We start from the raw sequence: 144,179 nt of genomic DNA, 5'->3' as shown, positions 1-144,179 counted from the left end.
CGGACCTACTAGACAGTGCTTTGACCACGGACAGCTGGATCAAGGATGGATGCCTGACATGGTGAGCCTGTTCCTTCCTTATGGGGGCCCTGGCTACTGATCTCTCCCCAAGGGCAGCACCCATGGTTAAAGAGTTCAGTACAGTAAGGAGTAGTGGGTAACCGACCTAACGAACCAGATACTTGCTTGGGAAATTCGGATTCAAGACCTCCAGATAGACGGTCAATTGTGACAGGCATAAAAGAAGGAGAAACAGGAAAGAAGGGAACTTCCCAAGGTCATAGGTTAAAAATCAGGGGTGGTGGGTCTGCTGCCGACACATGGGTTCTGAGAACAAGGAGTCCTGGACGGACAGATATTCAGCATTTGAGCGACTTTGCAACATCGATGCATTGGAACCCTGAAATGGCTTTATATATATGTATATATAAAACACGTAACACGTAATCCCGTTAATTACCGATTTCTCAGATATATAGATATATATATGTATATATATACATATATATATGTATATATATATATATATAAATATATACTGGATGTTTTCTGTCAATATTTTGAAATACATCCTCATACTAACCCTAGAGCTTTGGTGTTAGACACCCACCTCTAGTTAATTTAAATATTTAAAAGGAATTATTAAAGAGTTATTTGGAAGTTTGTAAACTAAAAGGGAATTAAGAAGGCATAAGAAAAAAACAGGACAAGACTGGTAGATCACGATTGCTTGCGCTCACAGGGGAGACTTGATGCTTCCACCACACGTGACCCGAACGTCCAACTCTCCCTCTGTATCTGCCCCACAAGGTTCAGAATCCCAAAGACACTCTTCAACTTGTTAGACATTTCCAGAGTTAGAGGCTTAGCAGTTTCCACAATGTCCGTATAAACTATCGGTAATACGTGTGTGGGTTGTCTATGGCAAGAAGGGGGACTTGGCTTCCCGATTTTAGGTTTTGTCCTAAGCCTAAGATTACCATGATCTTAATTATAAAAATATCTTATTCTATCTCACAAAACTCAACTCACCTCATTTCGTGTTCAAAGGAAGCTTCAAAAGATTCATCTAAAACGCTGCCATTTTTCTGGGTTTCTAAAATGTTTGTAAAATAACTTGTATCATTGACCTCGGGTAATTCTATGGAACCCCTACAAGTGGAAATTTTAAAACATCAACGACTTTTGTAAAGATGCTAAGCATACACATAAGTAAAACCCAACTTACTAACCCATTCATTCCACATATGTGTAAATGTTAATACAATCGATTAAGAACAATGTAATGTCTCTATTCTCTCAACATTCACACCAGAGATTTAAACAAGGGGTTATGGCATTCTGATTTGTAGATTAGGCAAATAGTTAAATCTTTTAAACATGGTCTATCCATTAAAACAGTAACATAGGCAAATTATCTTCTGACTGATTAGTAAACACTCTATTAGAAAGCCTAGTCCATTTATTGTATGAGGTCAGCAATATGTAAACTGCTACAAGAACCAGAATAAATATTTAATCAATTTTATTTATAATCCAGTGCTTTGGGATGATAACAGAGTAAAACCTTGTTTGGAGGAGGACATACCTGGCAGTGCTCATGGGCTATTTTTGGCTCTATGCTCAGCGCTGACCACTGGCTGTGCTTGGGAGACCCTATACAGTGCCAGGGATCAACCTGGGGCCAGTGGCATGCAAGACAAACGCTTAACTCCTGTACTATCTCTCCGGTCCCAGAACAAAAGATTTCAAAGAATTCTAATATATTAAATTTTTCAAAAGAATTCTGATATTTTTATTCCCTAACTTTTTTCTAATATTATATTCTCATATGAACTCTAGTATAAATACCATTCGCCATCTGAACGAGGCTCCCTTACCCGAGTGATGTGAAAGAATCATCCAATTTTGGTAAAAATATGCACTCAAATTATGTTATAAGATGTGACAAAATACAGAGATTCACCATTTTTAGTGGACACATGCACAGCTGCTAGTCACCCCAGACTAGCTAAACAGAGTCCTTATGTGCAAATTAGCCTGACTGCATTGAAATTAATGCAAATTGAAAGCTTGTCTCTGCCCTCACAATGAACCATGCGGAGCTCAGATTTAGAAGTGTTCCGTTTAGGTGTGGCCACTCTTGAAATCAGAGGCAATGCAGGTTCCAGTTTCAGAAGCTTAGAGGACTCCAGCCTGCCCCCTGGCTATGATCCTGCCAACCTCCCTGGCACCTCTCTCCACCCCTCCATGAGAATTCTCTTTGCGCTGCAAGCCTGTTTTGAAAAAAATAGATTATCCAAAGAGAGACAAATGATATGGATACATATTTTCTTTGGTGTATGTGTGTAGTAGGGGGCACATTTGGTTGTGCTAAGGGCTTACTCTTGGCTTTGTGCTCAGGGATCACTCCTGGTGGGGCTTGGTGGACCATATGTGGTGCTGGGAATAGAACCCGATCAACCACCTGTAAAGCAAGAGCCCTACCTGCTTCTCTATCATCCCTCTGGCTCCTAATATGGAGAACATTAATCATAATTTTTTTGGAAAAGGTGGTAGCATACAGACAAAACTTAATTTACTTAAATTGGTTTAAGCTTTTTAACAGCTTAAAATTAGACTGTTAAAGAGAACTGAAATTTAGAAAATTATAGTGGCTTTGTGAATTCTGCTTTCTTGAATCATTGCATTCTAAAAGGCTTTCTAAAATGCTAACAGTAAAGTGTTGTGAGTGTCCCTATTAGCTTTCTAAAAACAGGGACTTCACTTTCTTAGTCAGATTTTCTAAAAGGTCACACAGACAAGAAAATTTGAAATACTTAGGTTGTAGTACTAATGAGAAAATAGAATGAAAACATTTCATAACCATGCTGAGACCTAATTATTCATGTTTAGTGAATCTTGGTGCCTGGATGTCCTTCTCCCTCTGTGAGAATACTGTAAGAACAACTATAGCTACCGACATCCGTGAAGCATGATGTTGGTAGCTACATATATGATGTTGGCAGCTACCAACATCTGTGAAGCCTTTACCTTATGGCAGAGATTGTGTTCAACAGTCTAGTCGAAGGACCAAGAATTCATGGATAATAAAAATACAATAGTTGGGTATATCCTTGAGCAGCAAGGATCTTGGGTTGGGAGCAAAAGACGTGACCCATGACCTGGGGGTCAAAAAGTTGGCGGGGTTTTGAACACAGACTGTAATGGAGGCTGCGTGGCCCTAGTGCCTGGCTACTCCTATGGGTGGGTGTGGTTTTCAGAGAAGGCTTCCAAGTGAGTGGTTGCTAGTTAATCTCTCTCACCATATCTCTAAGATACACAATATGGCCTCATACAGAACTATCACCGGGGCAGCCTGGCTACTCTCAGCTACATTAGTTCTTTAGCCTCTACTCCAATCAACATTCCCTCAAAACCCACGAAAGCAAGATAGATTCAATGCAGTCCTTATAAGGATGCCCATGAGATTTTTCAGAGAAATGGGTGTCCTGAAATTCACATGGAATGGCTAAAGCAATCTTTGGGAAAAAAGAAGATTGGAGGCATTACTTTCCCCCGACTCAAACAAAGCGGTAGTAATTAAACCAGCATGGTATTGGAATAAAGACAGACCTGCAGATCGGTGGACCAGAGTTGAATATCCTGACACAGACCCTCAAATATATGATCACCTAATCTTTGCTAAGGGAGTGAAAAATATGAAGTGGAGCATGGAAAGCCTCTTCAACAAGTTGTTCTGGGAAAACTGGGCAGCTACATTTTTAAAAAAATGAATTCACACCTCTATCTAATGCCGTTCACAAAAGCTAACTCAGGTTCAATCCCTGGCAGAACATGTGGTGGCCTGAATAATCCCTGAGCACATTCAGGAATAACCCCTGAGCACTGCTGGGTGTGGCCTCTCCCCTTCCCACAAATAATAATATGGAAAAGGGACAAAATATGTTCCTGCAAAAAATGACTGTCTTGAGAGTTTTGAGAGAGCCATGATAAATAAGTATAGGATATTCAACAGATTAAAACTGTCCGTCATAAATGGTCTTCAAATAGCGTTAGAAATATCATTATTTGTAGATTTCAGAGATGACAAAAATGATCATTTTCAATTAGCTACAATCAGATTGTGCCTTTTATGTATGAATGAAACAGAAAAGAAACATCCCAAACTAGGATTACTGTGAATCATTGGGTCCATTTTTTTAATGGAGATACCTGTTTATATTGACAACTTAGGACTCACTGAATATATGTTAATAAATTAAATCAAACACAGATGTAAATAGTGCAAAAAATTCTGATAAACTTCTACCTGTGAAATAGGATTATGCGATTTGGAGGTATGCTTCCCAATAGGTGTGTCCTGACTGCCTGATACTGTCTCGCCAAAGATTCCTTTGCCTAGCAGAAAAAAATATATATATAATCATAAAATTAATTCTAAAAGTTTCTGATGATTCCAAGGGTTATAATCATTCTCTTCTATGAGAGATCGCCAGGAAAAATAAAAAGGGTGAGAGGCAGACATAAAAACGTGGACATTTTCTCAGTGAAACAATTTATCATTATTAAATTTTGACCAGATTCACAGATCCTTTTGTATGATAAAATATTGGTGTGACAAGCAAGGAAGGTGAGATGAGTTTCTGGGCTTGTTTTTGTTTTGTTCTTTCAGATGTCAGCAAGGAGCAATCCTATCCTTCTAGATGTCATTTCCCAACAAGAATAAATTTTGTGAATCCCTGGGGATCAAGCTGGACTACATGTTCCATAGAGCAGGGACCAGGGTCATCTTGTTCAAGCATCCAAACATGGAATGATCAGCAAATGCCTACTGTCTACTCAAAACTAGCCTCGCTTGTCCTTCTTGCTGGGAATTCAATACACAAAGGGTGGACAGATGTGAGAGGAGAGGACTGGGAAGAGAGATGGAAGGGGATGGATGGTGCCCTCCTACAATTCACAACGGCACACCACCCAAGTCCCTCAGACCATCTTTGCCCACTGCCATCTTACTCCCTTCCAGTGATAATTTCTCCTGGATACCATGGTACCCACTTCTTCATAGCTTCACCATCTAAACCCATACTACTAAATATTATGTTTAAAACATTTTTAAATTTAGTCACCATGAATTACAATGTTATTCATGACTTGGTTCAGGCATACAATGTCTGAACACCATGGTTTAGTATTAACCTGTTTTAGAATGATCTAATAATGGAACCATGTGGCACATAGTCTTTTGAGTTAAGCAATCTTTGGTTCAGTTGATTCTTTGTCAACTTAATCCATGGTGAGGTCTGTTCATTTTCACTACTGATTATGTTTCTTTTCTTTTCTGGCGATGCCAGGGATCAACTTCAAGGCCTCACACATGCAAGGCAAGAGCTTTACCTGAGTCACATCCCCGTCCTATAAATGTTTTTTTTTTAAATTTTTTATTGAGTCACCATGTGGAAAGTTACAAAGTTTTCAGGTTTAAATCTCAGTTATACAATGCTCGAATACCCATCCCTTCACCAGTGCTCATATTCCACCACCAAGAATCCCAGTATAGCTCCACCCCGCCCCCTCACACCCCAAACCCCCCCACGCCCCTAGCCCCCCCCTAAGCCCCCCCCCTGTGTAACTAATAAATTTCACTTTACTTTCACTTTGATTGCATACAATATTTCAACAAAACTCACTATTATTGTTTGGAGAGTCTCTCCCCTAAAGTCAGACCTGCATAAATGTTTTAAGATTTTTACTTAAACACTTTATAGCTGAGGGATATTGAACTTCTGTTTTGGAATGACTATGAACATGCTTATACCTTTTTTTTTTCCTTTTTGGGTCCCACCCAGTGATGCTCAGAGGTTATTCCTGTCTCTGCACTCAGGAATCACTCCTGGCAGTGCTAGAAGACAATGTGGGATGCTGGGAATAGAACCCTGATTGGCTCCATGAAGGCAAATGCCCTACCCACTGAACTATCCCTCCGGCCCTTATACCTATCTTTTGGTGCACATATTCTATTGGATGTATACTCTGAAATTTATTGTTGAGACAGAGTTTTTCATGTTTAACTTAATAAACAATTCCCAAGTTTTATATCAATTTTTTTCAATTATAGTTTAGATAATATGGTTACAAAAGTGTTAAGTTTCTGTAAGTTGATGTACAAACTTACTGCTTGTCACCATCACCAAATCTATGACCCTCCACTACTGTCCTTAAAGTCACCTCTGGTCCAATCTCTATTTCCCTGCTCCTCTACCCACTGTTTGTTAATAAATTTTGCAACCCAAGGCCAAGCATTTGTCATTGTATTTTCCAGAAGTTTTCCTATAAAAATTTCCATTGCTCTGGGGCTGGAGTGATAGCCCAGCGGGTGGGGTGTTTGCCTTGCATGCGGCTGAACTGGGTTCAATTCCCAACGTCCCATATGGTTCCCCAAGCACCACCACGAGTAACTCCTGAGTGCAAAGCCAGGAGTAGCCACTGTGTATTGCCGGGTGTGACCTAAAAAGCAAAAAGCAAAAAAAAAGTTTTTATTGTTCTGCATTTTAACAGTTCATAATTTTGGCACAATTTCATGTGACAGTAATTTGCAATTTCCTGATGATGAGGTTGAATATTCTCCTTGATATGATTTTCTTGTTTGGGACCCAATTTCACAATGGTCAAGACTATTCCTGGCTCTGTGCTCAGGTGCCCTTCTTATGGTGCTTGGAGGGTCCATATGTATTGGGGATTGAACCAGGTTGGGTGAGTGCAAGGCAAGTGTTTTACTCTTGTACTATCACCTTGGCCCTAGATATTATCTTTTGTGAAGGAATTTTACTATGAAGTAGTTAAGTTTTTTAAAAAATATTTTGTATATAACTCACTGAAGTTTCACGAGAGTTCAAGATGCCGCTCTGTTTAACGTTCATCAATTTAAAGAAGGCCTTCGATTCTGTGGAGACTGAACCGGTCATTGAAGCCCTAGCCAAACAGGGTGTTCAAACTCAGTACATCAAGACCCTCTGCGAACTGTATTACAGATTCACTACCAGGATCTCACCATTCTACAAGGAGGTTGGTTCGGCAGGGTGATACCATTTCACCAAAACTCTTCAGTGCCACCCTCGAGAACATTATGTGATGACTGGAATGGGAAGGAATGGGAGTGAAGATAGATGGTTGGCAACTACACCACCTCCACTTCGCTGATGACATCGTTCTCATAACACCAAACATTAGCCAAGCGGCACAAATGCTGGCTGACTTCGACCTCGAGTGTGGAAAGGTTGGACTGCAGCTGAATCTCAACAAAACGATGTTTATGAAAAATGAACTAGTCCCTGATGAGGGTGGTTGTCTTGCATGCAGACAACCTAAATTCAATCCCAGCACTACAGATGGTCCCTGAGCCTTGCCAGGAATGATCTATGAGTATAGAGCCAGGAATAAGCCTTCAATACTACTGAATGTGTTCCCTCCAAACAAAATATATATAATAAAAAAATCTTTCCTCAATGCTACAAAATATTTTCTATTTCTCTTAGAAATATTAGTTTTTCCTTGCACATTTATATAGACAATGCACTTTAAATTAATTTTAGTGTATGGTTTGGGATCAGAGTTAAATTTAATCTGTTCCATATTTATAGCAAATTGATGCTATATAAGATATTGTTTTCATAATGTTCAGCAGTGCCACTCTTTTCATAGATCAACTTTTTATATGAAGAGCTGACATTTGTACAATATTGAATCCTGAAACCTATGAATACCATTAATTCCTTAGAAAGTCTTCAGCTTTCTAAATAATGATACACATTTTTCTGTGTAAAGATATTATGCATCTTTCATTACATTTGTTCTTAAATATTTGATTTTTGGAATGCAACTCAAAATATTTTTATATGGCTAACATAAAGTTCACATTTTACATATTGACTTTATATCTAATAACTTTGACAAATATGCTTACTAACTTTTTCAAAATTCACACCAATTATTTCTTGTTCATGCTTTATTGCACTGACAAAGACCTCTGACACAAGGTTGAGTTGTGATTCTACCTCCTCTTCCAATTACATAAAAATTTATATTTTTTCCCACTTTATTTAAACATTACGGTTTACAAAGTTGTTCGTAATGATTTGTTGCAGGCATTCAATATTCCAACACCAGTCCCACCACCCACTGTCACCTTGCCTCCACCACTAGCTCCATTTTCCACACCACTCCTCAACCCTGCCCCCGTGGCAGGCGCACAATAATTTAGTAATTTATTTTATATTGCTTGTTACCACTAAATGGCTAATGGAATGATAGATATTTCTGTAAAAAAATTGTGAAAATTTTTGTATCTCATCATGTGGATGTTAAGTCCTTGTGTGAGAGTTTACTAAGCTGTTGTTGCAAGGTAAGCCTCCTAAGTGTCAGTGTATTTGCTAGTCAAAATTGATGTGAGCATCTACATTACATCCCATCCAATCTGGCATGCTACTACTGGGATGTCAGTGTTGCAGAGTTTGGGGATGTCACTCCAGAAAATCCAGAATATTTAACTGGGCTGGAGCGATAGCACAGCGGCCGGGCGTTTGCCTTGCACGCGGCCGACCTGGGTTTGATTCCTCCATCCCTCTCAGAGAACCCGGCAAGCTTCTGAGAGTATCTCACCCGCTCGGCAGAGCCTGGCAAGCTATCCTCGGTGTATTCGATATGCCAAAAAACAGTAACAACAGGTCTCTCAATGGAGACGTTACTGGTGCCCGCTCGAGCAAATTGATGAGCAATGGGATGACAGTGATACAGAGATTTAACTGGGCAGTCTGACTGGAGACATGGGAGCAACTTTGGGGTGTGGGAGCTGCTGCCAGGGACTTGTTTGGGCAGGAGATGCCCCCCTCCCACAAGCCCTCACTCTGGCTCTGAAATCTCCCAGGAGGCCTCAGCCTGAACAGGTGTCCAAGAAACTTTTGCAATTAATTGATCTCTTTCCAGATTTATTTATGAGTCTCTGGAACAAGGCTAGTAAATGAACTTATATGGAGGCAGCAGTGAGATTTTAACAATTAATTTTTTTATCAATTTTTTTTAAGGCCACACCTGGTGGCTCTCAAATCTTTCGCTCTTGACTTCGTGTGCAGGGATCGTTCCTTGCAAGGGACCCTATGCTGTGCTAGGTCTGCCACGTGCAATGTACACATAAATGCCTTTCCACTTATTTGCATCTTCAATTTCTTTCATCAGTCTTAAATGTTTTCAGTGTACAAGCTTTTTTCCTCCATGGTTAACTTTTCTGTAGGTATTATTTTGGATGTGACTGTAGATGGGATAGTTTTCTTTACTTCTTTCTTATATTCTTTTTCTTTTCTTTTTCTTTTTTTTTTTTTTGCTTTTTGGGTCATACCCGGTGATGCACAGGGGTTACTCCTGGCTCTGCACTCAGGAATTACCCTGGCGGTGCTCAGGGGACCATATGGGATGCTGGGAATCGAACCTGGGTTGGCCGCGTGCAAGGCAAACGCCCTACCCGCTGTGCTATTGCTCCAGCCCCCTTTCTTAAACTCTTAGTGTATAAAATTACAATAGATTTTTATATACCTTGCAACTTTTCAGTATTTTTTAATTAGTTCTAATAGTTTTTTATTAGTCCTTTTTTGATGCATGATACGTGAATATTTTCTCCCATCCAGTAGATGTCTTTGAATTTTAATGAGTTTTTCTTACTGAACTTTTTCATTTCAGGTATTCCTATTTAATTTTGCATTTGTTACTGTAGACTTAGAATTAAATCCTCTAAGGCATCACCTAACAGTCAACATCATTGTGTGTCTTGTCTGTTTTCTTTAACATATTTTAGGGCCTGGGGCTTAACATTAAAGTCTTTTCATTAACATTTTGTTTGTTTGGGGGCCACACCTGGCACTTACTCCAGGCTCTGTGCTCAGGGATCATTCCTGGCGGGCTCAGGGGACTATGTGGGGAGCCAAGAATGGAACTGGGGTTAATCATTTTCAAGGCAAGCGTCTTAACTGCTGCATTATCTCTCCTGGTCCAAATTTGCTAAAGCTTTGTTGAAGACATTTATATTTATCCAGAATATTCAACTTGATCGTTTTCTGCTGTGTCTTAGCAAACATGTTTACCTCTTAAGAATCTATTTTGCATTCCCCAATGCCACACTGGTTTTCAAAACTCAGATGTTGGGAGTGGGGAGAGCTTTATCTCTCAAACTGGCCCCAACATGTGAGAGGGTGATGCATAAGAGTATTTGTGAACTACTCAGTTGTGGGACACTGCATTGTGGATGAAGTTTCTCAGGAAGTTCATTCCTGCTTCTCCTACTCATTTTGAGGTGATCCTTTTGTCCTTTGTTGTGGAGGTAAGTACCTTACCTGCTGTACTGTTTCTTTGGCTTCAGGTTCAATTTTTTGTTTTTAAGGTGAAAAAAACGTATTTAGAGTTAGTCAACTGGACTGTTTAAGTGATCACCTTTTTTTGTGGGAGGTTGTGGTGGGGGGAGACAACATCCAAGGCATCACAGTCAGGAGTTAGCCAAACAGGTGGCTGCTTCTCTCCATCAGTCTCTTCAGGATGTTGATCTTGCCCATATCAATGTCACAGAGCTTAATTCAGAGCCTGTTTAATCTGGTGCTTGCTGGCCTTGATACCCAGAATGAACGCAGAGGGTTATTGCCTTCTGTCCTCTTCATGGCTGACTCAGTCCCAGCGGGCTCTTGCAATGGCAGAGTGCTCGAGCTGCTTTCTCCTGAGGGCACTCTTCTGAGAATATTTGTGCTGTCCTCTCAGCTGCAGTATTTGGGTCTTCTGAAGGTGGCTGAGATACGAATCTTTCTTGCTTTCCAGATACGAATCTCCACAAAGAGGGCTAGCTCTTTATCTTTCATTCTTGTTTACCTATATTCTTGTGTGCCTGTTTATTTTTAAATTTTGTATTAGGCCTTGTATTTGCAAAGGTGATCACAGAATTTTTTTACCTTTATTCTTGTGTGCCCGGTTATTTTTAAATTTTGCATTAGGCATTGAATTTGCAAAGGTGATCACAAATATTTTTTTCTGCTACGTACCTGGGATAGCTTGCCAGGCTCTGCTGTGCAGGCAAAATACTTTCAGTAGCTTGCCGGGCTCTCTGAGAGGTATGTATATATCTGTTACTGTATTTGGGATATGAATACACCACAGGGAACTTGCCAGGCTCTCCCGATCAGGCAATAGACTCTCTGTAGCTTGTCAGGTTCTCCAAGAGGGAGAACTAGGCTATTAGATAGTTTTAGAGTCTCTGGTTGTTGGCTGTTAATGGGATTACATGGGCACCGGGGGCAGTTTGTGGGTGTGACTGCCCAGCTACTGGAAAATGGGGGATCTGGGCGGAAGAGGCCCAGTCCTGATTCAGGCAGCCTTGGAGATCTCTGCCCCGGCGAGATCTACCCATGGCGTATTCAATATGCCAAAAACAGTAACGATAGGTCTCATTCTCCTGACCCTGAAAGAGCCTCCAATCATTGGGAAAGATGAGTAAGGAGAGGCTGCTAAAATCTCAGGGCTGAGTGTAATAGAGACATTACTGGTGCCTGCTCGAGTAAATCCACGAAGAACGGGATGTTGTGATACAGTGATACCTGGGATATTAGTAATCTTGGATCTTCTGGTTAATTCCATGGATGAAAGCAGGTAACTTTAAGTTGCACTCCTATGAGGTCCTGAATATGCGTCGTTCAGACTCACTTTCAAGCTGAATCTCTTTAGGTGTCAAATTAAGGCAAGCCTGGTCAATTAGACCTTTTCAGACTTCAGTATTGTTGCTTGAACACTCTCCACTCAAATTGGTAAATATGTCAATATTGCTGCTCAGCCACAGATTCTTCAACCAGTGAAGGTACATGGGGAAAAGTGGCCTTTGGTACCAGGCTTCCCTCTCCCAGTCAGCATCCTTTCTCCTGGCCAGACATCTTTTTTTTTTCCGTTTTGGGTCACACCCAGCGATGCTCAGGGGTTACTCTTAAACTCCTGGCAGTGCTTGGATGACTATATAGGATGCCTGGGATTGAACCCCTGATCAGCCACGTGCAAGGCAAATGCCCTGCCTGCTGTGCTATCACTGCATCCCCCCCCACCCACACACACAACTTTTCACTCTTCGGTTTCTTCTGTAACAACTTTGGGTAGATTTATTTTGTGCCTGTTTGGTTGTGGGAGAGGAGTACAGGTTGTCTAGTTGTGCACAGCATAAAGGTTGGTCCAGATTATTGAATCTGCCTTATTTCAGAAGTAGAAGTCCAATAAACCACCTTTTATGATCAGAAGGTTCTTAAAGATACAAAGATATTGATGATCACGCAAACGAGAAGTGAACACAAAAAACATATACCCAAGGGTCTAAATGTATTCTCCCTTCTCTGCTAACATAACAAGAAACATTTGTTTTATGGCTCAAAAGTTTATGAAGAATTTTCATGTGCATTGTATGCAACAGCTCTGTAGCTGCACCTTAAGGGTGGTGAAAAGACATCTCATAGCAAATAAGGGACTTATTTTCCTAAGATGATCCGGTATGTGGCAAGACAACGTACCATAAACTGAGTTAGTATTTTTTGCCTCTTTGACTCAGCAGAGGCCTATCTTTTTTTTTTTTCAATTGAATCACCATGAGATACAAAGTTACAAAGCTTTCGTGATTGAGTTTCAATCATACAATGACCAAACACCCATTCCCTCCACCAGTGTGAATTTTCTACTACCAGTGTCCCCAGTATCCCTCCCTCCACCCTCACCCCCTGGCATCCACTGCCTCTGTGGCCGGCACCTTCTTTCTTATTCTTTCTCTGCTTCTGGGCTTCATGGTTTGCAATACAGATACTGAAAGGCCATGATGTTTGGTCCTTAGTCTACTTTCAGCACACATCTCCCATCCCGATTGATCTCTCCAGCCATCATTGACTTAGTGGTCCCTTCTCCATCCCAACTGCCTTCTTCCCCAGCACATGAGACAGGCTTCTAAACTGTGGAGCAATCCTCCCAGCCCTTGTCTCTACTGTCCTTGGGAGTTAGTCTCATATTATGTTATTTTATATTCCAAACATGAGTTCAGTCCTTCCAAGTCTGCTCCTAGAGGTTAATCTTGACAAATCAAGATAGAAACAAGTATCACTGTATCACTGTATCACTGTCAGCCTGTTGTTCACGGATTTGCTCGAGTGGGTGCCAGTAATGTCTTCATTTGTCCCTGCCATGTGCTAGTGTAGCCCAATGGCGTCTGCTCGCCCAGGAACATGAAGAGCATGTTGTTGTTACTGTTTTTGGCATATCAGATACGTTATGGGTAGCTTGTCAGGCTTATATTAAAATAAATATAAATACAAAAATAAAGAGTTTGGAATTTAAAAAAATAAAATAAATATAAAAATAAAAATCAAGAGTTCACTCCAGGAAAAATTGCATTGCTCTCCTCCAGGAGCCTTGTTCTATAGTCTCTGGATCTTGGCCATTGATGAGATTACATGGCACTGGGGGGAGTTTGTAGGTGTGACTGCCAAGCTACTGTGACTTCCAAGAAACAAGTATAAACTAAAAATACAGAGATGTAGTGGCACTATGCACAGGGAAAGAGCAGGATATTAGATATCAGGCTTAAGACGTTATTACAGGGGCTGGAGCGATATCACAGCAGGTAGGGCATTTGTCTTGCACATGGCCGACCCAGGTTCGATTCCCAGCATCCCATATGGTCCCCTGAGCACTGCCAGGAGTAGCTCCTGAGTGCAGAGCCAGGAGTAACCCCTGTGCATCACCAGGTGTGACCCAAAAAGCAAAAACAAAACAAAACAAAACAAAAATTTCAAAATAGAATTCACACTCTTTTAAAGTGAGGAGCTAAAAGTAATCTGGCAAATCAATCAGTCTATACAACAGTAATTTAGATATATTTTACATTCATACTTGTTTTTTCAAATGGAATCACTGTGAGATAACAGTTAGTAGGTTGTTCATGTAAGGTTGTTCGGGATTGGGGAAGTTGTCATTTATATCCCTTTACCTACTTTCAGCACTCAGTTCTTGTCCGGAGTGATCATTTCCAACTATCATTATCACAGCTGTCCACTCTCTATCCTAACTGCTCTCTCCCTGCCCTTCCACTTATGGCAAGCTTTGATCCATGGATCAGCCCTCCTGGCCCTTGTTTTTACTGTCCGTGGGTATTAATCACAGACTCATATTAAATTATTTTATATCCTGGAGTGATAGCACAGTGGGTAGGGTGTTTGCCTTGCATGTGGCCAACCTAGGTTCGATTCCTCTGTCCCTCTCAGAGAGCCTGGAAAGCTACCGAGAGTATCCCGCACGCACAGCAGAGCCTGGCAAGCTACCTATGGCGTATTTGATATGCCAAAAACAGTAAGAACAAATCTCACAAAAGAGACATTACTGGTGCCTGCTCAAGCAAATCGGTGAACAATGGGGATGACAGTGCTAAAGTGCAGTGCTATTAATACATTCACATCTATTTCTAAGGAGGGATCTTTTGTTTATACCAGAACTAGTCCATCGTTTTACTCCCAACCACATACGGGTCCATAACTAAGGCAGTAGATCAATAGTTTTCAATCTTCTTAAACCTGCAGACTGACACCACTCCAAGGACTGGGGTCTGAAGACTTTCAGCCTGAGACTCCTTTGTTTGAAGCATTCCATCTGATTTTTCTGACCACTGCCTGTACCTCTGCTTTTGCATGGTTTGCTCTGTACAGATTTGTGTGGCCTTAAAGAAGTACAACCAAGGAGTTAACAACCAAAATAAAGGTACTGCCATTTCTGAGGCAGTCGTAATGATTTAGGTATCTTCCTATTTCCTATACTTTCCCAAACACTATTAAAAATAGAAAACCTGCAAAATCTATTTTTGCATGCTGGGCCAATCCTGCATTCAATACTCCTGCACATATGAATTGCTCTGAGTTGTGAGAGTCGAGCTTTAGGATTGATTTAAGCACTGTTCAGTCGTAGCAAACAAACTTTTTGCATGTCTCGCTTTGATGCCCTAGCACAAGAAGGTTCAGTGTTATGTCCCTATAACAAAGCAACCTTACTCTTCCAAGATCAGACAAGATAGGGCAGGGTAGTATGGCCACAGACCAACTTTACCCTTGAAATAAATATTTCACAACATTAATTTTATTGTAGTACCTTCTGTTCTTGATAACTAGAAGAGTTAGTATCAGGGTTTTTGCTTAAGATGCTGAGGGAAGAAAGTTAATCACAAAATCTATACCAAATAGTTTATACTTGGAATGTCTGATCTTAAAGGCTTTGAAAGATATTAAGGAAAACTTGTGCCAGCTAACATCACTGAGAAAACTGTTTGGGGGAACTTATTAGTCTCAAAATAGTAGATCCCCCTTTTACAAAACATCGTAATATTCCATGGCACCTTCACCCTTACTCTTCCTCCTTACCACTGGAGATATATTGTCTGACAATCTGGCCCATAGTTTCACATAGTAGTTTCTGTCTGTGGAATTGATGAAATCAAAGGGTTTCTGAGGATATGCATTAGCCTCCAGCATAGTTGTCTTAGCATCTGGTAGGGGAAAAAGAAAACAACAAAGTTGAAAACAAAAGTCACAAAATAGGGGGCAGAGTGATAGTAGAAGGGCCTTTGCCTTGCACGAGGCTGACTGGGGTTCAATCCCTAGCATCCCATATGATCCCCCGAGCACTGCCAGGAGTAATTGCTGAGTGCAGAGCCAGGAGTAACCCCTGAGCACAGCTGGTTGTAACCCAAAGAGAAAAAAAATTAAATAAAAAAGTCACAAAATAGGACAAGGGAACTTTCTAAAGTGAAATATTTTATTCTTTGATTGACCCAAACATAGCAAACTATCTTCTTAAAATCGATGCATTTCAATTTGAAGGCAAGATGACAGAATGTGTAATTTAGACTAAGATAATACATATTACAAATAATAAAATCAGCCTGCAGCATTGAGCAGACACATACCAGAAGTATTCAATACATTCAGGCTTATGAATGGAAATAAAGCAAGTAAAATTTGAAGCAGTACATGTGTGTGTGTAAGTGTGTGTGTGTGTGTGTGTGTGTGTGTGTGTGTGTGTGTGTGTGTTTTGGGCGGAGGGGGATGGCTTGCAGACATTTAAATGAAAAGTCATGTTGTAATTATTTCCATTTGAAAAGCTCTCCTAAAGGCTACTGGGACAATAAAATATGCAGTGCCAAAGAGAAACTTAAAATTTGAAAAGAATAATGAGGTCACTGTCAAACCAAATTTATTCATAAATATCTAATGTTTCCTTTAAAACATTAAAATATCCAGAGACCCAGACTACAAAAAGAGTCCAAATTTATACTGCGGTTCATCTATGTAGGTCCCCCACATAACTATCTTTGTATATATAGAAGCACCCGCATTTTCAGGGCATTGCTTTAAAAATGGTAAAAGGAATAATTTTACTGTAGCCCACTAGTCAACATCGTTGACTAAGCAGATGTGGGAAGTTACCCCCACCGAAATACCAAACAGAAGTGCAGGATAATATGTCAGAAATGTAGTTATTGTAGAGATACCTGAAGCCAAAAAAATAAAATCTCTTCCTGAAAACAGAAAAAAAAATATTATAAGTCAGAAGAGAGGAAATTGATGCTAACAGGTAAGAACATATCAAAACATATCCCAGACTAAGGTATCTGGTGTGAAAGGGAAAGTCCTGTGTGCTTGAGAGAGAAAATCTGGGCTCTTTAATAAGGAGACAAATTGGAAAACGGATGTCTAGAAATTGTAGCCTGCATGGGAATAGTCTCTCACCTGGGGCAACCGAGGGTGGAAATACTGTGAGGTATCGGCCCTTTCACCCCAGCCTCTGTGCTGACTTGGAGTCTGAAACTGAACTCCCACCAGATTTGGTCCCAAGCCAACAAAATGAAACCAAAGCTGTGTGTGTGCCTGAGTAAAAGTGCTGAATCATGATGCAAAGTCTAAAGCTCCAGCATTTTTGTCTAGAGAGGAAGTTGGTAGATGCAACACGCGGGCAAACCCACACTCACGGGAATCCAGGCCAAGAAACGTTCAAGAAGAAAACAGGAGCGTATCGCATGTGGACAAGTTCCTTGTTAAATATTCATGATGGGCAAGTCAACCACATTTGTTTAGCACATACTAGGTACCAGACAATACTCTGGAGGTTGGGAATGCGGCAGTAAATTCAAAGTCCTCTCCTGAGGAAGTGACATTCGAATGTTAGTGATAGAAATTGCATAACACATCAGATAATGTCAGTTAGTGGTAGGTGCCACGAAGGAATGAGAAGCCAGACATGGAGACAGAGCGAAAGATGGCAAGATGGTGGCCAAAGGAAATCCCCAAGGTGGTGACTGCTGGGCCATAATCTGAAGTCATTAAGAAGGAAAGCTTTCAAATATCTAGACTGAAAGTATCTAACCAGGTTGAATGTCTTTGAATAAGCGTGTCTGGTATAAGTGAATTAGAGGAAATAATTCTAGGTAATTGAAGCTCAGGGAACAAAACAAGATGGAGGTGCTGGATCTCATGTCACTTAGAATAACAACAAAACTTTCCTCTTTATAGAACTCAAAGAAGAGAGCACTGGGCAAAGACCAGAAGACCTGGAAATATAGCAGTAAAGTAGGAGAGTCATAAATAATAGAAGCTATATTCTTTAAAACCATGACCATAGAAATGCTCTTTGGCATATAAGAACATATTCAGAATACAGAGTCTGTGACAGGGTTTCTTTTTTCTATATAAATCATAAGACATGTCACTCATACTATGGTGTAAACAAATCAAGTTTAGTATGGTAATACATGGCATCCAGAGTTTCAACAATCTGATATCTGAGCACTTTCGCAGGCACATCACAAATTGGATAAGGATAATGTTGTTTACATTACTATTAAACTATTGTCATGTCACCACTGTAATGACTTGGGGGTCCTATAATAGTTGCATACAGTTCTCAGTTTCTAATATTTGAATACATCAATGGACAAGCAATCTTCTCATTGAATAAAGAAACCACAGGTAGCAATGTCCTGATACCCTTCAACACAGTTTCCTGATGCGGTCTTATTCCAAGTATCTTAATTAAAATAAAACTTGAGATATAATTTAAAATATGTATGTATATCCCCATAATCCTTTACAGAACTAAAAAGAACCAAGTTCTTCACCCTATAGTCCTGCTACATTTAAAATCCTACAAAGAAGTACAAATAGATTTAATAATGTCTGGTAGATTTGAAAGTTATTTTATGGACTAGCAGCATTACCAGATGCAAATATAAACTTTCTGAAACAACTGGAACCTCACCTCATTCTAACTAGTTTAAACCTTATATAGAGAGACATTCTTTTTGCAGTCAAGTGAATTAAAATGTTTTAATAAAATATTTAAAAATAAGCATAGAATTCAACCTAAATAACAAGTGCAATAGTGGCCATGTGCATTGGAATAAGGCATCTACATGTCTATATAATAAATATAATATAATCATTAAAAACTAAACAGGGCCACCTGTTACTTTAAATAAAAGAGAAAATATTCGGATCTGGTAGTTTTTAGATCCACTCTTGTAATAAAATTGAAGTTGGGGAGGTCAAATCATGAATATAATAAGAAAAGAAAAACTACTTTTTTTTTTTTTTTTTGCTTTTTGGGTCACACCCGGTGATGCACAGAGGTTACTCCTGGCTCGTGCACTCAGGAATTACTCCTGGTAGTGCTCAGGGAACCATATAGGGTGCTGGGGATCGAACCTGGGTCGGCCGAGTGCAAGGCCAATGCCCTACTCGCTGTGCTATGGCTCCAGCCCCCAAAACTCTTGTTTTAATAAAAAAAAAGTTTGCCTTCATTAATGAGACTTCCATGTACCAATGCAACAAAATCAGTCTCCAGTTCAGGAGACACAGATACTTTGAAGAGAGACAAGAGTTGGTCTCTCTTTGAAAATGCGTAGGCTACATTTTGAGACAAATGTCCTCAGTGGCCAGATGGCTTCAGAATTGTTCATCCCCCACTCCCAGACTCAAATGGGTCTTTTGAAAAAAAGAGAAAAAAGTTATTTAGGTAACTGCTTTTTAATGAACCATTTATATTGCCATAATTGAGTACATATACATATATAAAATGCAAATGCCTATAAAATCCCAAAGAATCTCTACACTAAAACATGTATCCTTGGAAAGGGCAAAAAATAAAGTGACATGATCTGATATACAATTAAAATATTTATTCTTAGTAGGATGCATAATTGGCATTGGGAAATTAAGTTTATTAGGAAGGATTCTCAGAAAACTGAACATCCTAAAGCAAACTATTTTTCTAGGATGTTATTATGATGTAAACGTCTTACATAAATGTGCTTTTATGAAAGAATAATAGTCACTAGAAAAATAGCCATTTAATATAGTATCAAAAATTACTATTACAGCAAACTAACTCTTACAATAGAAAGCTATCATCTACCTTCGGAGAAATACAGTTTTCATGTTACATGAGGCAATACCGATACACACTGTTTTATACTAAAAATAAAGTGCTATATATCTTTAGCATACAATTAAAGGAATAACTTTTTATTTAAACAAAGACAAGGTTCTACATACAAAATTATGTGAACATGTATTCTGACACTTAAAATAATATAAAAATGTTTCTTTCCATTGAACATCAACTTTGAAGTATAGAGTGAACTAAATGTGCTCAAATTTGGGGCAGCATACACATAATATCCTGATTCATGCAACCAGAAGACTTTAATTTTATTAAAATGGATTAACTCATCTTGTAGTTAATTGACAGCCCTCAGGAGAAAAGATGGAGAGCACCTAACATCTTAGTAACAGAAGGAAATGAGATATGTAAATATGTGAACAGAATTTGGGAAAAGGAAAGGAGAGGAGAGTGAAGATTGGCAGGCAACCGAACAGAAACTGCCTGGAATCTCAAAAGGACACAGAATGTTTCCTCTCCACTACATAATATATTTGAGCATTAAATTTCTGCGATTTCCACCCAATCCTAAATTCCCACCTCCATTAAGCATGGCATTTGCTTGCCATGACTTTTTCAAAGATACTTCTTTGGTCATTTCTAGCATAGACATGGTTTTGTTTGTTTGTTTGATTTTAATCTTTGTTTGCTTAGCTCTTCCATCTTTGTCCTTGGATATTGAAAATCTTTGGATCTGGTAGTGCGCCAGTAATGTCCCCCACCCCAAGATCTCCCAACTTCAATTTCATTACTAGTTTTTAATATGCGTGGATCTAAAAACTACCAGATCATGACATCGGCAACCATCGACCAATCTGCTTATTGTCTACAAGTTATTCACTCGAGTCATCCTGAATGGGATTGGCAGAATACTAGATGAAGGACGCTAGATGTGAGCAAGCCAGGTTCCAAAAAGGATTCAGCAAAATCGACTATATCCACACAGTGACCAGGTTCATTGAGGTTTCGTGAGAGTTCAAGATGCTGCTCTGTCTGACATTCATTGATTTAAAGAAGGCCTTTGATTCTGTTGAGACTGAAGCGGTCATCAAAGCCTTAGCCAAACAGGGAGTTCAAACTCAGTACATGAGGATCCTCCGTGAGCTGTATTATGGATTCACCAGCAGGATCTCACCATTCTACAAAGAAGTGATCATCGACCTAAAGAGGGGGGTTTGGCAGGGCGATAGCATTTCACCGAAACTCTTCAGTGCCACCCTTGAGAAAATCATGCAACGACTGGAATGGGAAGGAATGGGAGTGAAGATAGACAGTCGGCAACTATACCACCTCCGCTTCGCTGATGACACTATTCTAATAACACCAAGCATTAGCCAAGCGGCACAAATGCTGGTTGACTTAGACCTCGAGTGTAGAAAGGTTGGTCTGCAGCTGAATCTCATGAAGAAAATGTTCATGAGAAAGGAATTAGTTCCTGACGTTCCTTTTGCTCTCAACGGAACGAACATCTCCGAATGCAGCAGTTACATATACCTAGGTCGAGAACTCAACATTACAAATAACCCTGAGCTGTGCAAGAGGAAGAGAGTGGTGCGGAACGCCTTCAAGAGCATCAAAGAAGTGGCTAAGAGGACGAAGAACCTTCAGCTCCAGGCACATCTTTTTGACTCCACCATTCTTCCTGCACTAACATACGCCTCAGAGACCTCTGCCCTAGACAAAAGGATGAGAATGCCTTTCGGGTCACCCAAAGAGGAATTGAAAGAGCTATGCTTGGTATGTCATGCTTCACTCAAGTGAGAGAAGGAATCCGAGATGATCGAAGATCAGGAACGTTGTCTCATTCGCCAAGGTGTCAAAAATCAGATGGGTCGGACACATAATGCGATGACCACTGGACTGGAACCATTATCAACTGGATTCCACGGCATGTCAAAAGAACACCTGGTCTCCCACCTATGAGATGGTCGGATTTCTTTGTTAAGACCCTGAACGAAAGGTTTGGTGCTCTTCGTGTTCCTGGAGCAAGCAGACACCATTGGGCTACACTAGCACGTGACAGGGACAAATGGAGATGTTACTGGCGCCTGCTTGAGCAAATCAATGAATAATGGGATGACAAGTGATTACAAGTAACAAGTGACAAACTGTAAATAATGCGGTTACTTTCAAGTGGAACTTGGAAGCTATTTTGTAGTCATGAAATGATTTTCAAAAGTTGTCATGGGTCCATGTTGTTTTGAAGTAGTTTCTATTTGTATTTTGTCTGCTCGGTTTTTAGGCTACACTCAATGGTGTTCAGGAATTAATCCAGACTCTGAGCTCAGGGATCACTCCTGGTGGGTCAGGTCTTACAGAGTAAGTACTTTAACCCTCTCCTCTCTCTTCCACATTACAGAGTTTTAAAGTTCTACAGATGACTAACCACTGTGCGTAGGGACTGGGATCTATGTTATCCAGAGCTTTCATACTTGACAAAAAGTCTACCTGCCAATACTCTGGGTCCTTGCTGTTGTCCTAGCAAAGGATTCAGGGGGAACCCTACAGACTCAAAGCAGGGTGTTTTCCAGTGCAAAGCTACAGAGTAAATGGTGAAGTCAATTTACCAGGTCATGGCTAGCGTTTAAGAAAATTGAGATTGTGTAGAATAGGAAAGCTCAAAGAGTATCTAGCCATGAGAAGCCTTTTTCTGATACCTTCCTATGAGTATGTCATGGAAACTGCAAAACATATTCCTCGTTATAGATCTTGGGCCAGGTTCGAAGGGCACTGATCTAACGAGCAGAAAACGGCTTGCATTTTCTGGCGCTAAGCCCTATGTTGAACAGACTGCTGTGTACTTCAAATCCAGCCTAAGAAGAGCCCATTGTAGTAAGAGGCTTAGAGACCATAAGAGGAACCTTAAACTCATCCAACCCCATGACTCTCCAAACACAGGGAGACTCTATACGGTTCCTATCACAGAGCATCTATGTTGGAAAGAAAGCCTGTTTGTCTGCTGCATATAACGTCCAGCTCTTTAAAAAGAGTCTCCATTATTCCAAGTGGAAATAGATGATTCATGGTTGCTACATTCCCACTACACTGCTCTTGGTGTGAAAGCTGATTCTACATATTTTTTCCCTAAATAAATGCAGGTTCATTCAAGGACAAATCTGCTAGTACTAAAAAGCATCTATGAAGCCACAAAAGTGACCCCTAATCTACTTGACAGCTGGGATCCTTCACCTGCTTTCTCCTGGATATGGAGCCCAGGTCTCCTTTTCTACATCTTCTTTGGAATAATGGAACAGCAGTGCAGCATATGAGAATGCGGCTTGACCACCATTTCCCCCCACAACTTAATTATTAAGTCATAAGAGATGGCTGAATTATTTCCGGACATTATTACAAAGACATTAACGGGAAAGTAATTACACCTGAATAACTTCCTTCTCATAATTCTTGGATTAGAATTACTAGGTCAATGAGTGCAAAAACCTGAGGCTTTGACGGTTGTTATAAAACTGACCCTGTAAGTTGTGCCAATTTACTTTCTCACTAACAACACAAAGAATGAATTTATCCTCAGCTTCATCTAGAGGACATTAATTTGTTTTCCATCTTTGCTATTTGGTGCCTCCTCCTTCCTCAGCCTCCACCACACCCCCAAACAGTCTGCTTGGTTTTAACTAGTATGAGATAAAATACTTTTAGTCACTTTTTATTTTCTCTTTTGTGGGTTACTTAATCATGCCTGTGTCCAAATATTTAAGATTTGGAAATCATAGATTTAGTTCTTTAAATAGTTGAAGAAGCCTCATAAGCCCAGTGAAGCTACAGAATATAAGCCACCTTGTATTCTGTTGATCTGAAAACAAGGGGCTAGACCTTTTAGGACAAAAACAAACCTGACACTACATATTTTTCAGACTATACACGGCAGAGCCGTGGTGCATTCGATATGCCAAAAACAGTAACAACAAGTCTCACAATGGAGACATTATTGGTGCCTGCTTGAGCAAATCGATGAACAACAGGATGACAGTGACAGTGACAGTGATACTTTTTAGGTGTGGAGGGGTACATCTGGTAGTAGTGTTCAGAGGCTCCTTTCACTCAATGCTCTGGAGTAACTCCTGGCAGTGCTCAGGGGACTATTGTGGCACTAGGGATAGAATCTGGGCCTTCTGCAGGCATTTATGTCCCCAGCCCACTAAGCGATCTGCCCTTCCCTCGAACTGAAGGCTCTGTTAGTCAATGGAATGACTCGAGTCCACGCCCAGATTTTGGCCCCTAGAGATCATTCTGCTAAGAAACAGAGCAAATAAGAGTTATAAGAACATGGGATATGTGGGTGGAAGTGAAAAAATTTTAAATATATTTTTTACCATGGAAAGTTAGAAATTTCCCTCCACCTAGAATGTCACTGAGAGTGACATATCAGAGAGTAAATACTCAGTGAGATTCTCTTGCCAGAGAGGAGCTGATCTTTTCTCATTCCTTTGTTTTGTCTTTCTTGGGCCACACCCAGCAGGGCTCGGCGGTTACTCCTGGTTCTGCACTCAGGGAACACTGCTGGCAGTGCACAGGGGACCATATGGGATTCTGGAATCGAACCCAATTAAGTCACGTGCAAAGCAGAATCCTACCTGCTGTACTATCGAGGAGCTGATCTCTTCTCTTCCTGCCCTCAGACCACAACATGTTCTCCAAGACACTGACTCTGAGGCACATATATGACCTGAAGATCAGGAACACAGACAATGGCTTAATTTCTATTATGAACGAGGGATGGTGCCAGAGTTCCCCCAAGTCAAATGAAGGGAAAATTGGCTTCTCACTCACTTCCCGCTAGTGACTGGGGGGACATACACCCATTATGGATGACTTAAGGAGCCTAAGAAAGAATTATTCAAGAGGAAAAGAAGTAAATTCCTAAAGTTCTACATCTAAGGGGGCTATTGGCATGCATAACTTTGTTATATGTTATATGTTATTGCTATTATGTTATTGTCCCCCAAACAGGATATTACAAAGTAGATGGGTACCCTTATTTTTATCCCCACTTCCACAATCTGCACCCCAAACTCCGCCTCCACATCCAATCCAAGAGCCTCTTGAATCTCCGTAACTACCTTGTTTCAGGCTTTCTACTTTGACATAACTGCTGTGGTGGCTACATAGTCCATATCCCTACCTCCTGTCATGAGCTCTATATCAAGTCTAGACAGCTGCCTCTAAGATAAAGATTTAAGATTAAGTTGCCATGATCACTGGCATAGCACAAAAGGTCATGTGTGTCACAGATACCAGAAGTTTAAAGTCTGACCGACACTTGGACCCTCAGGCGATGCTAGGCCTGTTCTTGGCCCCCGTGTTTTGTGGGTGCTACTTCCTCTTCTAAGAAATCTTCCCTTCTCTCCCATCCGTCTGCTGACCAATGCTTCTGCTAGCAAACTTAGCTGAAGGATGACCAGCTCTTACAAGTATTCCCTGCTCCAATTCTCACTATTATTTGTCCTTCCTTTTAAATTCAGTGTTCTCTGCCAGGAGTAATTCCTGAGTGCAAAGCCAGGAGTAACCCCTGAGCATCGCTGGGTGTGACTCAAAAAGCAATAAATAAATAAATAAATAAATAAATAAATAAATTCAGTGTTCTTCCTGGGCATCTTTATGACACTATTGAAAAGAGTTGATGGATCTGTTCATCTTTTTTAATGCTAAATCTTATCTTGTTTGCTCTTGATTTCCCCAGTGACCTGACAGGGAGGTGGGATCATGAATGCTCCTGGTCCCTTTGATAAGAGAGAGCTTTTGGAAGTGTCTTTGTCATCTCATTCTATGGAGCAATGATCACCATGTCTGGCACAGAGGAAGTGCTCAGTTGGGGCTTCTTGAATGCCTGAACTAACTTCCTGAGAAATAAGTTGTGATATATGTAAAAATATCTACCCCTAAATGTTGTCACCTTGGACAAACTGAATATATGAGAGAAAAATAAAGCTGGGCAGAGGCTTGCTGGTTTATGAGAGTATTCCTGTCTCCTGGATGTTAACATGTAGCAATACCCTGCCCTGCATGTGTGGGACAGTTGGATCTAAGGAAAATTCTGTGGACACACACCATTTTGCATATGATAAGATACCTTTATTTCTTTATTCCGGCATGTATTCATCAATCACATTTTTAAAAAAAAATACAGAGTGACAAGCACAATGTTGCATGCTGGTACATACAGAGTGAGCACAGTTCAACATATATTCTGTCACTTTGGAGGAGCTGAATCTCGGGCCTGCTGCTTTGCTCAGGAGGCCTCTGTCTTCTGAGAAAGCATCCTCTGGAGACTCAGCGGCTGGGCCCAGGGAGATGGTTGGGCAGCACCGAGCAGTGGAGGAATGGGCCATCCAGAGGCTTTCCTCTGAATTTTCTTTTTTTTTTTTCTTTCGTTTTAGAATCAAAAAAAACTTATGAGCGAATTCCTTGACAGTCATCAGAGATGCCAGATGCAGGACTTGACAGCAGTTGGTGCAGCTGTGTTCTGGGTCACACACAGAAGCTGACGGACAGCGAAGGGCATCCGAGAAGATGAATGGAGCCAACACGAGAGAAGAAAAGAAAAGACAGAGGGGGAGAGAGAGGACAAGGGTCCAGCAGAGGAGGAAAATACTGGAGATGATGATGTCCCTGCTACATGCGGTGACGGCTCCCCCAGTGCCTTGGAGACTCCGCGGCTAGGTCCTTCCTGACTCGGCCATGGGAGATGCTGGCTCAGGCTGGACTCCCGCGCTGTCTCCTGTGACGAGTACGGGCATGGAGAGAGGAGCCTCCCCTGCTTCCACTCCCCTCAACGCCCCCTCCCCACCACTCACACAGTTTTCTCCTCACAGGTTCTTTGAATCCAGCCAGCCAGAACTGGTTTGGCATGATGAAGGCATGTGGGCACTCCCCGGCAGGACGCTGCTGCCGAGAGGAAGGGTCAGGTGCACGTGCAGAAACACATCCCACCTGGGACACTTGGGTGCCCAAGCAGCTGCCGCCTCTTGGAGAGCCCGTTGGTTTGCTTGCTTGCTTGCTTGCGTTGGGGCCCTCGATAAGGCAGCGGGCAGTGAAGGAGAACTGGTCTAAGCGAGCGAGAGCAAACTCGAAGAGCAAGCCAGCCAGGGCTCGGGGCTCAGGCTTGGGAGGGGTGGGCTGATGCTAGCCGGAGCCTGGACCCCAGGCTGGGTGGGCGGCTCTGCCGGTGGGCAGTGGGGGATGCACTGGCCTCGACCGGAAGAGAGGGGTCTTTCCTCCGGGCAGCAGCGGGGAGCCACAAAGCAGCCACAAGGATGGAGCAAGAGGGGAGCTGGTGCTAAGTGGAGGGGCCCCTGCCTATGACACAAGAGTAATAGGCATGAGGGATGAGTTTGAGCCCCCACCCACCCACCCACTCCAGCAGGGGCTGCTATAACCAATAAGCAATTCAGAAACACAGAAGCCGCAGGAGTGCAAGGAAGGGCAGGCCTGTATGGGTCCAACCGCCCCGCCACGGCCTCTTGCCACACCCCTCCTTCTCTGAACCCTGCAGGCCGGCCGAGGAGAGCCCGTGGGGAGCCTCCAGGCCTCCTGCCTCCCCTCTCTGGACACGCGGCCCCCCGGGAGGGCTACACCTTGGTGCTCTGGCTGCCCCTGGCGCGCACCCTGCCCTTCCGCTTGCCCTGCTCCTCCAGGGGCGCCGGGCCCTGGGCAGGGCTGGGGACTCCGTCCCCCGGGGCTCCCTGCTTCCGGGGCCGCTTCTCCCTGGCCGGCTGCCCGGAAGCACCGTCTCGGGGGACAGAGTCCTCGCTGGCCTGGCTGGAGAGGGGGTCCTGGGGGGCTCGCGGGCTGTCTCCACCCGGAGGAGGCTGCGTGGGGGGCTCCGCCTCCGGCTCGGGGGCGTCCGCCGCTGGCTTTCTCTTCGGAGGCCGTTCCTGGTGGGGAGCCCCCTCCTTTGTCCCGGGGTGCTCCTCCGGGGCAGAATCCTTGGGCCTGGCCTCGGTGGGGGGCCGGGTTTTCTTCCTCTGGGCCGGCCCCCCAGGATGCTCGCCTTTGGAAGAGGCTCCCTTGCGGGGCGCAGCTGCCCTCTGAGCCTGGCCCCCTTTCCTGGGGGCACCTGCAGCTTCCCTGCTGTCTGGGGAGGGTCGGCGGGCGGCGGGGCTTTGGGCTTTTTGGCTCTGGCTCCTCCGAGGGCCCCCGGGAGGGCTGGGGGGTGGGTGCTCGGGCCTCTTTGGGGGTGTCTGCTTGCTCTTGGACGCCGGGGACCCGGCGGCCCGCCGGCTCCTGGGGGTGTCCCTTAGGGACGCGTTAGCTGTCTCGCGGTGCGTGGGGAGTTTTTTTTTTCTAGCTCCTGCCACCTTCGAGGGCTCTTGGCCTTGGGGCGAGGCCTGCACGTCGTCGGGGGCCCTCTTGCCGGAGGCACGGCCTGCCTTGGGGGTCTGCTTCTCCCGGGCAGGGCGCGCCCGCGAGCCGCCGCGGGGTCCCGGCTTCTCCGCGAAGGGCGTGGGGAGGCGAGGTAGCTTCACCCCCCGGGGGCCCTCCTCCTCGGGGGGCGGCGGGTGGGGGGCCTGCTCCTGGCCCGGGGAGCTGATGAGAGGGAGTTTCACCTCCTTGGCGGGCTCCTCCTGGGCCTGCTGAGCACTGGGGCCCGGGTGGGGGCTCCGGTTGGGGGGTGGTCGGGAGTGCGGGGGGCTGATGGCGGGCAGCTTACTGGGGTCCCCCTCGGGAGCCAGCAGAGGCCGCGGGGAGGGAGTCAGGGTCTGGTCAGAGGATGCTCCCAAAGTGTCGTCCCGGCTGGGGGAGAGGAGCTTGGGGGTGGGCCTGGGGCTCTGGAGGGGGGCGAGGACCCGGGGCTGGGGCAGCCTGGTGGGTGCCAGCCGGCTCCTGGGCGGCGGGGGTGCGGCCTCGTCCCCGCCCTGGCGCTCCTGCGTACTTGTGGCATCTTGAGGACGGGGCAGCTCTGGGTAGGGGGTGCCAGCCCGGATAGCCGCTGCTTTGGAGGTCCTGTCCCCTGGAGGTTGTTGGGAGTCTCCCTGAGACGGGGGGTCAGGCTGGGAGCTGGGGGGTGGAAGGCCGGCTGGCCTGGCTTCCTCCTCCTGGCCTTCTTGGGGGTCCGGTGCTGCTGGGGCAGCGGAGGTCCCCGTGGTCTCCCCGGATTCCTCGTCCTGGCTGGGCACTGGGTGCGCAGAGGACGGCTGTGCGTTCGCAGGGTGGTCTGACGGCTGTGGGCGGGCGGAGTCTCCAGTCTCCTGGGGAAGCCCCGGCTCTGCGCCCCTGGGGCTGCTGGGGGCTGCTCCCTCTCCGTCCGGCGAGGGGGACGGGTTGTGGGGTGCGGGGACCTCCAGCTGCATTCCAGAGCGCTGCTCCGAGGGTGGCCCGTCGGCTTGCAGCCTCGCCAGGCGTCTTGGGGAAGGCACCAAGTGTGCGGGCACCCCAGAGGGAGTCTTCTTGCTAGAGGGAGCCCCTGGTTTGATATAAGAAGAAGTTAGCGCGGCCCTTCTCAGCACATGCAACGGGGCACCGTTCGGATGATTAATGGGCAAACCCTATCCTTTGCTGATGGGAAGCAGGCCCTGGGAAAGAGTAAGATGACTTAACAGAACCAACTATACCCTATCTTTCTCTCTGAGGGATTGTGAGTGTACCTGTACTTTTAGTGGAACTTGGGTAAGGGCTCATTGACTGAAGAAAGGGAGAGGGAATAATGAATAAATAGAGGTGTGTGCACAGAACCAAAATCTCGATAGATCCAGGTCTGTAAGTGGTGGGAGAACTTTCTAACTGAAGGGGACTTAACACTTCTACTGCCTTACGGGTCCTGCTGTGTCTGATGGCAGAAATGACCAGGCCTTTAAGCTGGGAGGAGGCGGGGCAGTTACTATGTCTCGTAGGTTCAGCAGGAGCTAAATAATAGCTACATGAGGAAGAGAAAAGGCAGGCAGGAAATGGAGCTGAGAGAATCCGAAAGCACCTAGGCTCAGAGAATGTGCTGCTAAGGCACCACTTTCTGTGTCTTTGACCTGATTTCTACTCCTCTCCTACCCCCAGGGCTGCCCTCTGCTCTCCAAGTCGATCCTGGCCACAGAAACGCCTCTGTCAGACCATCCGGATGGAAGCCATGCTGGAGGCAACAATGGACGGGAGTGGTACATCCTTTCGTCACCATGGAGACCGAGTCCTCAGAGTGACTCCGGTGTTATGGAGACAATCACCACAGCAGTTTCCTGCTTGTGATAGAAGCGCTGAGACATTTCAGTGACCCAAAGCTCACGTTAACCTGGTTCCCAAGGCCCTGACTCTGAGGAGCGAGGGGTCTGAGGCGGCACAGGGTCTCGAACAATCTCCAAGAGACCCATCTCAGCTTGTGTCGGGAGAAACTTGACATTCAGAGAAACACCTTCCCCATCCTCAGAGGCTATCTGATTCCTGGCCAGCATCTTCCTGACCCCTGTAGAAGGATGCGCTTTGACTACTGGACATTCTCACTGACCTTCTTAGTAGAGTACATGCCCTCTGGTGAGACCAGATGTCTGTGGGGAAGCAAACAGGGAGAGTCGAACAAGGAGAAGCTTGCCTCTTGGTAGGGCTTCAGAGGAGAGGCCTGACTCGTCACTATGGTCACCTGGTTTGTCCATGTTCTAAATGGAAATCCATTTAGTCAAGGAGCACTGTCATGATTTAGAAACAGTGAAAAATCTCTAGAATGGACAATCTGAGATAGAAAGTAACGGCTTCTGGGGGGGGGGGCAAGAGAATTTGTTGACTATGACGATTCCATTTGAGTGATGAACATTTTTTGAAGATAGATACAGGTGCTGGTATATAACTTGGTGAATGTGGTGAAATTGTGCACTTAAAAGGGCCAATTTTATGTGTGATGGATTAAAAAGAACAAAACATTTAGAACATGTAACTATATACGGAAAAGGGAAACTAATAGCAGGTTCTTCACCTCTTTAAGCCCTCCTAATTTTCTATCATCAGACAAATAAAGTTCTTTTTTTTTTAATGCCACAGCCACAATTTAGCAATTCACACAACTTGGCAAATGATCGCAGTGCTGTTATTAGAGATAAAGACACCATTTTATAGACTGGCAAATTGCTCAATTTCCCCATTTGACTCATCATCACCAATCTCTTCTATCCTTAGAATTCTGAATAACGACTTGCAAATCTTTTATTTTATGATCCTTATAGCAAGACTACAGAGGAGAGCTAGATCATCCTTTAAGATGCTTTACAGAAATGTCAACAATTCCTGGGGGGGGGAAAATGTTAAACAAATAGAGGACTAAGATCCCTAATACTGAGTTGTGAATATATTTAATTTTCTCTATTTTATAGAAAATATATTGTTTTCTTGGACTTTTAACTCTTGTTGTTTCAGAAATGAACATAATGTGTATTGCTATTGGCAGGGAAAATAGACAATTCTGTATCTTAAGAGATGAACATTAAAGTAACGGCACACCTAATTATCTTGGGGATTCATAATCACTCTGAATCTAAAGCTACTATTGTATACATGTGTTAAATGAAAATTCGATTCCTCTCCCCGCTGGTGAAGACCTCCATTTCTGGGTCCAGGCTGACGGGCCAAGCTTACTTGTCTCACCATACTTCATTCTCATCTCCAAGTGCACAAATTAAAATTGCATTCTTATTTGCAAATTACCAATGCAAAAATTATCAAAGATGTTTGGGGATCGTCTCAGCTCACATCGTTACCATATCACTGTCTCTCTGCAAACAAGTCAGTGGCTATCAGATTTCTGTCTGTATTCGAAGCCTAACAGTCAAGTCAACTGTGAAAGTTCCCAGCTCTGGAAGACCGGGCTCTAACAACATCCCATGACATTGCGTGCCGCTGTTTTCTGGTTTTGTATTTTAGAAATGGAAGGTCAGTGACTTCTCTAGTCTTATCAGTGACATTTGGTGACACTTAGGACAATGAGCTTGGGATTAAGATGGTGACAGATGCTTGCTTCACTCACAAGAATCACCTGGAACCAGGAACGCTGTGGAGAGCATTCCACAGCCCAGTGGCAAGGCTGAAGCAACCCTGGAACCTGAAGGACCAAGCCAGAATGCATTAGACAGAGCTCAGAGCAATTCCAAGCATCCATGTGACAGAGGTGGGAGGGAGAGGGATGTGTGGTAGCCACAGCAGGGCTTGGGAGGAGCCCAAAGGTAGAGAAGCCAAACCCAGGCCCAGGGGAAGAGCAAGCCAAGAAGGGGTGGAGGAAAATGGGGCAAGAGGCAACTCACAGCTCAGAGCAAGGACTCTGCAAGGACAACAGAGAAAAGTACTGTGACGGACTCTTCCTCCCCCACTACCCCCGGGGTCGGCTCTGATACTAAGAAGTATATCAAAAGCAGAATGATACCAGGTCTGAGGTATCAGGAGGAAGCAGGCGGGGAGGGAGGGGTGCTTGAACATTGACTGAAACGCAATCATGCACGTTTGTAACTGTATCTCACAGGGATCCAGTAAAACTTCTTAAAATAAATAATAGAATCACTGTATCACTGTCATCCCGTTGCTTATCAATTAGCTCAAGCGGGCACCAGTAACATCTCCATTGTGAGACTTGTACTCTGGTTTCTCTTCAGATCACATACATAAAATAATAAAAACCAAAAAATAATAAAATAAAAAAATAAAAGAGGAAGCAGACCATCGTTAGAACGGTCACTACAGTGTGGCTGGGTCCCAACTCCACACCACTAACCCAGAAGCAGCTCCTCAGTAGCCTAAGACACCCAAGGTAGCCAGCAGTTACCACATAAGCAACGCCACAGCACATTTCCCCCTCATCGTGGATACATATTTCTTTAAAGTGAGGAATAATTTAAAGTAGCAAATGGGCAGAGGGAAGAATATTAAACCTGGCAACTTGAGATCTCAAAGTGATATGTTATCACAAGAAGAGCATAACACTCCAAAAACCAATTTTTTTCCAATTGTTGTTGGTTTGGTTTATTGTGCCTATAAATGCAACACACTTCTTTTAAGACATAAGTTCAGAGCTATAATGCCCAAAAGTAGAGAGAGAGTATGGGGAATATTGTCTGCCATAGAGGCAGGGGGAGGGTGGGAAAGTGCGGGTATACCCCGGATATTGGTGGTGGGGAATGTGCACTGGTGGAGGGATGGGTGTTTGATCATTGTAAGATTGTAACCCAAACATGAAAGCTTGTAACTATCTCACGCTGATTCAATAAAATTTTAAAAATTAAGAAAAAAAGACATAAGTCCAGAGATTTCTAGTTTCATTCAGCAAAATGATATAGCAGAATCAATTAATTCCAAAGATAAAAAACTCAAAAGTATAGATCACTGTTTTTGAAGTGTCTAAGAAAAAGCAGCAAAGACATTCTTGTAAGAGCCAGGAGCAAGAGTTCAAGAAAGCGTACCATTTAGATAATTTTAATATTAATTTTATATCAGAACATTTCCTAGATGGACTTAAAATATTACAAGAAAGTCACTTTCCCTAAATAGTTATGTTAATATTGCGAATTTCCAATCTGAGATGAGACTGAACCAGTACACAATGCCCCGTGTGTCTTTAATTCTCTTCATAAATTAAATTCACCAAATGTCTTTGCTAAGTTGTCTTTCCAATAGGGCTTTCAGGAGTTCTAAGCCATATCACATTTTCTTTATCTTAACTTTCTTATTTTGCTCAATGGGAAAAAAGGAGGGGGGAGTTATCTCATGGGAGACAGCCTTATTTCTCTTTAAAGTGAAGGGAGATCAGTGTGAAATGTATCATGCAGCACACACCTCACCACCACAACTTCGCTCCATTCAAATTCTGCTTTGTACTTTGTGGCATAGCAACTGTAATCAGAGTTTTAAAACATTTTTTTCCTAGGCACTGTGATTCACAATATTGATAATGTCAATGTTCCATGCAAAAAAAAAAAACCACCAACATTCCAACAACATGCCATCCACCCCAGTTTTAGCTTCCTTCCACCATGTCCCAGGGTCATCTCATCTTATCTCCCAGTCCTGCCTTTCATGCTTCCTATTAAAGACCAGTCCTCAGTTTCTGTTGCCTTTGAGTATTTGTAGTTCCTTCACTGTGTTCCTTTATATAACACACATGAGAAAGATCATTCTGAATCTACCCCTCTCCTTCTGACGAACTTCACTCAGCATGAGATTCTCCAGATATATCTGCATAGCCACAAGCTGCAAGATCTTGTCTTTTCTAATAGCTGGACAGTATTCCATTGTGTATATGTACCACTGTCTCTTTACCCAGTCATCTGTTCTTGGATATCTGGGCTGTATCCAGATATTGGCTATTGTGAATAGCGCTGCAATGAACACAAGTGTGCCAATGTCTTTTCTGAAGGGAGTTTTTGGGCCCTTGAGTAAATACCAAGAAGTGGAACGACAGGAACATAACAGGAGATCAATACCTAGGTTTTTGAGAAATGTCCATACTATTTTCCCAAAGGGCTGGACCAAACCCACAGACACTGATTATTATCTTCCTACCCAAGAGAGAATTCAAAAGCATTGCTGTATAAGACCCTAAGAGAAATGAGAAAACTCAGAAAAGCAACGCAATGAGTTCAGGAATAAAATTCAATGAGCAAAAGGTAAAGGTTGAGGCTTTAAATAAGAAATGAAGAGATTCGGGAGGTGAAAGAATTAATAAAACAGTGTCCACAATGCAGTGAAAGACCAGAGAAATAGTTCAGGGGTGAAGGCTTTTGTTTTTCATGTAGCCAACACTGGTTTGAATACTGGAAACCACTTATGGTCCCCTGAATATTATCAGACGTTACACCTGACAACAGAGCCTGGAATAGTTCATGAGCAAACCGCTGGGTATGGCCCAAACACTCTCCCCTTCCACCTCTTACTGAGAGGAAAACAAGAAATGTTGCTGAAAGCTATGGAAATAGTTATGACGAGGGTCAGTAAACTTGAAAGTTTAAACCTAAAAGTGAGAGGGCTGGAGAGATAGTACAGCAGGGGGGGCATTTACCTTGTTCTTAGCCAATCTGGGTTCAATCCCCAGAAACTTATTTGGTCTCCAGAACCCGCCAGGAGTGATCCCTGAGCACAAAGCCAGGAGTAAACTCTGATCACCACTGGGTGTGTCACTGCCCCCCAATAAAATCTTAGCAATGATTACAAGCAAGAGTAAAGAAAAAAATAAGATATGGAAAACATGAATGAATACTGTAGGGGCTACCTATATACTCTACTTATAAGGTTATGGGTAACCCTGAGAAGGAGACAAGGGAGAAGGAAACTGAAAGTTTATTTAAACAAAGCAAAGAGAAACTAGGAGATAGTAGAGAGATTAGATTTGAAAGAAAGGAAACAAATATTTATATCTTTTCAACAACTAGTCATCTTCATGCAAAGACCTGCACCAAGGCACTCATACTGAAACTATTGAGAATCCAAGAAAGAATATTGAGGGAAGCCAGGGGGAAAAGGTAAGTTACAGAGGACCACATTAAACTGCTCAGCAGAAACACTTGGACACTGGAAAATGTGCTCAAAAAAGTCAAAGATTTAAAAAAAAATCCTCTATTATCCAAGAGTACTGTGCAAAGCTAGTTTTCAGCATCATGGAAAAATAAAGATAACTGGAAGTTTCAAACTTAACCCATACGTGTATGGAAATTTGATTTATGCAAAGGGAGCCAGAAAAGTCTATTCAATAAATGGTCCTGGGATGACTTGGATAGCCACATGCAAAAGAGTGAACTAGACAACCACACAATACCATGTGCACAAATTTACTTTAAATGGATTAAAGACTTGAATAGGAAGACCCGAAACCATGAAATCCAGAGAAGAAAATACAGGTAATCTGATCCTCGACATTGATCTGGAGATATCTTTGGGACAAACTCCAATGATGAGTGAAATGAAAGTCAAACTAAATCAAAACAACCCAAAAGTCACTGTACAGCAAAAGCAACTTGCAGCAATATTTTTAAAAGTCATCCTAGATCTGGAAAGGAGTCCAGAATCAAAACAGACCAAAAAAAAAAAACCTGATTAAATTCAACAACAAAAATTTGAGAGAAAAAAATGATCTGAAAAGAGTTTTCTCCAAAGACATATCAATGGCCAATGAGAAGGCATTCATCAGCCGTAGTAGGAAAATGCACACTAAACCAACAAAAATCTACCCATTGCCTCGGACCTGTGACAACAAGTATTAAGCAAGAGACAAGAAACAGGTGACTGGAGAGGAAGTGGGAATGGAGACCGGTTGAGCCTTCTGGGAAAAAAAGTATGGAGAGCCCTCAACAGTCTAGAAATGGAAATGCCAACAATCCAGCATCCAGTTATACTTCCGGATGTTCACCTGAAAGAGACACAAATTCAAAAAGACAGATGCACATCCGTGTATAATGTAACATTATTTACAAGATCCAAGATAAGGAAACAACTTAATTGCTCATCAGCAGATGACTGGGGAAAGATGTGGCATTTATACACAACAAAATACTACTCAGCAGAAGTCTCCATTCACAAAAGATAAAACCTGCCATCAGCAGCACCTGGACGGACCTAGAGGATGTCATGGTAAGTGAAATAAGCAAAGCAGAGAAAAATCAACACTCTATGCAGTATATTAACTGAATTAAACAAAACAAACAAACAAAAAAGCCTTTGGACTTTAAGTTCAAATCAAGGGTTGGGGGAGCAAGTAAATTGGGTATAATAAACCAATTTTTATTTTCTTTTTGGGTCACACCCGGCAATTCACAGGGGTTACTCCTGGCTCTGTGCTCAGGAATTACTCCTGGTGGTGCTCAGGGGACCATACAGGATACTGGGAATCGAACCTGGGTTGGCCTCGTGCAAGGCAAACACCCTACCACTGTGCTATTGCTCCAGCCCCAAATAAACCAATTTTTTTATGGTGACACAGAGAATTGGGCTTTCTGTGGTGAATTTCAAAGTATATATATGGGTGCCAGTTTGTAATGATGCACAGCAGAAACTTACATAATGGTGTACTGTTACTGCAACAGCGGCTTTAAATACACAAACAAGTTCCTTTGAGATGGAGGTAAGCAAAATAAAGCATAAAACTGAGGCTTCCCATTTTCTTCTGAGTTTTCTAAGAGCCCACACAAACCTGCCTTTATATAGAATCTTTACTGCTTTTAATTTCCCTTTCTTCCCTTTGATAGCTCCATCTCTCTCTCCCTCTCCCTCTCTCTCTCTCTCTCTCTCTCTCTCTCTCTCACACACACACACACACACACATGTCCACTATGCTATGTGAAATAATAAAACTTGATTCATGTTTCTTAAGAAACACTTCACCTATAACCAATGTGAGTATCTCCATAAATCTACCTGAACAAATGGAACTTAAAATGAGGCATTCGGAGTCAGCCCGCTCAGGAGGGAAGCAAAGGGGTGCGAGGCAACCTGAAAAGGCCCTGGGACCCATCTCTGGAGGGATGACATTCACTGCGGGGTGACTGAAGAGGGAGTGCCTCAGGCCTGCCCCCCGAGAGGCAGTAAAAGAACTCAGCCTGTGGCGGGACATTCAGGCAAGAGCAGAGACAAGCAATAGGCACACTGGCTGGAGGGGACACACCGAGACCCCAGAGAGGGAATTTCTGTGCAGTCTAGTTTTGGGACCATCTTTTATTGTCTTCTCTGAGGAACTTTCATTTGGGGAATGTCAGAAGTGTGGGGGTTCATGTTAGGGCTTTCCCCAGAGGCCAGAGACTAAGTGCTGAGCCTGCGCTTACTGTCTGGGGTTCCTGGACTTTGGCACCGTCAGCTCACTGAGTGGGAGAACCCGAGCCAAGTTCCCGGTAGTCCTTCTAGCAACAATTACGTGGAGAGGGCCCCAGATCTGCAAAACTTTGATGTTTGTATAAACTCAGGCCTTTGGGAGTGTCTGAGCCCGGGCCATGTGTGTAAGCTGAGGGGCCTGACCACTTCAGAAACTACGGTTGCCCCCTCCGCTCTGTAGTCAATAGCTCAAACTCCTTGGCACCCAATCCATAGCCCTGAAACTCCCAGAGGCCCCTGGTGTACTTCCCGGGCCTCCAGGAACACTGTAAAAGTGTGGCAAATTTAGACGGTGTCAATTTGTATTTTAAAATCCTCACTAGAATAAAGCCTGGCCTCGATGAGGTCACTCTCTGTGCAAGCTTATCCTTAAACCACCTACTGACAAAGAAACCCTCTCCACAGATTACCGGAGTAATGGCATTATTTTCCAAAATACTAAACCTGCCAGAGAAAAAGAAAAAAAACAAAGACAGGGATATAGGGAGTCTAGTGATTTGGCGTATTAATGATAAGCCTCCCTCCCATCTACTTTTTTTTTTCTTTTTGGGCCACACCTGGCAATGCACAGGGGTTACTCCTGGCTCTGCACTCAGGAATTACCCCTGGCGGTGCTCAGAGGACCATATGGGATGCTAGGAATTGAACCCGGGTCGGCCGCCCTACCCACTGTGCTATCGCTCCAGCCCCAGCTCCCATCTACTTTTATATGCTGGAATTCTATTCGTCAATAAGGGGACAGCCCCTGTTTCAGCTATGAAGCGCATCTGAGAGTGATAACAAACATTTTCACAAACAGTACAATAATTCAATCTTATCGTGGAATCAGAAGGCCGAAGCTAATTAGTCCAAATAAAAGAAGTTTTATTAGGCCCTTTCAAATGGGAGTCTCTCTCCGTGGGAGTGTATTACATGGTCTATTAATTTTGTGGGATCAAAACAGCACCCGATCGCTGCTTTCTCGCTGGCCCCGGAGTAGACGAAGATGGCACCAGAGAGCTGGGCCCAGGTCGCCTGCCCGCAGCCCAGCCGTTCCTCGGGGCCCCGGGTGCTGCTCGCACTTAGAGCTGGCCGGGCTCAGGGGACTAACTTGTGTTTATCCAAACCCACGAGGGGCTGATTTAAAAGCCAGAACGCCAACTTATTAATTTATAATGGGACCTGGGCCTGGCTCCGGGACCTGAGCAGGGTGTTCTAACGTAGGGGACAGTCCCACGGAGAGAGGGCCGCCCCGGGGGACCAAATTAAAGAGCAGAGGTTGCTGGGTTAGTGAAGATCTCAGCTTTCCTCAAGAGAAGCTGCCAACAGGCTACAGAGGCCTCATTAGGTTCACAGCGAGACACTTCCACCATGGCTTTCGAAAGACCAGAGGCCTGCTGCCAAGCAGGGCTGGGGAAGGATGCCCGCGCAGTCCCCGGGGGATGGCCTTCCTTCGAGGCCAAGCACAGTCCCCCAACACCGTCTTCAGGAACTCTCTGGGCCACATCTCCTATGACACGGAAGCAGCAGGGAACCATCCAACCTTAAATGTTGTCATGCTCGACCTCAAAACTATCGAGATGGCAAGCACGTCAAACTGTAACAGCACAATTCATTTGGACTCTGGTAATGAAAGAGGAAGCCTCAGTTTACCCTTGCCAGCTGCTGTGGGCTTTCTCTGATAAACAGGGAGTTAACAACTGCCCATCATAAAATTCTGCCCTAATGTTGGGAGGACCCATTTGGGTTGGAAGATGCGAACTACAAGTAGACTATAGACCGAACATGAAGGCCATTCAATACCTCTATTGCAAACTACAACACCTGAAAGGAAAGAGAACAAAAGGGAATGCCCTGCTGCAGAGGCAGGGTGGGGTGGTGGAGGATGGGGTGGGGGTGGTGAGAGGGATACTGGAATCATTGGTGGAGGAGAATGGGCACTGGTGGAGGGATGGGTAAACGATCACTGTATGCATGAAATGCAAACACAAAAGTTCGTAAGTTTGTAACTGTACATCACAGTGATTCTCTAATAAAATCACACATCACAGTGATTCTCTAATAAAAAAAGAAAAAACAGAAAAAGAAATTCTTCCCTAGAGTGTAGGCTCACAGGGAGACTAATACCCAAGACAGGTGACCAGAAAGACAAATCAGCCCAATCACCTTGGAAATTCCCCACACTCTCTGTGATACTTGTTGACTGATGCAAAGGGCCTTCAAAAAGACCTACACAAAACTCTTAGTTTTAACTCAGTCCTAAACTAAGTTCCTCCCCACTTGGGGGGGGGGCTCCTTTTCTCCTCTCTTCTACATTCCAATTAAACTTTTCGACCTTCCAACTCTGAATCTGAGCATCTTCATTATTCAATATTTTCACCCTTGAAAATATTGAAGAGTTCAATCCTCAGCATGACTGGTGTGCAGAGGAACAAGAAACTCCTCTTTGGGCTGCTAAAGAGACATCAACTCTGGAAGACAGGGACACACAGGTGAATAGGGTCCAGTCCACTTGAGGTAGGAGAGGGGAACTTGCCTTCTTTCCTTAGGGAGATCAACGCACATCACATAAAATGCACCATATTCATGGTACAAAGAGGAGAGTTGGATGCCCACTGTGGATGACCATCACCGCCAGCCCCTCTCAGGATGCTCTTTCTTCTGGAAAATGGAAACTCAGTATCTGTTAAGCACTAGCTCCTCATTCCACTTTCCCCTCCACCACTGGCCAAATCTCTCCTCTCCTCTCCGAGGCTGACAATGCTCCCCACCTCTTGCATTGGAATCCTATTGACTTTGGGAGGTTTCTGTGTGATCAGCTTAATCACGGCAGAATGTCCTCAAGGTTTTGCCATTGTTGCAGGGAGGGACCTGTGTCAAGTTCTTTCCTTCCTCAGGCTGACTAGCATCCCACGTCCCATGGTCTTCCTGAACACGGCCTCATCCTAATTGCTGTGTATGTGTGTGTGTGTGTGTGTGTGTGTGTGAGTGTGTATGTGTATGTATGTGTGTGTGTATGTAAAAATACCTGCATTCTGGAGGCTGGAGCATTAGTAAAGCAATAAGGGCGCTTGCCTTGCATACAGCTGACCTGAGTTCAATCTCCAGCACCCCATATGGTCCCTTGAGCCCACCAGGAGTGATTCCTGAGGCACAGATCCAGGAGCAAGCCCTAAGCACAGCTGGCTGTGGCCCCCAAACCAAACCAGACCAAACAAATAACAAATAAGCACAACAAATAAAAAAAATAACAAATAAAAAATAACAAACAAACAAACCATACTTGCTTTCTGTTCTTTAGAGCATACGTCCAAAAGTAGAATTGCTGTATTGTACAGTAATTCCATTTGTTTTCCATCTCTGGGCCACACCCAGTTGTGCTCAGGACTACTGGTTCTGTGCTCAGGGTGGTGCTCATTCCTGGTGGTGCTCAGGTGATCAAATGCGGGGCCAGGGATAGAACCCACGTTGACTGCGTGTAAGACTAGAGCCTTACCCATTATACGATCTCTCTTTCTAGCACAATTAATTTTTTTCTTGGCCTTTGGGCCACACCCAGCATAGCTCAAGGGCTGACGCATGGCTCTGTGCTCAGGGATCACTCCTGGCAGGCTCAGGAGACATATGGGATGGTGGGGGCTGAACCCGGGTTTTCTATTAAAGCTCTCTCTACCACTTCACATCCCAACTTTCTCACCCCCCTGCCATGCTTCTTTTAGAGCAGCCATTCCCCTTCCTGTGAAGTAGAGAAGCAGATCTCCTACATCCTCTGGGCTATTCCCTGGGCCCTGCGGCAGGTGGGGAACACGAATTCCTTAGAACAGACTGGAAAGCTGCAACTCGGATCAGAGAGGCGGCCAGTCCTGCCACGGGAGCAGCAGGACCAGATGGCCAGAGTCTGACCAGCCTCTGCCCACCGAGTACCGAAGGGCAATGTTCTTAAGCCCAGCGAAGCCAGAGCGAAGAAGAGGGGGAAGTAATTTAGGCTGGAACAACATTAAATGCCACCCTTCTGGGCAGAGCACTGTCCCGGACCTCTCAGGGGACCTGCCATTTTGAACCCCGAGTTCCAAATCACGAGGCTGACCTTTTGCTACCCTGAACCTCCCGGGTACTGCCCAGCATGTCCCTACAGGGCAGCCTCCAAATTCCCTTAAGGTCACGGAGACGGCAGTAGCTCTGCTCCAGAGGGTTGAGTTAGCTCCCTTGTGGGGACCAACAGTCCCCAAGGAAACACGGGGATTAGAGAGTTGGTGGCAGAGTTCGCCTGAGTTGGGGTGGAGGTGGTGGTGGGGAGCACCTAACAACAACGATCCACAGATTTGTTTTCCTTACCATAAGAGAAATAAATATGATGGTGCGAAAGGTAGAGCAAAGTACCTGTGGGAGCCAAATTCATAGCAGAGTGCTCAGACAATCCCAGGTATTCTCTGATGAGCTGACTCAGGTCTTGGTAGGCGACGTCCAGATCATCTACAGTGAAGGCAGACAGTGTGTTTTCAAGTAAAAGATTTCCATTAGAAAAGTGCAAATATGGGGCTGGAGCGATAGCACACTGGGTAGGGCGTTGCTTTGCATGCGGCCGACCCGGGTTTGATTCCCAGCATCCCCTATGGTCCCCTGAGCACTGCCAGGAGTAATTCCTGAGTGCATGAACCAGGAATAAGCCCTGTGCATTGCCAGGTGTGACCCAAAAAGAAAAAAAAAGTGCAAGTTCATAACTGGTGCTGTTGGGGCTGGAGTAATAGCACAGCGGGAAGGGCGCTTGCACTGTGGCTGATCCGGGTTTGATTTCCAGCATCCCATGTGGTCCCCCGAGTACTGCTAGGGATAATTCCTGAGTGCATGAGCCAGGAGTAACGGGTGTGACCCAAAAGCAAAAAAAAAACAAAACCCAACAAAACCCACCATAACTGGTGCTGGTATCCATGACTCTTTTTTTTTGGGGGGGGGGGGTAGAGGGGTTGGGCTATATCTGGCTGTGCATAAGGATTAACTCCTGGCAGTGCTCAAGGGACCGACCCTATGTGGTGCTGAGGATTGAAACTCGGTAGGTCATGTGCAAGGCAAGCACCCTACCTGCTGTACAATCTCACTGACCTAGTAATGACTTTTTCAGTACATTTAAGAATATCATGGTGGGCAGGTTTCAAAGTCCCCGGGACACTTTCCTGTAACATCTCTGCCTCCTTTAAAGTTGGGCATAACTTACTGCATGGTATTGTTATGGTATTGCAAACCATACCACCCCAAAGGAGAGAGAGAGAGAGTAAAAGGAAATGTGCCTGTCACAGAGGCAGAGGGGGATGAGAGAGAGTGGCAGGAGGGATACTGGGAACATTGGGGGTGAAGAAAGGTCACTGGTGGAGGGATGGATACTCGATCATTGTATGAATGAAATGTAATCACAGAAGTTTGTAAGTCTGTAACTGTATCTCACGGTGATTCATTTAAAAATATTTAAAAAATAAAAAATATAATAAAGTTGGGCAGAATCTGTGAAAGGGAAGAGTGGAGAGCTAATAGCCTCCTGTGATGATGATGTAGTGATGGGAAGTTTTGCAGATGAACCTCAGGATGCTTCCCAGTTGAGTTTTGGTTCATTGAAAGGGGCCTAGTTGAATCACATGAGCCCTATAATGAAAAGATTTTCTGGGAGTCAGAGAGGAAGGCACTGGGTCGAACCCTGAGAAGGAGTTGATGTGCTATTGCTGGCTCCAAAGTTGGGGTGTGAGGCATGTGGATAAGACTGGAGGGAGGTGTGAGAACTCAGGGTAGCCCTCAGAGAGTTAGTGGCGGAGTTAGCCTGAGTCAGCAAAGAGCGAGGGCCCACAGTCTGACAACCATAAGAAACTGTGTTCTGTCAACATTGAGAAGATGCTTTGGCTTGCCTCCCAGTGACCTACCCTTCAAAGATAAGACTGCTCAAAGTTACCTGCATTGATCACGGCATCAAAATATCCTGGTAACGTCTGATTAATTTGAATATAAAGATCCACTCTGGAGACAGCATATTCAACCTCTGTACGACTAAATAATCCCTTTCTCCTCAAGTATCCTTCATATTTTGTCTTGTTCATGGGTACCACCAGAATATAACGAGGCTCAAAATAGGAGCATTTCAAACTTCTTACACCCTATGTATCAAAAGAAAACATTAGAAATGGACACAAAATATAGACATCATTTGAAGACATGTGACCACTTAAGCATAATAAAGCTGTATCAAATAACTTATCTAATTAGCTATTTCCCTACCAATATCTCAAAATTCTCTGTCAAATATTAACTGTCATAAGAAATTTTATCTTATCATCTTTGATTTCCCTGTTATAAAAAATTAGCTAAAAAAATTTACTAGCTATTAAAGTACATGTGTCCACAGCAGTATGTATTTTGGTACTAAAAAGTATTTTGGGATCTGGAGGAATAGTACCTTGATTTAAGCACCTCTCTCAAAAGCCTATGGTCACATGGGTACCAGGGCAATAGTACAGTGACTAAGGCACTTGCTTGAATAAGACCAACCTGGATTCAGTGCCCAGCAACTCACATGGTCTCTAGCCCAGCAGGAGTGATGCTGCGTGTAGAACTGGGAGTAAGCCTTCTGGTGACACCTCAACCATGTGTGTACATGGGCAACCCAACAAAGACAGCACTGTCCGGGGAACACAGAACAGAAAAGTTGTGCCAGTGCCAGCCGGAAGAGCAACCTCTGGAGAGTTCCACATGCATCACAGCGTGCTTCAGCTCAGTATGGCTGCAAACGTTACATTGCTCAGATAAGGCGGCTATAAAACTCAACTGTCTTGGAACAGTTCAAGTATTTTCTACATATATATGTAAAAAATATATTTTATATATACTTTATAAAATATATATGTTCACTGTCACTGTCATTCTGTTGCTCATTGATTTTTTTCGAGCGGGCATCAGTAATGTCTCCATTGTGAGATTTATTGTTACTGTGTTTGGCATATTGAATATGCCCTGGGTAGCTTGCCAGGCTCTGCCATGCAGGCTAATACTCTCAGTAGCTTGCCGGGCTCTCGAGAGGGGAAGAGGAATCAAACCCAGGTCGGCTGAATGCAAGGCAAGCGCCCTACCTGCTGTGCTATCGCTCCAGCCCATATGTTATAAAATATATAATATTTTACATATATATGTGTGTATATATACATATATATGGTTTTAATATATATATTCAAACCAAGGAGTGGACGTTCATGCTTGCGTTTTCTTTTTTGTTTTAGGACCACATTCATCTTTGCTCAGTACTTTGTCTGGCCCTGTGTTGAGGAATCACTCTTGGTGGGGCTCAGGGGACCCAATGAGGTACCCAGGGATCAAACCCAGGTTGGTCATTTGCAAGACAAGCACTTTAACCTACTGTACTATCTTCTTTGGTCTCATGCTTTTCTATCTTAATTTTGAAAAACCTTCTAGAGTTTTTAATTACAGATCACTCTCTTTGGGCAGGTGAAAGTTGGTGGGGGGGAGGGGGAATAGGATATTGAGGAAGAGAGAAAAAGCTCCTGGACTCTGCAAGTCTAAGCTGCCTGATGCATGAAAATAGTATAACCGGTGAGCAAGCCCAGGGCCCACAGAGTCCAGCCCACACATCTCTGGTGGCGAATAAGGGGCCAAGACCAGCTGCCCAGTGGTGTCTTGTTCCAAGAGGTGACTTCCTGCCCTGTAAAAGCCAAAGACCATGATCTATACCCACACTGATAACTTAGCAAGGGAGTAACTTAGACAACAAATCTGGGGTGGTAACTGTGTACTCAGAGTATTTCCGGTCATCTAATGCCTACTGTAATAATTTTCTGGAGTCTTGCCTAATGCCTACTGAGTATGAACTTGAAGTCGCACGCTTCCCTGTGTCCTCTTAGGGCCAAGGAATGTGCTGCTATATGCAGAAGCCTCCGGTCAGCACCCCCTCCCCCTCCAACTCCATCATATATATCATATTAATGCACATTAAAAATAAAATAACTGAATCAAAAACACTTACCTCTATTTCCATATGGATACAGCTTGCCAAGCCGTCTCTTGCGATCCCTTCAACTGTGTCCCTATTTAATCCATAATTGTGGTTCCCATAATTAAATGTTAGAATGAATTTCCCCTGAAATTTGAGAAGCACAAAGATTTTCACATAACAATTGCTACGATGAGAGAACTTATTGAAAACCTTACTTCTATACCATCCCAATGGACACAAATATTAGCAATTATATGAGAATGACGATTGAGCTTATGAAGTAACATCTAATTGTGACAGAGGGATTTAGTCAGAATTCTCAGCTGGCTAAAAAAGTAGGTTTCCAGAGATAAGCTGCTGACAAAGGCTCTGGAAGGAGGCAGTGAAGCTTCTAGTAGAATGGACTGTTTTATTTGCTTACCCATGCCAAAGCTGCACCATAAACTTTCATTATCAAGAGAGCAAAATGAATGGCTGGCCTTTTGCCTCAAGCCACCTCAAATCTGCCAGCTACCTGATAGTCCAGAAAAAACTTGCAGTCTCCGAAGTCTTGATTCCTGGATAAGCGCTGGGGCCATGCATTACAGGGACACCCTGAGGATTTGGCAGCATGTGGCTCAGACATGAAAACAGACCCAGGTAATGGGCTGGTCTGTCTCACAGATGCCGCTCTCTCCCCAAATTGCCCCAAATGCAATTCCATAGAATTGCAGGCTCCAGTCGTTGGGAAGTATGAATACTTTGTTCTGCATTCAGACACCCCCGTTCTGCCGAAGCCTCTACTCCCTGGCAAAACATGAAACAACGCAAAGTGAAAAACAATGCAAGGCCTATGAAGAGTGGTGCAGGGCTAGTGTCACTCGGGCGTGGGCATGGAGTGGGAGACATGATCCCTGAGACATAGAAACATTTACACTCTGCTTAGTCAACATGGGCTACATTCTGGTTAGCCAGCAATCAAATATGTAAATAGATAACACAGGCAAAAACATATCTTTCAAAATTACAACTTTTGGGGGAAGTGGGGAGGGGGGGCACAAAATTACATAATACTAAACCACCAGGTTCTAATTTAAACTGAGACACCGATGGCAATAGGAATCAAAATTGGCACCGCTGGGCCGGAGCGACAGTACAGCAGGTAGGGCATTTGCCTTGCACACAGCCGACCCGGGTTTGATCATCAGCATCCCATAGGGTCTCCTGAGCACATCCGGGTGTAATTCCTGAGTGCAGAGCTAGGAGAAAACCCCAAGCATCGCCGGGTGTGACCCAAAAAAGCAAAAAAAAAAAAAAAATGGCAACACCAATGCTTCTCTCCCCATTGACAGGACTTAGAAATAAGTGTGTTGACTCCCAAGGAAGCATCATGAAATGACAGTAGTATCCTGCAGAATAGCAGCATGGAGGAAACTAGTGGTCCAGCTGGGACTTCCTGGTCCCAGGTATTCTGGAGATGTTGAGGGGATGGTGAGATTCCAGGGATTGGGGACCCAGAGATTCAGGGGGCCAGGGTGTCTCCTGAGGGTAGAGTATGTCTCTGGAAGATGTGGCTGCTGTGGTGATGAAGAAAGGTCAGACTCTTTTGATCTTTTGATTTTAACCACAACCAAAGTTATGATTTCTAGTTAAAAACCCAACAGTAAATATCCTTAACATTTTATTTCCTCAACTTCATGCCTCCTCTGCTGTTTAGAGCAAATATTAAGAACTCTTTTCTATTTGAATATATGTACATACAAATAGGTGAATGGGTGGATAGATCCATAGATCCATGGATAGGCAGGTAAGAAGACAAGGATACATGGATACATAGATACACAAATAGATGGAGAACGACTTTCTGACTCTTCTAACAGCTACTCACCATAAATTATTTACTCTAACCACAGTGTTTTCAAAGTGTTTAGTCAAATGATCACTCTTAAGATATATGCTTCAACAGCTCTGATAGAGAAGGGATCACCAAGCAAAGGGTGCTGGGTGGGTCCACTAGGGATGGGAGATGCGGGCTGAAAATAGACTATAGACCAAACATGATGCCTACTTCACATCTCTGTAGCAAACCACAACACCCAAAAAGAGAGAGTGAGCAAATGGGAATGCCCTGCCACAGAGGCATGTGGGGTGAAGGGGACAGGGTGGGGGTGGTGGGAGGGATGCTGGGACCATTGGTGGTGGAAAATGGGCACTGGTGGAGGGATGGGTACTCGATCATTGTATGACTGAAACATAAGCATGAAAACCTGTAAGTCCGTAACTTTGTCTCACGGTGATTCATTAATAAAATAAAATGAAAAAAGATATATGCTTCCGGTCTCTTGACCTGTATCAACAAAGACCTCCCCACAAGCATGCCCCCCAAATTTTCTGGGTAGGTACGGGGAGAAAGCTTGTACTATAATTGTACATTAAAAAGTTGTCCTCATTAAAATGCTTTGACTTTCAAAAATGAAATGAATGTGCAGGAGAGATAGCACAAGGTTTATGGTACTGGTCTTGCATGATGCTGACCTCAGTTCAGTCCCCAGTACTGCACATGATTCAGTGAGCAATCCCTGAAGTGATTCCTGAACTCAGAGGCAGGAGTGAGCCTGGAGAACTGCTGAGTATAAGCTCCGAGCACTGCATGGTGTGCCCCCCTAAAATAATCACTATATCACTGTCATCACTGTCATCCCGTTGCACATTAATTTGCTCGAGCGGGCACCAGTATCTACTCCATTGTGAGACTTGTTACTGTTTTTGGCATATTGAACACACCATGGGTAGCTTGACAGGCTCTGCCGTGTGGGCGAGATACTCTCAGTAGCTTGCTGCGTTCTCTGAGAGGGGCGGAGGAATGGAACCTGGTCGGCCGTGTGCAAGGCAAACACCCTACCCGCTGTGCTATCACTCCAGCTCCCCTAAAATAAAATTAAAAATATAATAAAATATGAAATAAAATAGCTCCCCAGATTTCTTTCCCTTTCCTGCCTGTGGGCCTCTCACTGTTTAGTGAAACATCTAGATGTGTGGTCATGTTTCTACAGAGAGGAAGAGTGTTCGCAGGTGACAGTGTATATGCTGGTCCAGAGGCTGTGTGTCTGTGGGTACCTGGGGGGTGTGGGCTGTGAGTTGGCAGGAGGAAAATGGGAGGATGAGGGCTCTAGGGTATATATCAGAGTGGGTAGGGGTGACTGCCCAAAGTAGGTCTACCAAGGTGGGGTGTGCCAGGCTCTCTGCCAAGCAGAGATGTGTAATTTGAGAGGGTGGTGGTGGACAACAGGATGTCCAGGTGGGTGTTCTTTGGGCGGGGTGCTGTGGATAGTGGACAGAGTGAGGAGGTGTAAATAGTAAGGCTGACATGCAACGTGAGTTCCTAAAAGCTCTTCACAAAACAGGCCTGGCTCAGAGCAAAGGAGTGGAGATCAGAAGCAAAATTCAAAAAAGAAGTATGACATTCTATTGAAATGATATATATTAATGTTAGCAGTAAAAATCAGCACTTCCCAGACACATGAGGGCTTCTGTAGAGAGTAAAATTTTATGACTAAATATAGCATATAAGTACAGTGATTTCCTAGACTGGAAATTGAACCTGACAGGCTGGCTTGCTGACAGATCCAAGAAGGTATGGAACATTAGGGGGCCATCTGGGGTACTAAGAACAGTTGCATTAAACCAGGGAGAAATGCCTCAGACTCTGGCAAGGGAACTTAACATAAATTTTGAGAACTAGTTGATTTTTCAATGCAAAGATTCCTTTAGAGAAATCTTCTTACTAATCTCAAGATAAAGCTTCAAATCTCTATGAAGGTTTTTAAAAATACAGAACTCCAGAGTACTTTTGGTGCATTGCATTGCCAGAATAACACCCCTAGGAGTAGAGACTTTGCAGAGTTTTTTAAAATTTTCTGTTGACAAGATGAGAGGAGAAACATCCCAAGGGTCAAAGAGCTTTTTCACTAGGATTTCTCTGTACATGCAAGAGCAATAATGAGCCAGATGTAATGTTGGTCATTCAAAGCTTAATCCGTTTAAAACTGAAGAGCCTGTCAGTTCTATGTGCTCTGAGACAGAAACCATGATCAGGGTTGGAGACACAGTAGACCAGGGAGGGTGCTTGCCTTGTCTGTGGCAGACCCAGGTTTGATCTATGGCACTCCATATTGTGCCCCGAGCCCTATCAGAAGTGATTCCTGGGGCTGGAGCAATAGCACAGCGGGTAGGGCGTTTGCCTTGCACGCGGCCAACCCAGGTTCAATTCCCAGCATCCCATATGATCCCCTGAGCACTTCCAGGAGTAACTCCTGAGTGCAAAGCCAGGAGGTAACCCTTGTGCATTGCCAGGTGTGACCCAAAAAGAAAAAAAAAAAAAAGAAGTGATTCCTGAATGCAGAACCTGAGCATTGCCAGGTGTGACCCCCCAAACAAAAAATAAAGAGAAGTGCCTGAGAGATAGTACATTACAGGAAGTGCTTGCCTTGCAAGCGGCCAACCTGGGTTTAATCCCCAGCACTCTATATGGTTCCCCCAAGCCTGCCAAGAGTGATCCCTGAGTGTGATGCGTGCTGAATGTAGACTAGAGACTGAACACAATGGCCACTCAACACCTTTATTGCAAACCACAACACCTAATTAGAGAGAGAGAACAAAAGGGAATACCCCGCCACAGTGGCAGGGTGGGGTGGGGGAAGATGGGATTGAGGAGGGTGGGAGGGATGCTGGGTTTACTGGTGGTGGAGAATGGGCACTAGTGAAGGGATGGGTTCTCGAACTTCGTATGAGGGAAACATGAGCACAAAAATGTATAAATCTGTAACTGTACCCTCAAAAAATAAATAAATATATATTTTTTAAAAAAGTGATCCCTGAGTGCAGAACCAGGGTGAGAAACAAACTCATCCCTAAGCTGACCCTTTGGTATGTTTTTTTGGGGGGAGGAGGGATGGGGGAAGTGGTATAGGATTAATTTTAAGATGAAAATTATAACTGTATCTCATGGTGAATCAATAAAATAAAATTTAAAAAAAGAAAATATTCGATCATATAAACAAACGAAAAATCTTGGAAAAGAGAAAACCCATGACTGACAGAATGATGGCAATGTGGATGGGAAATGTTCTGGCTAAACTGAACTGATGAGTGGCTACCCATGGACCTTTGTCTATGCTTTGGACAGATGAAAAGCACTCAGGTTGGGAGCAATCTTTTTGTCATGAGAGACCAAATAGATCTTCAACAAACTGAACTCAGACACAAAGGTGCTGTGAAACACTATCAGGATTTTCAGGGCAAATAGGGAAGGTATAAGATTGCCCACAGGACCTCGAAATAGCCTGGTGTAAGATGGTTGTTCTCACATCAGAAAGACACAAACCTCCAAGAAACTATGACTCTTCCCCCAAGAAAGATCCATGGCAATTGCCTTTGTTAGGGTCAGGTCTGGGGCCCTCTCAAATGGTTGAGTGAGTTTGGTTAGAACTCAGGACTAAAGGTTAGTGCTGAGGAAGGTTAATGCTGTATTATATGCAGAACAAGCCAATGCTATGGGACATAGCAAGAAGAAATGGTACCTAGGGTCACCATCCTCAGACAGTGCCCCTTAAAGCAAACAGGAGGGACTCTGGGCAGAGCACACTAACCCCTAGGAATGTTCAATGCACAGCCTCATGCATTGAATCTGACCCGCAAGATCTGCCCATCCTATAAAAAACTATGGTACATCTACACAATGGAATACTACACAGCTGTTAGGAAAAATGAGGTCATGAAATTTGCCTACAAAAGGATAGACTTGGAGAATATCATGCTGAGTGAAATGAGTCAGAAGGAAGGGGACAGATATGGAATAACTGCATTCATTCGTGCGATATTAGAAAAAAGTTTGAAACTAATATTCAAGGCCTGGAAAAACAGGCCAGGAGGACTGGTCAATGGTTGGTCAATGGTGTGGGAGATGGAGGGTAGTTAAGATAGAGGAGAGTTCATTATGACAATATTAGTTGGAAATGATCACTCTGGACAAGAACTGAGTGTTGAAAGCATGTAAAGGGATATACATGATAACTTTCAGCATCTGTATCACAAACCATAATGCCTAAATGGGAGAGACAAAGAGAAAGAGAGAGAAGAGAGGTGTCTACAATAGAGGCAGGTTGGGGTGTGGGGTAGCTTGAAGGGGTGGGAGGGAAACTGGGGACACTGGTGCTGGGAAATCACACTGGCGAAGGGATGGGTATTGGAACATTGTATGATTCAAACAGAATCAAGAACAATTTTGTGATGATCTATCTCACAGTGATTCAATAAAAATAATAAAAAAATAATCAGTCCATCCTGAATGAAATCTGATTAATAACAGCAGCACCCAATACACACCAATCACAAGAGCTTGTTGTAGTCCTTGTAATCCCTTTTCCTAAAGAATCTTCTCACTCAGTTTTCTTGGAAGTTAACAGTATTGTCTACAAGGTCATAAACAAAGCACCAGGTGACTAGTGATGCACCAAGAGGTTTGTCACCATTCCCAAATATTTCTCTCACAGAAAATGCATTTCTTGTGCAATAAAAAGAAGGGAGACTTATTTAGAGACTTCTTACCATGTTCCGCATTTCGTCAAAAACCTCTTGAGAGATAAAATGATAATCAACTCGATCTCCTTCTCCAAAGTAAGGTGGTCTTGTGGTATGGCAGGCCCTGAAAACAAGACCATAGGAAACCAAGTCTGCTTCTGTTCATGTGAAATTCAGGGTGGAAAGGGACTCAGTACAAAGCATAGTTGGGAAGTTGCAATTGATCCATGGGTCGTAAGTCATAAAGTAGCACTGATGGGACCCCCACAGGAAGTGCTGGACTATATACCAAACACTCCCTGAACCTCACAAGGAAGACACACACTTTGGCTTCTCAACTCATGTTACTTCCCTTCTGAACCACCTCCTCTTCCAGCACATCAGAAACCCTGGGAAAGCTTAGGCTATTAATGACTCAGTCATTGCCCACCCAAGTGTGTTCATGTTCTCTCTCATCTCTGGTCATTTTCGCCTACTCTATCCTTTCACTTATTGCTCCACCTGTCGCATATTACAGGACGAAGTTTAGAGGTCTACCTCCCCGTGCCACCTCCTGATTCTTGACTCCCTTATAATGGGATCATGCAGCCCCTCCTTATACTCCCATAGCATAGCCTCCAGGTCTGGCCAACTTGCACCCCAGATTCTAGTTCAGGGCCCGTGGTCCTGGAAGGCAGAGAGGAGCCCATTTCCACTGGGTTCTGGCCTTCCCACCACTGTGTCTGGCCTTCCTGGGGGCCAGCTCTGAATAACACTGGCTTTCATCCGTCTCACTTGCCATTGCACTCCCGTTGTCAGGCCCCAAGTCAATGCTCACTAAATGTGTCTGTGAAGAAATTACCTCTCTGAGGTGGACCACACCTGGGATGGACTCCATTTTACAGAAAGACTCTAAGAATCTGTCCAAGGCCATGAATGAGTAGGTAGTTGTAGTTGTCTGGGCCAGAACCGGACTCTGAGGGGGAGGTGCGGAGCTTGTCTAATACTCCCGATTACATACCATCTGGCCTTCCCAACGATATGCCCTGGGGAAGCAGCCTGCTTTTCAGGTCATCCTATGGCTTTACACTTGAAGTTCATGTATTATACCATTTCTTCCTCACCAAGGAAACTCTGAGGTAAGGTGTTACTGTATGTATTCCACAGATGTTGAAACAGAGACATAACAACCGAGTCAGGTGATTAAGTGACAGAGGCAGGATGAACTCACATTCAATTCCAGCTTGCCTCACTCTCTGAGGGGAAAGTCACTACCTCAGAAAATCTCTCCACAACGAAGTTTGGGCTCGGGAATATGGCTTTGTGGTACAGCACATGCCTGGCATGTATAAGGCTCTGGGTTTGACTGCCAGATACCATTATATTGTTCCTCTTCTGTTATACTCAAGGACCAACCAATAGCTAGTAAAAAAAAAAACTGAAAGTGGCTGGGACCAGAGCGACAGCACAGCGGGTAGGGCGTTTGCCTTGCATGTGTCCACCTGGGTTTAATCCCCAGCATCCCATATAGTTCCCTGAACACCGAACACCGCCAGGAGTAATTTCTGAGTGGAGATCCAGGAGTAACCCCTGAACAATGCTGGGTGTGACCCAAAAACCATAAATAAACAAACAAGCAAACAAACAAACAAATAAATAAATAAATAAAAAGACCATTTTAAAAAAAACTGAAAGTGGCATCTTACAGCAAACTCCAGGCCTCAAGGGTTAGGGGATGGGCCGGTCCTTCTCATCCCCCCAACCCCTTGGGACCTGGAGGTCACGCCCACACACTGCCTCAGGCTGCTACTTAAGCTCCTTGGAGGCCATGATCCAAAGACATATAAAAGAATCTCTGGACTGAGCAGCTCGCTGCAGAGATTTCTCCAGACCCTAATTATCTGGAATTTTGGAGTTCCAGGAGCACGTGGCCGCTCTTGTGGCCATGCAACATCTTACACTATTCGTAATAAGCAATGCAAAAGAGAGTATGGGGGAGACTGTCTGCCATAGAGGCTGAGGGAGGGGTGGGATGGGGGGATACTGGGGTTCTTGGTAGTGGAAAGTTGGATGATCGATCATTGTATGACTGAAACTCAAACAGGAAAGCCTTCCTTGCAACTGCATCTCACAGTGATTTAAGAAATAATAATAAAATTAACATTCCAAATTAAAAAAAAAGTAATGTGGAGTTCATGCCCAATTCAATCAGCTGAGTCAATTGCTGAATAAATAGCAATACCCCTACATTAAAAACAAAAAAAGAAAGAAAGTGGCGTCTTAATACTACACGTGCATTGTCAGCACAGGAAGGCAATACGTTCAAAGAGGAGACAGTTAAAAGAGCATGGCGCCTTGTTCATTGTTTGGACACACTGGCATTTCTCTGCAGTCCGTGGCAGAGCCCTAAGGCCCTCTGCCTGCCAGGGTCCTGACAGTGAGGAAAGAGGCATCAGAGATTTGGTGTCTCTACGTCTTTGCCCTAATTTGCATTTCTCAGCGAAGAAACTGAGCAGCAGGCTTCCACCCTCCCTCCAACCCCCAGGTTTCCTAAAAGGAAGACAAAGCAAAAAAAAAAAGGCAATCAGAAGCTTCAAGGCAGGTGAATAAAGAGATGGCTTCACTGATGTGCAGAAGGCGGATGACAGGACCTACTTTCACTGCAGAACTTTCTAGGAAGAAGGCCCTTGAGTGACCTGCGATGTTCTGAATCTGTCATCTAATTTTCACAGAGAGAAATGCTCGCTGTGTGACTGACCATCCAAATTTAAGCATCTTAGAGAAAAATATGAGGTGTTATCAAATTGGCTTAGCAAAAAGAAAAAATGATACCCTTTTTTATTTATTTTTTGTTGACTATAGATATTCTCTATCTATATATATAACAGACAAAAAGTTTTATCAAGGCTCATTGTTTCTTGAGAATAGAGGCAATATATTCATAAATATATTCTGCAAATATGCATTTATACATTTTTCATAAACATTATGCTGCTTCTTTGTGCACAAATGCAATTTTGTTCTGACTCAAACTCTCCCTCTATGTTCTCTTTTTTTCTTTTTTTTTTTTTTTTTTTTGCATTTTGGGTCACACCAGCGATGCTCAGGGGTTACTCCTGGCTCTACACTCAGGAATTTCCCCTGGTGGTGCTCAGGGGACCATATGGGATGCTGGGAATTGAACCCAGGTCGGCCACATGCAAGGCAAACGCCCTACTCGCTGTGTTCCAGCCCCTCTATGTTCCCTCTTATACTCTCTTATTTGTCACTTAAATCTCAATTTCACTCACACAACATAGACTCAAACACTATCCACCTGTAGTATATGATGATGCCCCTTTTCAGACAATGAAATACACTTGAGTCATCACCTTCAATACTCTTCCTCTCCAAAGATAATTTCAGACTTTTAATTTATTTCCATGGCTTTATTAGTTATTGATTAAGAGTAAAATCACAGCAAATTTGTAAAATCCTGACTTGTAACAAGAACCAGAGTGTGTCGCTAAAAAAGACTAAAGAACTGAATCAGAGATTAAGTGCTGGTCTAGCACTGGTACTCAAAGTGTTAGGGTGAGTTCAGACATTCTAAAGGTCGGTTTTTCAGCCAGCTGTGAGCAAGGATCCTGAAGAACCCAATCTACTAAGCAAGCAAAGGAAATCATCAAAAGGGAAAAGAATCTGCAAGGCCAGGACAAATATTGGAATGTTTGCATCTTCAGGGAAATGTAAGATGGAAAGATAGTAGGTGGATGAGTGTAAAAAATAGAAATGCGCATGAGAGGAGGGGGTGATGTGTGTGTGTTGTTCATTGGCTCTCACGGCAGCTCTCTCTCTCTCTCTCTCTCTCTCTCTCTCTCTCTCTCTCTCTCTCTCTCCCTGCTCGTGTTTGGTGCTCTTGAGCCTCTGTGTATGGACCGGATTGGAATGGCTCCTCCTTGTGCTCTGCTTCTGTGTGTGCCACTGTGTTCTCTTCAGTCTGTCTCTCTATCTCTGACTCTGTCTCTGTTGTCTCTCTTCTGGTCTCTTTCAATCTTCTTCCGATCTCTCTCTCTGCTCTGGAGCCCTTCTCGCTTTCACTTCTGACTCTGACCCTCACTCGCTTTGTGCTCTTTCTTTCTCCTGCTTTTGGCTCTGATGACTCCCTGATTCTCTTTCGCTTTGTGCTCTGCTTCTGTGTCTTCTCCCTCTACTTCCCTTACAGTCTTAGTTTATATAGCAATCACATAGGGTAGTGACACAAAGGTGGGTTGAAGATTAACAAATCAACAAAGAGGGGTAAGACCACTCCTCCAGGAGATTAACAAAATCTCCTCTAAGGATATTACTCCAGATTACTAGGAGATCCCACTCAAGGGCAGGATCCCATCCAGGGTGTGTCGCTTTCTTCTTTCCTCAGCTTGTAATCCACCTAAATAGTTGCAGTAAATCTACTTCTAATATTTCTAGCAATGTCATTCTGTATGAGCACAGTAAGAGATATATCAAACTTAAAGTTTGGTTCTTCCTGAGGACATTCACTATATATTCCAGACCACAGTCCTCAGGTCAGGTTAGTCTTTCTAACCCCAGCAGAGTCCTAGTCTCATCGTTACTTTTGGATCATGACAGTATTTGTCTATGACCATGCTCTCAACTTAATAGTTGAGTATTGTGGTGCTTTGGCCTGGCCCATTTCAATGCCAGGGTAGCTCACAACTGGGTCCATTCCATCCCTTGTCGGGACCCTGCTTTTGGGGTACTAGGAACTAAGGGCAACTGAGTTGAGAAAGCAGATGCCCAGGAGTAAATATTATTCAGAGTCAATCAGCTCCCGAGTTACAAAGCATATTAACTGTCTTCCTGTGTCCATATAGAAAGGACACTGCTTTAAGGTAAACTAAGTTCCCTGCGGCAAGGCTGAAAGGACAAACCCCATGTTATCCTACAGATGAGGATGTAGACATTTTTTAAGTGTGTTTCAGATGAGCAATCAGATTTAAGATCTCCATTCTGGCTCAGACTGCTTCCAGAGTTTATCAACTTCTTGTTTCCACAACAATTTAGACCAAGGCTTGGCTGTGAGAACATCTACACTCAAGCAGAATAGAGCTTGAGTTCTTTAGTAAGCAAATGCTTTCATTGGGCATCCCCAAAGCTTAAACGGCTGGGTCTATGCTCTGTACGCAGGAATCCCATGTTGGATCTCCAGCATCTCATGGTTCCTGAGCACTGCTGGGAGCAACCCCAACGCACCAAGTTGAGAGTATGTCCTGAGGGGTGGCCCCATAACTAAAACAAACAAATCAAAAGTCTGTAACTCCAACTATAGAGTTTGGGGAGGTTCGAGTTTTTCTGATGTTTTTCTCTATTCCAACTGGGTCAGGAGGGAACCGCCCGGCTACAATTTTCTCCCCCCAAATTGGAGGCAAAATGAATGACAACCTGAGCAAAAGGAAGAATGCGAGCTGCCATTTCTCCTCCCCATCCTCTGAACACACACCTAGGAATGGAGGGCTGGTGTGGAGGGGAGGCCGGAGGCCAGCTTGCTTAGGCTGAGTTCCCAGGAGCAACCAGGAAGCTGGCAACAACACAGGACCCATGCAGCATCAACATGTATCATGTGACACTAGGAAGGGGGGTGGGGTGCTCAGCAACCAGGCGAGTTCACATTCAAGCACCACTACACTCAATTGAGAAACTACACAACCCTGTACTTCACTGTATTACTATATCACTGTCATTCCGTTGTTCATCGATTTGCTCAAGCGGGTGCCAGTAACATCTCCATTCATCCCTGTCGCGTGCTAGTGTAGCCCGATGGTATTGGTGGCTCTTTCAGGATCAGGGGAATGAGGACCATCGTTGTTACTGTTTTTGGCATATCGAATACTCCATGGGGAGCTTGTCAGGCTCTGCTGCGCAGGCGGGATACTCTCGGTAGCTTGCCAGCCTCTCCGAGAGAGACGGAGGCTTTTGGGGCGGCCTTTAATTGCCCTTACAGGTGTTCCCCGTCTACCGATTGTAAGCTTTGTAAAGTTGTAAAGTTCTGCACACTGACAGATACGCACCTGCCTGCATCTCTGAGCAGCAGAGATGTGTACTTAGTTAAAAAAATTTTTTTTCACATTTCCTGTTACTACTATTGTTGCAATGACCAGGGCCATGCTCATTGGCTAGCAGTGCACACACATTTGGTTTCATGCTCTCTGGAATGGCACACTTAGTTCACTTGTGATGCTCAGACACTTAGTTACGGGACTGGGGATCAAACACTGCCTATGTGTTTGGTGGGAGGGGGGGAATCAGGCTCATAGCCATGGCCTGCACTCTGCTGACACTGAGTCACATCACTAGGTCCCTGAAGTGTGTATTTATTTATTTATCTATTTGTTTGTTTTTGGGGTCACACCCAGTGATGCACAGTGGTCACTCCTGGCTCATGCACTCAGGAATTACTCCTGACAGTGCTCGGGGGACCATATGGGATGCTGGGAATCAAACGCAGGTCAGCTCCATGCAAGGCAAACGCCCTGCCCGCTGTGCTATTGCTCCAGCCCCTGAAATGTGTATTTTCAAACCTTGAACCATGATTTTCACTGGCATGCTATTTGTTGAAACATTAGAGAACGAGAGGGAAACGAGAAAGGACCTTGTATATCACGGTGCATTAAGTGGATGTTAATGTACCTTCCGTGTCCATTTTCTACCTGATGTAAAGTCAACAGGGTGAGCAGCCTCCAGGATCTGACAGGCTCACCAGCCAATCAAACAACTTACCCGTATCGGAAGTAAGTGTTATACTGTCTGCAGAGGCGGTGGGCGAGTTCTCGCTTCCCACAAGCTTCTGGGCCAGCTAGAATCAGCATGGGATAAGGGGCATCCAGGCTGGGCAGTGTGCTGCAATACAGAGCAGAGTCAGTGGCCACGATGTCGTCATCACCGTCACACTCCACACACAAGCATGGTGCTACAAATATGCTGGCCCAACAGATGGCAAGGGGGCGTGATCCTACCACGGAGAGCAGATGGCACAGTGGGAAAGCTGTTTGCATGCAGCTGACCTGCATTTGATCTCAGGCACATTATTTGGTCCCCTCAACACGGCCAGGACTGATTCCTGAGCACAGAGCCAGGAATAAGCTTTGGGCACTGCTGGGTGTGCACCCCCCCCCAAAAAAAAACCACTTCCTGAAAAATTCAGGCAGAGATACAAAGGTAAATGCCAATATGTGTACTTTAAACAAACAAAATTATGATAGGATATGTGGATGCTTGACTAGTTAAGAGTGATTCCCCAAGAACTAAAGGATAAAAAACTAATTCTTCCCCCTGTATAATTAAAACATTCACCACCGTATCTACTGAATAAGAACATATGCAAAGAAAACTAAAAGGCTGTAAGTAGAAATTTACCTGAGCAAGTACTATGGCCATATGTTAGCCTAGAAGTTTTTTTCATGTATTTCCTCATTAAATTAGCACAGGAAACCAGTAGGGGAGTTTCTATAAGTAGCCCCAATTAGCACATGAAGAAACAAGTACAGAGAGGTTAATTGACTTGCTCAAAGTAACACAAAATAAGTCAAAAGGGGTAGACAAATTTAGTCATGGCTTCCAAGTCTGAGAGAACGAATTTATTCAGAAAATCTTGCAACATGCTGAGCTGATATGTTTGAATTCTATTCATGACACAAAGTAGAAAAATAAAGGAGATAAAATATTTTCTAAAAATTTTTTGAAAACATGGCTAAGCTATAGTTTCTGTAGAGATGGGGGCAGTGTTGTGTGCTTTTTCGATCTCTCTTGACACCCACCTAAAAACAGAATAACTTGAAAGCAGAGTCTATGGGTAACATGAGTTAACAAAACCAGGAAAGGCAGCTCTCTGAAATCAACCCCCAAACTTTCAGTGTTGGAATCCGTGCAAGAGAAAGAAGGATGAAGCAACGGGGTAGCATCTTCCGGTCCCCCAAAACAAGGAGATCCCAAACATTCTACAGGACTTCCCGGGAAAGCAGGCAGGATGGAACTCTCTATGTGTAAAGACATTTCGCTCACAGCAGCTGCAATGGTAGAGCCAAAGCCTGGAATCAACCCAGATGTGCTTCTGGAGTGCCTGGGTAAGCCACCTGGGCTATAGTCATACCCGGGATTGGTACCATCAATAAAAAGGCACAAAACTGTTCATGCATATGCATCCAACATTTTGAATGAGTCTCCAGGAAACAGGATTAAGTACACATACACACACAAATACACACACATGAAAAAAGCCCCCCCCCAAAAAAAAGCCACCCCCTCCACACACATTATCAACCATATGACTCCCTTTATATAACCTTCTTGAAGTGATGCATTGTCGAGCTGGGTCAGAAATGATCACTATTAGGGTTTCGGGAAGATAAGAAGGGGGGTGGCTGTGGTTATAAACAAAAGAGCTGCAGCACAGGAATATTCTTGTGATGAAATTCTTCTGTGTTGACTGTAGTGATGCTCAGAGGAATCAATGCACCACACACATGTATTAAAAATGCACTGAAGCGAATGAATACACCAGCATATGCAAAACATGAAGTCCAATAAGGCCAGTGGAAGGTGTCCCTGTGAATTGCCTGGTTTTGCCATTCTAACATTACCATGTAAGATTTTTATACTAGGGAAGACAAGGTGAAAAAAAAAGATATGGAAATTATCTTAAAAATGCATGCCAGTAGAAAAATATCTCAAACATTTTCAAACAATTAAGGAGAAAAACAGAGAACAGGGAAAAGGTGACAAATATTGAAATTCACCCCAGGGAAAAACAGAAACAATGGGAAGCTGCATAAAAGCCCACTAAGTCCAAGGAATGCACAGTCCAAAAGGCCCCACCAGCAACCAAACAGCTCTATAATGTCTCAGATAAAAAACTTCAGGGACACCATGATGTGGATGTTTAATGAGCTCAAAAAATAATAATGGTACAGGTATGAGTTTAGAAATAAGGAAAGTTGTAATCACAAGTGACAGAAATAAAGAGTATGAAGGTGGAATAAAAAAAATTTTAAGTAAAACAGATTTTATTTGGAGGTATTTTGGAGGAGTGGAGGGGGAGAGAGTGAGAGAGAGTAAAGCACTCAAGAGAGAATGTGGGCTTCTCCAAGGGCAGAGAGAGCCTCCACACACATCCCACGTTAGACACGAAAGCATGAAAGTACTCATCTCAATGGGGGAGACATGGGTGACACATGTGCTTGGGCACCATATGTGTTCGACCACGTGGGCACAAGCAGCACATGGGCTGGGGCAGCATATACACCTAAATAAAAAATTTAATGGAAGGCCTCAACAAAAGTAACAATAGCAAGGGGAAAATCAGTGAGCTTCAAGATGAGATGGTAAAAGACTCTGGAAAATAAGAGAAATGAACAACACACCAGAGAACTATGTGATGAGCTCAGGAAAACAAATATAAGAATCACTAGCACCCCCAAGGAATAGGAAGGGGAATTTGATGATGAAACAGTAGTCCAAGAAATCATAGTAAGATTTTCCCAGCAACGAAAAGTCCATGCACCTAACCTCATCCTAAAGAGTCACACCCAAGAGGAATCCTAATAGGAAAAAAATCCAAGACACACTGTAATCAGAATGACAAAGGTCAAAGACAAAGAAATAATATTGCAAGAAGATCAAAGAAATTTTCATAAAGGGGGAATTAATAAGATTCACAGGAGATTTATCACATGAGACTTTATGGATCAGAAGAAAATGATGGAATACTGTTAAAAGGCTGAATGAAATGAACGTCTCAACAAGAACACTTTATCCAGCTACATTATCATTCAGATTTAAAGGAATGATATGAAATTTCATGGACAAGGTACAATTTAGGAATTTCACAGGCATACAGCCAATTTTGCAAGAAGTTTTAAGTAGCTTCTGTAAAAGACTTTCCAGGGATTAGAGTGATAGTATAGTGAATAGGGAGTTTGCCTTGCACACGGCTGACCCGGGTTTGATTTCCAGCATCCCATATGGTCCCCTGAGCATCGCAAGGAGTAATTCCTGAGTGCAGAGCCAGGAGTAACCCCTGAGCATCGCTACGTGTGACCCAAAAAGCAAAAAGAAAAAAACAAAGAAGAAAAAAACTCATCAAAAAAAATCAAATACCATGAGCAAGTAGAATTCATCCCAGGTATGCACGGAAGGTTTAACATTAGCAAGTCAATCAACATAATACACTGTGTCAACAAAAGAAAAGATAAAAACCATATGATTATATCAATAGATGTGGAGAAATTATTGGACAAGATCCAGCAACTATTCATGTAAAAACCCCCCAACAAAATGGTAGTTGAAGGAATTTTTCTCAATAAAGTCAAAGTCATCTACCATAAGCTCACAGCAAGCATTACTATCAAACTGAAGACTTTCTCCTAAGATCAGGCACAATACAAGGTTCCCTACACACGCTCCTATTCAATACAGTAGTGGAAGTACTTGCCATATCAGTTATGCAAGAAAAAAATATCAAGGGCATCCAGATAGGAAAGGAAGAAGTCAAGCTTTCACTATTTGCAGATGACATGATACTATATTTAGAAAATCCTCAAGATCTACAAAAAGTTCCTGGAAACAATAGACTTTGTATAGTCAAGTGGTAGTTTACAAAATCAACATTCAAAAGTCCATGGCTTTCCTATGTAAAAATAATTAAAGAGAAGAAAGAGATATCAGAAAAAACAATTCTGTTCACAATTGTGTGTCAGAAAATCAAGTACCTTGGAATCAGCTTAACTGAAGAGGTGAAGTACCTATTAAAAAAAAACCTACAAAACACTACTTTAAGAAATAGGACACAAGGAAATGGAAACACATCCCCTGCACATGGATTGAGAGGATTAACATTGTCAAAATGGAAATACTCCCCAAAGCATTATACACATTCAATGCAGTCTCTATAAGAATACCCATGATATTTTTCAAAAACATAGATTAAATATTTTTGAAATTCTATGGAACAATAAACCCCATGACTAGCTAAAGCAGTTATTGCGATAAAGAAGGTAGGAGGCATCACTTTCCCCAACTTCAAACTGTAATACAAAGTGGCACTAATTAAAACAGCATGGTATTGGAATAAAGACAGACCCTCAGACCAATGGAATAGAGTTGAATATCCTGGTACAGACCCTCAAGTATATGATCACCTAATCTTTGATAAGGGAGCAAGAAATATAAAGTGGTGCAAGGTAAGCCTCTTCAACAAGTGGTGCTGGGAAAACTGGACAGCTACATGTAAAGAAAAATGAACTCTGACCTCATTTAATGCCATGCATAAAAGTCAGATTAAAATGGATCAAAAACCTCAACATCAGACCTGAATCCATAAGGTACATGGAGAAAAATGTAGGCAGAACCCTCCATGACATTGAAGCTAAAGACATCTTCAAAGATGAAACACCACTGACCAAGCAAGTGGAAGCAAATATTAACAAATGGGACTGCATTGAAGTAAGAAGCTTCAGTACCTGGGGCTGGAGCAATAGCACAGTGGATAGGGTGTTTGGCTTGCACTCGACCAACCCAGGTTCGATTCCCAGCATCCCACGAGGTCATTTGAGCACCGCCAGGGGTAATTCCTGAGTGCAGAGCCAGGAGTAACCCCTGTGCATTGCCGGGTGTGACCCAAAAAGCAGAAAAAAAAGAAGCTTCTGTACCTCAAAAGAAATGGTGACTAAGACACAAAGACAGCCCAGAGAATGGGAAAAATTATTTAAGCAATACCCATCTGATAAGGGGTTAATATCAAAGATATACAAGACACTGGTAGAACTTTACAAGAAGAAAGGATCTAACTCTATAAAAAATGGGGAGAAAAAATGAACAGAAACTTTCTCAAAGAAGAAATTCAAATGGCCAAAAGGCACCTGAAAAAATGCTAGACATCTCTAGAGAAAGAGGGAGACACAAATCAAAACAACAATGAGATAATATCTCACAACACAGAGACTGGCACACATTAAAAAGAACAAGAACAACCAGTGCTGGTGCAGATGCAGGGAGAAGATCCTCATTCCTTGTTGGTGGGAAAGCTGACTGGTCTATCCTTTTTGGAAAACAATATGGACATTCCTCAAAAACTAGAAATTGAGCTCCCATTTGACCCAGCAATACTATTTCCAGGGATATACTCGGGGGGTCCAAAAACACACAGCAGAACCACCATCTGAACTTCTATGTTCATTGCAGCACTATTCACAATTGCCAGAATCTGGAAACTATCTGAGTGTCTGGGAACAGATGACTGTATAAAGAAACTGTGGTACATCTACACAATGGAATACTACATATCTGTTACAAAGAATGAGGTCATGAAATTTGCCTATAAATGAATGGACATGGAGAGTATCACGCTGAGTGAAATGAGTCAGAAGAAGAGGGACAGATATAGAGTGGCTGCATTCATCAGTGGAATAAAAAAAAGGTAGGAGATTAATATCAAAGGCCAGGGAGAGAGGGTCAGAAGGACTGGTCAATGGTTAGAAATTACCAGAAGGGTGTGGCAGGTAGAGGGTACTAAGATAAAGTAAGGTACACTATGTCAACATTATTTGGGAGTGATCACTCTGGATAAGAACTAAGTGTTGAAAGTAGGTAAAGGGATACACATGATAACCTTTAAGCATCTGTTTTGCAACCCATATTGCCTAAAACGAGAGAGAGAGAGAGAGAGAGAGAGAGAGAAGAACGGTGTCTGCCACAGAGGCAAGTTGGAGTGGGAGGTTGTTTGGAGAGGTGCTAGGGAAACTGGGGACATTGGTGCTGGGAAACGTACACTTGTGGAGGGATGGGTGTTGGAACATTGTATGACTGAAACAAAACCATGAACAGCTTTGTAGTGCTCTATCTCACAGTAATTCAAATAAAATTAATATAAAATATTGTAAGTTTAAAAATATTAGCACACTGAATTCAACAGTACATCAAAAATATTATGTACTTCATGATGATTTACTAATAAATTTTTTTAAAAAATATTATGTACTATAACCAAGTAGGAATCATCCCAGGGATAGGCAAGAATGACTCAGGAGATGCAAGCCAGTCAACACCAGATCAATACAAGGGAAAAACGGAAGCACCTGACAAAATTCAGCACTCATTCATGATTTTAAAAACTGAATAAAATAGGGGTTGAAGGTATTTTCTACTCAACATAGTTAAAGCCATTTACCACAAGCATGGCAAGGAAACATATTCAATGATAAAAATCTGAAAGCCTTCCCTTCAAGATCAGGTACAAGACAAGGTCTTTCACTCTCACCACTACTATTCAGTAAAGTATTAAAAGTCCTTGCCACAGCAATTAGACAAAAAGGAGCTATTAGCGGCATTTAAATCGGGGAGGGGGAGATGGCAAACTCTGTTTGCAATGACATATCTATATTAGGAAACCCTAAATACAAAAAAGCTCCTAGAAATAATAGTTTTTGCACAGTAAAGTGACAGGCTGCAAAATCACCATTCAGAAATCCATGACTTTTTATATGCAAATCATGAAATAGAAGAATAGAAGGGAGATAAATTTTAAAAAACAATCTCATTCACAATTGTGCCTCATAAAATAAATTACAGCTTAACAAAGGAGGTGAAATACACAATGAAAATTATAAATCACTAATAAAAGAAATTTTAAAAAAACATGAGGATATGAAAACCCTCGTTCAGTATAAATTGTAAGGATTAATACTGACAAAATGCCAATCTTGTCCAAAGTATTATACAGATGCAATGCAATATCCATGACATATTCTAAAGAAATAGATCAAATGCTGCTGAAATTTATGTGGCGTAATAACCCCCCAACCCCCAGTAGCCAAAGCAATCCTAGGGAAAATTATAATGGGAGGCTTATCTTTCCCCAACTGCAAAATATACTATAATGCTGTAGTAATCAAAACAGTACAGTACTAGAATAAGGACAGACTTCTCAGATCAATGGAATAGAACTGAGAGTCAGTCCAGTTAATGGACAGTTAATGTTCAGCAAAGGAGCAAATAAATATAATGGGAAGCAAGGGAAGGCCTCTTCAACAAAAGGTACTGGAAAACTGGTCAGTCACATGTAAAGAAAATGAACTTGAACTCCATTCTAACACCATGCACAAAAATCAAGTCAAAATGGATTAAAGACTCTGATATCCGACCTGAAGCCATAAATTATACCAATTCTAGAGTTCAGTCAGGAATTGTATGAACCTGGAAAAATTTTCCAGGCCAGACAGCAAGAAAACTTTCAGTGACTATCAGACCAGAGAAAAAGTTCTGCTTTGCCCTTTGAAAAATGTTCCCTCTTGCCGATGCTACCAGGAAAGGGGGAAATGGCTCCTCGATCACGTGTCATAAAAGTCCCAGGGCCAAGAGTCACATCCTTTCCTGAAGCTCAACTTCAGGGGATGCCAGATTGCTGGGTACAAGCCCACGAGGTTATCTTTGCTCCATCCCAGAGAGACTAGAGCTGTTTATTTATTCCCGTCTTCCTAGCAGTCAAAAAGGATACCAAAATACATGTTTTTCAGACACTGCTGGAACTTTCTATGAAACGCATTTTAATGTACATTTGAAATGTTTTAATGTATTTTAATTATATATATAAATGTACCCTGAAGCATCAAACAGCTCGCCAGCTCACAAACTAGAAAAGAAATACAAAGAGGACACACATGCCCTTCGTTTTAAATCACAAGAGTTCTTCCAGATACATGCAAATAAGTGATAAATCATTTCACCTAGAGGGATGCCATAAATATACAAAACTGCCAATGATGGTATTGTTAAATTACATATCAAAAAGCATGTCCTGTATGCAAAACAAACCATGTTGCTCTCTGCGGGAAGCCAGCCATTTGTACGGGAGCGAATAGCAGATGAAAGAGAGAAGCCATTTATAACCAAGAGAGTCTACAAGTATTTTTAAAATGCCTTTGGGTATTGATAGAATTTCTACACTGTACGCAGAGCATAAATGGCCATCTGCTGCAACAGATTGTTTAAGAATGAACGGGGAAACGATGGTGAATCTATCTTGGAACTTAAGAGGTGAGAGACTCTATTCATGTGTTCCACCAAGCTGGGTGCTTCCTCCCTGTAGGTTGATTGAAACTAAGTGCAATCATTGGAAAAACTATTTCAGGTTTCCCTTCAGCTAGCTGGGCTTCCTTCTAGGGACTCCCTGATCATTTGATTTCATGGGAGGCCCTTCGGGCAGTGAATATCTAGCATTTGCTCAACGGCAAAGGTGAAATTCACGAAGGATAAGAAAGCATCCCAATTCTCTGGGAATGGAGACTCAGCCCCCGGGTTCCTGGCTGTAACTGAAGTGCTAACAGGCTTTGTTTCTCTTCATCTCTTTGTCTTGTGCTATGAGCCAGTTACCACTCAAATTTAAAAAAAAAAGAAAAGAAAAGAAAGGCAATCAACATCTGGCTTGGGAAAATATCACAGACCAAGCCCCAGATCCAAGAGGTGTGATGATTACACACTAAAACTGTCAGTAAAGTCTATCAAATAAAGACCTGGTCCCCCTAGAGTTTAGAGAGGAGGACAGAGAAGGAAAGATTTCAAAGGGGGGAATAAAGAAGAAGAGAAAGGGAAGTAATGGGCGAACAGGAGTTGGGGCTTGAGTTATACTGAGTGGTTTACTTATATACCCAAAACACAGACTCAACAACACTGAAGATGTGAGATCTAAGTTTCAATCACTGTAACTTTGTAACGTTTCCATCAAGGTGACAGGCGAGAGGTGGAGTGGGGGTGGGGAAGCCGAATATGGGGACACTGGTGGAGGGAAGTTGACACTGGTGGTAGGATTACTATTGAAATATTGCACTGTAGCACTGCACTGTAGTCCCGTTGTTGTTCATTGGTTTGCTCGAGCAAGCGCCAGTAACATCTCCATTGTGAGACTTGTTACTGTTTTTGGCATGCTGAATATGCCACAGGTAGCTTGCCAGGCTCTGCCGTGGGGGCGGGACACTCTCGGTAGCTTGCAGGGCTCTCTGAGAGGGATGGAGGAGTTGAACCCAGGTCGGCTGCATGCAAGTCAAATGCCCTACCCGCTGAACTATCGCTCCAGTCCAGTACATATCACATACCTAAAACTCAATTATCAATAACTTTGCAAATCATGGTTCTTTCTTTTAAAAAAAAATCAGATTTAAAAAAAATAAATTAAGACCTGATTCCTCTTTCCAAAGAAGGTAAGGAATGGGGTTACGACATTGCAGACTTGGGGTCAGAGTGGGTAGTCATGTGTTTGCCCCCCTGAGGTTCACCCTGCAGGCTGACCCACCTGTCAAAGATCCTCTGGGGCTGCATCACGCTGTTAGCGACATGAGTGAGGTGATCTTGAGTTGCCACCAGTTCCGGGGGTGGGTCATATTTATTCACAGCTGCCACCTTGGCCAGAATTGGAGATGCAAGAAGAGCAAAACACGTTTCATTGAAAACAAGAAGGCCAGGCTGCGGTTTCCTTTCATGAAATATTCTAGAGATGCAACCAGGTTCTGAGAATTATTTGACACGTGCTTAGGAATCTGTGTGCTCAATCTTTCTGCCTGCCTTTCCTACTACCCTAGTGATGATAATTATTTGACAATATTGAGTTGCAGTGCCTGAACAACCTCATTCCCTACACGCCCTTGATTTGGGAAGGGGAAGGTACAAGCACGGGCGTGAGCAAAGGTTCATCTTTACTTTTAAAATCGCAAATATTCTAACTTGTCGTATGAGGTGAAGAGACATAAGTCATGGTTTTTCAATTCTGGGGAGTTGGGTATGATAGAATTGTTTTCTCATGCCCTCTCACTATCCTGGAGCTATTCTTAGTATTCCAAATCTTAACCACTGTGTTTTCTTTTCCTGACTTTTCCCATCAAAAGCCACGCCTTTTTCTCATAATGTCCAGTACTTTGTCCTCATGACCCTGTCCTAATCATTACAGCCTTAAACGGTTTTCAATTCTCTTCCCTTCACAAAATGTTCAGGAAAGGAGAAATTGAACAAATGCTATTAAGTGTAAGAATAATAAACAGGCCTCTGTAGCTATTTTTAACCAAGATTTTAGAAAGGCATTTGTGAGACTGGATTGTCTACCTGTATAAATTTGCACCTGCTTTTATTACCATCTCAAACATGCATCCAGTCGTAGGAACCCTTGTTAGTGGAGACATTTGCTGTCACCAGTCACTAGAGCAAGACAAAGTGAATATCCGGGTGGCAGTTCTAGCATGAAGGTGCTGGTCACTCTGGACTCCCCAGTGATCTGAATTCATGGGACGCTCTTGGAATGTAAAACCAGGTGAATCCTTCCTTTTGCAGGGTGAAACTAAGGACCTTTAAGCTGCTGTGTCACGACCTCTTTGATATCCTTCTTGATCATATGGCAGCATGATCTGATACAGTTTCTTATTATATAAAGTTTTAGGATAATGCCACCAAGCCGACACATCCTCCAAACACAATCTCTCTCCCACTGAACATCCTGCCCTAAAGCCGGGGGTCTCTCTACAAGGCAGCCTGCTTCTGGCTCACTGTCAAACTCTTCACTGTGCCCACAGCAGGGGTTTTGCTGCATTCGTTTTGATGCTCAGCCTGGCAGAGGGTTAAACTGACAGATCCCAGGACAAGGAAATAGTCCCTAAAGAAACAACTGATCCACATGTCATTTTGGTCTGGCATCCAGGAACTTTTTAGTCTGTTCACTCATAAGCACATGGAATGACAGGATTACATACCTTATCTTCCACATTAATCTTCTTCTGATCTAGTTCTGTTAACCGTAGCAGCATGAAAATGATGAAAAGCCAATAATCCGTCTTCTCCTAGTTAAAATAGCAAGCGGACTTGTCAATTGCCTTCCTTTTCCAGGATTAACAGTCTACGTTCATGGGTTTAGGGTTCTACCTTGTCTGTCTGTGTATCTATCTGTCCCTCTCTCTCAGTCTCTCTCTCTCTCTCTCTCTCTCTCTCTCTCTCTCTCTCACGCGCGCGCACACACACACACACACACACTTATAGGTCTCTACATATTCCTCCTATCATATTCTTATACTGTACCCTGCAGACTGCGCAGGATAACTTCTTCAGATGTATGATTGTGTGATCTGAACTTCTTCAGATGTGTGATCTCATTAATTTTGCTGTGAGCCCAGAAGATATATAAGATTGCATTCATTTCTAAAGAGCAAAACAACCCAGCTTCCCAGTGGCGAAGAGTGTTACCTCTGGCTCCAGGACCAGTCACTCTCACCCTCTGTTTGAACCTAGGCATTTCATTATGGCAAAAAAAAAATTGAAACATTAAATTGCTTTGTTAATATTCACTGCTGTGTTGTTTTGTCTGAATCTGCATCACTTGTTATGCTTTTACAATAATAATATTTATTTCTAGGATTAATTCATTATTGTCCCTACCATCTGCTGTGTTGGAATTCCGTGACTTTTAAAACTAAAATGAAAGTTTTGAATGCTAAGCAAGCTACAACCCTCCAAAGGGGAAGATATTTTGGATAATGACTTTACAGATGAAAATGTACTGAAAGAAAAAGACAAAATATCCTACCTGTACCTCAGTGCATAAAGGGGTGATTTAAATGATGTAAATGCACACTGTTTCACTGTGTGGGGGCCACTCCAGGCAGTGCTCAGGGACTAGCCTGGTGCTTGGGGACTATTCAGTGCCACGGCTTGCACTTCAACCTATTGGTCCTCACATACTCCTTCTGCACCTGAAACTGGGAGGTGCTACCACATTCAACTCCTACTCCTTTCCTTCCCAGAGATGCCTTTAAACAGCCTCCCAATACCCCCATTCCATGTGACTTTAGTGTTCGATCTTATTTTGCACTTTTGGTTTGGGTTTGGGCTTGTGCAGATATGCTGTTCTTTGATGCACACAAAAACTTTGGAAATCTATAGAAATCCAAAAATCAATGAAAGGTAAGGGGAAGAAAAGTGAAATGCAGGATGAGAAGGGCAAGGGATGGAAGGAGAGACCAGGGCAAAGAATCTATCCATACAGAGGAAGAGAAAGGCTTGAAAAATAGTTGTGGATCTTTGAATCCCAGAAATGAAGAATCTATATGAAATATATTGGTATTTTTCCTACACTCATTTTATAACACCACCAATTTCACAGCTATCCCCTGAGAAATTAAGTCTGGGTATCTAACATTAGCCCTTTCCTGCCCCCTTTTATAAAGCATAAACCAGATTCGAATTGCGCCTCAAGCCCCATGCATGCTCTAATAGAAAAGGACATTGCTCTACAATCTTAACAGCACTCGCCTGTAATCTTTATTATCAGCAGATGAATAAAAAGGACCACACAGGGTAGGGAGCCCCCATGCAATGTCAGGCTTTCCTGTCACTCACAGTAGGGCATAGGTGTCACTTTGCTTATTCCTCTTCATTCCCTCTGGAGGAATAAAGAATGAGGATGAATACACGGTATTCAAATTTCTGTCTTTTGGCTGGGGGACCCTGGGAGGGAATGGGGTCACACCAGGGGGTGCTCAGACCTTATTCCTGGAGATGCTCAGGGGACATATGTGGTGCTGGAGATTCAAACGTGGATCAGCCTCGTGCAAGACAAGTGCCTGAATCCCTCTCTGCACTGTCTCCCTGACCCAAATATTCTCTTTTTCTGAAGTTCTCTACCAAAAACATTCCTTGAAGAACAATTCCAAGAGCCTCCTCCTCCCACCGCCCATATAAATGAGATCTTACCTGAATTGGGTTTTTCAAAAAATTGAGAACTCGAAGCAGAGGTAAGTGTTCAATGTATTCGATTTCACCCAGCTCAGCAATCTGTTTAAACGAGAACAAGAACAACAACAAATCATCGCCTAATGAAGTGCACCAAGACAATAGAAAACAAAAGATGATAGTGGCTTTCTTTTTCTGCCAGAGTTCTTGTTCCGAGTGATCATTTCCAACTGTCACTGTCATCGTGGGCTCTTCTCCTCCCCTCTATCCTAGCTGCCCTCTTTCATCACCACTCGAGGCAGGCTTCCAACCATTCCTCCTTGGGCCCTTCCTCCTTGGGCCCTTCCTCCTGGCCCTCGTTTCTACAGATTTGATCAACCTGTTCCAAAGGGTGGATCACATCAAGGCTTACTGCACTCTGGAACTGCCATTAATCTTTCCAGTTTTTAAAAATTCTATTAAGTGCAGCTTCTGCTTCAGAGGAAGATAGAATCTAGGGATCAAGTTTGAGTTACGTCCCAACTAACTCTAACTTTATCATTGTTGTTTTGTTTTTGTTTGGGGTGGGGTGGACCACACCCAGCAGTGCTCAGGGCTGACTCCTAGCTCTGTGCTCAGGGATCACTCCTGACAGTGCTTGAGAGGACCACACGCGATGGTGCTGGGGATCAAACCAGGGTTGGCCACCTGCACGACAAGTGCCTAACTCCATGTACTACCTCTCTGGCCTTGACTTTGGAATCCTTAAAATAAGCTCTTTTAAAAAAAATCTCTGTTAAATATTCAGCTTTGAAATGAGTTCTGGGAGTCCATGGAGGAACAAGGAAACAACTGGGGATCGCTGACCCCTGACCCCTTCAGCAAAAAGCTACACTTTCCCACTTTGCTTTATTGTTCTGTAGTTAGAGAATGGGGAGATGCTTCTCCTCTCATTCATGCTGACTCTAAAGCAGAAATAAAATAGCACATGAGGGGGTCCAGAGCAATAGAACAGTGGGTAGCAAACTGGCCTGGCAAGTAGCCAACCAGGGTTCGATCCCCAGCACCCCATGTGCAGGATGCAGAGTCAGGAGTAATCTTGACTACTTCCTCCCTACTTCAAAATTAGTATGCGGAGTCAGAGACACCACATAAGAAAGTGCTTGTAAGGGCTGTTTGGTTCCTGTTCCCCAGGCACCCTCTCCAACACTGCTTCTGACAATTATTGTGGCAGAGAACCCTTGTCACAGCTTGTACACATATAGGTCTACCATTTTCCAGTGTTTAGCTTACCGAAAGATGAAACCGGAAGCTTTATGGGGGTATTCCTTGACATGAGTGTTAAGAATCACCAAGATCCAGAAACAAACCAAGTGTCTAAAGACAGATACATAAAGATCCCATGGACACACACAATAGAATACTCTTAAGCTATAGGAAAAGAGGGAATGTTGCCCTTAGCTATAATCTGGAAGTGGACAGAGTCATGCTAAGTAAAAGAAGTGGGAAGGAGAAAGACAAATAGCAGATGCCCTCTCTCTATCATATGGGGGGATACAGAAAATCAAAGCATGGGAACAGATGAAACCAAATCCGAGTCTTAGGTTCCAAATCAAAACTGGGGATAAGGGGGGAGGCAAGATGGTAAGGGGATCCAGCAGGTTGTGATGGAAGGTGAATGGTACTTGGCAGGGGGGTGTGGAGTGAAGAGTCGAGAAGAGTTGTCCTAAATTACATGCAGTCCTGTAACCCCCACCCCCCAAAAAAGGTTAACTAGAAGACCAGAAATAACCGCCATGAAGAGAGGACTCTCGAGTCTGAACAGAGCAAGTCCAGAGAGACCCAGAATGCTCCTTTTCATATTCATCCCACATCAAGAAGTCAGCAGGTCAGAGAGCTGATGAGGTCAGGGGTCTCAGGAGGCCCAGAGCCTGGAAACAATCCTGTAGTGAAGGGCAGGACCAAAGTTACACAGAGCATGCCTTATTGATTAGGTCACGGAGATGTAGGCTAACATTTGGGAAAAGGCAAGCTTTTTTTGAGTGAAAAATAAAAAAACCAACTTTCTGAAATTAGCCTGTTATTTTACTTCCAAAGTCACCACTGAACTTCTGGGAAGACGTCATCCTCACTTGCTCCTTCCTCTTTCTCCCTCAGCATTTTGGCACATGCTGTGTTAAGAGCACTTCAAATTACCCAGGCACAAAATGCAGCTGAGAGAGAAACCAACCACTTCCAAGCCAGGTGCGGGGCAGAATGCAGGCACCCTGTCCAGTCAGCTTTCAAATCACGAAGGAGGGCCAGAGAAATAGGACAGTGGGTGAGGTGCTTGTCTAGCATATGGCCAACCAGGGTGCCATTCCTGGCACCCCATACGGTCCCCTGAGAATGGCAAGGAGTAAGCCTGAGCACCTCAAGGTGTGGCCCCAAAAACCAAAGGAAAAAAAATAAAAAAGAAAAGGAAAAAGGTAAGGCTTAGACTGGGATGATAGTGTAGTACAACCTGTGAACATCTGTCTCATTACAGAGATTTATTTATATGATGGTAAGTGGGGAAGGCGGGAAAGTAAACTTGACTCGCGCTGCTCAGCTATAACTTTTGTCAATAAATGGATCGCCCAAGAAATGAACACAGAGACAACGCCATCTTGGAACACCACGTGCCCCTCTTCAGAGACATGGGAGTCTGTGGTTGGGGACATGCCTCGGACCCCTTGGCACAATGAAGGTGATCACAGTGAAGAATGATCACAGGCTATGAAAACCCCATTTCCACTGAGAGGCGGGGGCGGGGGGGCTGCTGGGTCTTTTGGAGACTCTGGTGAAAGGGACGCAACTTCCTTCCCAGTCCTTGCAAAGGTGAGAATTTGGGACCAGCATTTGGGGGGAGGGCAGGGTAGTCAGGGGACCAGCGTAAAGGGATGCTGGCTTCGCATCCCCACTGTACCTCCCCTCTCCTCTGCCCTCACCCTGCCCCCAGCACATCCACCCTCAGTCTTCTGATCCTTGGATGACAAGATCTCGGGCTCCATGTCGAGGGATATGACTCCCCCAGGGACCCATAGTGAAGGCCGGCCAGAGAGGTAATACTCTGAGAGGAGGATTTGTATCCTGAAAGCCTGTGCTGCCAATCACAGCTTTCAGGACCAACAGATGCCCAGTGTCCCATCAGCACCAGCCATGCCTCACCCCTGAAGCCTATCAACTTGGACTTCACAGTGAGGGCCGATGAGTGAGTGCTGTTTTATCGATCTATTATTGCTATTATCATTGTTTGTCTCCTCCTTCCAGCCCAGGATAAGGTCTCCAGGCATCACCAAGAGCTGACTCTCAAGCGATGCCAGTTCGAGCAGTGAGGGCTCCCCAGCAGGGTTGGTGGTGGTGGTGGGGGTGTTTCTAACCCAGGTCCCAGGACCACAGACTATCCAAGGACATCAGTGGGTTGACACTGTGGACACGAAACTCCAAAATACAAAGACCTGACATGAGTAGCTGTGGGGTCTCCCCCTGTGCCCTCCCCCAACTCCCGACTCTCATCTCTTCTTCAAGGATCTGCTATGTAGACTCAGAATAACGCAGTACGCTAGAACACTTTTACACTGGTACACATACTGGACTCACTGTTACACAAACTGGACCCACCAATTTGGTTTCTCTGGCTGTGTAGTTCAGTTCACTCTGACTCTGTAATCCATCTTATGGGTGTGGGTCAGCCATTTTTCACTGATAAAATTATTGTTTTTAACCAGGACTTCTCAGGGACACTCCTGGCTCTCCACTTTGAGTTCACTCTCGAGACGCACAGGGGACTGACCATATGGAAACAGAGATTCAAACCAGGATCCACTCCCTACAAGGCAAGTGTCTTAACCCCTGTCTATTTCTCCAGTTCCCAAAAGAATTCTTTAGATGGAAGTGGGGGGGGGTGGAAAAATAGAAATAATCATTGGAAGCAAAAATCCTTTGCTTGGAGTAAGAGTGAATATTCTTGAGACTGGAGCAATATTACAGAGGGTAGGATGTTTGCCTTGCATGTGGCCGACCCTCGTTTAATCCCTGGCATCCCAAATGGTCCCCTGAGCATCACCAGGAGTAATTTCTGGGTGCAGAACAGGAGTAACCCCTGAGCATCTCCAGGTGTGATACTCCCCTTTCCCCCAAATAAAGCAAAAAGAATGAAAATTCTTTCAAGAAATATATGGTTTTCACAGCACTGTTTAGCCAGAATCTGGAAAAAACCCAAGTGCCTGAGAACAGATGACTGGTTAAAGAAACTTTGGTACATCTACACAATGGAATACTATGCAGCTGTTAGAAAAGATGAAGTCATGAACTTTGCTTGTAAGTTCATGGAAAGTATCATGCTAAGTGAAATGAGTCAGAAAGAGAGAGACAGACATAGAAAGATTGCACTCATCTGTGGAATACAAAACAACAGAATAGGAGACTAACACCCAAGAATAGTAGGAATAAGTACCAGGAGGTTTGCTCTATGACTTGGAAGCCAGCCTCACATGCTGGGGGAAAAGGCAGCTCAGACAGAGAAGGGAACACCAAGTAAAGTGTGGTTGGAGGACCTGTTCAGGATGGGAGATGTGTGCCGAAAGTGGACTACAGATTGAACACGATGGCCACTCAATACCCCTATTGCAAACCACAACACCCAAAAGAAGAGAAAGAACAAAAGGGAATGCCCTGCCACAGAGGCTGGGGGGTGGGAGGGATACTGGGATCATCGGTGGTGGAGAATGGGCATGGGCACTGGTGGAGGGATGGGCTCTCGAGCACTGTGTGACCGAAATACAAGCACGAAAATATGTAAATCTATAACTGAACCATCATGGTGATTCACGAATAAAAAATAATAATAATAATAAAAAGAAATGTATGGTTGTGGGCTTATGTGCTTGCTTGCCTGCATATTCTAGATTGCAGCATAAAATGTATTTCTTAACTACTGGCTGTACTCAAAAGTTGAAAATGCTTTAACTGAGAAGGAAGCTTCCCTGCAATACTAATGGTTACGTGCTGCTCAGAAAACTTGAGATTTTCTCCTTTGTTATAAATTGCTTGAAGTTTTGATGTTTCATATCATTCTTAGATTAAACATGAAAGAGATTTCTATGAAAATAAGTATAAGGTGAAGTATATATGTCTGCTATCATCACTATAATTCATAATTCAGAATCTTTAGCCAAAGAGAAGATACATGAAGCAGAAATAAAATACAATAAAGAGTTAGGACAGAAAATGATCTTTATTTGCAAATGAAATTATCTTCCAGAACATCAAGCTCAAAAAAAAAGAGTTAGAGCATCTAAATAATTCACTATAGTGGCTGTATATAAAATATGTGTATTAAAATCAACATGCATATTCATGAGTTTGTATATATATATATACAATACAATACACATTTTTCTAGAGTATAGCAGCAATATTTGGAGTAAATTGCTGATAAGGATATCATACATATGATCAATAAAAACTTTTTTAAAATCTAAAAATTATTAAAATATATAAACTTTACCATGAAGCACAAAGAATAATACAGGGAACATCACATATGGGGTCCTGGGGGTTGAAATTAGGTTGGCTGTGCGCAAGGCCAGCACTCTATAAGCTGTACTATCTCCCTAGCCCAGCACTAAACCTTTCTAAAATGAAATCCAATCAAATTCTCAGTGGTACTTTTTAAGTAACATGACAAGGTGATTCTAAAGTTCATAGGGAAAAATCAACTGCGAAGATAGCAAAGACCGTTTTTAAAAAAAATTAACCCTAAAGTAGGGGGATTTATTTTACCAAGCATTAAAGCTTGTTGAAAAGCTAAAATACTGACCAGTAGTACTAGTACTACTAGTAGTAGTATAGTAAGGAGTAATAGTATTGCTAATAATAACTACATGACTAAGAATGAAGATACAGATCAAGGGAACAGAATTAACAGTCTAGAAAACCAGCCTTAGACTAAACAACAATAAGGTAGGAACACTCCAAGAACCACTGGTGGGAGTTTTAATTAGTATTAACCCTTAAGAAATATATCAAGAATCTTTAAAATGCCCATTCTTGTAATGGCATTTCCAGAAAGGGTTCCTAAAGAAACAATAAAAATCGCACTTAAAGATTTACGTATTGGACTATACACTAGGATATAATTTTCAATAGCAAATGCTAAAAAACACCACAAATTCCAATAGGTGAATGATTCAATAAATCTTTACAAAAATAGAACAACTATGGAGATATAATATGTGTGTGTGTATGTATATGTATATGGGGTGGGGGGAATTCAGGCATTGGCCAGACCTTCACTCTGACAGGGTTTGGGTGCTCAGGAGACACTTGCTGTGTCAGGAACAAACCAGGGTCAGCTGCATGCAAGACCAGCCCCTTCAGCCCCAGTACTGTCCTCTGGCCCCAACAATGGATATATTTTTATGTGTATAAGTCAGTGAGACAAGCAGTAATATTCAATATTCCTGGTGGAAGCTAGAGAAATAGTTCAACATACCAAGTGGCATACTTCATGTGCAAGAGACCCAGGTTTGGTCTCTGGAACCACCTGGTCCCATGAGCAACACCAGGGGCAACCTCTGAGCTCTGCTGACTGCGCCCCCCCACCCCCTGCCCCCAAGTAGATTTACTGGTTAAAGAGATAATGAATGGAGAGTATTTAGCTCAAATTCTGACTGTTATAATTATATGACTACTGGGAAAAGCTCACTTAAGGAAGATGAACTAAGGATTAAGCATCAAAGATAATGAAATCAGGGGGGAAAAAAGCTTAGGTGAACACCTATCAGATTTCAGAGTGGCAAAAGATATCATTAATTTTTTTAACGGGGCCAGAGCAATAGTACAGCAGGTAAAGCACTTACTTGCAAAATCCCTGGCATCTCGTAAGGTCCCCCAAGCCTTGCTAGGAGTGACTACTGAGCACAGAGCCAGGAGTAAGCTCTGAGCACCATTGGGTGTAACCTCAAAACAATTTAATTTGGGGGGCTGGAGTGGTAGCACAGTGGGTAGGGCGTTTGCCTTGCATGCAACTGACCCGGGTTCGAATCCCAGGATCCCATATGGTCCCCTGAGCACCGCCAGGAGTAATTCCTGAGTGCAGAGCCAGGAGTAACCCCTGTGCATCGCTGGGTGTGACCCAAAAAGCAATAAAATAAAATAAAATAAATTTTTTGAATGTAATTAAATAATCTTTTAATTATTAAAGAGAACAGAAAAGAAAAGTTGATATATTTGATAAGCAGCTAGGGGGCAAGGAATTTATGTTTCTCAAAAGTACCATAAAAACACTGTATCACTGTCATCCCGTTGCTCATCGATTTGCTCGAGCGGGCATCAGTAACATCTCCATTGTGAAACTTGTTGTTACTGTTTTTGGCATATTGAATATGCCACCAGTATTCGATAGTTTGCCAGGCTCTGCCGTGTAGGCGAGATACTCTCGGTAGCTTGCTGGGCTCTTCGAGAGGGCAGAGGAATCAAACCCAGGTCAGCCACGTGCAAGGCAAATGCCCTACCCGCTGTGCTATCGCTCCAGCCCAATTTTTCTGTTCTTATGTTACCATAAGAACAGAAAAATTCTGTTAAAGTCTATTAAAGCTTGCTGAAAAGCTAAAATACTGACTAAAATATTGTTTAAAGAAACAATAAAAACTCACTTAAAGATTTACATATTGGACTATACACTATGACATTATTTTCAATAGCAAATACTAAAAACGCCACAAATTCCAATCGGTGAATAGTTCAATAAACCTTTATAAAAATAGAATATTTATGACTATTAAATCAGATTTCTGAAATGTTGCAACCATTGGCTTTCCATATGGAAATTAGATGTTGACCCTCACACTTCCTATAAAACAGAATCCCCTTTCAATTAAAGGGTGAATTATGAAGACCAAAAATACCAACATTTGAAAGTGCTATCAGAAAATGAAGAATATTTAAAACCTTGAGGTGTAGAAAATAACATAAGCAGCATAAAGAACAAGAGACCCTATTTAAGGCTAACTTTCAAGCCTTAAGCTCCATCTCCAGATACATACTATTCGTGCTGTATTTGTTTACTAGAACCAATTGCCACAAGTAATTTTTTTAATTTATACTTCTTTTAATTTTTTGCTTTTTGGATCACACCCAGTGTTACACGGGAGTCACTCCTGGCTCATGCACTCCGGAATTACTCCTGGCTGTGCTCAGGGGACCACATGGGATGCTGGGAATCGAACCCGGGTCGTCCGCGTGAAAGGTAAATGCCCTACCTGCTGTGTTATCAGCCAGCCCCAAATTGCCACAAGTATCATGGCTGGAAACCGAGGATTCAATATCCGTCACAGGCCCAAATGCACAGTGGCACTGGGGTCGCACGCCCCCTCGGATGGAGAAAGTCCTTCCTTGTCTCCAGCTGCTTCTGGTGGCTCTGAGCACTCTTCAGCAAGTGTGTCCACCCAAAATCTAGCACCACCTCACCTTGGACCCTTAATGAACACTGTGAAGACCCTTAATACCGTTCCGCTTCATAGGATCCAGGGGACAGGACCGAAACGTAAGCTTTGGTGGGTCACAATTCAACCCCCCATACTCTCCAGGAACAAGATTCCAAGAGCACCAGCCCTACGGCTGCAGTGTGCCCGGCAAGGCAGGAGGAAGCTGGCAGAGCGCAGCGTCCCTGCTGGAATGAGAGGGCAGCCTCGGGCTTAGGGGGAGGTGGCCATGGAGAGCGAGGGGGTCTGGATCTCTGTGTGAGGCGGCTGGAGGGCCCCACTCTAGGCAGTGCTGGAACCTGGGTGCCTTCATCTTTCTCATGCCCCACCACCAAGACGTCCCCTGAATGCCCCCTCAGAAGTCTTCAGAGAACCTCTCCCCTCCACCACTGCCTCAGGTAAGGCCCTCAGCGTCTCTGCACAACTATTTCTGCACAGCGTCTCTGCACAACTATTTCTCTGGCCTCCAGGAGCTGCCTCTTTCCTCTCTCCTTTGAGAGATCATGCGCACGCCTCACTTCTGATGCACCTTCCATCAATGTACCTTCCATCAATGCACCTGGCAGTCTTGAAAACCCACTCAGGATGAATGGATAAAGTGGCTGTGGCAGAGACACACAATGGAGTGCCAGGCGGCTATTCAGGAAGAGGAAATTGTGCAGTTTGGATAAACTGGAAGTGGGCCTACTAGGTAAAGTTAGTGAGAGGGGAAAGGACAAATACTGACTGACCTCACTCATCTGTGGAATATAGAGCAACAGAGCAAGGGAATAGATCATACTAGATCATACTGAATTACAATAAACCCTGGACCATGGCTTACAAAACTGCATGAGAAGACCAAGCAAGGGGGTGGGGAGGGGAGGGTGCAAAGTGGAGAGGGGAATGAAGAACAGACTAGAAGTAACAGAAGGACGTTAGTGGATGGTCCTGAGCACATAGAAGGATGTTAGTAGATGGTCCTGAGCACATCGGTGGTTGATGAGGTGTGGTAACTGTGTACATCACAGCCATAAACACTTAACGCTATTTAAACACATTACCTAAATGACAACAACTTTAAAAATAACAAAAGTGAGTAAAAGTGTAGGATAACGTTGGATTTGTTCTTTCAGCCTTGCTGCAGGGAACTCAGTTTACTTTAAAGCAGTGTCCTTTCTGTATGGACACAGGAAGATAGTTAATATTATGCTTTGTAAGTTGGGAGCTGATTGACTCCGAATTATATTTACTCCTGGGCATCTGCTTTCTCAACTCAGTTGCCCTTAGTTCCTAGTACCCCAAAAGTGGGGTCCCGATGAGGGACGGAATGGACCCAGGGCAAGCTGTGAGCTACCCTGGCATCGAAATGGGCCAGGCCAAAGTTGAGAGCATGGTCATAGACAAATGCTGTCATGATTCAAAAGTAACGACGAGACTAGGACCCTGCTGGGGTTAGGAAGACTAACCTGGCCTGAGGACTGTGGTCTGGAATATATAGTGACTGTCCTCAGGAAGAACCAAACTTTAAGTTTGTTATATCCCTTTCTGTGCTCATACAGAACGACATTGCTAGAAATATTAGAAGTAGATTTACTGCAACTATTTAGGAGGATTACAAGTTGAAGAAAGAAGAAAGCGACACACCCTGGATGGGATCCTGCCCTTGAGCGGGATCTCCTAGTAATCTGGGGTAATCTCCTTAGGTGAGATTTTGTTAATCTCCTGAAGGAGTGGTCTTACCCCCTTTGTTGACTTGTTAATGTTCAACCCACCGTTGTGTCACCACCCTATGTGATTGCTATATAAACTAAGACTGTAAGGGAAGTAAGAGAGAAGACACAGAAGCAAGAGAGAAGACACAGAAGCAGAGCACAAAGCAGAAGAGAATCAGGGAGTCATTGGATATAGGATGACATTACTTTGTCCTCTCCCTCCCTTGCCACGAGGACCTTGTCCCAGTTTTTCCCGAAGTTTAGGCTTACCCCAGTCTCACCCATAAGGTGTTCCCGAATCTCTCCCATCCCTTTGTTTAGCTGTAATCACTTCTATGCTCTCTTCCCCAAAAAGAGTTAATCAGCTCCTCCCCCTAATCTGACTCTGCTAATTTGTAAGGTCAGACCTTCCTAGGATACTGAACTTATAAGTTAATATTGCCTTTCTCCTCCCCTTATGCCTTTTGAATAATTTACTTTAAAGCAATGTCCTTTTTTGTATAGACACAAGAAGACAATATTATGCTTTTGTAACTTGGGACTTAATTGGCCTCAAATATTATTCCCTCCCAGGCATCTGCTCTCTCCACTTAAGCCTCAGTTCTCCTCAGTTCCTAGCACCCCAAAAGCAGGGTCCCGATGAGGGACAGGACGGACCCAGGGCAAGTGGTGAGTTATGTGCTACCCTGGTATCGAGATGGGCCTGGCCAAAGTGCCTAATTCTTAACTATAAGTTAAGAGCTTGATCACAGACAAATGTTATCATGATCCAAAAGTAATGATGATACTAGGACCCTGCTAGGGATAGGAAAGACTGATCTGGCCTGAGCACTGTAGTCTGAGATCGAGATGGCCCCAGGAGAGCAATTCTATAAGCTTTAATGCATTTCTTATTGTGTCCATACAAAATGATTAATATTATGAATTCTCATATGTTTGCTGGATGAGGAGAGGAGAAACACACTCATGGGACTCCGCCCTTGGGTGGATCCTCCTGCTGAAAGAGAGTCAATCCTAGGAGAAGCATCCCCTGAGGGAAAGGAACCTTACCCTATTGATTGTGACCACACCTATGTGTATGCCCCAACCCCCTGATGCTGGGGGGATTTAACTAGGCTGTAAGAGTGGGTTAGGGGGCCAGATCCCGAACCTGAGAAAGATCCAGAGCCAGGAGAGAAGCAGAGAGAGAGAATGAAATATACTGATCGAGCAACCAGTTTGGCCTTCTTCCTTCTGTCGCCTGCCCTTGACCGATAGCACACACAGCAGTTCCAGAGCACCGAACTCGGGCGGTGAGACAGAGCTGCCCGGAGAGCCCGAGAGTGCACACGCCTCTTGGCATGCTTTAGTTTTTTACAATTGGAGCTAGAAGCAGGGGGAAGAAAGCACAAAGGGAGTGAGAATCAGAGTCAGAGTCAGAATAACAAATGAAAGCAAGTGGGGCTCCAGAGGCTGAGGCAGAAGGGCTCCAGAGAGACTGAGGATCAGAAGAAGAGAGGTCGGAAGAGACCAGAGGAGAGACTACAGAGACAGAGACAGAGTCAGAGATAAACAGACTGAAGAGAGCACAGCGGCACACACAGAAGCAGAGCACGAGGAGGAGCCATCCCGATCCGGTCCATACACAGCAGCTCGAGAGCACCAAACGCGAGCAGTGAGAGAGAGAGAGAGAGAGAGAGAGAGAAAGAGAGAGAGAGAGAGAGAGAGAGAGAGAGCCCGCAAACAACACAACACACACACCTCCCTCCCACATGTGCGTTTGAATTTTTTACATAAGAGTAAAAATCTTGCAAAATGGAGGGCGGGGAAGATCAACAAGCAAGCAGGCCTTGTTTCCTCAGTGAAGAGGCCAGTTTCCTCAGTTCGTGAAGCTGCTGCGTCTTGACGGGAAAGACAAAGAGCTGACAAGAATGCAAAAGCCTCTGCGCTGTGATTCCTCATGAGGTATCTGTAGGTGCAGTGGAGAGGGAAGCCCCCGGGATGAGGTGATGGAGAGGGATGAAGGATGAGGAGACGGAGGGAAAACTGGAGGGGGCGCTTCCCGGTATGGGGCACAGAGGCCTTGCACTAAAGTTTTAGCTCTTAATTTAAACACGTTTTTCTTTTCTTTTTTTGGAGGGGGGCAGGCCACACCCCATGATGCTCAGGACTGACTCCTGGATCTGCACTCAGGGATCACTCCGGGTGACACTGGGGGGGAACAGGTGTGGGGCCAGGGACAGTCAGCCGCAGACAGACAAGTGCCCTACCTGCTGTACTATCACCCCAGCCACCCTGCATGCAAGTTTGGGTTTTCTGTTTGCTTATTTGCTTTTTTTGTTTTTCCATTTGGGGGCCACACCCAGTGATGCTCAGGACTGACTCCTGGCGCTGTGTTTAGAGACCACTCCTGGCAGTGCTTGGGGGACCCTGCGTGGTGGCCAGGGTTTGAGCCTGGGTGAGCAGCATACAAGACAAGCACCCTGCCTGCCCTGCTCCAGCCACCCTGCTCAGAAGTTTTAATCAAAGGAGGGTGTGACGCTGGGGGGAAGTCATCCCAGATAGAGAGGGGAACACCAAGTAATATGTGATTGGAGATCCTGAGCGGGAAGGGAGATGCGTGCTGAAAGTAGACTAGAGACTGAACAGGATGACCACTCAATACCCCTATTGCAAACCACAACACCCAACAGGAAAGAGAGATATCAAATTGGAATGCCCCGCCACAGAGGCGGGGTGGGGTGGGGGGGGACAGGATTGGGGGGATGGGAGGGATACTGGGTTCATGGGTGGTGGAGAATGGACACTGGTGGAGGGATGGGCTCTCAAACACTGCATGAGGGAAAAACAAGCACGAAAATGTGTGACTCTGTAACTGTACCCTCACTGTGACTCACTAATTAAAAAAATTAATAAATTTAAATTTAAAAAAAAAGGAGGGTGTGAAGTGCTCTGATGCTGGTGGGGGCCGTGGTGAGCTTCAAGCAGAGACCCTGGGTGTTAGGGAGCGCTCGAGGCTGGCTCTGAGAGAACGGAGGCTGGTGAGAGACTCGGAAGATTCTGCCCACAATTTAGCCTTCCTGCCCCACTGGCAAAGTTGCTGATTTTTCCCCCCTCCCTTCCAGGTGCCCCAGAGAACTGCTGGCCGTTAGTGGCCTCTGTGTGGCCCGGGGCCTACACTCTGCAGGGCTCCTACCTGCCCACGCCCTCGGCAGGTGACAGGCACTAAGAGAGGGAACTCAAGTACCCAGGAAAGGGCTGTTCGCCTTGGTCTGGAAGTTGCTGTGAGGGTACAACAGATGCCATGACAAGTCACTGCTGACATTAAGTCTCAACGAGGCCTCAGTTTCTGTTTCCCCGGAGCAGGACTTGCAGTTTCTGGTCAACTCCCATTTGAGTCACTGTCACTGTCATCCCGTTGCTCACTGATTTGTTCGAGCGGGCACCAGTAACGTCTCTCATTGAGAGACTTATTGTTACTGTTTTTGGCATCTCCAATACGCACGGGTAGCTTGTCGGCTCTTCGAGAGGGACGGAGGAGTCAAACACGGGTCAGCTGCGTGAAAGGCGAAAGCCCAACCGCTGTGCTATCGCTCCAGCCCCAGCTGAATAATTTGCGGAGATAAGGAACTGGGCAGTTGGGTCTGGCCGGTCATGAGGGGTCACTGCACCCTCCTTAGAAACTGTTACTAACCGTTGTCTAATTGTTGACCACTGTTGCAATAGGGCCGATGCTAAAAATAGACCAGGATATAAGCTTCTCTGAACTCTGAACCCTCTATAAACCGCTTGTGACTCGGAGTCAGGGTCCTTGTCAAGACTCCACTGCGTTGGATGAGACTTGGACCCTCGCTTGAGCTAGCAGTGGCTTGGGCTAGTGATCAAGTTCCTTGGCTTCTGCAGTATCGGGTGTGGAACTGGGCCTCTCCGTGACTGGGGATCTGACGCTCGGGCACAACACCGCCAAGAGGCAGCCTCAGGCCCTGAGCGCCCCGTCTCAGCATGGCTCAGGCCTCTCGGCAGACAGCCCAGACGGCTTTCCCGAGGGGCAGCTGCCTCGCCAGCCACCGCTCTCTCAGATCATCGACACCCCCCCCCCCATCCTACCCCACCCAAGCCAGCAACAAGGTTGAGAGACCCTCTGGGCCCACAGCGCCCGCCAGGAGGACTTCAACCAGGCAGGCCAGGGGCAGATTTCAGGAGATCTAATCATCTCACCCATCCCCACCCCGAGACACAGGGCCTCTGTCCCTCAGGCTGCCAGCCCTTGGGGGCGCTGGCGCCCTGAGGACTTGTCTCGTTCACCCTCTCTCCTGCCAGGCTTCACAAACAACTCCAGAGAGAAATTAAGTTCACTTAGAAGCCAGACCGTGTGCGGTTCCCTCAGATGCCTCCTTTTACTCACAGGCGTGAGTGGAGTGAGAGTCAGGCGCCAACGAGGAGGCGCTGACGCCCCACCGGAGACCCAGAGGGCATCTGTCTCGCAACAGTGTGGGGGGGCCTCTGCAGAGCACCCCTGTGTTCGCCTGGAACAGGCTTGGAAGGGAAGGCCAGCGCCCGTAGCAGGGGGAGCCCCGGAAGGCCAGGCCGTTGTTTCCTGGGGTCTGAGCTACTGCTTTCTGGCTGTTCTCTCGTTAATACTCAACAGTAAGGCATGAAGAGCGACAGAGGCCAATCCCATGACAGAGGCCTTCTCAAAGTACCTCACAGACCATCCCCTGGCTTCTAGGATAGAGGCCGGCGGCGGGCAGGGGGTGACAGGGGCAACACGTGAGGGTGGAAATGACAGCATCTGCGACAGGGAGGGGAACTGCAAAAGCCCCGGGGATCCCCAGCTGAGGGCGAACATCTGCCAAAGGATCATAGAAAACCAGTCCAGGTGTGGCCAGGAGGAAGCCTGGCTCTACTTCCTGCCCTGAGTGAGGAGAGCTGACGACAGGGACCCCCGCAGGAAACCAGACCCCCGAGAGCAGAGCAACCGGATGAGGGCAGCAGCCAGTCTGTGCTGCTTCTTTGAATAAGGAATTTTCCAGCCCTGGTACACCAGCTCCTCAGGAGGGCTGGAGAAGTCTCTGGGGAAATCTGTGGCCGCCTCAAAGAATATTCCAGAGGACTGCTGGTTGCTCCCCGACTGCGCAGTGGGGAGATGTTACTGTTATGGGCCCAACTGTTGCCAAAGGTTCCGCCTCTGGGACACGTGGCCACTGTTTTTTTGTTTTTTTTGTTGTTGTTGTTCTTAATGGCATCTCCTCAACAGCTGAAGCGATTCATTTAATGGTACTCCCAGATTTGTGTGGGTTTTTGTTGTTGTTTTTTTTTACCTTTTTCAACTTGCCTAAGAATAATTAGGCAATAAATAAAATAAATAAAACAATGTTTCTCAACTGAGGGCCATTGTTTTATTTATTTTATTTATTTTATTTTATTTTTTTGCTTTTTGGGTCACACCCAGCGATGCTCAGGGGTTACTCCTGACTTTGCACTCAGGAATTACTCCTGGCAATGCTCAGGGGACCATATGGGATGCTGGGAATCGAACCCGGGTCGGCCGCGTGCAAGGCGAACGCCCTACCCGCTGTGCTATCGCTCCAGCCCCGAGGGCCATTGTTTTAAATCATGAGAGCAAAAGTGTAGGGAAGGAAGACTATTAGTATTTCACCCACTGTATCAGCCTGCGGGGTCAGGAAGACTGACTCGGGGGCAACCCACTCTCTCCTGGAATCCTGGCTTTGTCATTTGTTAGATATGGAACTTTCCATACTTAACCTTTCTAGGAGCCAGTCCCTTCATCTGTAAAACAGCAACAGCATCATGGGGTAAAGATGAGAGTTTGACTAGCCCCTTGGTAGGGCATCTGTCCCGGAACAATCAGCCAGGGGTGCTTTCTCTAGAGCTCCCGCTCACGGAATGCAGGGCTACAGTCGTCACTGTAGCAGAGGAGGAGAAGGGATTTCCAGCTGCAACAGTTTCCACATTCAGAAGGGGAGGCCAGAGCCTTCCCTAGGGCGCTGCTGGTCTGCGCTGCTCTTAGAACCCCCACTTCCTGCAACCAAGCCCGTGGGAGCCCCAGCAAGCAGCACACCTCAGTAGCTCACACAGGCATGCAAGCCCAGAGAGCGCCTTACTAAAGGTGCACAGGCATCACAACCATGTGTGCAAACCCGACACACCACAGCGACGTCAAAAGCAAAGGGAAGGCGGCTGGAGCGATAGCACAGTGGGTAGGGCGTTTGACTTGCACGCAGCCGACCCAGGTTCGATTCCCAGCATCCCATCTAGTCCCCTGAGCACCGTAACTCCTGAGTGCAAAGCCAGGAGCAACCCCTGTGCATCACCAGGTGTGACTCCTAATCTCCCCCCAAAATGAAAAAAAGCAAAGGGAAGGAAGCATGTTGGGAGGAGAACTCAACGAGACGTGATTTGTGCTGAGAACTGCACCTCGGACCTGACTTCTCTATTTCATATTTCACGGCGATTTGTCATAAGATCTTTACAGCTTAAAGCTTTAAAACAAATCTTTCAACAGCTAATTAGAGAGAGAGAACAGAAGGGAATGCCTTGCCACAGTGGCAGGGTGGGGTGGGGGGGGAGATGGGATTGGGGAGGGTGGGAGGGACGCTGGGTTTACGGGTGGTGGAGAATGGGCACTGGTGAAGGGATGGGTTCCCGAACTTTGTATGAGGGAAGTATAAGCACAAAAGTGTATAAATCTGTAACTGTACCCTCACGGTGATTCTCTAATTAAAAATAAATAAAATTAAAAAAAAAAAAAGAATACTAAAAAAAAAAAAATGTGCCTGTCCTGGGGCAGGCTGGTGGGGGTTTGGGAGAAGTGAGGCTTCCAATGTTCCTGGAGAAAGGTCACCCTGATGGCGGGGTTGCTGTTGGACTAGCGGATGCCTGAAACTCTATTTTGAACAACTTTACAGATAACAGTACCTTAACTTTAAAAAGTTAATGACGACTTAAGTTCCTTAATGACCGTGATCCAGAGACACACAAAAGAATCTCAGAACCAAGCAGCACGCTGCAGAGATCTCTCCAGACCCTAATTATTAAAATTTTAGAATTTCAGGAGCATGTGGATGCTCTCATGGCCGCATGACATCATATGCTATTCATAACAAGCAATACAAAATAAATTGTCTAGCATTGCCTTTTCAGAAGGTTTGAGTAGTTGTAGGAAAATTCCAAATAATAATAATGGTGGGACTGGTGTCAAAATATTAAATGTAATCAAAGTAGAGAGTATGGGGGAATTGTCTGTCATAGAGGCAGGAGGAGGGTTGAGATTTGCGGGGATACTGGGGACTTTGGTGGTGGAAAATGGTAAATGGTGGTGGGCACTAGTAAAGGGATGGGTGTTTGATCATTGTATGACCAAAACTCAAACATGAAAGCTTTGTAACTGTATCTCATAATGATTCAATTTTTTTAATGGGAGGAAAAGTATACAACTTTAAATGAAATTTGTTACAATTTCATTTAGATTATTGATGACAAAAAAAAAACAAATCTTTCAAAACACAAAATTGTATGTGTTGATAACCTCTCAGTATCTGTATTGCAAACCATAATTCCCAAAAGCAGAAAGAGAGTATGGTGGAAATTGTGTGCCACGGAGGCAGAGGGTGGGTGGGAAAGGGGGGTATACTGGGGACATTGGTGGTGGGGAATGTGCACTGGTGGAGCGATGGGTGTTTGACCAGTGTATGATTATAATTCAAACATGAGAGCTTGTAACTGTATCTCATGGTGATTCAATAAAATAAAAAAGTAAAACTTAAAAAATTAAAAAAGAATTGTATGTATTTGATTTTACCAAAAAGAAAAAAAAAACAGTTCTTCTATAACTACTGTCCCAGGAAGATTTCTAGAATAACAATTCAATGTAACAGCCCTTGGGAAACCAGTAATGGGTCCCAATATTTCCTCTTATGAAGACTCAAACCAAGACATGAAATCGGGCATTACCTTATTATCTTCCAGGTTGATAATTTCCAGGAATTCGTGATTCTCTAAGCCTTGGAGACTACTGATCTGATTATGGGACAAGTCCAAGACATTCAGGGCTCTTAGTTCATCCAAACCCGTGATCTTTTCGATCTGGTTATAGCTCTAAAATGGACAAAAAGAATATATTTCTGTTGGAAGACAGCTAAGCTCACCACTATAGCACCAATGCACAATGAAACATATGCTTCATGGTGGGACCAAAGAGATAGCTCAAGAGGCCAGGTACATGCAAAGCATCCATTGCATGCAGAAGACCCAGGTTCAACGCCTGACAATGCATTGTCATCTTTAACTGCTAGAAGCAATCCCAGAGCAGAGTTGGGTGTTGGCCCTGCGTATGACCAGCTGTAACCCAAAACATACATACATACATACATACATATATCCTCTTCTCCAAAATCCATGTACTCCAAGTTACTGAAATAACAATAATTTGAATCTTTGTGCACATTTCCTATATGCTCGTAACTCCTTAGGTTCCTTAGCCTTGGGGCATAAGAATTGATCACAGTAAAACTAAACTTTAGTTTGAACTGAAGAATCACATAGAGTAATTCTGAGGTTTCAGTTAATGCCATGTTATTGCTATCTCTAAAGCTTTAAAATATTTAATAAGCATTTAGAGATAAAACATTATAGTACTGTATCGTATTCTCTTCTGCATACAATATTTCCCCTAAACATGTCTCCTGGCACATTTAGTAGCAAGAGCTCATTTCATCCTATTTTTTTTTAAATAAGATTTTACTTCAACAATGAAGATTTGTATTCATGGGTATAATTCTGTAACTTTAAAAAATTTATCAGTAGAATACCGGCAATCTATAATATTAGATGATTGTACATGGAGGGTCATTAAACTGTTCCCTTTATTTTTATAGATGGTTGAAAATTTCCATAATAAGAAGGAAAAATTACCCATAACCCCATTTTCCTGCATTAAGGCAAATTTCTTACTGCTCAGAGTTCAAAAAAAATAGTGCAATAGAAAAAGAATAGAGAAAACTAAACATGAAATCCACATTAATTTAAGTTATTGAAATAAGACCTCAGTATCCCATTTAAAATATGCCCATATATCAAATTTATAATATAATACACTTCTTCCCCAAGACCTTTGAAGTGCCGTAGATATAGAAGATAACCTGAATGATTCTTTACTGTGTCTCTGATGGCTTTCAAATCAGTGGATGAAGAATAGTCGAGTGAGTATAGAAAAATTTAATTAGCCTATGGTCATGATAGAAAGCAGGACTCGGCATCAGAATGTCTGAGTGGAAAGCCGTCTGTCTCATCAAACCCTCTATCCAATGCTGAAATCGATCCATCTCCCCTAAGAGTAGGCATCCGGTTTCTGCTTGGATACTTCTTGCTTATTTCATCCTCATTAGCTGCCGGAAAGAGGCCTTTGGAGAGCAGCGATATTCTTAAGTGAAATGAGACATATTCTTACCCTACCCATTTGGGAGGGGAAAGCAAGCAGCTCTTACCAAAACAAAGTGAAAGCTGAGGTTTGCTCTTCATTGTTCATACTGGGAAGTGGGACGTGGCTAGTCAACCCACAAGGAAACCACATTTCCCTTTGTAGTTACATAAACGTTGATATTGAGGAACTGCCGACTGGTTTTTAGAGTCTATTTTAACATTTTCACCTAAATAGTAAAATTAATTATGTTCTACTGGTTTTCTAATTCCTCAAGTTTGAAAGCATTAAAACACATTATTATCTGAGGGGTGTGACACGCACAGGTGTTCAGGGTTTGCTCCTGGTTCTGCACTCATGGGTCACTCCTGGAGATGCTCAAACGATGAGGTGGGGTCATAAGGATGGAATCTGGGCCAGCCACATGCCCCGCAAGCATCCTGCCCTCTGCACTATCTCTCCACCCACACACCCCCTCCTTTTTTCTTTTATTTTGACACAAACAATTCTTAAATTAGATGTGCATTATTATAAGTTTTGGTTTGGTTTTGGTTTTGGTTTGGTTTTGGTTTTTGGGTGACAACCAGCATTGCTCAGCGCTTCCTCCTGGCTTTGTGCTCAGGGTTCACACCTGGTGTGGCTCAGAGACCTTGCGTGGTGCCAGGGATTGAACCCCAGGTGACCACGTCCAAGGCAAGCACCCAATCTGCAGAACTATCACTCCAGCCATGCTACAACTTCACTATGTGTCTTTACTAACATATGGGGGAGAATCCCCCAAATATTAAGAAATATTTGTATTTTCCAGTTCATTTTAGGTGTTAGGGACCTAAAATAATTCATATTTTCCAGTTCATTTTAGGTGATGGGGACAAGGATCGGGAATAATCCACCTAATCTATTTATAGAAAAAGGAGGCATCACACTTTTTCTCTGAAAGGTACTTGAGACAAGGCTTTCAACACAATTACTTGGTTATCAGAACAAACTTTTTTTGAAGGTGCTGTATATTATTCTTGAGTTCCAACCTTATTTTATTTTATTTATTTATTTTTGGCATATTGAATACAACAGGTCTCACAATGGAGACGTTACTGGTGCCCACTTGAGCAAATCGATGAACAACGGGACGACAGTGATACAGTAACAGTGATTTATTTATTTTTTGCCTTTTGGGTCACACCCAGCGATGCACAGAGGTTACTCCAGGTTTGCACTTAGGAATTATCCCCGGCAGTGCTCAGGGGACCATATGGGATGCTGGGAATCGAACCCAGGTCAGCCGCATGCAAGGTAAATGCCCTACCCGCTGTGTTATTGCTCCAGCCTCCCGCCCCCAGCCTTATTTTAATAATCAGATTTAAAAGGTTTCTGTCAAGATGACAGGCTGGGGTGGGGTGGGGGCAGGGCAGGAAAGGAAATCTGGGAACACTGGTGGAAGGAAGCTGACCCTTGTAGCGGGATTGGTGATGGAACATTGTATATTAAAAACCCAACCATGAGTAACTTTGTAATTTATGGTGCTTTAACAAAATTAAAATTTTAGAAGGAAAACAAATTCTGTTTCTGGGAATTTTATGATCCTGCTGTTTCTTTTGGGGAAAAGCTATACTTCCTTTGAGGCAAAGTCATACAGCATATTATTATGCTTAAAATGAATGTTTTATAGGAAGATATCTTTTAAAAGTTTCTGATTGAAATTATTTATTATTGGCCTTAAACCTGGTTTTTAGAATGAGGCTAGCATACATGAACATAAAAGGAATGCCAACATGTCGGGACCAGAGAACATCTTGGGGTCCACTCGAGAGCAACAGAGTGTTAACCTCAATAAATATGATGTTTATATACGCTTCGCTTCTATTTCATCAATAAGACATTAGAAAATATATTTGAAGAGTTGTTAAAAGTAGACCTTCTTGGCACAAAAAGTCAATCTTTTATGAAATGAATTCGAGTACCATTTTACAAAATCATTCTACTGTAACACAAAATATTGATCTGCATGCACGAACATGTACATGACCTCCCCAACACACATACACACACACACACACACACACACACACACATCCCAGACATTTAAAAGCGCAAACAAAACCGAAGATAATGAAAATGATACCATTTTGTAATGGGATTTGTTCTTTATGAACACTGATGTTCCCTAAATAAGGATAATTCACGCACTCACTGGGCCACTATGAGCAAGCCCGCCCAGTAATGACAACGCGATTGTGCGGCTTACCAGACAGAGCACTCGGATTGGCAGCGTGTACAGGCCGCTGATGGTGGTGATCCTGTTCCTGGCCAAGCTGAGGTGAGTCAGACTAACGCACTGCTCCAAGCCCGTGATTTCTTCTATTTCGTTGCCTAGATGCCACGACTAGGTTTAAGGAAAAGGTCGTCAGAGACTGAAGAAAAGAAGAGTCGGGTCTAAAGCAGCACTGGGGAAAGGCGACCCTGGCACCGAGCGAGCAGCACGCCAGGCTGAGGAGAGGCTGAGCACTGGCCCCGGGTGCAATTTTTCACTCTTCTTTTCACATTCACCTGAAATGAATTCTGTTGTTGTTTGTTGTGTGGACTCCTCCCAGAAGTGCTCAGTGACGTGCTCCTAGCTCAGCACTGAGGTCACTCCTGGCAGTGCTCAGGGTCCTTTGGGGGTGCCCAGGATTGGACCAGGTTGGCTGAGAGCGGGGCCACCTGGCCTTATCTGCTATACTACCTCTCTGGACCTAAACTGATGTTTTTTAAAATTAAGGCGCTGTGAGATAGCCCCTTACAAAGCTGTCCATGGTTAGTTCTCAGTCATACAGTGCTCCAACACCCGTCCCTCCCCCAGCGTGCATTTCCCAGCACCAGTGTCCCCAGTTTCCCTCCCATCATCCCCCACCCTCTCTCTATGGCAGGCACTGTCCTTCCCTGTCTCCCTGCCTCCCTCCCACCCTCTCTCTCATCCCCTCTCTCCCCTCCTCCATCTCTCCCCCCCTTTCTTTTAGGCATTGTGGTTTGCAATACAGATGCTGTAAGATTATCACGTACATCCCTTTACCTACTTCTAACACTCAGTTCTTGTCCAGCGTGATCATTTCCAACTATAACTGTCATACTTGTCCCTTCTCGATCTTACCTACCCTCTGCCCCACATACATCTGTGGTAGATTCCAACCACTGACCAGTCCTCCTAGCCTTTTTTCCCTGGCTTATATTAGTCTTCTACTATATATATTTTTATATGCCATAAATGGCATATATATACATTTGTGTGTATGTATATATATGCTGAATTTGTTAAGGGCAAAGCCTTCGTGTGCATGAATACGTGATTCACTTACTGGTGATGAAGGAAACATCTGGGGGCTCAGGGCATCCTCTGTGTCAGCAAGTCTATCTACCCTTGGGTTCTCAAGGAACCTCTGAGCTTTCTTCCAGATAGGACTTCTGAATGTGGGGTCACCCCTGAATGGCCATGGGCAGCAGGCTTCACCATCCCCCAAATTGGTTATCAGCTTAGAGATATCACGACCAGCAACTGGGTGGTAAAACAAAGCAAAGCAAAGCAAAGCGAAACAAAACAAAAACCCAAATATCCCCCGATACAGAGTCTTGCATGTGGCTGACTCATGTGGCATGAGTTCGATCCCCAGCATCACATACGATTCCCCAAGCACAGCCAGGGGACACGCCGGAGCACAGAGCCAGGAATAGCTTAACTGTAATAAATGAAAAGAATTTAAAGGACAAAACCCTGGTAAGTGTCGCAGTATCCCCAATAACTTTCTTACTCAGCAGTGCCCATCCCCTCAACCACTGATAAAGTCTCCGAGTCGTTTAAAAATGTATCTTTCCTTACCATCTCTGGGCCTTCATTGCAGCCGTCTAAAGCTATGAGCTCCAAGTCATCGGTGTTATTCACGTCTCTCCTTCTCAATCCCTTCAGCAAACTTCCAGAATCTGTCACTGTCCCTCACAGCTCAACCTTCCCTCAGGTAGCCTGAGACCCTGTCATTTCCTCAGCCACTTCTAATCTTCAGGGCTTTCAATCAGTCACTGACACCTGGCATTTGGGGCTTTAAAACATCTCTTTAATTATTCCCTTTCTCTTTTATTCACTCATCTGCCCACTTAATTCAGCCTGAGCACCAAAAGACACTTCCAACATCTCTTTCTCTCTGCCCTCAAGTCACCTTACACGCAATACTCAATTCCGGCCAAATATTAATTGGATATCATGCCCTGTTAAAAAAAAAAAGTCTTATAAGATGAAACCCAAATTCCTCACCCTGGCATTTAAGGTTCTTCACTATAAGCAAAATCTTTTTTATCCAATTTTATCCCCATTATAACCCAATGAGAATTCTCTAACTCTGTCATGTTAATCTTCTCAACAGTTCTAGAATGTTGCAAAAAGCCTTCTTACTTGACAGAGGATCTTTTTTCCATACTGTTTTCCTTCTCCTTTATAAATCCTTCCCATTTTTCAGGAACTTAAAATGGCAAGGTTTTTTTTTCTATTTGCTTTTTTCCAGCATTCACATTAAACCTAACGTCTTATATATTTCTTTTTGACAGAAAAATCTTGTTTTCTTTTTGCTTTTTTATGACTCCTTATTCAACTGCAGAGGCAGATATGGAGAATATATTTATAACATACGCAGGAGACAAATAATTGCTTTCTAAGGCTGGGGAGACGGCTAAAAGCACGCATGAAGGGGCTCTGGATTCATTCTCAGCATCACATGGTGCCCTAAGCACAGCTGGGCGTGAACTTTCCCCACCCTACCCCATCCCCATTTCTTTCTAGAAGACAAAGAATGACAATAAATAATAGAAAAAGTTGTGTTCACTTCAGCAGTACATATACTAAATTAATAGAAAAAGTAACAACAGATACTTTCACACTCTTAGGTGAGAGGGGTGCATTTTGATAATGTGAATTTGGAGGCAATTTTGCATTATCTACTATAACTGTAAAGATGTCACAGCAATTTCAGTATGTGGTACCCACTCAAGATGAGCCATTTCAGGGCTGGAGCGATACCACAGTGGGTAGGGCGCTTGCTTTGCACGTGGCCGACCCGGGTTCGATTCCCAGCATCCCATATGGTCCCCCGAGCACCGTCAGGATTAGTTCCTGAGTGCATTATCCAGGAATAACCAACCCCTGTGCATTGCCTGGTGTGACCCAAAAAGCAGGGAAAAGAGAGAGAGAGAGAGAGAAAGAGAGAGAGAGAGAGAGAGAGAGAGAGAGAGAGAGAGAGAGAGATTAACCATTTCTTCCTCAAACTTCTTTGTGGTGTACCTCTAAGTTAGGGAACTGGAAGGAAGCACTATGAGAAACTATTGCCAAACTTAGCAGAAATTCTCAAGGATTTTCTTCACTGCTGGAAGCATAGTTCTGCTTTTTGACAGTGTGCACTTCCCACTTCCTGCCAACTTTAGAAATGAACAACTGGGCTCATAGACACAAGGCTCCTCCCTGCCTCCACTGACTCGGGGCTTTTTTGAAAAATCATGTTTCAACAAAGACCAGACCTTTACAGATAGGGACTGCAACAGAACTACTTCCTACCCAACCAACGGGAGATTCGACTCTGTCTGGCCCAGCTTTACATGGAATATGGACACCCGTGGAATAATCATCTTTGGCAAGAAAACTCAGGCAAGGCCAACTTTTAAGTGATCATGAGCCTGTGAGCAACCACAGACGGTGAGCCACCACAATCTCTGAATCCGGTATCAGAAGCATCGGAATCCTGGTAGCTCCATCCGAATCAAAATTAAGGTGCTCTGTGGGCACAGAGTTGAGCAGACACCATCTTGGGGGCAGCTTATTGAAAAAAGTCCTCCCAGAGGAAGCAGGTTCTAAACTCCAGCAAACAGCAATCACAGAACAAAGAAGATATCATGGGAAGTGAAAGAGAAAAAAAAAAAGGAAGTGTGTGGACAGTAATCTTCCAAGACAATGAAGCCTGTTCCCTGGGCCCATCCCACTTCCTTTCTAGTCATTTATCAGGAAATTAATAGCACAAGAGCCAAAAGGAAGGGGGACTGAAATGTTCCCTGAGATCACAAGCCCCCACCTCTGCTGCCACCTCACTGTCAACATCCAAGACACCAGCAGCAGGGCTGGGGGCAGGAAGGACAGAGCCCCACAGCCGTCTCCTGTATCCCGCTCCTCGTGCCCCTTTTTAGTTTCCAGGGTCTTCCTTTTCTGCAAATCCAACAGGTTCTCGAGCCAAGGCTGCCTTTTGGTTCTGAGAGTGGAACAAGAGAGTATGGCCCAAGCCACGCTCAGAGCCGTAGGTGACCACACGTGCAGGGCTGTCCTGGCAGATCTGAGTCGGCAGCTTGCCTCACGGGATGGGGATGGCGGGAATTTGCCTCTTGCTCTCAGTCTGCCTTTTGCTTATTTTAAGCACCTTTGTGGAAATGCCACTTGCCCTTCCTCCTCGCATTATTCTTTTGCAGGATATTGGGACTTGCCCATAAGAAGAAATATAATCTATTAAGTCACTAAACTATATTACATAAGGCACTGACTGGGTCAATCCTCTTAAGAATCTTTTTTTGATTTAAAAGGACAATATCAGGGGGAAAGCAATGCAGAGAACGCCAAATCACCATCTTGCGTTCCAGCTCCAAAGCTTTATGATTCTGTGGAGTCCGTCTGTTCCGGTGGGATTTTAGATCCTCATGGAAACAGAGCCTGGGAACCCATGGAACGTGCCACTGGCTTGGCCAGGAGAAGGTATTTTCACATTTCGGTGATGTTGTCAGCAGCTCGCAGTGCCTGACATGAATTATTCACTTGTTCCGTATTTGCTCTTATTCATTTGTCTACAATCATAAAATATGGTTTGGGTATAAAGAAAACAGTTACCGAGAAACACGCAGGAAATCCATCACCAGTCTCTTAGTGGAGAGAACTGCAATGATGGCTATAATCAAAAGCAATCCTGCAAGATCTATATCACCTTAGCAGTGAAAAATGTTCTCTGGTTAGGGGAGTGAATCTAAGAAATGAAACGTTCAGACCCTATAAGTAGCTGCGTGAGAAAGGGGGTAATTACTCAGTAACCAGCATTGGCCTGGGAAGCCAACCGAAGCAGCGGTCTCCAGAAGACATCTTGGTTGAACCATGAACCAAAATCTCTGGGGCGAGTTATTGAAATTCTCTGTCGCTTGGGCTCTTCCAGTCTACGAAATAATGGTCAGCACTTGATGACTTGTGACGCCCCGGTCTGTTTTATTTTTCACTCTATGAATTGCTGTGTTTTTAATTCTAGGATTCTATAATCATAAAATAAACCCCAAACAAACAGTGTTTCTGGGTAAAGAATCAACCACGTCCTTTCTTAAGATTCGATAAATTGACTTACACACTTGGTGTATAAGATTTGAGATTTCAGATGGTTATCCATCATTAGTCATCCACATTGGAAAAGACAAAGGGGAATAATAAGATACACGGTCAAGTTGAGACTTTATGCTTAACTCACTCTGAGGTGGATGTACCTCAGTCATAACTGCCAGCATAACTCACAGATTATTATTTTCACTTGAAATCATTGGGGTTTTCTATATTGAGAATTATAGTTTTTTATAAAAGTATCCTTCCCCCCGCATAGAGAAAAGTCATATAGCCCCTCTTAGGGAAGGCTGACCAAAGACAGAGAGCGAGCGTTGGTTAAAAGAAAAAAGGAAAAAGAGTGAAGAGCCAAATGGCTACAACTTTACCAAGCAAGAGGCGTAGTTGTGGGTACAAGGCTAAGAAGGCCCGATCTGCACAGCGGGAAGGTGCCGATGCGCTTAGAGCTGTGATCTCAGTCTGGAGCTCAGATCCCAGTGTCCGCACCACCTGGGAACTCAGACCTGCTCCTCCCAAAGCCCAGAGTGTGGGGGCATCAGCCCTCGGGGTTTTAAACAAGTGCCCCCCCACCCCCCACCCCTCCCCTGCTAACGCCCTGCCACCCTGCCAGGGATTCTGACAAGCTGAGTGTGGAACTTGGCAAATCACTGTTTTCAAAGACATTTACCTCCCATTCTTAGGTCAAAGGGTTTTTTTTTGTCTTTTTAATTGACACAGGTCAATTACATGTTTACAAATAAATTAAGTACACATTTTCAGGTTTAAATTTCTTTTTTTAATGGACTTAGGGGTCCAGGATGATGTGGTTCAGTGGTGCAGCTCACTACTTGTGTATGGAGGATCTGAGTTTGACCCCCAGCATATATACACAATGTATATGTGTGTGTGTGTGCGTGTGTAGAATGAACAATCTTAAATGCACCTCGAACCCAAGAAACAGGTCATTAGCAATAAGAAATCTACCTCTGCACAATCGTCCTGCTCCATTTACTTTTATTAAAAGTTATTCTTACTGCTACATGGTGGTGCATTTTATTCACCTTCACTCTGTACAATTGATGAGCACACATTGCTTATTTCTGCTTTCTTTTTTTTTTTTTGCCAATGAGCACTCAGGCTATTGTTTTTGTTGTCGCTTCTTGTTTGGGGGTTTATTTTGGCAATGGTGCCATGAGTGTGCTAACACAGTCCTCCAGGTACATGCAGGTGAAACTTCCTATGTAGAAGTGAAAATACTAGGTAATAGTGACTTCGAATATTCAACCTGACAAGATTTTCCAAGGCGAATTTGCAGAGAATTCAATTAATTCCGCACTCATAAGCAGGATAAAGAGACGGTCTTGACTTGCATGTGTCCAACACTGGGCATTTTTATACTTAAGTTTGACAACTGGAAGGATGTGACAGAACTTCTCATGTGGTCCTAAGTTGTAGTTTTCTGAATACAAGTTAATCATTCTTCTTATGCTTATTACCCTTATCTGACTCTTTCTGTAAAACTCCTTTTAAACATGTTCTCTTGTCTTCTTATCCAGGAACCTGGGATATATTTAACATCCTTTAATAAAGTTGTATTGTGGTTTTCCCCACAGGTCTTATTTATCTTTAAAAGTGAAATACATTTTTATTATTCTTGTAAATAGTATCCCTTTTCAAAGCTGTGTTTTCTAATTACTTGCTATGGGGTCAAGAAGCACAATTGATTTTCGTGTATTGAAGTCATAGCCAACTACTTTGTCTGACTCTCAAAAACCTTATTATTCCTGGCAGTTTATTGCAAGTTCTTAGAATTCTCTCTAGACAATCATATCATTTGAAAAGAATGACTTTTATGGTTATCCTTAGAAATCTTTATACTTCTAATTTCTTTCACTTGTTTTAGGGTACTGACAAAGACCTACAAAACAACCATGGATCATTATGGCTGTGGTGGATGTCAGTCCTTATTCCCAATTTTAAAGATGCTTAGCATACGTCTTCAGTTAGGACATTTATTTTGACATTTATCCCTGTAGACCTTTTTTTTCAATCCAGTTGAATAAATTCCCTCTGACTGGTTTACTAGGAGGTAATTATTATGATTTAAGTCCTGTATTTTTAATCTCTATCACGTTTCTATAGCTACTGGTCACCTCTAACTCCTTACTTTATAATATCTGATGTTTAGAAAGTCATAATAAATTAAGGGCTTTTTTTAATGAACAGATGAATTAAGAGTTCCATGATAAAAATATGGGGGATTTTTTGGATGTTTTTTTGTTTAGCTGGGGTTTTTTTTTTTCAGCTTGACCGAACACTGATCTTTCACATACAAAACATGCTTGTGCTCTACCATTCAGTCACACCCCTGACTCTAAACTTTGCATTAAATAGAAAGAAAACATTCTCCACCACCACCACCCACAAATATATCCTCAATATATATATATATACTTTCCATTCCACTCCCTGCCACCCTCATCTCAACCTTCCTATAGACTCCCACGTCCCTGGAATGAGCCACTCAGGGCAATCAATTCATTCTCACACCACTCCAAAAAATCCTCAGGTGGGTAAATGATAAGTGCTGAGAAGGAGAAAGTGCCACTCCCTCAGCGCCCTGATAGCACCAGGTCCCAGGGGTCAAGAAGAGACTCAAGCTAATTAACGCTCCTGTGTTCTGACTAATCCTTTAGGTTCTGGACTCCAGAGTGTGCTGACTTGCAAGAGGTGTTCTGTTTGCCTGAGAGTCAGACTCAACACTTGCCTTTTGAACCAAGATCCCCATCGTGTATTTATTTATTTGCTTGTTTTGCCTTTTGGAAACTTGGGTTTTGTTTCTGTGGCAGGAATCAACTGGGGCCCCGCACAGGTAAAGCCTGTTGCTCTATTCCTGAGCTTCGCCCATAGCCAATCAAAGCATCTTTGAAATACATCTGACCAGGCTGCTGCTTCAATAAAATATCGTGTGAGATCTTATAAATAATCATCAATTCTCCCAATGACCCTGTCTGAATTTTCCAGGATGGAATTTATAGAAAACAAGACACAAGATTCAATGAATGCAGAGAAAAGGAGCCAGCTAAAACAGAATTTCTTGTCTAGCTAAAAATGGGTTTGAGTGATAGCAGAGCAGGTAGGGCATTCGCCTTACACGCAGCCGACCAAAGGTTTAATTCCTCCGCCCCTCTCGGAGAGCCCAGCAAGCTTACCAAGAGCATCTCACCCACACGGCAGAGCCTGGCAAGCTACCCATGGTGTATTCGATATGCCCTCAAACAGTAACAATAAGTCTCACAATCGAGACATTACTGGTGCCCGCTTGAGCAAGTCAATGAGCAACAGGATGACAGTGATACAGTGATACGGCTAAATAAATAAATAATCCCATGTTCATCACACAAATGATGCTCTTGTTTGGTCTTTCAAGTTTCAGGCGCCCTTGGCAAGCCTTCACTTACTGTCTTACTCCCTGATAAAGAGAACATCTTTCCTCATTTTGTGAATATCAATTGTTAATCAATTAAATGACTCACAACGTTTCGAGCAAATTAGCATCTGGTACCATTCCATGTCATCTGGCACATACTTATTCATGGGCCCATTAGACAAATTTTCCCCTTTAACTTATTCAAAGGATACTGTCCAAAATTAGTTTCGTGAGTGCCTGGTATGCCGACAGATCAGACATGGCTGAAATTTGATTGTAGGAAAAATCCACCCTCTGGAAGGGAGAAGAGAACAGTGTGTCATGCTTCATTTTCCATTCGTCTTGACCACAACGGTGAGTTGCACAAGCCTGCATTTCTGGATGTGGGGTTAGGATTCATTACTGAAAACACATGATGGCTAAAACACTGACTGTAATGAGCTGTTTGCTAACTGGAAGTCTCATTTCCCTGCATTTTGGGGGACACCAAGCAGCCTCCTTTCCTGGGCCCATGCACTCGCTTTTCAATCTCAGCACTTAATCTCTCCATCCTCAGCTGTGGTTTGAAACTCTTCCAGTCTTCCTTCAGGATTTTCCTCACACCTTCTGTATTACGTGACTTATATTGTTTCTCCTTTTGCCTTTTCGATGGTCTATGCACCCTCACCAGTGTGCTAGGAAAACCTTGTTGCAAGGCATTACTTGTCAAGGGTCAGTTATAATCAGACTGGAGCAAATAGCACAGCGGGTAGGGCATTTGCCTTGCACGTGGCCAACCCGGGTTCAATTCCTCAGTCCCTCTCAGAGAGATCGGCAAGCTACCGAGAGTATCCTGCCTGCCTGGCAGAGCCTGGCAAGCTACCTGTGGCATATTCAATATGCCAAAAACAGTAACAACAAGTCTCACAATGGAGACGTTACTGGTGCCTGCTCGAGCAAATCGATGAACAACAGGATGACAGTGCGACAGTGCAGTGCGGTGCTATTCCTCCCTCAGGCCATGCCTCTTCCACTTCTCTTTCTTAAAATTGACTATTTTCAGAAAACAAGTTTAGCAATATCCTTATTCTTTGAGGGAAAAAAAAGATTAACAACAAAATACCACACTAAACAACTTGCTTTATTATTATACACATAAAGTTCAGGGATGTAGTTCAGCAATAGAGCACTTACAATAAACGGGTTAGACCCAGGGTGTTATCCCTAGAACTAGACATGGGGGGGATGCAGAAGAGGAAAATGATACACAAATTTTAAGTGAAAAGCAACCCGACTACTTGAAACACTGCATTGATAATTTGCTATGCCCTTCATAATTACTTTCTGGAGAACCATCAAGCAATTCTACGATAAAGCACTATATTTATCTTCTCGTAAATTTTAAAACAGTGATCACATCCCTACGAGATACTATAAATATTTAGCAGCTGGAGCAATAGTACGGCCAGTATGGCATTTGCCTTGTATGCGGCAGACCTGGGTTTGATCATCCCCAGAACCCCATAGGGTCCCCCAAGTCCTACCAAGAGTGATCTCTGAGCTCAGAACCAGGAGACAGCACTGAGTACAATCGGGATGTGCGCCACCCCCACCCCCACCCCCCAAAAAACTAAAGTTGCTGAGAATATTTAACTCAAGCAATAGATAAATATTACATTTAAACAGTAAAACCCGGAAGTACTGCATATAAAAATAAAAAGGAACGATCAATGCCCCCAAAACAACAGGACAACAGAGTCAATAGGATGCAAGTTTGCAAACCACTGTCTGAAAAGAAATGTATAGGAATGTGCTAACTGAACAGTATTAAGTTTTGTGGGATTTATTTTTCAAAAATCAAAACAAAACTTTATGCATGTACCAACAGTGATGTCAAATGCACCTGGGAGAGCTGCGGCTAGCCTGGCAGGGTGTGAATGTTCTTCTCCATAGAAAGGAAGGGCTGGAAATATCCCTCCTGGTCTGGGCTTCCTCACAACTGCCACTGTCACAGTCCCTCTCCCGGTGTTCACAGGTCATGCTGGGCCATGTGTCGGCACAGCGCCCTCAGCCCACCCACCGATTTAAAAGGCTTCGATGTCATTTCCGGGAGAATGGTCCCCCTCACCAAACTCAAGACTGCCAGGTCCTCCTCCTCTTCCTCCTTCAGGGCATCTCAATTATTCTTCACTTCAGGTGCAGTTAAATCCCCCAGGGGTCGCCTTGCAATGAGTCAGTCTAACTTCCTAGGGCTGGAGTGCACCAAGAATCTGCATTTCTGAGATGTTTCAGGTACTGCTGGTCCTACCTGCCTCCTCCCTACGGAGGGTTCCACTGGAACTGAGAACTTGTAGGAAGTTCCCATCTGTTAAAAGAACCTTTGTAAGACCAGTAAGCGCAAAAGCATTCTAGGAACTACAAGAAGAGTGCTTACAGGGACGGGCGCTACTCTCTGGGTCAGAGACCCTAGACTCATACAAGACGAAACGAAAGGAGGCGGGGCTTGCTGAGGGGGCGGGGCATTCCAGACCTTAGTCTGACCCACTGCGGAGCTATGGATTCCTATTGTGTGCTGACTCAACCTTCCTGTGCCCCCGCGTCCATCCCTGCTGGGACAGCCCCCACCGCCTCACAGCATTATGCAGGGGACCGAATATGGCCATACCTAGGACACCAAGAGGCTCCCTATTCAGAGTCCCCCAGAGCTGAAGCTCTCCCCAAGAGCCGTCTGGCACGCTGCAAAAGCCTCCCTAAATTTTCAGTGCACCTTCCCTCAACGTTCCCGAAGTCCTAAAGACGGGGAAAGTCCACCATCAAGGTGGCTGCCTGTCATATGCACTTTCCCAGCCCAGTGGACCCTAATGTAAGTGATGGTCTTGGGGTGAAAACAATGGGAGCTTGTCACCTGTGACAAATGTACCCATCGGCAGGAGATCTTGGTCATAGGTAGGTAGTGTGCTTGCGGGAGGGAGGGGGTACAAGGGAAATCTCTGTACCTGCTCAATTTTGCTATGAACCTAAACTTTAAAATGTGTGTGAAGTGAAAGTAAAGTGAAATTTGCCAGTTACACATGCGGGGTGGGAGGCTGGGGAGGTGGGGGGAAGGGGGAGGTATAACGTGATTCTTGGTGGTGGAATATGTGCACTGGTGAAGGGATGGGTGTTTGAGCATTGTATAACTGAGACTTAAACCTGAAAGCTTTGTAACTTTCCACATGGTGATTCAATAAAAGAATAAAAAATAATAATAATAATAAAATTTAAAAAAATAAAGTAAACTATTCAAAAGACAAAAAAAATGGTTAAAACAGAGAAATCACTGTCATTCCGTTCCTCATCAATTTGTTCGAGCGGGCACCAGTAACGTCTCTCATTGAGAGACTTATTGTTACTTACTGTTTTTGGCATATCCAATACACACAGGTAGCTAGACAGGCTCTGCCACGCGGGCTCCATACTCTCAGTAGCTTGCCGGGCTCTCCGAGAGGGGCGGAGGAATCGATAAAAACAAAAAAAAATGTGTGTGTGTGTGTGTGTGTGTGTGTGTGTGGCCAGAGAGCTAGTCCAGAGGTTAGACGCTTGCCTGGCATGCAGCTGACCTCAGTTCAATCCCCTGCACTACCCAATCCCCTAAGCACCATTCAGTATGGCCCTGGAAGCCCCCAGATGATGGTGGGGTGGCCTGGGTGATCCCCAGCTCCATAGACCCAGAGCAGCAGCACACCAGCAGGGTTGGCTGAGAGTCACCAGGAGGGGTCCCTAGGGCCCTTGGGAACTGATTGGGAGTCCATCCTGAGATGGAGCATCTGATGCCTTTATCTTCACCCACAGACTCCTGGGAACCGGTTAGGGAGGGGTGCAATGAAGACACATCAGGGAACACAGCTCCCGCCTGTGCCACAGATGACTTTCTGCAGGGTGAGGCTGAAGGGAGCAGGCAAGGAACAGGAATAGCCCTGGAGTACCACCCCAGGACCCCAGAGTCCCTGCACTACGTTTAGGGGTGACTCTCAAACACAGAGCCGGGAGGAGGCCTGAGCATCACCAGGTGCATCTTCCTTCTCCCCACATAATTCCCAAGCCCAGGTGGAGGGCTCAGAAACAGAGCACTTGCCCTACACGTGGGAGGCCCCGAGTCTGATTCCTGGCACCGCATAGTCCCCTGATGGGAATGAGAATTTCGGGCAGTGGGATCCAGGGGGCAGCAGTTTGTACAACTCCCAGGTGATTCCAAGGGGCAGAAACATTTGGGGTCCACTGCTCGGTGGCGTCTGGCCGTCCAGGGCTTATGGGCCAGCAGCAAGCGCATCAGCCAGGAGGTTGTTTAGGGTCCCCCGTGTCACGCCCCAGAAGGACGGGGTTGGAACCCCACCTCGCAAGATATAAATGTCGGCCCCGGCTCAGTCGGCTGCCCCAGCAACGACCATTACAGCTCGACTTTGCCCCCCAGAAATGCAGGTGCAAGTGCAGAGAAGTGACTCAAGAAGTGACTGGAACCCCTGCCGCCCGTGTCGGTGCTGGGAGGCTCACTGGAGGCAGCAAGGTTTGAGGCAGCTGGAATCTGTTACACTTTGTTCCAGAGCCACACTTCTAACGCCCAGGAGGGACTCCCGGCAGTGCTCAGGGGACTGTGTGGTGCCAGGAATCCAACCCAGGGTCTCACACACACAAGGGTTCTACCACACGCCACATCCCCAGCTGCCCTGAGTGTACAGATATAAAATGTCTCCACGTGGTGGAGGGATGGGTGCTCGATCATTGTATGACTCAAACTCAAACATGAAAGTCTTGTAACTATATCTCACGGTGATTCAATTAAAAATAATAGTTAAAAAATAAAGATAAAAATAAATAAGTAAAACATGGACAAGTTCTACTGCCAGGAAAATAAACTTTTAAATATGATGTCTCCACTTTCATAAAAACATACAATTAACACCTAGTATTTATTTTTTCCCCATTTTTAATTTTTTTTTATTTTTTATTAGTGGATCACCATGAGATAAAGTTACAGACTAACAAACTTTCATGCTTGCATTTCTGTCATACAGTGATCGAGTACCCATCCCTCCACCAGTGCCCATTTTCCACCACCAATGGTCCCAGCATCCCTCCCACCACCCCCACCCTGTCCCCCCCCTCCCCATCCCGCCTCTGTGGCAGGGCATTCCCTTTTGCTCTCTCTCTGTCCTATTGCGTGTTGTGGTTTGCTATAGAGGTATTAAGAAGGCATCATGTTCAGTCTATAGTCTATTTTCAGCCTGTATCTCCCATCCCTAGCGGGTCCACCTAGCACCCTTTCTCTATCTGATCTGCTTTTTCCCCTAGCTTATGAGGCCAGCTTCCAAGCTGTGGAGTAATCCTTCTGGTACTTATCTCTACTATTCTTGAACACCTAGTATTTAAAGGAAGTAGAGAGAACAGAAGGAAGTCAGCCTTGGGCTTGAACACTACGTTTTTATGAAACGCCTAGAAAAACAGATTTGCATCCAGGGCATCTTCCTTTTTCCAAATAAATGATAACAAAATCCTTTTACCCTTTTAAATTTCACTCCAGGCACTTATACTAGTAACCCTACATCTCATTATTGCTTACTGTTGGCTTGCTTAATTCGTGTACTTTGTGAAAACATTTTAGAGTATTGGCCAGGCCTACCTGAAGGTTTTTGGGTGGAGTAAACTGGAAGAACGTGGTCAGTTTATTGCGAGAAGCATTAAGTTCCAGCAGATAAGGCATAGAGCTCACACAAGACAAATCTGTGGGGGTGGAAGGCAAAGAATAGAAGAAGTCATTCACAACAGGTTACAGAAAACCATTTTTGCATACATGCTAATTGCAAGCACACCTTTAAGGGTCCTAGATGAGTGCAATGAATTGCAAAACACACATGTCCAGCACACAAATATTTACACACACAGTAACACATCTGCACAGGATATGTATACAAAGAACACACACAACAATACATGCACACAACAACATACGGTACCCTCCACAGGCCCCCAGCCCTGCCCTCCTCCTCCGTGGCCCTCTTGTTGGGGAAGCCAGGTAAGAGAGGGTGAGGTGATCACTAACGCAGCCACACACTTCCACAGTGGCCGGCCTCGGGAAGAGGGACCAGACGCTAAAGCCAGGGCAAGCTGACTGGTGCAGCAGTCTAGGAGAAGGAGGCTGGATGTTTGGAAGAGACTGATAATGCCACAATTAGAGAAACGTAAAAACAAAAATGGTCCCCTTTTAAATCTCTCAGCCAGGGGGGAAAAAAAACATAAAGCAAGGCGCTGGAGTTCTCGCTGGGTGTCGTGACCCTGATGACCACCAGATGGCAGGAGCGCCTCACAGCTGCCACTGCGGTTCTCAAAGTGAGGGTCCTGGACCAGCGGCCACCGCTTCCCCTCCCCCCACCCTCCAGGAATTGATTTGAAGAATTGATGCCAAGAACTCCCAGGACCCACCAAACGTGAACCTCTGAGGATGGGGCACACAAAGTCCCTGAGTGTGTTTGTTTAAATTTATTATTTATTTTCTTGAATCACTCTGAGATACACAGTTACAAAGTTGTGTATGGTTGAGTGTTCAGTCAGACAATGCTCCAACTTCCATCCCTTGGCCAGTGATCATCCTGGTACAAGAGCTGAGTACTGAAAGGAGGTAAAGTGATGTACATATACCCTTTCGGTAACGGGAGGGAGTGGGGGAGTTGGGGGGGAGAGAGAGACAGAGAGAGAAGGGAAGGAGGGAGAGAGGGAGGGAGAGAGAGAGGGAGGAGAGAGAGAAAGAGAGAGAGAGGAAAGGAGGGGGAGGGAGGGGAAGAGAGAGAGAGAGAGAGAGAGAGAGAGAGAGAGAGAGAACCTCTGAGTTTGAGTTTTAACTCATGCTAGCCTAAATCTGGCTGAAGTTCATAGACTGCATCAGATTTGTTGTTGGCAAAGAAGAAAAAGGGTCAGTGCTTTACACACCCTTCCCGGGTTCATCAGAGAGGCAGTGAAAGACTGCAGAAGGCAGATCTGCAGAGGGAAGCGTCGCCTGTACAAGGGATTCCGTGGTCGAGGGCCCGCAGAGTACTGGGCATTGCTACTATGCTCCCAAGAGCTCTGCACCCATACGCAGCTCCCAGAACAGGAAACCGGCTTGTGGGCTGGAGGGTGGGGATGGGGGGTGTGAGGACTCAGAAAGGGTGTCTAAGGATGTGCTATTTGGACTACGCTCTAAAATAACCCCGGGGAATGCAGTTCTTTGGGGGCGGTTATTGGATATGCCAAAAACAGTAACAATCAGTTTCTCAATGAGAGATGTTATTGGTGCCCGCTCGAACAAATGGATGAGCAATGGGATGACAGTGACAATGACTGTATATGAGGTTATATGGAGGTTGGGGTGGGGGTAGTGGGGAGGTCCAGAATAATAAAACCTGGTGGGTGGAGGCTGAAGATCACTGAACTTGAACATTCATTACAGCAGTCTCACCACGTGGGTATGTTTGATTTTCCACAGAGAGTTTCATGAAGATTTAAAAGGGAGAAAAAGCGGTGAAAGTCTCTTTAAAAAGAAAAGTGACATTTCATGAATTAAAGTGTGCCAGGATAATTTCTTAATCATAAGAAGAAAGGAGTGGGTGTTCGTTAGTGCCGTCCCGGGGGGGAAATGGAGGCAGAAAGGCAGGAAATGAGCCAGAGAAGACCACAGCTCTAGTGCTGGCTTGTCATATAAAAAATTACATGTATATTATATTCAAAACCATTTTTAAAATTACATGTATACTAAAAGCTACACACATATACACGTGTGTGTGTGTGTGTGTGTGTGTGTGTGTATCACAAGTGGTAAGATTACCAGTGAGGAAAGCAGGTGAGAAATAATGGTTTGCTTACCTCCCTGGAAGAGTAAGGAAAAGAAATGTTGCTGCCCTTTGACCTCAACTAAGATCAGAAAATTGGAATCTCGGATGCAAGCTTTGAAGGAAATGGGACTCGTTTCATTAAAGGTGAGGCGGGCATTACCACAGAGGTAGAGACCCACAAAGACAAGAGGTAGTGTTGAGAGAATTAACTGAATAAATAGAGGGAGGTGGGGGAGGGGAAGGAAGGGGCGGAGATGTGAATAAATGGGTGAATTCCGGGCACTTGAACAAGGAGGATGGAGCAGCCAGGACTGAAGTCTAGCTGCAAGGGAGGAGACTCCATCAGCAGGGGTGGGAAACAGGGCTGATTCACCAGCACCAGACACAGACGGGAAGGAAAAGGAGCTGTCAAGCACTCAGGAAGTATTCAAGAAGTCCTGACTCATATCTGAAGGGATCAAAGAGAAGATTCCATCAGCCACTATCAAGGTCGAGGGGGTGGAGGGAGCGAGTGCCTCTCACCCACAGCCTGGCACCGCCTGGCACGGGACACGCTGGCCAGTCTGGTCCTGTGCTAGCCCATCACTGGTGACTCCTCTGGTCTTTGACAAGACACGCCTTGAACGGCAACAGCCCTCACTGGTACCGAGTTTTGTAACATCAGACTCAGACATACTACAAAGTCTATGATTTGAACAGAGTCATTTCAGAATGCAGCAATCCACCCATTGTCCTAGAGTGACCATTACCTACCTTCAATTTTATTGACTGAGAGGTCCAGCTTTTGTAGGTGAACATATCCAGAGAGAATGCTAATGTCAATTAAATCGCAACCCTGAGAAAATAAAAGACAAAAGACTTTAATGCTGCTTGCGCAGACAAATGCTCAGCCTTCGCACATCTGGACATAAGCGCTGACCAGAAACCCGGAACTTCTTTCCAAAGCCTAACTGTCACTGTCAATGTCATCCTGTTGCTCATCGATTTGCTCGACTGCTTGAGCGGGCACCAGTAACGTCTCCATTGTGAGACTTGTTACTCTTTTTAGCATATCGAATACACCACGGGTAGCTTGCCAGGCCCTCCAAGAGAGATACTCTCAGTAGCTTGCCAGGCTCTCCAAGAGAGATACTCTCGGTAGCTTGCCAGGCTCTCCAAGAGGGATGGAGGAATGGAACCCGGATCTGCTGCATGCAAGGCGAACTGCCTACCTGCTGTGCTATCATTCCAGCCCCCAAAGCATGACATACAAAGCATATCTACTGAATGGCAAAGCTTAAAGTCTAAGAAAATCATAAAAGTTAGTATTGGCAGCAAAAACACAAATACAACATAACAGGTAAATTAAACCAATGTGTATGAAGATCTGCAGAGTTTCATGTTTTACACATACATACATAAATACATAACACAGTCTCTATCAAGTAATAAGAAAGTGCAAATACCTAGAATTTCAGTAACATGTTAGAGTGCACACAGACTGTGGGATCATGAATAACAATATCACCTGCACTTTCACAGGGTTTGTTTTCAAAACTCAATCACAATACTCTCATCAGACCAAAAAAGACCTGGACATTCTCAAAACAGACCCACTAGACATTCTCAGTTTAGAAATGAGAAGAGGGGGAGCTAGAGTGATAATACAGTGGGTAGGGTATTGTTTGCCTTGTATGTGGCCAGCCCAGGTTGAATCCCCGGCACCCCATATGGTCCCCTGAGCATCACCATGAGTAGTTCCCGACTGCAGAGCCAGGAGGAATCTCAGGGCATTGCTGGGTTTGGCCCAGAAACAAAAATAAAGAAATAAAGAAAGAGATGAGCACAAGAACTCAAGCATGGGGCCAAAGAGATAATATAGATGGTAGGGCGTTTGCCTTTCACATGGCCAACCTGGGTTCGATTTCCGGCATCCCAAATGGTCCTCCAAGCACCACTAGGAGTAATTCCTGAGTATAGAGCCAGGAGTTACCCCTGAGCATCGCTGGTTGTGACCCCAAAACAAAAACAACAACGACAACAAAAAGAATTCAAGTATGAGTTGCAGTGAGGTGCGAAATTAGTCTAAAACCATAGAGCAGACCAGTGAAGAGAAGCAGATCCAAGTCTCCTGAATTCTTGTCAAAATTCTTTTCACGTAAATCTTGCTTCTAGAGAACTTCAAGACAGATTCAAGGGAACTTTAGTCCCTTAGGACAAAGACTCACATCACAAGTTTATGTTGCAATATCAGATTCAGGGGGGAAAAAAAAAGACAACACAGGAAGAAGTCTCATGACATCCAGTTTCTGAGGATAATCATCAGAGCACTTAATGAGAGCCATCGGAACAGTCATGAATACTCAGTGGATGGGGTCCTAGGGGGGCAGAGGGCTCAGTAGCAAATGCCTGCCTGGCAAGCAGAAGGCCTTGAGTTCGACCCCTGGTGCTACCCACAAGCAACCGTGATGCTGGAATCCTTGGCACCACAGCGGAAAGCCTGATCTCTGGCCCACCCCAGCCAAAGTGGGTGACGTCCAGCAGCCACCGCTACCCAATGTGCCAATACCAACACCAAAGACTCGAGACACACCCTCGATCACCAGAACAATCAATAATAACAGTAAAATACTTGTTACAAATTTACCACGGACGAGGCACTGCAGTTGTTATTATAAGAAATACGGTAATTAGGATAAAACTACATCATACCCTTAAAGAATTTTTAGACTTTCATAGAAACTTTGCACACAAAAAAAAAGATGAGAAAGAAGAAAAAAAATATATCTGTAACCTAAGTAAGTTATAAGGGGAGAAAAAAAATCACAAAACCAGGCAACCCTGAGAAAGTAGACTCAGTCAGACAGGTTATTAAGGCAAAGTAATTCAACACGTAATATCTCCAATGGAAGGAGGTCAGTGGCAAAGTAAGTTAAGCTTCAGCCCATCTAGCTGAAATCAGATTTAACGGATTGCTTCTCGTGTGGATCAATTTAAGGCAAAGGACTGTGTACACAGGGACGATATTGATTGCAAGGCACTTGTGTGGGAAAGGATGGGCGGCTGGAAGGAGCCCCCAGTGCAGTGGCTGACACAGCACCCTGCACCCCAATCCCCCCGCCCCCCAGGGCTCCCTGTGTGTTACTGCCTAGCTGGCTGAGTCATCCACAAACTGTGCTGAACAGACAAAGATGAGAGCCTGGATGTGTGGTCCTCACAGGACAAGCTGTGGGAGCAGCCTGGGAGAAAAGACCGTAAGCGTCTTCAGGAGTCTCCAAGCTCAACTCCGAGACAAAACAGCCAGCCCTGCTGCAAACTCACGCATGAGAAGAGTTAATTTTGCAGAGTGACCAAGAAACAAAAGGAGGAAGGATGCTGGCGTACCCTGAGTCTTTCTCGCTCCTTTAAGGATAAACTTGGAGCCAAGATGAGCTAGTCCCAGAATCTTAAAACTTGGATAACAACGGGCTTTTTTTTTCTTTAATAATATCAGGGGTGGGAGGGTAGGGGGCTGGAGCGATAGCACAGCGGGTAGGGTGTTTGCCTTGCATGCGGCTGACCCAGGTACGAATCTCAGTATCCCTTATGGCTCCCAACACCACCAGGAGTAATACCTGAGGGCACAGTCAGGAGCGAGCCCTGTGCATTACTGGGTGGGACCCACAAAGCAAAAACTAAATAAATAAATGAAATTAAAAATAATATCTGGGGGCATGTGAGCTGTAACTTAAAGTGATACTTAGAGAAGAACAAAAGTCAATATCAAAAGATTCAGTACTTTTGGATTCAGATATAAATGTTGAGTCCTGGTACTGATTTGGTTGGGGTTTTTTTCGGTTTGTTTTGTTTTGTTGCTTTGGGGATCACACCCAGCGATGCACAGGGGTTACTCCTGGCTCTGTGCTCAGGAATTACCCCTGGCGGTGCTCAGGGGACCCTATGGGATGCTGGGAACTGAACTCGGGTTGGCCGCGTGCAAGGCAAACGCCCTACCCGCTGTGCTATCGCTCCAGCCATGGTACTGATTTGGGAGAAAATTCTTGTGTTTGTTTTTTGTGGGGGGGCTACAGCCGGCAGTGCTCAGGTTCTGCGCGCAGGACTCATTCCTGGTGGACCCAGGGGACCATACGGGCTGCTGGGAGTCCAACCCAGGTCAGCCACACCCAAGGCAAGCGTCCTCCCAGCTGTACTACCTCGACAGCCTTGAGGGAGGAAATTCTTTTTTTTTTTTTAATTTCTTCTAGTAAGAAAGTTATAAACATTTTATTAAATGTTAAGCATTCTATGAACAGTCTCTCTCTTTTATATTCAGCCTAATGGATTTTGAAAGATAAAAATACAAAAACAAATTCTTTGCTACCTACTGCCTCTCTTCATCATTTTATCTTTTTGGGGGGATTGGGGCGGGGACAATACCAGCAGTGCTGAGGAGCTACTTCCGGTTTTGTGTTTGAGCATCACTCCTGGCGGGGCTCAGGCAACCCTGTGATACGTGGCCTCAATCCTAACCCACCAGCATGCACAGTATACTCCCTCACTGAGCTATCCTTCCAGCTCCCTCGGCCATTTTTTTCCTTTGTTTTTCTTTTTTTTTAAAATTTAGCATTGTAGCACTGTAGCACTGTCCTCCTGTTGTTCATCAATTTGCTCGAGTGGGCACCAGTAATGTCTCCATTGTGAGACTTCTTGTTACTGTTTTTGGCATATTGAATATGCCATAGGTGGCTTGCCAGGCTCTGCCGTGCGGGTGGGATACTCTCGGTAGCCTGCTGGCTCTCCGAGAGGGACGGAGGAATCAAACCTGGTGAATGCCCTACCCACTGTGCTATTGCTCCAGTCCTTTTTTTTAATTTACTTTTTAAAATTAATCAATGTGAGATACAGTTACAGATTTACAAACTTTTGTGATTACATTTCAGTCATGCAATGATCGAGTACCCATCCCTCCACCTGTGCCCATTCTCCACCACCAATATTCCCAGTATCCCTCCCACCACCCCCTGCCTCCCCCACCACCTCTGTGTGGGGCACATTTCCTTTTACTTTCTCTCTCTCTCCTTTTGGGTATTATGGTTTGCAATACAGGGTACTAAGTGGCCATCATGTTTTGTCCGTAGCCTATTTTCAGCACCCATCTCCTATCCCGAGCAAGCCCTCCAAGCATCAATTACTTGGTGGTCCCTTCTCTATCCCAGCTGCCTTTTCCCCCAGCATGTGAGGCCGGCTTCCAAGCCATGGAGTGATCCTCCTGGCCCTTTTTCTCTACTCTCCTTGGCTGTTAGGCCTAGGGAGGAAATTCTTAAACCTGTCTCAAGGACTGGTTTTACAAGATCCAATTCAGCCTTCTGGAAAGCAAGTGTTGGTTACTATAATATAGACTTCCTAAGATGAAACAAACAGACTGTGGAGAGAATGAAAATAGGAACGAGGGTTGGAGGAGGGAGGGTGGAGGCTGATTACTGAAATGGCCACGGTTCTCTGAGCACCAACATTTATGTAAATAATTACCTCCGATTGCCAGCCTCCACCCAATCAATGCAAGACTCTGAGTTTCGGGATCATCAAACAGGCTCTGGGTTTCAGGGGTGGGGGTGGAGGAAGGATATAATCCAACCAGTGTCCAGATGCAGCCAGACGTGGTCATTCGGTCATACTTACTGATAGTGTTAGATTGAGGTAGACCTGCTCGGTTCCGGAGCCTGAGCGACCCAGCTGGTAGAGTGAATCGGCGATGGCCTCCTCTCTCAGGACCCCATCAAACTCATCCTGCCGAGAGCAAGAGGGAAAGAGCATCAGCATACACGCGATGCAAGAGTGGCACAGCATCAACAAGCAAACCTGCACCGAGAAAGGAAGATGGGGGAGGGCTTTTGTTCAAAAAGAAACAGTTCATTCCACCCTTATCTAGGACCTGCTTTTCTATTTCACCTTTGGGAGACGGGTCTCCCCTCCCAAGGTGGCCAGCCCCAAAGAAAATTCTGCCGCAGAGGACACAGATGAAGGAAGCATCGTTTCATCAACAGCTACCAGCTTGATGCTTTTCTTGCTGCTGAACTTTCACTTGCCATTCAGGGGGGCTGTTACTTTGCTGGGGTGCCTCTCTCGGTTCCAGGTACCAAGCTAAGTGCTCTCCCCAGATCAGCCTGTGTGCTCCTCCTCATCCCCCTGGGCTCCTCCCTCCTAGCTCCATTGCACAGGCTTCCAGAGGGTGAGGTGTGTGAAACGGCATCACTCTTGACAGAGCCAGAACACAAACAGGGGGCAATTCTTTTTTTTTTTTTGAATCATCATCAAACACCCAACCCTTCACCAGAGCACACTTTCCACCATCCAAATCCCCAGTAATCCCCACCACCCCCGTTCCAACCTTTCCCCTGCTTGTGTGGCAGACAATTTCCCCCATACTCTCTCTCTAGTTTGGTTACATTCGATATTTTGACACCAGTCTCACCACCACTCAAACCTGCTGAAAAGGCAATGCTAGACGATTTGTTTTGTATTGCCTTTTTATGGATAGAATATAATGTTCAGGAAATTCTGTGTCATTCTCTTCCGGGAGCTTTAGTTTACAGTCTCTGGGTCTTGGTCATTGATGAGATTACATGGCACCAGGGGCAGTTTGTGGGTGTGACTGCCAAGCTTCTGGAAAACTGGGGACCTGGGGGGAGGAGGCCCAGTCCTGAGCCAAGCAGGCTTGGAGATCTCAGTCACAGGTTCCCAGGGAGCAATTCTAACCTGGATAGTTAACCTACTCCCAAAGACCGATTACATCAAGGGAAAAGAACTGCTACTCTAAACCTGGCGGTAATATTGTTACAGGAGTAAAGTAGGTTTGCTTCCTACTGGTGACTGCGCTGGGTTTATAAAATTTACCAAATTTAGTAAGAGAATAATTATAATTTCTGTAAGAGGGTCTATAGATTTCCATGGTCCAACATGTTCTTCCCCCAGAAACAACAGTTAGAGGAGATAAATGTCAGTATGGCCTTCAACTCCATGACAAACCCACCAACACACATTCACTAATTTAACTACCAACATCAGCAGGAGGCACAGAACAAGGCTATCACATCAGTCCCACTGGTGTAACTAACCATGATTCATGCATGGTCCATGAGAATAAAAATACTCTTTGCAGACATTGTTCATATTCATTTGGGAACCTGAAATGGTACTCCTAAATGAGAGGGGTCCTTTAAGACATAAATAAGCAGGCTCCTCTCACCGGTCCTCCAACTCAGAGAAGCAAATGTCACTCCACTAGAGCTATTACAGGGGCATTGGGACTGGGAAACTGTGGTTTGAACTCCAGGCCTTCCATTTGGGATGTATGACTTAGGGCAGCTAAAGTTTACTTCGAGCCTCATCTTTTTCATCCGTTAGGAAATGTTATGACCTGCTCTTAATGTTTTTGGAAGAATAGGGGGAAAACTCCATATATAAAGCTCGCGGTTTAGGGGGCTGGAATGATAGCACGGCAGGTAGAGCATTTGCCTTAATCAACCCAGGTTCAATCCCAGGCACCCCATATGGTCCTCTGAGCTCACCAGGAATAATCTCTTGAGCACAGAGCCAGGAGTAAGCCCTGAAATACTGCCAGGTGTGCCTCCCCCCCACCTCAAAACAAGCTCTTAGTTAAGTGTCTGGAACCTAGCAAGTATTTCCAATAAGTGAGAACTGTTACTATGAATGGATGAAATCAGAAATCCTACATCTTCGTTTAATTCATACTAATCTACTGTTGGCAACAGGGGAAGAATACATTTATTTTTCTAGATAAAGTTGCACTTTCTTATAGAAGACCTAGGAGGAAAGAGAGGCAGAGGAATATTACCTTCTCTCCCCAACTCTCTACCTACACCTCGGAAGTTTACTTGACCCAACCCCTCTACTTCCCACAAATGAGAAGTCACTGCATCCTTTATGCAACGCAGGGTGGGTGGAGTCTTCCAGCCAAGCCTTTGCGATGGACACTGGGCACACTATCAGCAGTTCCCTAGATCCCCAAGGTACGAACCCCCTCATGGAAACCCCTTCCACCCGCTTGTGGTCATTATCAGACTTTTACAAGCCCTATCTTTATCTTGGAGGGGGGCCAGAGGAGGGGCTTCCGATAGCCTCAGGATGGCCATCTACCACCTCTACTACTCCGAACACAAGAACACACACAAAACCCCTTAGGTTCTCAACTCCAGTTGTCTCTTAAAATTGATCTCTACCCAATTTTATTCCCAGGGCCATGCCTGGTCTTAGTCATCGTGCTCAATGACAACACCTGGAAAATTCAGCCCCCACCCCAGGATGCCACTCTCTGACGTCACAACCAGCTCATCCGTCAGCCTTCCAACCCCTTCTAAACTTGTTCTTAGAAAACACAAAACTTCTAGACTGTTCATCCCTCACACTCTCTCACTCTGTCGGTCCATACACCACTGCCTCTCCACCCCGCTACAATGCCTTCTCTACTGACCTCCCATGGGCAATTTCAATGTCTCTCTACCCTCAAGTCTCTGACTCCTGCTTTGCCAATCACAGTGACCGCAGACATATCCCAAACCGGAATCCATCAAGTTCACAATGAACTTTACTGCACGGGCCAGGAGGTCATGTCCTGCTCGTCACTCTTTTGGGATAAAAATCTTTCCAGCTCACCCGGCACATGCCAGCCAGTCTGCTTAGCTCAAGAGACAGCTTCATAAATAAGACCTGGCACCTATCTTTAAAGGATTTGCAGTTCAATCTAGGAGACAGACAAGCACACAAGCAATTTCAGGAGTCTGATAAGTATCACAATAGAGGTAAGCGGGATGCATGGACGATAAGCAGGGCGTCCATCATAGGCCAGCTCCGGGGGAGGGAAGGGAGGTTACAAAGGCATCCCAGAGGAGCAAGCAACTTAGCGGAACTACTAAGAGTTGGGATTCTGGCAAAGGGGAGAAAAGGAGTAGAAAAGAAAGCCAAGGTGTTGACTGTGGTAAATGGGGTTACTATGGTACTCAAAAACAGACAGAACTTGGCAATGACTCTATTCCTCCCCCTGTGCTACGTGACCGAGAAAGATCCCACAACTGTGCCTTCGGGCGGGCACGATGCTCAGGTCAGCTTTCACTGGTCCTGCTGCCGTTGGACAGCCTCCTGATCTTTATCGCTGCCTTTTGGCGTTTTCTCCACCACCAAGGCAGGTCGGTTCTCCATCTCTCTCAGCACAGCTACCTCTGCCCCTCTGCCCTCACCCTCAACAGTACCTGCCTATTTGTCTTGTTTTGGGGCCACTCTCACCTTACTTCAGACTCTGCACTCAGGGATCACTCCTGGTAAGGCTGAAGGGACCCTTGGGGATGCCAGGGATCGAACCCTCATGGGCTATGTGCAAGACATGTAGCATACCAGCTGTACGATTGCTCCAGTTCCAGGTACCTACATTTGTACGTGGAGTCTTGTCACTCTTCCCATGTCCAAACGCTTCTCACTTGGGTCCCTGACCAAAAAAGCTCCTCCTGCTACCAGGTCGCCCTCTTTTACCCATGACTCCCACCAGACAAGCCCCAACCTGCCACTTCTTCAAAAATGAGAAAATGTGAACCTCCTTTGTCCTACAAAAGCATCTTTCCAGTTCAACATGCCCCACCAGCTATCACTGTGGTTTCCCTTAGTCACCTCTAGTCCCTCTTCCTCACCTCCTATTCACTCTCAACTCAGGCTTCTCTGCCACGTCACAAAATCCAGATGCGTGAAGGTCTCTCCTATGCCCTTCAAGTAGGTAAAGTTCACGGGTTTCTTCCTACTTCTTCCCATTATTGGCAAGACGCCCCCATCCCATGTTCTGAAGACTTTTGCATTGGCCTATGAGACAGCCTTTCTTCCTTCTCCTTGTTCTCTTTCCAGTCCTTTCCAACTTCCTCCCTGATTTCCCTTCATTGCTCTAAATGCCAGTACCTCCAGATCTCTCCTCTTGGCCCCCTTTTCTAGACTTGGTCTCTCTTCTTCTTCTAGATGATATAACCGACTGCAGTGCTAGGGATAACTGGGGCTGCTCTGAGCACCTTTCCCTGGATTTCCAGGGTCATTCAGGTGATTCATATTTGCAACTCTCTGACGCAGGACTCTATCTGTCCTCGAATCCTTACGCCATATCACAATCTCCCCTAGATCATGCCACAGACGTAGCAGTCATTCTAGAATTCCGATATGTAATTAGTAACGGTCCCAATAGAAATCTGTAAATATATTCACATATTTAGCTTACTTTCCCACTTCCACTGTCTTAATTCACACATTTATCTCTCCTTCTAGCTATTGCTCGTATTCTCACCGACTTCCTTGCTCCTAGTCATCATCAGAGAAGTTCACTTAAAGACTCAAGTCCAGAGTCCACGCAAGACCCCACACCCCCTCAACAGTCTGGGGTCCTACTGCACCTCCTTTTGCTGCTTTCACCTCTAATGCATCAGGAGGAAAACTGCCCACACAGCACCTCTCTTCCCATACAGAGTTATCCTTCCCTTAAGTCTTCGGGGATCCCTACATTCCATGTGTTATTTCTATATAAAATTATGTCTAGAATTTCTACATAGACTCACTGAGTTTCTATCAAGAATATTCCACATGCTGAAGAGCTATACCATAGACGCATGTTTCTATCTCATCTTGAAAGTGGGGATCACGTATGCCTTCAATCATGCTCTCATCTCTTATAGTTTTCCTGTTGCTATTATTATTACGGAATGAATGTTTGGAGCACCTATTCTGTTTATGACACTACAGACAGAACTATAGCATAGAGCTCGGTGCCCATGACTATGCCATGAGGAGGTATCCTATCAACTATTGTCAAATAATGACTTTTATCGATCAGATACAAAGCCCTGGATCCAGGCTCTTCTTCGCTATTGGCAAAGAATATACCACAAAGCAGCCATCCGGGGAATATTTGTTCACTGAAGGCTGCATGCATTAATTAAGTCACTGACTGCCGTGTGGTTAGCAAATAAAACATGTGATTTTTAATTTAACAACAGCATCAGTAATATATTATACCACATATTTTACATCTTGGATCTCATTTAATTCTCACAATCCTCCTATGAAACAAGCATCCTTATAATTTCCATATTCCAGATGAGACTCAGGTGAAATAAACTTCCTCAACATCTCACAAACAAATCTTTGATTCCCAAGGTAGCATTCTGAATCACTGGCCTGAACTGCCTCCCTTAAATCTAAAAAAATGCTTCTGAGCTCTGAGGTTAATTGCATTATAAGCACCCAATAATCATGTTACCCACCACAGCATTATGAATCTTAACCTGGCCACGATATGAAACATAAATCATTGAAAAGGAAAGGCCAAGTGTTTCCTTTTAAAACATCTTCATTTATGCATATTTAAGTGTATGAGGTACTAAAAAGAGCTAAAACAGGATGTGAAGACACAAAATAAATATTAATATTTTCATGTTAATGGAAGAAATAAATTTTTCCATAAGACAGAAAGGAGTAACTGGTTCAAGTCAAACCCCTCTCCAGTTCGTTAAGGGCATACTGAAGACAGATTAACAATGGTACTAATGAACCCCACAGCCAGAGAGCAGTAGTTAATTAGAATAATCAAGTAAACTGGTGATTCATTTGTGAATTCCTCTGGGGTGGAAGCCTGTGGAAACAACACAAACATCTCAAAGCTGTAAAAACACCTCTACAGTTTTGCAACAGTTGCTTTAAAAGTAGCAAAGTGTGGGGGCTGGAGTGATAGCACAGCGGGTAGGGCGTTTGCCTTGCACGCAGCCGACCTGGGCTCAATTCCCAGCATCCCATATGGTCCCCCAGCACAGACAGGAGTAATTCCTGAGTGTAGATCCAGGAGTAACCCCTATGCATCGCTGGGTGTGACCCGAAAAGCAAAAAAAAAAAGTATCAAAGTGAGGGGCCTGACAGTACAGCCCTTTGGGCATTTGCCTTGCCTACAGGACCTAGTTCCATCCCCAGCATCCCCCCTGTTATTTCCTGAGCGCCCCCAGTAGAGCTCTCTGAGTGCAGAGCCTGGAGTAAGCCCTGAGCTCTGTAGAGTGTATCCCCCAAACCAAGAAATTTTTAAAGTAGCAAAGTGAATTAATAAAAAAAAAAAAGGCATTCCTATGGTCCACTTTGAGCAAATGCATGACTGGCACCTAATTAGAAGGAAGTAGCAGGGAAGCAACAATTTGGGGGTGGGTGTTAAAAATTGGGGCAAATGTTAAAAATGTAAAAAAAAAGGACATTATGGAAAAGAAGGAAAGCAATATTGGCTTCTGGAAGAATCAGAATAACAGAAGACAATCATAGAGGGAGGAGTGAGAGGAAACCAGATAAAGGAGAAAGAGAAGGTACCAAGATGGAAAAGCAGATCTGTCTTCAAATTGGAAAGATGGCTGGGGAAAAGGTGCAAAAAGAGGCCAAAGAATAACCTCTCCCTTCCAATATTATTCAGGAAAGAAAGAAAGAAAGAAAGAAAGAAAGAAAGAAAGAAAGAAAGAAAGAAAGAAAGAAAGAAAGAAAGAAAGGAAGGAAGGAAGGAAGGAAGGAAGGAAGGAAGGAAGGAAGGAAGGAAGGAAGGAAGGAAGAAAGAAAGAAAGAAAGAAAGAAAGAAAGAAAGAAAGAAAGAAAGAAAGAAAGAAAGAAAGAAAGAAAGAAAGAGAAAGAAAGAAAGAAAGAAAGAAAGAAAGAAAGAAAGAAAGAAAGAAAGAAAGAAAGAAAGAAAGAGAAAGAAAGAGAGAAAGAAAGAAAGAAAAAGGAAGGAAAAGAAAGAGGAAGGAAGGAAAAGAAAGAGGAAGGAAGGAATAGAAAGAGGAAGGAAGGAATAGAAAGAGGAAGGAAGGAAAGAAAGGAAAAAAGAAACATACTATGAAAGGAAGACAAAACCATAATGTAAAAAAAAAACACTGATATTTGGAGATTATTGTGAGTTTCCTCGAAGGCAAGGGAAAGAGGAAAATCCATGAATGTTGTGTGCAGGGTGGGCACACCTCGGGGTGCTTTGGGGCTACTCCTGGCTCAGTGCTGGGAAGTTGCAGGGGTGTTGCCCTCAATGATGGTCAGGGATGGATGTGGTGGGACCAAACCTGGAGGTCCTGCCTGCAAAATATGTATCTTAGCCTGCTGAGCTATATCTCCCCGCCAAGTCCAAGAGCTTATTGTGAGGAAGCCAAGTTTTGTGTTTGAAAGAAAGCAAACAATCTATCAGCAGCCAAGAGAAGGAAGTGATGTGATGTGAAGAGAGAAGAGACAAGAAACGAACTGGAAAAGGAACAGCATGAGATGGGAAAGAGAGAAGTAGAACTCAGAGGTGATTCAAAAAGGTAGCGTAGGAATCTCTCTTGATGCCAAGAGCAAAGCCATCACCTAAGCACTACAGATGTGTGTGTGTGTGTGTGTGTGTGTGTGTGAAGAATATACCCCTGGCAGAAGTAATCCATAAAGCTGTAAAGTCACTTAGACTTGGAGAGAACACGCATTAGACTATTGGGAGAGACCACTTTTTCTTTTTCCAGTGGATAGAGGATGAATGGGTACTAGAAGTGGGAAAGGACGTTATAGGTTACAGGGAACAGGTGCAGGGATGCCAGAGATAAACTTTTTGTCTATTCACCACACTACCTCATTTGGAAAAATGCAAAGACTAAGTCCCACACAAACCCTCCCTTTTTTCAGTGATGCAGTGTAGGCTCACAAAAACAATTTTGCTAAATAAAGGGCATACCTGAAAGTATTGCAAAAAAAAAAAATTAAAAAGGAAGCCTCAGAGGGGTAAGAAAGGGCGTTTTGGGAGAGAAAAGTTGCAGGAGTGAGCTAAGTCCCGGGTTGGTGAAGAAGGGGCTTGGGGGGAGGGGGGACCTGCGACCCGCTAGAGGAGCAGGGCCAATGGTTGGAAGAGGGAGGAAGGGGGTGGCAAGCCGGGGTTCGAGGGGGGAGGGAAAGCACACCTCCAATTCCCGCATTTCGGACACTGAGGATTCCTCTGATTCCAACTGCTCCTCACCCTCGAGCTCCTCCTCGTACTCGTCCTCCGTTTCTGGATCCTGGAAGCGGTTTATGATTTGGTGGAGCAGGTAGGAGGAGGTTGCCTGGAAATCACTTTTCACTCTCTGGCTCATGGGAAAACGGCCCCAGGAAGACAGACTCCCTCTCTCTGTCTGCCATAGTTTCGGTGCTATTGTTGTTCGTGAACCAGAGATGACTCTCTGGAGATTGGGAGACTTTGGCCACTGGGGATCCCGCCCGGAGGTCGCCATCTTGTTTACTGAGGTTGCCTAGGAGACTGACGCAGGCGAGGGGCTGCCGCGGGGCATCCTGGGAGTTGTAGTCTCCGCCCCACCCCGCGGCCGCGCCTTTCCCGCGGCCCTGGGCAGCAGGATGGCAGGCTCCAGCGCTCTCCGTAGTCCATCCCGTCGCTGTCTTTATTTCTTGTTCGCTCGTCTTTCTCGTTTCCACTACTTTTCGCCTCACCCCCTCTCTCTGTACCCAGCAATGTTTTCCCCTGGCCTCGAGATACTTTTTTCAACCTACCTGGAAGTTTCCCATCCTGCTTGGTTCACATCATTCTTCTTGCAGTCCTTGGAATGATCTCGGTGGCAAGACGACTAACACTAAATTTTTTTTTTTCTGTATGCAGAGAGAGGTATTAGGAGATGGTGAAATACACAAGGTTTGAAAGAAACAGAAGGCATGGTTCCTGTTCTTCTGACGGTGGACAATCAGGAGAAACTACCAGATGATGGCTGATTTGCAATTAAGTTACACCCTCCCCTCAGCACCACCCTGCCCAGTTGATAAGTCAGTGTCCTTGGGGAGAAAACTGGCAGGGTCTAGCGGTTCCAAAGAGCAGAAAAGCCTCCAATTGACAGTATCTAAAAGCCCCGGAAACGCTATTAGGATCCCTTAAATGACTCGATTAGTTAAGTGACCTGTATGGATAAGGGTTTTTATCTTGCTGCATTGATGATCTTTGCAGTTGCGTGAAATACTCGTGTGAAATTACAAAGCACGGTTTTATGCTACTGCGATTTTATGTGACCCAAATCCCATCGCCCAAGGCTCCACGAAGTAGGCACTCTACAGAAAAGAAGAATGAAAATCAGAGTAACCGTTATTGCATAGTGATGACAATACAGATCGGAGCAGGGAAATCGCTCTCCTCCTGCTGGCCTCACAGGCCTTTTCTCCATGCTCCAGTGAGAGCTGTTGCAAATGCAAAATGATCCTGTCAATGGCTGTCAGGGGAGGAGAAAAAAAATCCTTATGGACACCATCCATTGACTATTATCTTTCTCAGTGCTTGAGGGACTGTTAAAACTGACATAAAGCTTGCAGAATTACCTTCCTTCATTATCTTGCTAGTCAAAATGAAAAGACCATAATGAAAGGGTCTCATTCTGCTGGGTTCATCTTGCATGATTATTTCTTTTCCTAGGCAAAGACCCTCCAAGAATATTGTCCCACTCTGACCCTACTGGACCACTAGCTTCAGCTAACACAGGGTAGGAAGAAACGAAGGAGGAAACCCAGTCTAGTTAGATTTTGTTTTCAATAACAATCAACATTTCTAGCAAAGCAAATTTTGCCAATACCAATTTATTAATAGAGATGTCTTGGGGGCTGGAGCAATAACACCGCAGGTAGGGCATTTGCCTTGCACGCGGCCCATCCAGGTTCGATTCCCAGCATCCCATATGGTCCCCTGAGCACCGCCAGGGGTGATTCCTGAATGCAGAGCCAGGAGTAACCCCTATGCATCGCTGGGTGTGACCCAAAAAGCAAAAAAAAAAAATTAGAAAGATGTCTCAAGGTCGGGTTCATTTCAGACTCATGGAAGAATCCTCTTAAAAAGGTAAAAAGCATACAGACATAGTACTGGGTCTAAGAACGTACCTGGCTTGTGGTCAACCTCAGTTTGGTCCCCTGAACCCAACAGCATCATGGGTTATAGCTTGGAAAGCTCTCGAGCACTGCTGGGGGGGTTGACCTATACAGCCCCTGGCACCACAAGGCCTGAGCAACCCCACATCTTGGTCCTTAAGTTGAACTACCAAACTGGCCAAGGAACAGCTTTCACCTCTTCTCACCCAGCATTGCTCCCCTTCCCATTAAAAAAAGATTTTAAAAAAGCGTCAGAGAGAGAGAGAGAGAGCGAGCAATGGACTAAGCACAGACTTTTGCTTGGGGGAAGGGGTGTGGAGAGAGGGGAAGCACATCTGGCTATACTCAGGGCTTATTCCTGGCTCTGCACTCAGGGATCATTCCCAGTCGGCTCAGGGGACCATATGGGATGCTAGGGACCAAACATGGGTTGGCCTTATCCACTGTACTTTTCTCTGATCTCTAAGCACATGCTTTGCAAGTAGGGGTCTGGAGTTTGGTCCCTGTCACTGACTGCATCATCCCCTGACACCATTGAGAATAACCTCCCAAGCACAGAGCCAGTGGTGGGTGTGGTCCTAAAACTAAACCAAACAAAAACCAAACCAAGCAGGTCCCCTGGGCACTACCAGGAGTGATGCCTGAGCACAGAGCCAGGAGTAAGTCCTGAGCACTGCCTACTGTGTCTCAAAAACTTAGAGGGGAACAAAACCTGCAACAAGTCCGTTTTAGCCCAACTCTTTCTGAGAGTTTGTCTAGAGCTTCAAGCAGGTAGCACGTGGCTCACATCATAACACCACTGAAGAGGTGGCAGTCTCTATTTGGGACAGACAGGCTGTCCTCTTCAACAGACATGCCATGGGAGGGACTGCCAGGAACCAATGCCTGGGAACCAATATGTCAGTACAAACTGACCTGTAACTAAGGAACAGCCGCTTCTTGGGAAAAATATCAAAGTACCTTTTGAAGGTTGCAGAACAATGCCCAGGGTAACTGCCATCAGGGCCCACATGCAGTTTCCTTAAACGTTTGCATTCTTTGCTGTTCCCCACTTCTGCCCACTTCCTCATATAATCAACTAAAAAACTAGCTTAGGAGAAATAAAATTGGAGCTTGCTCCCATTCTTTTGTGTCTGTCTCTTTCTTCTTGTGTCTGTCTCCTTTTCACTCGTGCACCCTCTCCGGGCTACCCACGTTGACCAAGTCCCACGGGACGGAACAAGGGACAGGAAGGACTTCAAAGTGCAATGAGCGAGGAGCGGAGCAGCCACCTAGCTGGGAAGACGGGCCAAATTAAGCCTGGCAGTCAATGGAATGACGGGGGTAGCAGCCAGATCAACTTCATCCCTTGCGCTTTCTTTTGCAGAAGGATTGATGGTTCTCCAGGAGCAATGTGACTTGCCAGCACTCAACAGAAACAAGAGTTGAGACTGCTCACTGCTCAATCTTTGCTCTTGCTAGTTCATCGAAATGTTCCCTTGGCTGGAGTATAAAGAGAATAACTAATTTATTCTCTTTGCATTAGCATAAAAAATATCAAGAATTGCTTCTATTTATTCTTGCTTACCCTAAACTAGTCTCTTTCTAGGTGCCAGGTAGAGATATATCTAATAGATATAGAAGAATGTGAGTATGTTTATACTATATATGTATGTTATATATGTATTATGTTCATTCTATGGTATATAAATTATGTAATGTGATTATATTGCATATAATACCATATATTATATTATTATATATTATATTATACTGTGTTATATGTACATAGTACATGAGTATTACAGCTATACAGATAGATATAATGAGCAGAGTTTCATTAGTCCAACCATTCTCTTAATTAGAAACTGTTAGCCCCATTACAGAGGAAAAAAAAAAAAACAACACTCAAAAGTGCTAAGTGAGCTTCCCAATTACATAATTCATATCCAAAGCTCAATTCCAAGTCAGGTCTTCCAAGATCCAAAGCCCCTAATTAGAACTACAGCTATTCAATTCATTATTTTCCCCAACGGTATGAATCTGTTTCCTAGGAAGTGGTCAGGAAGCACAACACCTGACCCTTGGGGGATTCTGAATGCAGTAATGATGTGGGGGGGAGGGGGAGGGGGAGCTATAAGTATAAGGGTGTGGGGGGAGCTGTGTGTAAGGGTATGGGGGGGCTGTATGTGAAAGAATATATGTATGTGTATGTGTGAATGCAGTAATGATGTGGGGGAGGGGAGAGGAGCTATATGTATAAGGGTGTGTGGGGAAGCTGTGTGTAAGGGTATGGGGGGCTGTATGTGAAAGGGTGTGTGCGTGCGTGCGTGCGTGTGTGTGTGTGTGTGCACGCACGCACGCGCGCATGCTCACGCACAGAATGCGATGTGACTACGGAAGAAGGCATCAAGCCCCTGGATTTCTGGGATTAGGAAGAAGAAGGGAGAGGGCGAAGACAGCTGGCTGTGACAATCCAGAAGACTGGGGGAGGGAGGGGTCTTTCTTGATAACTCAGCTCTTGAGCACTTTGGGTGGGAGGAGCTAGAGGGCGCCTTCCCTGCAAGAACACCCAGGGTGAGCGGTTGGGAGGGTTACTGAGCTTAAGCTTGGAAGTGAGGGCTAAGGACTAGCTCCACTTCCTGGTAGCTTTGCCCCCCCCCCCCAAAGTATGATATACTCTTGCCCCTAACTTTTCCATGTGGAACAGAGGTCTCCCCCAATCAGCAGTCAGCACCTTTTCTCACTGAGAAGGAGAGGACAAGCAAGAATAAAAGCTGTTTCCCTCTCCCCTCCCCCAACTGGGGAACAATCACTTCACACGAGTGTAGATCTTGAGCAAAGCAAACCCTGTGCCTCTGTGCATTTGCACAGAAGAAGGTGGCAGACTGCAGCCCGCAGGGAGATCCTCCCCCAGAACCCTAACCTGGCACCCACATCTCCCCCCAGCACCTGGCATCCTCATCCTGGACTCTGAGCTTCCACACTGGGAGAAGTCAACGTCTGCAGTCTCTATGCCAACCAGTCTACAATTCCGTGTTGTAGAAGCACCAACTGATTCCAACAGGAAAACTTTAACTTTGACATAATCTGATGCATTGCCTTCATATTTCTTAATCACTTTTTATGAAAGAGGTTATTCTTCAGATAGCGTAAGTTGATTTTCTAATAACTGCCTGGTGGGTCTACAGACAGAAGCAAGTAGTTACACAAACAATGAGTCACATGGCTTCATTTCCACTGCCACAAAGACTTGGGAGGGAAAAAATTGAAGCCATGAGAGAGCCCCAGGTGCACTGGCCCCATGTGGTGGGGAAGTGTCCGTTCAAATGTCAACGGGTTGGAAAAGACAGTACAACAAGTGAGGAACTGCAGCTGGTTTGATAGCACAGTGGGTAGGGCATTTGCTTGCACACACCTGACCCAGGTCCAATCTCCAGCACCCTGAGAATTGCCAGGAGTGATCCCTGAGAGCAGAACTAGAAATAAGCCCTGAACACAGACAGATATGGCCCCAAAACAAAAACAAAAATCCAATGAGGAACTGCATTTGCTCTTTGCAGATTCATTCAGATCATTCAGAAAATACTCTGATTATGACAACATCACAAATTGGGCTTGTAGCATCTGACAAAGCTCATGCAGGACTTGACTGACTTAATATCCATTCCAACAGATACTAAAGGCATTTGGGGGCAGACTCAACAATAGATATCATGGGTCAGATACTGGTTGTTGAGAATAAAGACAAAAATTGCAATCTAGAAAGAGATCATCATAAAAGCTCTTAAACAGAAGTAGGAACACCAAGCCAATGAAAAGTTATTTGCCAAAGAATTGCAAGCATCCAGTTGTGAATTAAATCTCAACAGAGGACTAGATAAGGATTACTTAAAAATTCTAGCTCAGATTACTTTTAGCAGACAGAAAGGTCGATTTCATCAGGTAAGTCACAACAACTTAAGATCAAAATGATTAAAATGTTACAAATTATAACCAGAGGGAGTGCATGAAATGTTTTGGAAGAAAAAATGATGACTTAAGGATATTATGCTAGGACACTCAGTAGAAGATCAAAGAAGACAGGAAGTCAGGATAAAATCATCTCAGAGGTGGGAGAAAAGCATTTGAGAGACACAAAGTTTAATAACCAAAGCATCCCACTGGTATTGAATAATAAAAACAGAAGATAGAGCAAATATAAAACAAGTGAATGAACTGTGCAAGAAATCCCACCCAAAACCCCAGGCTTCATTTATTAAAAAAATATATTTTGTTTTGTTTTTGATTTTGGGGGCCATACCTGATGGTGCCTAGACTTACTTGTGGCTCTGCACTCAGAGCTCACAGCTGGGGAGCTCAGGGAATCAGATCAGGTGTGAGGATTGAACCAGGTCAGCCACATACAAGGCAAGCTCCCTCCCTCTGTGCTATTGTTCCAGCCCTGGACCCCTAGACTTCAAAAACAGCAATAAACTCCAGCTAGTTAAGAATGAAGTTGAATGAGGGGTTGGGTAGAAATCAGACAGGCTCTGATGGAAAGCACAAGAAATTCCCAGTCACAGGATCACTGATTTGATCACTTGAAGCCCCAGTCTAGAGAGAGCTCCATTTCATGGCACAGTGACACATGCACACAGAAAGAAAGAAAGAAAGAAAGAAAGAAAGAAAGAAAGAAAGAAAGAAAGAAAGAAAGAAAGAAAGAAAGAAAGAAAGAAAGAAAGAAAGAAAGAAAGAAAGAAAGAAAGAAAGAAAGAAAGAGAGGAAGGAAGGAAGGAAGGAGAAAGAAAGAAAGAAAGAAAGAAAGAAAGAAAGAAAGAAAGAAAGAAAGAAAGAAAGAAAGAAAGGAAGGAAGGAAGGAAGGAAGGAAGGAAGGAAGGAAGAAAGAAAGAAAGAAAGAAAGAAAGAAAGAAAGAAAGAAAGAAAGAAAGAAAGAAAGAAAGAAAGAAAGAAAGAAAGAAAGAAAGAAAGAAAGGCTGTTAAAGTGTTGACCTCTTTACTCAAGAATTTTAATTTTGGTTGGACCAGCAAGACAGATTTTTGAAAGGAAGTACAAGCACACAAGGAAAAAGAAGGCAGCCCCCCACTGGGTTAATCTGGAGTAACAGTTGGTGTATATGCCCAGTGGAATACTACTCAGATGGGTTTTTTTTTTCAATGATGAAATTATGCAAGGCCATCCTGTGGATGGAACTGGAGGGAATCATGCTGAGTGAAGTTAGCCGAGAGGAACGGGACAGACACAAAATGATTTCTCTCATATGTGGGATATAAGGGAACAACAAAAGGCCCAAAGTGAGAGATTCTAAGAACTGGTCTACAGAAGGGAGCTTACCCGGGGCCTTGAGAGGAGAGGGCGGGGAGGGATTGAGATGTTAGGGGAAGCCGGGAAGAGGGGGAGGGGCCTTGAGGCAACAGTGGAGGGAAACATACTCTGATGAGAATGGGTACACATTCCACTAAGTTTTGCAAAATTATAAACAATGGTGACTAAAGGAAAATTAAACATATAAGAAAGCTGCAGGGCCTCAGGAAGGGGCTAAGTCTTGGGCAGACAGAGATCGCTACCTTCCCTTTACCATCCTTGGCAGGTAGGATCAGTTAAGCAGCAGTCCAGTCCAGTTCCCCTCTATGGAGATGAGACCCAGATCAAGTCTGTATCCCAAACCAGGGATGCTTAGAGTCTCGTCTAAATGAGGTGGGGGCTGGCTTAGGTCGGCAAAGAAGGGAATAGAGTGGAGGGGGTGGGATTTTTCAGGGAATGAAGAGAGCATAAGTGCAGGCAACTCCATGAGCCTGAATGTGTTTGGGTCACTGAGAAGTTATTAGTATATTTTTTAAAAATATCTGTTCACAGGAAGTTGGGGAGTGTGTGTGGGTGTGGGTTGAGGGGAAAGTGCTGCCTTCCTAGAAGGGAAGGGACCTGGGGGAAGAAGAGATGACATTATCTCACGTGTAGGGTGGAACGTAGCTCAAGAGGGCTGAGATCAGGCTTTGCAGGAGGGAAGCCCAGGTTCCATACCCTGAGCACTGACAGGAATGACCCCTGAGCACAGTACCAGGGGTAGTCTCGAGTGAAGCCATCCATGGCTCCAAAACAAATGAAAAATAAACAAAAATCTCATGTGCAATTGGAAGGGAGAATAGACAGACCTAGTTAGAGATTCTGACAACTAGGAGGAGATAGTAGGATCTTATAACTCCTGGCTTTACTGATAGTATTAACACAGAGAGGATGCTTTGCCATGAGCTGACCAGGACCCTGCTTGTTCCTGAGGGAGTATGTATTTTAGGTACTATTACGCTCATAATATTGCATCTTATGGTCAAACTTTCTCAACTACTTTTCTCCATGGAGGGTCTCAACCTTCTCTTGCAAACAGTGCCTCACCCGGCATATCACTGTATCACTGTCATCTCGTTATTCGTCGATTTACTCGAGAGGGCACCAGTAACGTCTCTATTCCTCCCAGCCCTGAGATTTTAGCAGCCTCTCCTTACTCGTCTTTCCCAATGATTGGAGGCTCTTTCAGGGTCAGGGGAATGAGACCTATTGTTACTGTTTTTGGCATATCGAATAGGCCATGGGTAGCTTGCCAGGCTCTGCCCATGTGGGTGGGATACTCTTGGTGGCTTTCTGGGCTCTCCAATATATATATATAGTCATTGTCATCCCGTTGCTCACCGATTTGCTCGACTGGGCACCAGTAATGTCTCCATTGTGAGACTTGTTGTTGCTGTGTTTGGCATATTGAATATGCCATGGGTAGCTTGCCAGGCATATATATATATATATACATACATATATATGTGTATATATATATAACTATATGATTTGTTGCCTACTATCTGAACTCCATCAAATATGGTGTGGTAATTACGGAAAATGGGTACAAAGTGTCTTATAATGTGTTGCAGTCCAGAAAGCAGCCTGGAGCAGCATGGCGGCGATTGGGTAGTGGAGGTCGGCTGCTGGGGCTGGGTACCTTGGGGTGGGGAGGGTTCTCACCCACCCCCCTCTGGGGTACCCCGAGTGAAAAACAGCCTGTCTCGGAGTCCATAAACATGCATTGCCCACCAAAGAACTGGTCTTATAGTGGCTGTACTGAAGGTCACTGCCACGCTGCCCCTCCTGAGTACTGTGTCTGTGTAGATGCAAGTTCGGAATCAAGTTAACAGGATGTGCGTTTCCGAAAGGAGGACTTGGACTCTCAAGTCAAAGAGAGGCATGTTGTGATCAACGTCTGAAGCCTTTCCTAGACAGTTGGAAAATGAGAGGTACTGGGTCTTCTTTCTTGAGGTCTTGGAGAGCTGCTTCTATAGCCAGATGGAAATAAAGCCAGCCTTGATCACCCAATACCTGCTGACCTGTTAACAGACCCAAGAGTCCTGAGGGAGCCAGCCAAACCGAGATGGGATCGCTTAGCTATGTACTGCCATGCCAAGCCAAAGAATCATGAGGGTGACTTATTTTGTTTTGTTTTTGTTTTTAAATGAATCAAATGAGATTCACAGTTACAGACTCACAAACTTTCATGTTTATGTCTCAGTCATACAATGATTGAGTACCCATCCCTCCACCAGTGCCCATTCTCTACCACCAATGTTCCCAATATCTCTCCCACCACCCCCACCCCATCTCCTAATCATGAGGTTGTTAATGCTTACTTTAAGTCACTAATATCTGGAATGGTTGGAAGGGCAGCAAAAATTAATGTCAACATAAAGTCTCTAGATAGCCCAGGGTCCCACTCAACAAGTTAGGGACAGAAGTCAGAATGTTTATTTTCTGTCTTTCACTCAAGTGGTTCTTTTCATATTGACCTTTACTACTACATTATCTCCACCATAAATAATTCTTTGATGCTATAAAATCTGAAAAAGGAGTTGCAAATTTCTCCAATCATGCAAGCATATTAGTCAGGGTTCTCCAATAAAATAGGAGAAGAGAGAGACAGAGAATGAGAGAGAGAGAGAATGTGTATGAGAAAGAGAGAGGGGTGAGTTATGTGCATACACTCTCTCTATAGAATTGCAAAATGGATTAAAGACTTAGATGTTAGACCCGAAACCATAAAAATAGGAAAAATACCACCAAAATTGCCTTCAGTGATGTCTTTGGGGACTCAACTCCAATAGCAAAGTAAACAAAAGCAAAAATAAATTACTGGTCATATAACAAATCAGAAATCTTTCTACATAGCAAAAAAAAAAAACCTGTCAGTAAAATGAAAAAAACAGCTTACTGAATGGGAGAAAATATTTGTGTATCTGACTGGATGCTAGTAGCTAAAGGCATTAAAAAAAAGTCTCATAAAAATGTAACAACAGTAACAAAATAAATTACCCCATCAAAAAATGGGTGAAAGAGATGAATAGATGTGTCTCCAAAGAAAACGTACAGATGGCCAACAGGCACATGAAAAATGCTCATATCACTTATTATCAGAGAACACAAATAAAAACCACAATGAAATATCACCTCACACCTGTGATAATGGCTGATATGGCAAGACCAGAAATAAGAAAGGTTGGAGAAAGAAAGGGTTCTTCCTGTCTTTCTGACAGGAGCATGAACTGGTCTGGCTTCCTCGGAAATTGGTAGAAAGGTCTGTCAAATACCAAAAGAAAAGACTTACCATATGATCCAGCAATTTAACTACTAGGCTATCTATTCGAAGAATATAAAATCACTAATCCAAAAGAATATGTGCATATAGTTATTCCTCTGCCTATTTCAGCTTTATTGATAAGAGCCAAGGATGTGTACACAACCCAAGTGCCACTAATGTACAAGTAATGAAGTTGCGACCTATTATGCAAGGGAATACTACTCAGCTATAAGAAAAGATGAAATCTTGCCACTTGAGGCAACATGTTCTGAGTTGGAGGATGTTATGCTAAGCAAAATAATCAAAGAAGACATATCAGATGGCCTCATGCGTAGGTGAAGTAGAAAGATACAAAGCAGGTGAATAGGCTGACTCGATTTAAAACTAACCCTTGAATCAGACTTCAGAACTGAAGCTGCTAGAGAGAGAGGAAGGGGAGTGGGGCACACATGGTAGGGGGGACAGCAGAGTGGGCCTGTTGGCACACTGGAGGGAGTCATGGTGTCACAACTTAGTTTTGAAGAGGTATGACAAGGCACTTCTGTAACATGATGAAACCTATGCTACCTCAATCATAATGGTGGTACAATAATTATTGTTACAATTACGATGCTCTTAAATTGACTCACACGATTTTAGAAACAAGACAGCTCCCTAGATCTGTCACACGGGAAGCCCGGGATTCCACTTTGTAAGTTCTAGTCTAAGTGCAGAAAAGACCCATGTCCAGCTTTGTGGGTCACTTCAAAAACCACCCTTTGTCAGATGGATGGTTGTGTCATAGATGCTGAGTTCAGAGATGACCCTTCATTATTCCCATGATCTGGGGTGTTCCTTTGTCTTCCTTAAAATCCATGATAATGCAAGCCTCTCATCAGGAGTCTGTGGTACACATAGAAATAATAGCAGTCCATAATATTCGGGGAAACAGCCATGTGGACACAGCTCTTCGGAATTATTTTCCCTTCTAATGAAACTTTATACAGGCAAACACAAAAGGCAGGTGCTCACTGGAGATGTCATGAGCTGTGTCATGGCATGAGGCCTTCGGGGAGTCACAGGAGACTGGCTATGTGCACTTCTGTAGAACGAAACTCAGTAACCACCAGAAGAATAGGTCATACGCTTGACATTTGGCCCTGCACTGCCCACAGGTACCCAGGGGAACCAGTCTCTCATTAAATTATTTATCTGCTTTGTAAAGAGTCTTGCAGATGCCACCTGCTCTGCATATGAGGCCCATTTTCATTACAAATAGAGGCCCAGGGCTTTTCCCAAAATTCATTAAATATTAAGGGGCCCTCCAGAAGCTTTCTCTCTCACTCGCTCTCTCTCTCTCTCTGTCAGGTTTTGATTTTTGTTCTTGACCACATCAAGTTCCTCAGGAGTCCAGCCTGACTGTGAATTCATTCAGGAAGTGATGGATGGCTGGAAGGAGAGTCTACTGAGTGAAAAATCACATTAGGGAAAATTGGGTTTTAACTCTTTAGGAACTGAATTGCTCTTCAGACTACAGCTTAAAACAAACAAGCCAGGGTGAAGCTTCCTCTGAGTGTCTGTCCCGCCCCTCATCTTTCCGCCATCTTTCCGTGCCACCATCAGGTGGAGCAGGAATGTCTTGGCCAACGGCCTCGAGAGCATCAACACTGCTGCAAGGAGAAGTGAATGCCAGGCCCCTCTAAGGCAGTGCGCCCAGGTCATCGTCCAGATGCTAAGGGTGATGATGAAGCCCAGTCACAGCACGGGGTTTGAAATCCCTGGTGATCACAGAGCAGAAAAAGGTGCAGAAAAAGGAACAGTGTTGAACCAGTGTGGACTCCTCAGGCCCTGACTGGAGAAGCAAGGCAAAGGTCTCGAAAACTGGCTGTGGAACCATCTCCCATCCTGTCAGTTCGGTTCCACTGTACTGACCACCGCAGCTGGCACCATGGATCATGAGGAGGCAAGAGGAAAATATACCAGAGGGAAAATCCTGGGATTTTATACATATTTTTTTCTCTCAGGATGTAATACATGGGTGCAAATAAAATGCCTCAATGGACAGATGAAAACTATGGCCCAGTAGATGGAACATGGACCTTCTTCACCTTTTTTGCAGCAGACAGTTTGGAGTTTGAGGTCCACTTACATTGCTGAGCACTCATCATGCCCCTCCACATCCAAAACTCACTTCATGGTACAAAACCGAAACTCTACCTATTAAGCAATTGCTCCCCTTCCTTCATGCTCACACCCTACTCTTCTCCCTTCTGTTGGAGCACATGGGATTTCAGTCCTTTGGGGCCTGACTTACTCCATCACGGCTTCAAGGCTTAGCCATGTTGTAGCATGTGCTTTCTTCCTTTCAAGGCTGAATATGATGCCTTTGGACACACGTATCACGTCTTGCTTCTCCAGCTTTCTTCCGGTGCACACTTGAGTTGCTTGCTCCTTTTGGCTGTTGTGCTATGGATGTCCATGCTCATAGATCACTTACAGAGTCTGCTTCAACTCATTTGAGTATTTGCCTAGGAGTGGAGCTGTTGGGTTATGTGCTAATTCTATTAAAACTTTATTTTTTCCAGAACTGCCACAGCAGTGCATCTCCCCACCCTTTAAAAAAATTATTGTAGTACCAAGATTTTTAATGCTGCTAATAATAATTTTCATGCCTCCATACTCCAATACCACACCCATCACAAGAGTGTCTGCATCCCTCCATCAGGGTTCCAAGGTCCTCTCCCAGCTATCCTGCTTCCCATTTAAATTCAGCTCTATAGACAAAATTTCCATTTTTGTAACCATGGCCATTTGTTGTTACCATACTATGTTTATTTATATCCCACATTAGAGAAAGATTTTATTTTTTTATTTATTTATCTATTTATTTTGGCTTTTTGGGTCACACCCAGCAGTGCACAGGGGTTACTCCTGGCTCTGCACTCAGGAATTACTCCTAGTGGTGCTCGGGGGACCATATGGGATGCTGGGAATCGAATCTGTGTCGGCCTGTGCAAGGCAAATGTTGTACCTGCTATCCAATCGCTCCAGCCCCTATTATCTTTATTATTATTTATTGTGGAAGTGATGACACCTATATACATATAGATGAGTAAAGATAAACTCCTGAAATTTCATAAAATTGTAAGTTAACGATAAGTCAATAAACTCCAAAAACTGTGTTTCTTCCTTTTTAAAACAGATACATAAATTTAAATAATAGTATGAATAATTCTACATTAATTCACTTTAAATTTTACATGAAATACATAAACCCTCCAAATAGACAATTTAGTAAGACTGAGGAGAGGAAAATTAAGAAAATTTTAAGGGGAAATTTGAATAGGCCTATGAAAGTATAAAAGTGTGTTTTAGTCTAAAAAGGGAATTTTGGCTTTATGATAGAAAAAGTTATATTCTAGATAAAGCTTAAGTATCTGCATTAATAAGTAAAAGATTATAATAAAAATCTCTATAGATGTAAAAAAATTTTCATTGTATTTCCACTTGGTCCCAATCTCCCTGTGTTCTAACCATTGCCTATTATTTTCTGGGTTGTTATTGTTACAGTAACTATCCTAATGAGAACGAAGTTGCTTCTCATTGTGATTTTGATTTGCATGTCTCTAAGGATTAGTGATGTTGAACATCTTTTCATGTGCTTAATTGGCTATTTGTATATCCTTTTTTTGGCAAAAAGTCTATTTGAGCCCTTCTTTGCCCATATTTTAAAAACCAGCTGCTTATTTTTGTACTGTTGCATTAGAGAAGTCCTTATATTATGAACATTGTTCTTTTATCTGATATATGACTTGTAACTATTTCTCCCATTCCATGAAACATTTTCGCTCTGTTGAGTGTACACTTCGGAACACAGATATTTTGCTTTTTATTTAGTCCAGTTTATTTTATTTTTGTAACCTATATTTTTGGAGCTGGAGCGATAGCACAGCGGGTAGGGTGTTTGTCCTGCACACGGCCGACCCGGGTTCGATTCCTTCACCCCTCTCGGAGAGCCCGGCAAGCTACTGAGAGTATCTCACCCTGCCCAGCAGAGCCTGGCAAGCTCCCTGTGGTGTATTTGATATGCCAAAAACAGTAACAAGTCTCACAATGGAGATGTTACTGGTGCCCGCTCAAAAAAATCGATGAGCATCAGGATGACAGTGACAGTGATGCAGTGATATTTTTGGTTGCCTATATCATATCCAAGAAATCACTGCTGGATCCCATGTCATGAGGCTATTCTGTTTCTTTCTGAAGTTTGATAGTTCTAGCCCTCAGGATTAGATCTTTGATCCATTCTGAGTTAATTTTATATGTCTCTAAGGGCTTAACCAGTTTTCTGCTCATGGCCACCCAGTTTTCTCATTCTCATTTGTTGAAAGACAGACTACATTTTGAAATGTTCAAAACTCTAAGGAACATAGATGGTTTCCAGACAGAGATTATACATTGTATAAGATGGGATGAATGCTAGGCAAACATTACCGAGGACCTGACCAGTAGTAATTCAAACATCGTTAAGGCCTAGTCATTGGCCAGCCTCTACTTTCCTCAGTCCCGTCTCTCTCTTCCAGCCTTAGATTCCTGCAGGGGTTCATGCCTACAGACTCCCTATCATCTGGCTTTTGATTGATTTTAGCCAACGGGAGGCAGGAGATGAGATGATCAGTGATACAATGATCGGTGCCCTCCACACCTCTCCTATTTCCCTCTGTAACCGTGATGCCCCCTTTTCTCAGGCCCCTTCCCATAACTTCAGGTCTTCTCCAGCCTCTGGAACCTTTCTTGCTCCCCTTGAATCTTTCATTTCCTGTCGCGGTTAGGCCCTGAGCACCCCAACAAGCTTTGATGAGTTCCTTAGTCCCGCACATACTTCTGCAAACAGTCCCTCTATTAACTTCTCTTCAGAATCCTATCTCAGAAGGCCTGTGATTTCCTGTTGGGCGCCTAGATGACAATAATTATAATTAAACAAGTAGACTGCCATTTGAAAGGAACCGATGAACCTAATTAATCTAGGGAGATATTTACCAGGGTACTTACATCCTGTTGGGAAGTTGAAGATCGAGTGAGAGAAGCCCAAGAGTTCATTTTCTCTCTCTCTCTCATTCTCTCTCTTGAGAGGTAATGGGAGAGGAGGAAAAGAAATTCTGACGTTTTTGCCCCCTAAGGGCTGAGATTCCTTAGAGAAACTATGTAAAAGGCCAACATCCACTGCCTGGAGAAAGATAACTGAGAACCGACTCATGGTCGGTCTGACCAACCTCCCTAACGTTGGACACAAAGTTAAGCCTCATCCACAGACCACTCGGCCATAAAAAACATTTATAATTTAAGCAGAACAAGTGATCCCAGGGCTGGGTTACATTAAACAATAATTTATATCAGAAGTTAATGAGACAGATGGCACCAGTCTAGGATCCCCAAGTATTCTATTTCTTTTCATCTTACTCCAAAGTAATTATGTCTCCCCTTGGCTCATTTATCTTCCACATATTTGAATCCAACTAACGGGCAAAGTCGATCTGCACCCAGGCCTGCCCAGCAGTGGGAACAATCTGTGTCTGGGAAGGACTTCTGTCGCCTGGCTGCCACGGCTCAGTTAACTCTACCCAGAATTCTGGATCTTAGGGGCAAGCGCTGGGCACACAGGTCATCAGAATGACATGCAGTTCTCCCTGTCCCTGCCAGCTGTCCCATTGCTGATCCAACGCCTAAGACCATACTTCTCTCGGAGCATCGTGAGCTATGGGGGGATGACAAGTCAGTGGTTTAGAGCCTCACTTCTTCTTCTTTTTTTAATTTTATTGAATCACCGTGAGATAGTTACAGGCTTTCATGTTTGGGTTACAATCTCACAATGATCAAACACAAGTCCCTTCACCAGTGCACATTCCCCACCACCAATATCCCGGGTATACCCCCCCTTGCCCACCCTCCCCCTGCCTCCATGGCAGACAATATTCCCCATACTCTCTCTCTACTTTTGGGCATTATAGCTTGCAACACAGACACTGAGAGGTCATCATGTTGGGTCCATCATCTACTTTTGGCACGCATCTCCCATCCCAACTGGTTCCTCCAGCCATCATTTTCTTAGTGATCCCATCTCTATTCCATCTGCCTTCTCCCCTCCACTCATGAAGCAATCTTCCAGCTATGGGGCAATCCCCCGGGCCCTTGTATCTACTGTCCTTGGGTGTCAGCCTCATGTGATGCTACCCTACACTCCACAAATGAGTGCAGTCCCTCTGTCTGTCCCTCTCTTTCTGACTCATTTCACTTAGCATGATACTCTCCATGTCTATCCATTTATAAGCAAATTTCATGACTTCATCTCTCTTAACAGCTGCATAGGATTTCCTTGTGTAGATGTACCAAAGTTTCTTTAACCAGTCATATGTCTTAGGGCTTTCGGGTTGTTTCCATATTTTGGCTGTTGTGAACAGTGCTGCAATGAATATATAGGTACAGATGTCATTTCTACTGTGCTTTTTTCATCCTTGGGATATATGCCCAGAAGTGGTATTGCAGGGTAGAGCCTCACTTCTTAAACAGTGGGCTGCAACCACACAGGGGTCACATAACTGAATGTGGATTGAAACAGTTGTTCCATAATAAATTTATGATTATTAGTAAATGCTTATTTTGTATACCTGGAACAAAGTTTTGTGGTTTTTTTTTTTGTTTTTTTTTTGTTTTTGCTTTTTGGGTCACACCCGGCGATGTTCAGGGGTTACTCCTGGCTCTGCACTCAGGAATTACTCCTGGTGGTGCTGGGGGGGGGGGGACCATATGGGATGCTGGGGATCGAACCCGGGTCAGCCGCGTGCAAGGCAAACGCCTACCCTCTGTACACTCACTCAGGCTCCTGGAGCAAAGATTTTTCAGAAGAAATGGGATCATGAGTGGAAAAAAAAATTAAGCATCTCTGGTTTAGAGCACCAGTCTTGTGAGCATGAGGCTGTGAGTTCTATTCCTCATGCGGCCACAGGCGCTGAGTGCAGGCCTCACAGCTCTGTAGTCCGTGTCAGATGGATTTGTCGTCTGTGAGTCCTGCATAGCAAAGCGTTCTTGCTCTCTTCCTTCCCTCCCTCCCTTCCTGGCCAGGATTGGATCCAGGGTCTCACATGTCCAAGACAACTCTTCAGTTGCGGAGCTACTTCTCTGGTCCTGTCACAGAGGATTTCTGTTTGTGTCACAGATCGCTGTGTCTGTGGCACTAAACTGTCACACAAGCAACAGAGTGCAAGAACTCAGAGAGAAAAGAGAGCAAGCGCCAGCCAAGCACCACAATTGCCCCTGAAAACAGCAGCCAGCTGGAGAGATAGCAGAGCCAGTTAGGTATTTTCCTTGCACGTGGCTGACCCAGATTCAATCTCTAGGTACCATCTAGGATCCCACAAGCCCCACTAGGAGGGATTCCTGAGTACAGACCCAGGAATAAGCCCTGAGCACTGTCAGAGGTGCCCCGTACCTCACCTGCCCCCGCCCCCGCCAAAAAATGTGAAGGTCTCAGAGCCAGGAGTGTGTGTGATTCTGGTCATCACAGTGCCAGTGAAAAGAAGGGAGTGGAAATCATAAAAGAAAGTATTGGCTTCTGCACCTAAAATATCCTCCAACTACCTCCTAGTGGCAACTTTTAGAACTGCAGGCTTACACCTCAGAATGGAATGATCAAGGCCCCACAGTGCGGACGGGTTCATATACACAGCCTATCTGAAGATGACAATCACAATTGACAAGGGCACATAACTGAGTCCTCATCCTGCTTCATCCCAGAAAGTGTATGTTAAATTTTGAGAGAAATAAATGACGATAGGTTGTCATTGAAGTTCAAGACAGAGAGTTCTTCCCTTACACCCCATCAGCTCATGCTTCCCCACATAACAACTAGGAAGCTGGGTAAGAAGACGCCCCAATTGGATTCCTACCTCCCCATCCAACCATTTGTCAGATAAGCTGCCAAGGCTTCTTAGAATAATCCGAAACAATATTTTATATTTTCATCATGCTTGTTTTTAAAAATGAAAGCAAAGAGACAACGTCTTTCCACCCTGGCAATAAGCCTGTGCAGGAAGAGAATTAGATGTCAGAATCTTTAGTTGCAGGCTCATTCTTTAGCTGATGAATTAATAGGAATTTGTGGAAGAGGAGGTAGGATTGTAAAGTTAAAGCTGAATAACAATTAGGCTTTAGTGTCATTAAAATTCCACTTTCAGCTGCCACTAATTTTCTTCTTTGAAAAGACATTGGTTTTTCTGAGTAAAGAGGAAAAAGATCTATATTGTTTTACAACACTACCCACCAAAGAGGCTGCCACTGGAGCGAGAGGTCCTCATTTGAATTGCAGGGGAGGGGGAGGAGATGAGCAGGAGGGGGTAAGACGGGAAGAGAATCTAATGCTTGGGGGTGGGGCCTGAGAGAATTTGCACCGTCTGAGCCATCTCAGATTAGAGTCCTTGTGTTTTCAGAGGACGGAAATCAGTGATGGAGATTAAGAAGGAATAGCACTGGGTAGTTGACTGAACCCTTGTTTTCAGATGGTGGGACAGACATGCCATGACACGGGGATGGGAAAAAGAAGAAGATGGGGGCTTGGAAAGGGAAGCTAAAGGGTGTTGTGTCAGGTCAAAGGGAAATCCACTGGACCTCCACAGTGCAGCTACTGGTTTGAAGCTATCAACAACATTTCCATCCTTGAGGTACTGGCTGGCCCTTTGGACTTTCTTGAAAGGTGAAATTCCAGACCTGTATGCTCATACTTGAGATCATCATCACCTCCCCACTCCATCCCAGAATGCTGCATTACTTATCAGTGTCCCGGGCCTGACTCCATTCCTAATTCACTGTAGCACTGTAATACCACCAATCATCGATTTGCTCGAGCGGGTGCCAGTCATGTCTCCATTCGTCCTAGCCCTGAGATTTTAGCTGTCTCTCTTTACTCATTCTTCCCAGCGGTGCCGCATTGGAGGCTCTTTCAGGGAATGAGACTCATCATTGTTACTGTATTTGGCATATTGAATACACCACGGAGAGCTTGCCAGGCTCTGCCGTGCGGGCAGGATGCTCTCGGTACCTTGCCAGGTTCTCTCCATTCCTAATTAGTGATGGTAATTATGGAAAGAGCATACATTTCACCAGGCAGTAGGTACCTCCCTGTATTAGCTGAAAGCAAAAGAGCGTAAGCATCTCAATCGTGTGAAGAGAAGGAGAATCTGGGCTCTTTGCTCTCTGAGCTACGATTCTGAACTATCTCGGGTGAAGAGACATGGCAGCAAAAAGGATGGGTGGAAAATCAGTACCAAGAACCAGAACTCACGACTGCTTGAAAATACTGGACATGAGCCACAGAGACAGGCCTGGGGTTAAGGCACTTGTCTTGCAATGCACTTAACCTAGGTTTGATCCCTGACACCACTTATGGTCCCCTGAGTATACCAGTATGGTGGCTTCTGAGCACATAGCCAGGACTAGCCCCCGAGGACTGCCAGGTGTGGCTCCAAGACCAGCCCCCAACTCAGAAAGCACATAGCGGTGGAACATCCTTAAAGCACTGTCTTCTAAATTCTCAGCTTGAAATGCGTCCGAACTCCGAATTAGGTTTTTGGCCCCGCGCCACCCCGGGTGGGAAAAGGTGCCGATCCACCGCCTTTTCCCCCTGGCAGCTCGGGGGCCGCCATCTCCCAGAGGCCAGTGGACAGACAGGTTTGGGCCTGCAGTCAGGAGGCACACGGGGCCTCACGAGATGGGGGTGGGGCCGGCCCTTTCCTCCCACGCCCCAAGGAGACCCTGAGTTTCCCCCCACAAACGGCCTCTCTGGCTTCTGAATGAGTTGTTGAATGGCCATGATCTCAGACTCCAAAACAAATCTCGGAACCCAGCGGCTAAGGCAGAAAAACCCTCCAGATTTAATTATTAAAATTCCAGAATTCCAAAATCGCGTGGCCGTGCATAACATCATATACTATTCATAATCAGCAATAGAAAACAAAGTGTCT

General features: G+C 44.3%; 2 protein-coding genes across 2 annotated transcripts in view; both read right to left on the bottom strand.

Moving 5' to 3' along the window:
• LOC129402503 (cAMP-regulated phosphoprotein 19-like) overlaps positions 1 to 5,087 on the bottom strand; it is a 13,397-nt gene extending 8,310 nt beyond the window's left edge. Inside the window, exons 1-3 of the mRNA XM_055129350.1 lie at positions 5,055 to 5,087; positions 4,313 to 4,401; positions 1,033 to 1,152 (exon numbers count right to left, since the gene is read on the bottom strand). Of these exons, the coding sequence (XP_054985325.1) occupies positions 1,033 to 1,152; positions 4,313 to 4,401; positions 5,055 to 5,087 (242 nt within the window). The remainder of the gene's footprint in view (positions 1 to 1,032; positions 1,153 to 4,312; positions 4,402 to 5,054) is intronic.
• Positions 5,088 to 27,116: 22,029 nt separating this feature from the next.
• LRGUK (leucine rich repeats and guanylate kinase domain containing) lies at positions 27,117 to 123,975 on the bottom strand. Its single transcript, XM_055129338.1, has 16 exons — positions 123,667 to 123,975; positions 115,367 to 115,474; positions 110,483 to 110,564; positions 107,545 to 107,645; positions 102,122 to 102,203; positions 93,377 to 93,501; positions 89,667 to 89,810; positions 71,555 to 71,635; positions 69,562 to 69,648; positions 68,118 to 68,224; positions 58,559 to 58,678; positions 51,848 to 51,944; positions 45,293 to 45,406; positions 43,214 to 43,415; positions 41,659 to 41,751; positions 27,117 to 28,951 (listed from the first exon to the last, which is right to left on the bottom strand). Exons 1-16 carry the CDS (start codon positions 123,973 to 123,975, stop codon positions 27,117 to 27,119), a joined length of 3,687 nt encoding a protein of 1,228 aa, XP_054985313.1.
• Between the last annotated feature and the right edge of the window lie 20,204 nt (positions 123,976 to 144,179).

The sequence above is a fragment of the Sorex araneus genome, chromosome 1 (assembly GCF_027595985.1).
Source record: "Sorex araneus isolate mSorAra2 chromosome 1, mSorAra2.pri, whole genome shotgun sequence".
NCBI classification, from domain to species: Eukaryota; Metazoa; Chordata; class Mammalia; order Eulipotyphla; family Soricidae; genus Sorex; species Sorex araneus.
This window is presented reverse-complemented; position numbering and strand designations above follow the sequence as displayed.

What these genes read in the sequence shown, in the direction of transcription:
- LRGUK (XM_055129338.1), bottom strand. Translation starts at nt 123,975, where the DNA reads ATGGCGACCTCCGGGCGGGATCCCCAGTGGCCAAAGTCTCCCAATCTC. An exon ending in CAATCCGAGTGCTCTGTCTG is followed by an intron (nt 89,811 to 93,376) that starts GTAAGCCGCACA and finishes TGTCCATTTTAG; the next exon opens with AGCTATAACCAGATCGAAAA. An exon ending in TCAACCTGGAAGATAATAAG is followed by an intron (nt 71,636 to 89,666) that starts GTAATGCCCGAT and finishes TCGTTTAAACAG; the next exon opens with ATTGCTGAGCTGGGTGAAAT.